General features: G+C 42.1%; 15 non-coding genes across 15 annotated transcripts; 13 read left to right on the top strand and 2 right to left on the bottom strand.

The window, feature by feature from the left end:
* The first annotated feature begins 27,211 nt into the window (after window positions 1-27,211).
* On the top strand, window positions 27,212-27,325 carry LOC140285895 (U5 spliceosomal RNA). The gene has a single exon (XR_011910835.1). It is a non-coding gene; the product is annotated as a U5 spliceosomal RNA (small nuclear RNA).
* A 13,751-nt stretch (window positions 27,326-41,076) lies between these two features.
* LOC140285910 (U5 spliceosomal RNA) lies at window positions 41,077-41,190 on the top strand. Its single transcript, XR_011910849.1, has one exon. It is a non-coding gene; the product is annotated as a U5 spliceosomal RNA (small nuclear RNA).
* Window positions 41,191-41,485: 295 nt separating this feature from the next.
* LOC140285881 (U2 spliceosomal RNA) lies at window positions 41,486-41,669 on the top strand. Its single transcript, XR_011910821.1, has one exon. It is a non-coding gene; the product is annotated as a U2 spliceosomal RNA (small nuclear RNA).
* A 2,040-nt stretch (window positions 41,670-43,709) lies between these two features.
* Window positions 43,710-43,823, top strand: LOC140285903 (U5 spliceosomal RNA). The gene has a single exon (XR_011910842.1). It is a non-coding gene; the product is annotated as a U5 spliceosomal RNA (small nuclear RNA).
* Window positions 43,824-44,139: 316 nt separating this feature from the next.
* LOC140285884 (U2 spliceosomal RNA) lies at window positions 44,140-44,330 on the top strand. Its single transcript, XR_011910825.1, has one exon. It is a non-coding gene; the product is annotated as a U2 spliceosomal RNA (small nuclear RNA).
* Window positions 44,331-62,246: 17,916 nt separating this feature from the next.
* LOC140285894 (U5 spliceosomal RNA) lies at window positions 62,247-62,360 on the top strand. The gene has a single exon (XR_011910834.1). It is a non-coding gene; the product is annotated as a U5 spliceosomal RNA (small nuclear RNA).
* A 13,029-nt stretch (window positions 62,361-75,389) lies between these two features.
* LOC140285909 (U5 spliceosomal RNA) lies at window positions 75,390-75,503 on the top strand. The gene has a single exon (XR_011910848.1). It is a non-coding gene; the product is annotated as a U5 spliceosomal RNA (small nuclear RNA).
* Window positions 75,504-75,798: 295 nt separating this feature from the next.
* LOC140285880 (U2 spliceosomal RNA) lies at window positions 75,799-75,982 on the top strand. Its single transcript, XR_011910820.1, has one exon. It is a non-coding gene; the product is annotated as a U2 spliceosomal RNA (small nuclear RNA).
* A 2,041-nt stretch (window positions 75,983-78,023) lies between these two features.
* On the top strand, window positions 78,024-78,137 carry LOC140285902 (U5 spliceosomal RNA). The gene has a single exon (XR_011910841.1). It is a non-coding gene; the product is annotated as a U5 spliceosomal RNA (small nuclear RNA).
* A 316-nt stretch (window positions 78,138-78,453) lies between these two features.
* Window positions 78,454-78,644, top strand: LOC140285872 (U2 spliceosomal RNA). Its single transcript, XR_011910813.1, has one exon. It is a non-coding gene; the product is annotated as a U2 spliceosomal RNA (small nuclear RNA).
* A 4,486-nt stretch (window positions 78,645-83,130) lies between these two features.
* LOC140285885 (U2 spliceosomal RNA) lies at window positions 83,131-83,314 on the bottom strand. Its single transcript, XR_011910826.1, has one exon. It is a non-coding gene; the product is annotated as a U2 spliceosomal RNA (small nuclear RNA).
* Window positions 83,315-83,615: 301 nt separating this feature from the next.
* On the bottom strand, window positions 83,616-83,729 carry LOC140285907 (U5 spliceosomal RNA). The gene has a single exon (XR_011910846.1). It is a non-coding gene; the product is annotated as a U5 spliceosomal RNA (small nuclear RNA).
* Window positions 83,730-100,494: 16,765 nt separating this feature from the next.
* Window positions 100,495-100,608, top strand: LOC140285893 (U5 spliceosomal RNA). The gene has a single exon (XR_011910833.1). It is a non-coding gene; the product is annotated as a U5 spliceosomal RNA (small nuclear RNA).
* Window positions 100,609-110,623: 10,015 nt separating this feature from the next.
* LOC140285887 (U5 spliceosomal RNA) lies at window positions 110,624-110,737 on the top strand. Its single transcript, XR_011910828.1, has one exon. It is a non-coding gene; the product is annotated as a U5 spliceosomal RNA (small nuclear RNA).
* A 317-nt stretch (window positions 110,738-111,054) lies between these two features.
* On the top strand, window positions 111,055-111,245 carry LOC140285917 (U2 spliceosomal RNA). The gene has a single exon (XR_011910855.1). It is a non-coding gene; the product is annotated as a U2 spliceosomal RNA (small nuclear RNA).
* The last annotated feature ends 18,787 nt before the right edge of the window (window positions 111,246-130,032 follow it).

Here is a 130,032-nt window from a genome sequence, read left to right as displayed (position 1 = left end):
GTAAGAAAAGGTTAAAATACCCGACTGTACACAATCAATAGCAGGAGTGGAAGTGTTCGGCTACAAGAAGGTGTGAACGTCCAACCAAAGTTTGTAAAAAGCAGTTAAGAAAAGGTTCGAATATCCAACCATACATAATCAAAAGCGGGAGCAGAGCTGTTCGACTGCAAGTAGGTGTGAATGTCAGATCATAATTTGCAAAAAGCTGATGAGAAAGGGTGAGAATGCCCGACTATACACCATCAAATGCGGTAGCGGAGTTGTTCGGCTGTGAGTAGGTGTGAATCTCCAACCATAATTGCTGAAAAATGTGTTAGAAAAGGTAAAAATGCCGGTCCATACATAATCAAAATCGGGAGAGGTGGTGTTCAGCTGCAAGAAGGTCTAAATGTCCATCAATAATTGCTAGAAAACATGAAAGAAAATTTTCGAAAATCAAACCACACATGATCATAAGTGGGAGAGGAGGTGTTCAGCTGCAAGAAGGTGTGAATGTCCACCCATAATACCTGAAAAATGGGTAAAAAAAAGGTGCGAATGCCCAACCATACATCATCAAAAGCAGGAGTGGAAGTGTTCGGCTACAAGAAGGTGTGAACGTCCAACCAAAGTTTGTAAAAAGCAGTTAAGAAAAGGTTCGAATATCCAACCATACATAATCAAAAGCGGGAGCAGAGCTGTTCAACTACAAGTAGGTGTGAATGTCAGATCATAATTTGCAAAAACCTGTTGAGAAAGGGTGAGAATGCCCGACTATACACCATCAAATGCGGGAGCGGAGTTGTTCGGCTGTGAGTAGGTGTGAATCTCCGACCATAATTGCTGAAAAATGTGTTAGAAAAGGTAAGAATGCCGGTCCATACATCATCAAAAGCGGGAGAGGTTGTGTTCGGCTGCAAGTAGGTGTGAATGTCCAGCAATAATTACTCACAAACGGGTAAGAAAAGGTAGTATTGCCAGACCATATATGATCAAAACAGGGAGCGGAGGTGGTTCAGCTGCAAGAAGGTTTGAATGTCCGAATAAAGTTCAAATATATTAACAAAAGCGGGAGGAGAGGTCTTCGGATGAGAGTGGTTGAAAATTTCCAACCATAATGTATAAAATGCGGTGAAAAAAAAGGTGTGATAGAACACTAAAAGGTGGAGCGGAAGTGTTCGGCTGCAAGAAAGTGTGAATGTCCGACTATATTTGGTGAAAAGCAGGTGAAGCAAGGTCTGAATGCCCAACCTTACATCATCAAAAGCGAGATCAGAGGTGTTTGGCTGCAAGAAGGCCATAGTTTGCCAAAAGCGGGTAAGGTGCGAATGTCCGACTAAATATCAACAAAATTTGGGGCGGAGGTCTTCGGATGCAAGTGGGTGTGAATGTCCGACTATATTTGGTGAAAAGCAGGTGAAGCAAGGTCTGAATGCCCAACCTTACATCATCAAAAGCGAGATCAGAGGTGTTGGGCTGCAAGAAGGCCATAGTTTGCCAAAAGCGGGTAAGGTGCGAATGACCGACTAAATATCAACAAAAGTGGGGGCGGAGGTCTTCGGATGCAGGTGGGTGTGAATATCCCACCATACAAGTATGGTGGAGAGGAAGCTGTGAATGGCCGACCATAGTAAAAGGCGGGTGAGAGAATGTGCGAATGTCAAACCATACATAATCAAAACAGGGAGCGGAGGTGTTCTGCTGTAAGAAGGTGTGAATGTCCAACCATAGTTGGTAAAAAGCGGGTAAGAAAAGGTTAAAATACCCGACTGTACACAATCAATAGCGGGAGCGGAGTTGTTCGGCTACTAAAAGGTGTGAAAGTCCGACCATGGTTTGTAAAAAGCGGGTAAGAAAAGGTGCGAATGCCCGACAATGTATGATCAAAAGAGGGAGTGGAGGTTTTCGGCTGCAAGAAGGTCTGAATGTCCAACCATAATTTGTAAAAACCGGGGAAGAAAAGGCTCGAAAGCCCGACTATACACCATCAAAAGTGGGAGCAGAGGTGTTCAGCTGCAACACGGTCTGAATGTCCATCAATAATTGCTAGAAAACATGAAAGAAAATTTTCGAATATCAAACTGCACATGATCATAAGCGGGAGAGGAGGTGTTCAGCTGCAAGAAGGTGTGAATGTCTACCCATAATTACTGAAAAATAGGTAAGAAAAGGTGCGAATGCCTAACCATACATCATCAAAAGAGGGAGCGGAGGTGTTCCGCTGTAAGACGGTGTGAATGTCCGACCATAGATGGTAAAAAGCGGGTAAGAAAAGGTTAAATTACCCGACTGTACACAATCAAAAGAGGGAGCGGAGTTGTTCAGCTAAGTGAAGGTGTGAAAGTCCGACCTTGGTTTGTAAAAAGCGGGTAAGAAAAGGTTCGTATGCCCGAATATATACACCATCAAAAGCGGAAGCGGAGGTGTTCGGCTGCAAGATATTGTGAACGTCCGACCAAAGTTTGTAAAAAGCAGTTAAGAAAAGGTTCGAATATCTAACCAAACATAATCAAAAGCGGGAGCAGAGCTGTTCGACTGCAAGTAGGTGTGAATGTCAGATCATAATTTGCAAAAAGCTGATGAGAAAGGGTGAGAATGCCCGACTATACACCATCAAATGCGGTAGCGGAGTTGTTCGGCTGTGAGTAGGTGTGAATCTCCAACCATAATTGCTGAAAAATGTGTTAGAAAAGGTAAAAATGCCGGTCCATACATAATCAAAATCGGGAGAGGTGGTGTTCAGCTGCAAGGTCTAAATGTCCATCAATAATTGCTAGAAAACATGAAAGAAAATTTTCGAAAATCAAACCACACATGATCATAAGTGGGAGAGGAGGTGTTCAGCTGCAAGAAGGTGTGAATGTCCACCCATAATACCTGAAAAATGGGTAAAAAAAAAAGGTGCGAATGCCCAACCATACATTATCAAAAGCAGGAGTGCATGTGTTCGGCTACAAGAAGGTGTGAACGTCCAACCAAAGTTTGTAAAAAGCAGTTAAGAAAAGGTTCGAATATCCAACCATAAATAATCAAAAGCGGGAGCAGAGCTGTTCAACTGCAAGTAGGTGTGAATGTCAGATCATAATTTGCAAAAAGCTGATGAGAAAGGGTGAGAATGCCCGACTATACACCATCAAATGCGGTAGCGGAGTTGTTCGGCTGTGAGTAGGTGTGAGTCTCCAACCATAATTGCTGAAAAATGTGTTAGAAAAGGTAAAAATGCCGGTCCATACATAATCAAAATCGGGAGAGGTGGTGTTCAGCTGCAAGGTCTAAATGTCCATCAATAATTGCTAGAAAACATGAAAGAAAATTTTCGAAAATCAAACCACACATGATCATAAGTGGGAGAGGAGGTGTTCAGCTGCAAGAAGGTGTGAATGTCCACCCATAATACTTGAAAAATGGGTAAAAAAAAAAGGTGCGAAAGCCCAACCATACATTATCAAAAGCAGGAGTGCATGTGTTCGGCTACAAGAAGGTGTGAACGTCCAACCAAAGTTTGTAAAAAGCAGTTAAGAAAAGGTTCGAATATCCAACCATACATAATCAAAAGCGGGAGCAGAGCTGTTCAACTGCAAATAGGTGTGAATGTCAGATCATAATTTGCAAAAAGCTGATGAGAAAAGGTGAGAATGCCCGACTATACACCATCAAATGCGGGAGCGGAGTTGTTCGGCTGTGAGTAGGTGTGAATCTCCGACCATAATTGCTGAAAAATGTGTTAGAAAAGGTAAGAATGCCGGTCCAGACATCATCAAAAGCGAGAGAGGTTGTGTTCGGCTGCAAGTAGGTGTGAATGTCCAGCCATAATTACTCACAAACGGGTAAGAAAAGGTAGTATTGCCAGACCATATATGATCAAAACAGGGAGCGGAGGTGGTTCAGCTGCAAGAAGGTTTGAATGTCCGAATAAAGTTCAAATATATTAACAAAAGCGGGAGGAGAGGTCTTCGGATGAGAGTGGTTGAAAATTTCCAACCATAATGTATAAAATGCGGTGAAAAAAAGGTGTGATAGAACACTAAAAGGTGGAGCGGAAGTGTTCGGCTGCAAGAAGGTGTGAATGTCCGACTATATTTGGTGAAAAGCAGGTGGAGCAAGGTCTGAATGCCCAACCTTACATCATCAAAAGCGAGATCAGAGGTGTTTGGCTGCAAGAAGGCCATAGTTTGCCAAAAGCGGGTAAGGTGCGAATGTCCGACTAAATATCAACAAAATTTGGGGCGGAGGTCTTCGGATGCAAGAAGGTGTGAATGTCCAACTATATTTGGTGAAAAGCAGGTGAAGCAAGGTCTGAATGCCCAACCTTACATCATCAAAAGCGAGATCAGAGGTGTTGGGCTGCAAGAAGGCCATAGTTTGCCAAAAGCGGGTAAGGTGCGAATGACCGACTAAATATCAACAAAAGTGGGGGCGGAGGTCTTCGGATGCAGGTGGGTGTGAATATCCCACCATACAAGTTTGGTGGAGAGGAAGCTGTGAATGGCCGACCATAGTAAAAGGCGGGTGAGAGAAGGTGCGAATGTCAAACCATACATAATCAAAACAGGGAGCGGAGGTGTTCTGCTGTAAGAAGGTGTGAATGTCCAACCATAGTTGGTAAAAAGCGGGTAAGAAAAGGTTAAAATACCCGACTGTACACAATCAATAGCGGGAGCGGAGTTGTTCGGCTACTAAAAGGTGTGAAAGTCCGACCATGGTTTGTAAAAAGCGGGTAAGAAAAGGTGCGAATGCCCGACAATGTATGATCAAAAGAGGGAGTGGAGGTTTTCGGCTGCAAGAAGGTCTGAATGTCCAACCATAATTTGTAAAAACCGGGGAAGAAAAGGCTCGAAAGCCCGACTATACACCATCAAAAGTGGGAGCGGAGGTGTTCAGCTGCAAGACGGTCTGAATGTCCATCAATAATTGCTAGAAAACATGAAAGAAAATTTTCGAATATCAAACTGCACATGATCATAAGCAGGAGAGGAGGTGTTCAGCTGCAAGAAGGTGTGAATGTCTACCCATAATTACTGAAAAATGGGTAAGAAAAGGTGCGAATGCCTAACCATACATCATCAAAAGAGGGAGCGGAGGTGTTCCGCTGTAAGACGGTGTGAATGTCCGACCATAGATAGTAAAAAGCGGGTAAGAAAAGGTTAAATTACCCGACTGTACACAATCAAAAGAGGGAGCGGAGTTGTTCAGCTAAGAGAAGGTGTGAAAGTCCGACATTGGTTTGTAAAAAGCGGGTAAGAAAAGGTTCGTATGCCCGAATATACACCATCAAAAGCGGAAGCGGAGGTGTTCGGCTGCAAGATATTGTGAACGTCCGACCAAAGTTTGTAAAAAGCAGTTAAGAAAAGGTTCGAATATCTAACCAAACATAATCAAAAGCGGGAGCAGAGCTGTTCAACTGGAAGTAGGTGTGAATGTCAGATCATAATTTGCAAAAAGCTGATGAGAAAGGGTGAGAATGCCCGACTATACACCATCAAATGCGGTAGGGGATTATTCGGCTGTGAGTAGGTGTGAATCTCCAACCATAATTGCTGAAAAATGTGTTAGAAAAGGTAAAAATGCCGGTCCATACATAATCAAAATCGGGAGAGGTGGTGTTCAGCTGCAAGAAGGTCTAAATGTCCATCAATAATTGCTAGAAAACATGAAAGAAAATTTTTGAAAATCAAACCACACATGATCATAAGTGGGAGAGGAGTTGTTCAGCTGAAAGAAGGTGTGAATGTCCACCCATAATACCTGAAAAATGGGTAAAAAAAAAGGTGCGAATGCCCAACTATACACCATCAAAAGCGGAAGCGGAGGTGTTCAGCTGCAAGACGGTGTGAACGTCCAACCAAAGTTTGTAAAAAGCATTAAGAAAATGTTCGAATATCCAACCAAACATAATCAAAAGCGGGAGCAGAGCTGTTCGACTGCAAGTAGGTGTGAATATCAGATCATAATTTGCAAAAAGCTGATGAGAAAGGGTGAGAATGCCCGACTATACACTATCAAATGTGGGAGCGGAGGTGTTCGTCTGTGAGTAGGTGTGAATGTCCGACCATAATTGCTGAAAAATGTGTTAGAAAAGGTAAGAATGCCGGACCATATATCATCAAAAGCGGGAGAGGTTGTGTTCGGCTGCAAGAAGGTGTGAATGTCCAGCCATAATTACTCACAAACGGGTAAGAAAAGGTACTATTGCCAGACCATATATGATCAAAACAGGGAGCGGAGGTGGTTCAGCTGCAAGAAGGTTTGAATGTCCGACTAAAGTTTGTAAAAAGTGGGTAAGACAAGGTGTGAATGCCCGACAATGTATGATCAAAAGAGGAGCGGAGGTTTTCGGCTGCAAGAAGGTCTGAATGTCCACCCATAATTACTGAAAAATGGGTAAGAAAAGGTGCGAAAGCCCAACCGCACATGATCATAAGTGGATGAGAAGGTGTTCGACTGCAAGTAGGTGTGAATGTAAGATCATAATTTGTAAAAAGCGGGTAAGAAAAGGTAAGAATGCCCAACCATAAATTATCAAAAGCGGCAGCAGAGTTTCGGCTGGTATTTATCAATGTCTAGATAGATTTCAACAAAAAACTACGTTGTACTTTGCAGTAAAAGAAAGTGCAAATCAAAAGTTTTAGGAATCCGAGAATAAGCTTATTTTCATGAGTTCTGCACGATTTCGGATTTTATGTATAAAATTAATTTCTTCACGCAAACTAAGTTAACACTGCTTTGTCCTTCATATGTACCCATTTCTACATATATTTCAAGCATAAACTTCCTCATATTACCCTGAATGAGAAAGAGCCACACTTGTGATTAAGCCATACCTCCCTTTTGAGGAGTTCTGCATGATTTGGGATTTTATCTATAAAATTAATTCCTTCACTCAAACTATGTTAAAACGGCTTTTACCTTCATATTTATCAATGTCTCGATAGATTTAAACAAAAAAACAACGTTGTACTTTGCAATAAAAGAAAGAGCAAATCAAAAGTTTTAGGAATCCGAGAATAAGCTTATTTTCATGAGTTCTGCACGATTTCGGATTTTATGTATAAAATGAATTCATTCACTCAAACCAAGTTAAAACTGCTTTTTCCTTCATATTTATCAATGTCTAGATCGACTTCAACAAAGAACAACATTGTATTTTGCAGTAGAAGAAAGAGCAAAACTGAAGGATCAGGAATCCGAGAATAAGCTTCTTTTCATACGTTCTGCATGATTTGGGATTTTATGTATAAAATGAATTCCTTCACTCAAACCAAGTTAAAACTGCTTTGTCCTTCATATGTACCCATTTCTACATATATTTCAAGCATAAACTTCCTCATACTACCCTGAATGAGAAAGAACCACACTTATGATTAAGCCATACGCCCCTTTTGAGGAGTTCTGCATGATTTGGGATTTTATCTATAAAATCAATTCCTTCACTCAAACTATGTTAAAACGGCTTTTACCTTCATATTTATCAATGTCTCGATAGATTTAAACAAAAAAACAACGTTGTACTTTGCAGTAAAAGAAAGAGCCAATCAAAAGTTTTAGGAATCCGAGAATAAGCTTATTTTCATGAGTTCTGCACGATTTCGGATTTTATGTATAAAATGAATTCATTCACTCAAACCAAGTTAAAACTGCTTTTTCCTTCATATTTATCAATGTCAACAAAGAACAACATTGTATTTTGCAGTAGAAGAAAGAGCAACACTGAAGTATCAGGAATCCGAGAATAAGCTTATTTTCTTATGGGCAAGTGGGAACTGCTTTGTCCTTCATATTTATCAATGTGTAGATGGATTTCAACTTCTTCTACTGCAAAGTCCAATGTTTTTCTTTGTTGAAGTCGATCTAGACATTGATGAATATGGAAGGACAAAGCAGTTTTAACCTGGTTTGAGCAAAGCAATTCATTTTATAGCAAAATCCGAAATCGTGCAGAACTCATGAAAGCAGGCTTATACTCGGATTCCTGAAACTTTAGATTTGCTCTTTCTTTTACTGCAAAGTACAACGTTGTTTTCTTGTTTAAATCTTTGTAGACATGGTAAATATGAAGGACAAATCAGTTTTGACATAGTTTGAGTGAAGTAATGCATTTTATAAGCAAAATCCCAAATCATGCAGAACTCACGAAATGCTTTTTCTCGCTTTTCACTGCTTTTTACAAACTTTGGTCGGACGTTCACACCTTCTTGCATCCGAACACCTCCGCTTCCGCTTTTGATGATGTATATTCGGGCATTCGAACCTTTTTTTACCCGCTTTTTACAAACCATTGTCGGACTTTCACACCTTCTTGCAGCCGAACACCACCTCTCCCGCTTTTGATGATGTATGGTCCAGTATTCTTACCTTTTCTAACACATTTTTCAGCAATTATGGTCGGACATTCACACCTACTCACAGCTGGACACCTCCGCTCCCGCTTTTGATCATACAATGTCGGGACATCGCTCCTTGTCTTACCAGCTTTTTACAAACTTTAGTCGAACATTCACACCTTCTTGCAGCTGAACACCTCCGCTCCCGCTTTTGATGATGTATAGTCGGGCTTTCGAGCCTTTTCTTACCCGGTTTTTACAAATTATGGTTGGACATTCAGACCTTGCAGCCGAACACCTCTGCTCTCTCTTTTGATCATACATTGTTGGGCATTCGCACCTTGTCTTACCCGCTTTTTACAAACTATAGTCAGACATTCACACCTTGCAGCTGAACCTCCGCTCCCTGTTTTGATCATGTATGGTCTGGCAATACTACCTTTTCTTCCCCCGTTTGTGAGTAATTATGGCTGGACATTCACACCTACTTGCAGTCGAACAGCTCTGCTCCCGCTTTTGATTATGTTTGGTTGGATATTCGAACCTTTTCTTAACTGCTTTTTACAAACCATGGTTGGACTTTCACACCTTCTTGTAGCCGAACAACTCCGCTCCCGCTATTGATTGTGTACAGTCGGGTATTTTAAACTTTTCTTACCCGCTTTTTACCAACTATGGTCGGACATTCACACCTTCGTACAGCGGAACACCTCCGCTCCCTCTTTTGATGGTGTATAGTTGGGCATTCAAACCTTTTCTTACCCGCTATTTACAAACTATGGTAGGACATTCAAACCTTCGTGTATCCGAAAACCTCCGCTCTCTCTTTTGATCATACACTGTCGGACATTCGCACCTTTTCTTACCCGCTTTTTACAAACCATGGTCGGACTGTCACACCTTCTTGTAGCCGAACACATCCGCTCCCGCTATTGATTGGGTACAGTCGGGTATTTTAACCTTTTCTTACCCGCTTTTTACCAAGTATGGTCGGACATTCACACCTTCGTACAGCGGAACACCTCCGCTCCCTCTTTTGATGGTGTATGTTCGGGCATTCAAACCTTTTCTTACCCGCTTTTTCCAAACTATGGTCGGCTATTCACAGCTTCCTCTCCACCATACTTGTATGGTGGGATATTCACATCCACTTTCATCCGAAAACCTCCGCCCCAAATTTTGTTGATATTTAGTCGGACATTCGCACCTTACCCGCTTTTGGCAAACTATGGCCTTCTTGCAGCCAAACAACTCTGATCTTGCTTTTGATCATGTAAGGTTGGGCATTCAGACCTTGCTTCACCTGCTTTTCACCAAATATAGTCGGACATTCACACCTTCTTGCAGCCGAACACTTCCGCTCCACCTTTTAGTGTTCTATCACACCTTTTTTTTCACCGCATTTTATACATTATGGTTGGAAATTTTCAACCACTTTCATCCGAAGACCTCTCCTCCCGCTTTTGTTAATATATTTGAACTTTATTTGGACATTCAAACCTTCTTGCAGCTGAACCACCTCCGCTCCCTGTTTTGATCATATATGGTCTGGCAATACGACCTTTTCTTACCCGTTTGTGAGTAATTATGGCTGGACATTCACACCTACTTGCAGCCGAACACAACCTCTCTCGCTTTTGATGATGTATGGACCGGCATTCTTACCTTTTCTAACACATTTTTCAGCAATTATGGTCGGAGATTCACACCTACTCACAGCCGAACAACTCCGCTCCCGCATTTGATGATGTATAGTCGGGCATTCTCACCCTTTCTCATCAGCTTTTTGCAAATTATGATCTGACATTCACACCTACTTGCAGTCGAACAGCTCTGCTCCCGCTTTTGATTATGTTTGGTTGGATCTTCGAACCTTTTCTTAACTTCTTTTTACATATTTTGGTTGGGCGTTCACACCTTCTTGTAGCTGAACACTTCCACTCCTGCTTTTGATGATGTATGGTTGGGCATTCACACCTTTTTTTTGCCCATTTTTCAGGAATTATGGGTGGACATTCACACCTTGCAGCTGAACACCTCCTATCCCACTTATGATCATGTGCGGTTTGATTTTCGAAAAGTTTCTTTCATGTTTTCTAGCAATTATTGATGGACATGTAGACCTTCTTTCAGCTGAACACCTCCGCTCCCGCTTTTGATCATACATTGTCAGGCATTCGCACCTTGTCTTACCCACTTTTTACAAACTTTAGTCGAACAGTCACACCTTTTTGCAGCCGAACACCACCTCTACCGCTTTTGATGATGTATGGTCCAGCATTCTTACCTTTTCTAACACATTCTTCAGCAATTATGGTCGGACATTCACACCTACTCAGAGCCGAACACCTCCGCTCCCGCATTTGATGGTCTATAGTCGGGCATTCTACAGCGGAAAAGACTCATTCTTATGTTTGGTTAGATATTCGAACCTTTTCTTAACTGCTTTTTACAAACTTTGGTCGGACGTTCACAATATCTTGCAGCCGAACACCTCCGCTTCCGCTTTTGATGGTGTATATTCGGGCATACGAACCTTTTCTTACCCGCTTTTTACAAACCAATGTCGGACTTTCACACCTTCTCTTAGCTGAACAACTCCGCTCCCTCTTTTGATTGTGTACAGTCGGGTAATTTAACCTTTTCTTACCCGCTTTTTACCATCTATGGTCGGACATTCACACCGTCTTACAGCGGAACACCTCCGCTCCCTCTTTTGATGATGTATGGTTAGGCATTCGCACCTTTTCTTACCCATTTTTCAGTAATTATGGGTAGACATTCACACCTTCTTGCAGCTGAACACCTCCTCTCCTGCTTATGATCATGTGCAGTTTGATATTCGAAAATTTTCTTTCATGTTTTCTAGCAATTATTGATGGACATTCAGACCGTCTTGAAGCTGAACACCTCCGCTCCCACTTTTGATGGTGTATAGTCGGGCTTTCGAGCCTTTTCTTCCCCGGTTTTTACAAATTATGGTTGGACATTCAGACCTTCTTGCAGCCGAAAACCTCCACTCCCTCTTTTGATCATACATTGTCGGTTATTCGCACCTTTTCTTACCCGCTTTTTACAAACCATGGTCGGACTTTCACACCTTCTTGTAGCCGAACAACTCCGCTCCCGCTATTGATTGTGTACAGTCGGGTATTTTAACCTTTTCTTACCCGCTTTTTACCAACTATTGTTGGACATTCACACCGTCTTACAGCGGAACACCTCCGCTCCCTCTTTTGATGGTGTATGTTCGGGCACTCGAACCTTTTCTTACCCGCTTTTTACAAACTATGGCAGACATTCAAACCTTCTTGTAGCCGAACACATCCACTCCTGCTTTTGATGATGGGTATTCAAACCTACTTGTTGCCCGCTTTTCATTAATTATGGGTGGACATACACACCTTGTCGCAGCCAAACACCTCCGCTCCCTGTTTTGATCATGTATGATTGGACATTCGCACCTTTTCTCACCCGCTTTTTACTATGGTCGGCCATTCACAGCTTCCTCTCCACCATACTTGTGTGGGATATTCACACCCACTTGCATCCGAAGACCTCCGCCCCCACTTTTGTTGATATTTAGTCGGTCATTCGCAGCTTAGTTTTGGCAAACTATGGCCTTCTTGCAGCCAAACACCTCTGATCTCGTTTTTGATGATGTAAGGTTGGGCATTCAGACCTTGCTTCACCTGCTTTTCACCAAATATAGTCGAACAGTCACACCTTCTTGCAGCCGAACACTTCTGCTCCACCTTTTAGTGTTCTATGGGGTATTCACACCTTTTTTTTCACCGCATTTTATTGATTATGGTTGGAAATTCTCACCCACTCTTATCCGAAGACCTCTCCTCCTGCTTTTGTTAATATATAGTCGGGCATTCAAACCTTTTCTTACCCGCTTTTTACAAATCATGGTCGAACATTCACACTGAAAAATTTGTTAGAAAAGACTAGAATGCCGGACCATACATCATCAAAAGCGGGAAAAGTGGTGTTCGGCTGCAAGTAGGTGTGAATATCCAGCCATAATTACTCACAAACCGGTAAGAAAAGGTAGTATTGCCAGACCATACATTATCAAAACAGGGAGCGGAGGTGGTTACGCTGCAAGGTGTGAATGTCTGACTAAAGTTTATAAAAAGCGGGTAAGACAAGGTGCGAATGCCTGACAATGTATGATCAAATGAGGGAGCGGAGGTTTTCGGCTGCAAGGTCTGAATGTACAACCATAATTTGTAAAAACCGGGGAAGAAAAGGCTCGAAAGCCCGACTATACACCATCAAAAGCGGGAGCGGAGGTGTTCGGCTGCAAGTAGGTGTGAATGTTCGACCATAATTTGTAAAAAGCGGGTAAGAAAAGGTTTGAATGCTCGACTATATATTAACAAAAGCAGGAGGAGAGGTCTTCGGATAAGAGTGGGTGAGAATTTCCAACCATAATCAATAAAATGCGGTGAAAAAAAAGGTGTGAATACCCCATAGAACACTAAAAGGTGGAGCAGAAGTGTTCGGCTGCAAGAAGGTGTGACTGTTCGACTATATTTGGTGAAAAGCAGGTGAAGCAAGGTCTGAATGCCCAACCTTACATCATCAAAAACGAGATCAGAGGTGTTTGGCTGCAAGAAGGCCATAGTTTGCCAAAAGCGGGTAAGCTGCGAATGACCGACTAAATATCAACAAAAGTGGGGGCGGAGGTCTTCGGATGCAAGTGGGTGTGAATATCCCACCATACAAGTATGGTGGAGAGGAAGCTGTGAATGGCCGACCATAGTAAAAAGCAGGTGAGAAAAGGTGCGAATGTCAAAACATACATGATCAAAACAGGGAGCGGAGGTGTTTGGCTGCGACAAGGTGTGAATGTCCATCCATAATTAATGAAAAAAGGGGCAACAAGTAGGTTCGAATGCCCAACCATACATCATCAAAAGCAGGAGTGGATGTGTTCGGCTTCAAGAAGGTATGAATGTCCATCAATAATTGCTATAAAACATGAAAGAAAATTTTCGAATATCAAACCGCACATAATCATAAGCGGGAGAGGAGGTGTTCCGCTGCAAGAAGGTGTGAATATCCACCCATAATTACTGAAAAATGGGTAAGAAAAGGTGCGAATGCCCAACCATACATCATCAAAAGCAGGAGTGGATGTGTTCGGCTACAAGAAGGTTTGAATGTCCGACCATAGTTTGTAAAAAGCGGGTAAGAACAGGTTTGTATGCCCGACTGTACACAATCAAAAGAGGGAGCGGAGTTGTTCAGCTACAAGAAGGTGTGAAAGTCCGACCATGGTTTGTAAAAAGCGGGTAAGAACAGGTTCGTATGCCCGAATATACACCATCAAATGCGGGAGCGGAGGTGTTCGGCTGTGAGTAGGTGTGAATCTCCAACCATAATTGCTGAAAAATGTGTTAGAAAAGGTAAGAATGCCGGTCCATACATCATCAAAAGCGGGAGAGGTGGTGTTCGGCTGCAAGTAGGTGTGAATGTCCAGCCATAATTACTCACAAATGGGTAAGAAAAGGTAGTATTGCCAGACCATACATGATCAAAACAGAGAGCGGAGGTGGTTAAGCTGCAAGAAGGTGTTAATGTCCGACTAAAGTTTGTAAAAAGCGGGTAAGAAAAGGTGCGAATGCCCGACAATGTATGATCAAAAGAGGGAGCGGAGGTTTTCGGCTGAAAGAAGGTCTGAATGTCCAACCATAACTTGTAAAAACCGGGGAAGAAAAGGCTCGAAAGCCCGACTATACACCATCAAAAGCTGGAGCGGAGGTGTTCAGCTGCAAGAAGGTCTGAATGTCCATCAATAATTGCTAGAAAACATGAAAGAACATTTTTGAATATCAAACCGCACATGATAATAAGCGGGAGAGGAGGTGTTAAGCTGCAAGAAGGTGTGAATGTCCACCCATAATTACTGAAAAATGGGTAAGAAAAGGTGCGAATTCCCAACCATACATCATCAAATGCACGAGTGGATGTGTTCGGCTACAAGAAGGTTTGAATGTCCGACCATAGTTTGTAAAAAGCGGGTAAGAAAAGGTTTGAATGCCCAAACATACACCATCAAAAGAGGGAGCGGAGGTGTTCTGCTGTAAGGTTTTTAATGTCCGACCATAGTTGGTAAAAAGCGGGTAAGAAAAGGTTAAAATACCCGACTGTACACAATCAATAGCGGGAGCGGAGTTGTTCGGATACTAAAAGGTGTGAAAGTCCGACCCTGGTTTTAAAAAGCGGGTAAGAAAAGGTTCGAATGCCCGAACATACACCATCAAAAGAGGGAGCGGAGGTGTTCCGCTGTAAGACGGTGTGAATGTCCGATCATAGTTGGTAAAAAGCGGGTAAGAAAAGGTTAAAATACCCGACTGTACACAATCAAAAGAGGGAGCGGAGTTGTTCAGCTAAGAGAAGGTGTGAAAGTCCGACCATGGTTTGTAAAAAGCGGGTAAGAAAAGGTTCGTATGCCCGAATATACACTATCAAAACCGGAAGCGTAGGTGTTCGGCTGCAAGAAGGTGTGAACGTCCGACCAAAGTTTGTGAAAAAGCAGTTAAGAAAAGGTTCGAATATCTAACCAAACATAATCAAAAGCGGGAGCAGAGCTGTTCGACTGCAAGTAGGTGTGAATGTCAGAGAATAATTAGCAAAAAGCTGATGAGAAAGGGTGAGAAATCCCGACTATACACCATCAAATGCGGTAGCGGAGTTGTTCGGCTGTGAGTAGGTGTGATTCTCCAACCATAATTGCTGAAAAATGTGTTAGAAAAGGTAAGAATGCCGGTCCATACATCATCAAAAGCGGGAGAGGTGGTGTTCGGCTGCAAGTAGGTGTGAATGTCCATTAATAATTGCTTTAAAACATGAAAGAAAATTTTCGAATATCAAACCTTACATGATCATTAGCGGGAGAGGAGGTGTTCAGCTGCAAGAAGGTGTGAATATCCACCCATAATTACTGAAAAATGGGTAGGAAAAGATGCGAATGTCCAACCATAAATCATCAAAAGCAGGAGTGGAGTTGTTCAGCTACAAGAAGGTATGAAAGTCCAACCATGGTTTATAAAAAGCGGGTAAGAGAAGGTTCGAATACCCGAATATATACCATCAAAAGCGGAAGCGGAGGTGTTCGGCTGCAAGAAGGTGTGAACGTCCGACCAAAGTTTGTAAAAAGCAGTTAAGAAAAGGTTTGAATATCCAACCGAACATAATCAAAAGCGGGAGCAGAGCTGTTTGACTGCAAGTAGGTGTGAATGTCAGATCATAATTGCTGAAAAATGTGATAGAAAAGACTAGAATGCCGGACAATACATCATCAAAAGCGGGAGAGGTGGTTTTTCGGCTGCAAGTAGGTGTGAATGTCCAGCCATAATTACTCACAAACGGGGGAAGAAAAGGTAGTATTTCCAGACCACACATGATCAAAACAGGGAATGGAGGTGGTTCAGCTGCAAGGTGTGAATGTCTGACTAAAGTTTGTAAAAACCGTGTAAGACAAGGGGCGAATGCCCGACAATGTATGATCAAAAGAGGGAGCGGAGGTTTTCGGCTGCAAGGTCTGAATGTCCAACCACAATTTGTAAAAATCGGGGAAGAAAAGGCTCGAAAGCCCGACTATACACCATCAAAAGCGGGAGCAGAGGTGTTCAGGTGCAAGAAGGTCTGAATGTCCGACCAAAAATTACTGAAAAATGGGTAAGAAAAGGTGCGAATGCCAAATCATACATCATCAAAAGCAGGAGCGGATGTGTTCGGCTACAAGAAGGTTTGCATGTCCAACCATAGTAAGTAATAGGCGGGTAAGAAAAGGCTCGAATGCCCGACTATATACCATCAAAAGCGGAAGCGGAGGTGTTCGGCTGCAAGAAGGTGTGAACGTCCGACCAAAGTTTGTAAAAAGCAGTTAAGAAAATGTTCGAATATCCAACCAAACATAATCAAAAGCGGGAGCAGAGCTGTTCGACTGCAAGTAGATGTGAATATCAGATCATAATTTGCAAAAAGCTGTTGAGAAAGGGTGAGAATGCCCGACTATACACTATCAAATGTGGGAGCGGAGGTGTTCGTCTGTGAGTAGGTGTGAATGTCCGACCATAATTGCTGAAAAATGTGTTAGAAAAGGTAAGAATGCCGGACCATATATCATCAAAAGCGGGAGAGGTTTTTTTCGGCTGCAAGTAGGTGTGAATGGCCAGCCATAATTACTCACAAACGGGTAAGAAAAGGTAGTATTGCCAGACCATATATGATCAAAACAGGGAGCGGAGGTGGTTCAGCTGCAAGAAGGTTTGAATGTCCGACTAAAGTTTGTAAAAAGCGGGTAAGACAAGGTGTGAATGCCCGACAATGTATCATCAAAAGAGGAGCGGAGGTTTTCGGCTGCAAGGTCTGAATATCCACCCATAATTACTGAAAAATGGGTAAGAAAAGGTGCGAAAGCCCAACCGCACATGATCATAAGTGGATGAGAAGGTGTTCGACTGCAAGTAGGTGTGAATGTAAGATCATAATTTGTAAAAAGCGGGTAAGAAAAGGTAAGAATGCCCAACCATAAATTATCAAAAGCGGCAGCAGAGTTTCGGCTGGTATTTATCAATGTCTAGATAGATTTCAACAAAAAACAACGTTGTACTTTGCAGTAAAAGAAAGTGCAAATCAAAAGTTTTAGGAATCCGAGAATAAGCTTATTTTCATGAGTTTTGCACGATTTCGGATTTTATGTATAAAATGAATTCCTTCACGCAAACTAAGTTAACACTGCTTTGTCCTTCATATGTACCCATTTCTACATATATTTCAAGCATAAACTTCCTCATACTACCCTGAATGAGAAAGAGCCACACTTGTGATTAAGCCATACGCCCCTTTTGAGGAGTTCTGCATGGTTTGGGATTTTATCTTTAAAATTAATTCCTTCACTCAAACTATGTTAAAACGGCTTTTACCTTCATATTTATCAATGTCTCGATAGATTTAAACAAAAAAACAACGTTGTACTTTGCAATAAAAGAAAGAGCAAATCAAAAGTTTTAGGAATCCGAGAATAAGCTTATTTTCATGAGTTCTGCACGATTTCGGATTTTATGTATAAAATGAATTCATTCACTCAAACCAAGTTAAAACTGCTTTTTCCTTCATATTTATCAATGTCTAGATCGACTTCAACAAAGAACAACATTGTATTTTGCAGTAGAAGAAAGAGCAAAACTGAAGGATCAGGAATCCGAGAATAAGCTTCTTTTCATACGTTCTGCATGATTTGGGATTTTATGTATAAAATGAATTCCTTCACTCAAACTAAGTTAACACTGCTTTGTCCTTCATATGTACCCATTTCTACATATATTTCAAGCATAAACTTCCTCATACTACCCTGAATGAGAAAGAGCCACACTTGTGATTAAGCCATACGCCCCTTTTGAGGAGTTCTGAATGATTTGGGATTTTATCTATAAAATCAATTCCTTCACTCAAACTATGTTAAAACGGCTTTTACCTTCATATTTATCAATGTCTCGATAGATTTCAACAAAAAAACAACGTTGTACTTTGCAGTAAAAGAAAGAGCCAATGAAAAGTTTTAGGAATCCGAGAATAAGCTTATTTTCATGAGTTCTGCACGATTTCGGATTTTATGTATAGAATGAATTCATTCACTCAAACCAAGTTAAAACTGCTTTTTCATTCATATTTATCAATGTCTAGATCGACTTCAACAAAGAACAACGTTGTATTTTGCAGTAGAAGAAAGAGCAAAACTGAAGGATCAGGAATCCGAGAATAAGCTTATTTTCTTATGGGCAAGTGGGAACTGCTTTGTCCTTCATATTTATCAATGTGTAGATGGATTTCAACTTCTTCTACTGCAAAGTCCAATGTTTTTCTTTGTTGAAGTCGATCTAGACATTGATGAATATGGAAGGACAAAGCAGTTTTAACTTGGTTTGAGCAAAGCAATTCATTTTATAGCAAAATCCGAAATCGTGCAGAACTCATGAAAGCAGGCTTATACTCGGATTCCTGAAACTTTAGATTTGCTCTTTCTTTTACTGCAAAGTACAACGTTGTTTTTTTGTTTAAATCTTTCTAGACATGGTAAATATGAAGGACAAATCAGTTTTAACATAGTTTGAGTGAAGTAATGCATTTTATAAGCAAAATCCCAAATCATGCTGAACTCACGAAAAGCTTTTTCTCGCTTTTCACTGCTTTTTACAAACTTTGGTCGGACGTTCACACCTTCTTGCATCCGAACAACTCCGCTTCCGTTTTTGATTATGTATATTCGGGCATTCGAACCTTTTATTACCCGCTTTTTACAAACCATTGTCGGACTTTCACACCTTCTTGCAGCCGAACACCACCTCTCCCGCTTTTGATGATGTATGGTCCAGTATTCTTACCTTTTCTAACACATTTTTCAGCAATTATGGTCGGACATTCACACCTACTCACAGCTGGACACCTCCGCTCCCGCTTTTGATCATACAATGTCGGGACATCGCTCCTTGTCTTACCAGCTTTTTACAAACTTTAGTCGAACATTCACACCTTCTTGCAGCTGAACACCTCCGCTCCCGCTTTTGATGATGTATAGTCGGGCTTTCGAGCCTTTTCTTACCCAGTTTTTACAAATTATGGTTGGACATTCAGACCTTGCAGCCGAACACCTCCGTTCTCTCTTTTGATTATACATTGTCGGGCATTCGCACCTTGTCTTACCCGCTTTTTACAAACTATAGTCAGACATTCCCACCTTGCAGCTGAACCTCCGCTCCCTGTTTTGATCATGTATGGTCTGGCAATACTACCTTTTCTTCCCCCGTTTGTGAGTAATTATGGCTGGACATTCACACCTACTTGCAGTCGAACAGCTCTGCTCCCGCTTTTGATTATGTTTGGTTGGATATTCGAACCTTTTCTTAACTGCTTTTTACAAACCATGGTCGGACTTTCACACCTTCTTGTAGCCGAACAACTCCGCTCCCGCTATTGATTGTGTACAGTCGGGTATTTTAACCTTTTCTTACCCGCTTTTTACCAACTATGGTCGGACATTCACACCGTCTTACAGCGGAACACCTCCGCTCCCGCTTTTGATGGTGTATAGTCGGGCATTCGAACCTTTTCTTACCCGCTTTTTACAAACTATGGTGGGACATTCAAACCTTCTTGTATCCGAAAACCTCCGCTCTCTCTTTTGATCCTACATTATCGGACATTCGCACCTTTTCTTACCCGCTTTTTACAAACCATGGTCGGACTTTCACATCTTCTTGTAGCCGAACACATCCGCTCCCGCTATTTATTGTGTACAGTCGGGTATGTTAACCTTTTCTTACCCGCTTTTTACCAAGTATGGTCGGACATTCACACCTTCGTACAGCGGAACACCTCCGCTCCCTCTTTTGATGGTGTATGTTCGGGCATTCAAACCTTTTCTTACCCGCTTTTTCCAAACTATGGTCGGCTATTCACAGCTTCCTCTCCACCATACTTGTATGGTGGGATATTCACACCCACTTGCATCCGAAGACCTCTGCCCCAAATTTTGTTGATATTTAGTCGGACATTCGCACCTTACCCGCTTTTGGCAAACTATGGCCTTCTTGCAGCCAAACACCTCTGATCTCGCTTTTGATGATGTAAGGTTGGGCATTCAGACCTTGCTTCACCTGCTTTTCACCAAATATAGTCGGACATTCACACCTTCTTGCAGCCGAACACTTCCGCTCCACCTTTTAGTGTTCTATCACACCTTTTTTTCACTGCATTTTATACATTATGGTCGGAAATTTTCAACCACTCTCATCCGAAGACCTCTCCTCCCGCTTTTGTTAATATATTTGAACTTTAGTCGGACATTCAAACCTTCTTGCAGCTGAACCACCTCCGCTCCCTGTTTTGATCATATATGGTCTGGCAATACTACCTTTTCTTACCCGTTTGTGAGTAATTATGGCTGGACATTCACACCTGCTTGCAGCCGAACACAACCTCTCTCGCTTTTGATGATGTATGGACCGGCATTCTTACCTTTTCTAACACATTTTTCAGCAATTATGGTCGGAGATTCACACCTACTCACAGCCGAACAACTCCGCTCCCGCATTTGATGGTGTATAGTCGGGCATTCTCACCCTTTCTCATCAGCTTTTTGCAAATTATGATCTGACATTCACACCTACTTGCAGTCGAACAGCTCTGCTCCCGCGTTTGATTATGTTTGGTTGGATATTCGAACCTTTTCTTAACTTCTTTTTACATATTTTGGTTGGACGTTCACACCTTCTTGTAGCCGAACACTTCCACTCCTGCTTTTGATGATGTATGGTTGGGCATTCACACCTTTTTTTTGCCCATTTTTCAGGAATTATGGGTGGACATTCACACCTTGCAGCTGAACACCTCCTATCCCACTTATGATCATGTGCGGTTTGATTTTCGAAAAGTTTCTTTCATGTTTTCTAGCAATTATTGATGGACATGTAGACCTTCTTGCAGCTGAACACCTCCGCTCCCGCTTTTGATCATACATTGTCAGGTATTCGCACCTTGTCTTACCCACTTTTTACAAACTTTAGTCGAACAGTCACACCTTTTTGCAGCCGAACACCACCTCTCCCGCTTTTGATGATGTATGGTCCAGCATTCTTACCTTTTCTAACACATTCTTCAGCAATTATGGTCGGACATTCACACCTACTCAGAGCCGAACACCTCCGCTCCCGCATTTGATGGTGTATAGTCGGGCATTCTCACCCTTTCTCATCAGCTTTTTACAAATTATGATCTGACATTCACACCTGCTTTTGATAATGTATTGTTAGGCATTCGCACCTTTTTTTTACCCATTTTTCATGAATTATGGGTGGACATTCACACCTTCTTGCAGCCGAACACCTCCTCTCCCGCTTATGACCATGTGCGGTTTGATATTCGAAAATTTACTTTCTTGTTTTAAAGCAATTATTGATGGACATTCAAACCTTCTTTTTGATGGTGTATAGTCGGGCTTTCGAGCCTTTTCTTTCCGGTTTTTACAAACCATGGTCGGACTTTCACACCTTCTTGTAGCCGAACAACTCCGCTCCCGCTATTGATTGTGTACAGTCGGGTATTTTAACCTTTTCTTACCCGCTTTTTACCAACTATGGTCGGACATTCACACCGTCTTACAGCGGAACACCTCTGCTCCCGCTTTTGATGGTGTATAGTCGGGCATTCGAACCTTTTCTTACGCGCTTTTTACAAACTATGGTGGGACATTCAAACCTTCTTGTATCCGAAAACCTCCGCTCTCTCTTTTGATCATACATTGTCGGACATTCGCACCTTTTCTTACCCGCTTTTTACAAACCATGGTCGGACTTTCACATCTTCTTGTAGCCGAACACATCCGCTCCCGCTATTGATTGTGTACAGTCGGGTATTTTAACCTTTTCTTACCCGCTTTTTACCAAGTATGGTCGGACATTCACACCTTCGTACAGCGGAACACCTCCGCTCCCTCTTTTGATGGTGTATGTTCGGGCATTCAAACCTTTTCTTACCCGCTTTTTCCAAACTATGGTCGGCTATTCACAGCTTCCTCTCCACCATACTTGTATGGTGGGATATTCACATCCACTTGCATCCGAAGCCCTCTGCCCCAAATTTTGTTGATATTTAGTCGGATATTCGCACCTTACCCGCTTTTGGCAAACTATGGCCTTCTTGCAGCCAAACACCTCTGATCTCGCTTTTGATGATGTAAGGTTGGGCATTCAGACCTTGCTTCACCTGCTTTTCACCAAATATAGTCGGACATTCACACCTTCTTGCAGCCGAACACTTCCGCTCCACCTTTTAGTGTTCTATCACACCTTTTTTTCACCGCATTTTATACATTATGGTCGGAAATTTTCAACCAATCTCATCCGAAGACCTCTCCTCCCGCTTTTGTTAATATATTTGAACTTTAGTCGGACATTCAAACCTTCTTGCAGCTGAACCACCTCCGCTCCCTGTTTTGATCATATATGGTCTGGCAATACTACCTTTTCTTACCCGTTTGTGAGTAATTATGGCTGGACATTCACACCTACTTGCAGCCGAACACAACCTCTCCCGCTTTTGATGATGTATGGACCGGCATTCTTACCTTTTCTAACACATTTTTCAGCAATTATGGTCGGAGATTCACACCTACTCACAGCCGAACAACTCCGTTCCCGCATTTGATGGTGTATAGTCGGGCATTCTCACCCTTTCTCATCAGCTTTTTGCAAATTATGATCTGACATTCACACCTACTTGCTGTCGAACAGCTCTGCTCCCGCTTTTGATTATGTTTGGTTGGATATTTGAACCTTTTCTTAACTTCTTTTTACATATTTTGGTTGGACGTTCACACCTTCTTGTAGCCGAACACTTCCACTCCTGCTTTTGATGATGTATGGTTGGGCATTCACACCTTTTTTTTGCCCATTTTTCAGGAATTATGGGTGGACATTCACACCTTGCAGCTGAACACCTCCTATCCCACTTATGATCATGTGCGGTTTGATTTTCGAAAAGTTTCTTTCATGTTTTCTAGCAATTATTGATGGACATGTAGACCTTCTTGCAGCTGAACACCTCCACTCCCGCTTTTGATCATACATTGTCAGGCATTCGCACCTTGTCTTACCCACTTTTTACAAACTTTAGTCGAACAGTCACACCTTTTTGCAGCCGAACACCACCTCTCCCGCTTTTGATGATGTATGGTCCAGCATTCTTACCTTTTCTAACACATTCTTCAGCAATTATGGTCGGACATTCACACCTACTCATAGCCGAACACCTCCGCTCCCGCATTTGATGGTGTATAGTCGGGCATTCTCACCCTTTCTCATCAGCTTTTTACAAATTATGATCTGACATTCACACCTACTTGCAGTCGAACAGCTCTGCTCCCGCTTTTGATTATGTTTGGTTGGATATTCGAACCTTTTCTTAACTTCTTTTTACATATTTTGGTCGGACATTCACACCTACTCAGAGCCGAACACCTCCGCTCCCGCATTTGATGGTGTATAGTCGGGCATTCTCACCCTTTCTCATCAGCTTTTTACAAATTATGATCTGACATTCACACCTACTTGCAGTCGAACAGCTCTGCTCCCGCTTTTGATTATGTTTGGTTGGATATTCGAACCTTTTCTTAACTTCTTTTTACATATTTTGGTTGGACGTTCACACCTTCTTGTAGCCGAACACTTCCACTCCTGCTTTTGATGATGTATGGTTGGGCATTCACACCTTTTTTTTGCCCATTTTTCAGGAATTATCGGTGGACATTCACACCTTGCAGCTGAACACCTCCTATCCCACTTATGATCATGTGCGGTTTGATTTTCGAAAAGTTTCTTTCATGTTTTCTAGCAATTATTGATGGACATGTAGACCTTCTTGCAGCTGAACACCTCCGCTCCCGCTTTTGATCATACATTGTCAGGCATTCGCACCTTTTCTAACACATTCTTCAGCAATTATGGTCGGACATTCACACCTACTCAGAGCCGAACACCTCCGCTCCCGCATTTGATGGTGTATGGTCCAGCATTCTTACCTTTTCTAACACATTCTTCAGCAATTATGGTCGGACATTCACACCTACTCAGAGCCGAACACCTCCGCTCCCGCATTTGATGGTGTATAGTCGGGCATTCTCACCCTTTCTCATCAGCTTTTTACAAATTATGATCTGACATTCACACCTGCTTTTGATAATGTATTGTTAGGCATTCGCACCTTTTTTTTACCTTTTTTTTTCTTGAATTATGGGTAGACATGGGCGGCTGTAGCTCAGGAGGAAGAGCAGTCGCCCACCAATCGGAAGGTCGGTGGTTCGACTCTGGCTTCCCCAGGATACATGTCGAAGCGTCCTTGGGCAAGACACTGAACCCCACGTTGCTCCCCCAGTGTATCATTGATACATAGACTAGAAAAGCGCTATACAAGTACAAGTCCATTTACCATTTACATTCACACCTTCTTGCAGCCGAACACCTCCTCTCCCGCTTATGATCATGTGCGGTTTGTTATTCGAAAATTTACATTCTTGTTTTAAAGCAATTATTGATGGACATTCAAACCTTCTTTTTGATGGTGTATAGTCGGGCTTTCGAGCCTTTTCTTCCCGGTTTTTACAAACCATGGTCGGACTTTCACACCTTCTTGTAGCCGAACAACTCCGCTCCCGCTATTGATTGTGTACAGTCGGGTATTTTAACCTTTTCTTACCCGCTTTTTACCAACTATGGTTGGACATTCACACCTTCTTACAGCAGAACACCTCCGCTCCTTCTTTTGATTATGTATGGTTTGACATTCGCACCTTCTCTCACCCGCCTTTTACTATGGTCGGCCATTCACAGCTTCCTCTCCACCATACTTGTATGGTGGGATATTCACACCCACTTGCATCCGAAGACCTCCGCCCCCACTTTTGTTGATATTTAGTCGGTCATTCGCACCTTACCCGCTTTTGGCAAACTATGGCCTTCTTGCAGCCAAACACCTCTGATCTCGCTTTTGATGATGTAAGGTTGGGCATTCAGACCTTGCTTCACCTGCTTTTCACCAAATATAGTCGGACATTCACACCTTCTTGCAGCCGAACACTTCCGCTTTTAGTGTTCTATGAGGCATTCACATATATTTTTTCACCGTATTTTATAGATTATGGTTGCAAATTCTCACCCACTCTCATCCGAAGACCTCTCCTCCCGCTTTTGTTAATATATAGTCGGGCATTCGAACCTTTTCTTACCCGCTTTTTACAAATTATAGTCGAACATTCACACCTACTTGCAGCTGAATACTTCCGCTCCACCTTTTAGGTATGTATGGTTGGCATTTGCACCTCTTTTTACACTGATTGCTGAAGATTAAGTTGTTCTTTCTCAAACTACAATTTTTTTTTAATTGTTGAAACTTGATTTGAAGTGGATAAATAAGGAGGACAAACAGTTTTAAGTCAGGCTGATAGAAGGAATTAATTTTATAGCAAAATCTTTATTTCGTCATATGTCGAGAGATGCTTATTGCTGAAGAAGTTCTTTCTCATTCTACAAAGTACAACGTTGTTTATCGTTGAAACTTGATTAGACATGAATAAATATGAAGGACAAAACAGTCTTAACTTGGTTTGAGTTAAGGAATTCGTTTTATAGGAGAATCCGAATTCGTGCATAACTCATAAAATAGAGCTTATTTTCGGATTCCTGAAGAATGATTCTGGTTCTTTCTCATAATACAAAGTTTGTTGTTTATTGTTGAAACTTCATCAGAAGTGAAGAAATAAATGAATGCCTATCAACAAATGTGGGATCTAAACTCTAGTGCTTCCTCTAAAATAATTTCCTTTCTCAATTTAGAAATGTGTGTGTGTAAGTCACAACACCCGTGACACCAAAACGGCTTTCTTTTCTCTACACTCTGCACTATGAGCACACACACCAAATCAGAAAGGCTTTTTTCTCTCTTTTCTACATTATGGACTGTGGGGACACAAAACCGCTCTCTCTCTTTTTTTTTTTTATCGTGTGCCAGGGCGTTGTCTCATGTATTAGATTATGCTTAAGATACGAATGGGTTTATCAGTCACATCAGAATCCATACATATTGATCCTCCCGTAATAAAATGGTCGGATCTTATCAAACACACTTTGTTTCTTGTGACAATCAAGTCAGCGAAACAGCGTATACACGTCAAGACACTGAATCAAGTTTGCCACAAGAACTCATAAGTTTGGCAGTATTGCTCTGCCATCAGCAATGATACACCCATTTTATTTTCGTGAGACATGTGCAAGCACCTGTTCATCTACTGTTCTATCACTATGAATTAGTGATCTATTATCAATAAGGATACTTCTACAACTACTATCAAAGTATGTCCGGACTTCTTATGTTGTCAGTTGCTATATATGAATAAGTGGGTAGCTACTGACAAGCATTAAGCATGTCACACAGCCCAAACATATAACATTTCAGGACACACCACACAGTTAACAACCACAGTGAAGCGTGTCAAAGCCCAAACATGTAACATTCAACAGGACACTTACACAACACATTCAAATCAAACAGTCAGACAACATACAAGAACATATACCCCAGCCGGCATTGCTCCCTGCCTATTTTCGTACAGCACACTATGTGTGCGCACACCTTTATTCACAAACTCTTCAACTTATACTCTTTTACCGAAGCTGCTACAGCTCGATTGGCCGAATACCCTTAGATCCTATTTCGGTGAATTTGACATCTGCCTTACATGTAACAGATTAGCGGTTTAGCAGTTTTAATTTAGTTTGAGTGAAGGAATTCATTTTATAGCAAAATCCGAAATCGTGAAGCACTCATGAAAGTAAGCTTATTCTCGGATTCCTGAAACTTTAGATTTGCTCTTTCTTTTACTGCAAAGTACAACGTTGTTTTTTTTGCTTAAATCTTTCTAGACATGGTAAATATGAACGACAAAGCAGTTTTAACATAGTTTGAGTGAAGGAATTCATTTTATAGATAAAATCCCAAGAGTCTGCAGAGAAAAAAGAGTGAATGCGAAGTAGACTTTAACACGGCTATGGGAGCGAGCCGAGTGTCGGCTAACCGGGAGAATTGCTTGAAAGAAACGCGACACCGAATGAGCGGTCAGAACAAAGCCTCAATACGGGATTCTCGTGGTGTTTTTGTTGCTGCCTTGTCTTTTGCATAGAGTAAAAGACAAGGCAGCCATCGAATAGGGCCCGATTGTTCCTACTTGGTCAGCCGAGGAGCAAGGGGGGGGGGGGCAAGCGTCTCAACCAAGCAAAGCTCACCATGGGGAAGGTGGCTATACCAACTAGCCTGATGCCCTGCTCCCGCAGTGACGGATAATCGTACTCTGGTTTCTCTTCATAACATACAAGTCTTTCGCCTTTTACTAAAGACTTCCGTGGAGAGCAGCACTAATGAGTTGTTTCTATTATTGGCAGGCTTTACCTTTGCGGGTGAAGCCCTTTCTGTCTGTGCAAAAGAAATCTTGCTACTTTGCAGAGTGACTTCTCTGAGTAGAGTCGCCTTACAAGACAAGGCAGCCATCGAATAGATTGTTTCTACTTGGTCAGCCGAGGAGCAGGGGGGGGGGGCAAGCGTCTCAACCAAGCAAAGCTCACCAAGTAGGAACAATCGGGCCCTTTTCGATGGCTGCAACACCTGAAAGAGATATTGATGCGAGACCCGATCAAATGCTTTTTCAAAGTCTAAATTTAAGATGACAAGCCGGGTGTTTCTGTCTCTAGCGTAATCAATGATGTCTCGAATCAGTACGAGGCTGTCGGTGAGTTGTCTCCCTGAGATGGCACAAGCTTGGTCTGGGTGAATTACCTCCTCTAAAACAGAGGACATCCGTGTCGCTAAAACCTTGCTAAAAAGTTTACAGTCAAAGTTTAAAAGTGTGATGGGCCTCCAATTCTTTAGGTCAGTCTTATCATTTTTTTTATAAAGTAGAGTCACTATTCCCACTCTAAAACTGTCAGGCAGTCGGTCGAGTTTTTCAAAATCTTTAAAAACATCTAAAATGTCTGATGATAAAAGGTCCCAATAGGTCAGATAGAATTCTGCAGGAAGCCCGTCTAAACCCGGAGCTCGACTTCTCTTAAAACCTGTTAGGCATTTTTTTAACTCTAAAGCAGTAAAATTCTGTGTCAAGTGTGCATTCTCTTTTACGGTTTTGTCAACGAATTTTAAGATTTCTGCCGATGTTTCCAAGTGCACTGGTTTCTCTTTGTACATGTTACTATAAAAGGTATGTACAGTTTCAATCATCTCTTGTGTGGATTTTGTTAAAAACCCATCTTCTCTTTTTAGATTTTGAATACACTCCTTTTTATTTATAACTTTCTTTCTTTTTCACCTTCCTCAATTTCCTGCTCCCTGCTTCTTACAAAAATTCCTTTACTCTTTATTTCTGCTAAAACTGACATTTCCTTTTTGACATCTTTGATTTCTTCTTTAAAGTCTATGCCACACTGATTTAGTTTAAAGTAGCGCTGTAAGCGTTTATGTAGTCCCATCATACATCTATTCTCTTTCCTTTTTTTACGTTTACCTTGCTGTTTAAAAAAAGTCTGGGTCGTTTCCTTCACCATTTCCCACCATTGTGCATGTGTTTCGTAGAGGTCTTGAAGGGTCTGCCACTCTTTATAACATTCCCTGTACTGACTGACTATGATTTCATCCTCCAACAGGGAACAGTTGAGTTTCCACAGACCACTTCCTACCGTCACACCAGAAGGGGGTGAAAGGGTGCAGGAGAGCATAAGGTGGTCTGAAAAGAAAACAGGGGTTAATCTAACATCAGTGGGTGGGCAATCTCTAGTAAAGAAATAATCAATGCGAGAGGCTCTGGTGCCATCATGACTAAACCAGGTGAAGCCCTCCTCTCTGGGATGCATGGTTTTAAAACAGTCAGTAAGCTTAAAATCCCTGCATATGCCCTGAAGTAAAATCGAAGTCTTATCCACTTTAAAATCTACCCCTGCTCTTTTTCTATCTTTCCTGCTCAAGATACAGTTAAAATCCCCTCCTACAACTAAAGGTACTTGCCCTAGCATGTAAAGCTGTATATCTTCTAAAAGGTCATACCTTTCATTTTTTCCATTGAAACCATAAATATTTAAGAGGTTAAAGTCTTGCCCCATAAAATTCAAGTGTGCTAAAAGTGCCCGTCCGTCTCTCACCACTGTGCTACCATTCACCAGAACATGCGGATTTTTAATTAGAATGGCCACACCATCATTTTTATTTTGATTTGAGCCACTCCATATCGATAAATGGGGCCACATTTCCTCCCATTGTCTATGGTTTTTTAAAAAAGGTAGTGCACATTCTTGTATTAAAAACACATCTGAGTCTAAGAAGGATAAAATACTCTGGGCTCTTGTCTTTGATTTCACACTTCTCACATTTAGTGTTGAGAAGGTGAGAACCATTAAAAGCATAAAGGAAAGTAGGTATGTCATTTTCGTTTTTCTAAGTTATCAAAACAAATTACACACAGGTTATTTCTTGGGAAACTAGCTCTTCCTTCATTTCTTTAGGTGAAAAGTGAGTAGGGTGATCTATATTTCCTTTTCGGACTCTCGGTGTTGGCCTCTGACGCAATGTTGCATTTAACTTTGAGTCCCTGGGGGTCGAGTGCAGAGCTGAAGTTAAAAAGGAGACCTCATTTGGTGAGTCGGAGGGGAAGACTCTAGGTTCTTCCACTGAAGAACTGTCTGAAAGGGACCTAACCCTTCCCCTCTTCTCTGATACCACTGGGGAATCAGAGGCTCAGATGCCGTCCTCTTCGGCTGTTGACCTTCGGGGAGGTGAGTATCTTCACTAGACTCACCTGTCTGCTCTTCCTCCTCATTTAGCGTAGCTCCACCCTCTGCCTGTGAATTCTCACAGACTTCAACACTGAGTGGTGAGGCCTCTACAGGCCCCTCCCCTTTTTGCTCCTCACTTCCAATCCAAGCTTTTGGCGGGAAGTTTGAATTTATTGGGTCAACCTCTTCACTTTGTTCACCAACTGCCACCTTTGGTCCTTCTCTTTGTTGGCTTGACTGTGGCTTTACCGTCTTTAATTTGTTGGCAAAAGATTTAGGGCAATCTCTGAAGAGGTGATTTAATTCTCCACAGAGATTAGATTTCCTGCCATTTGGACACTCTCCAAAAGTTTGCCCAATTTCTCTGCTCTTCCCACATAACACCTTGGTACAAGCCTCAACCAGGTGCCCATGCTCACCACACTTGCGGCAGAACTTGGGCTGCCCCTGGTAGTGGATGTAACCTCGGTTTTCAAGGTGGCCAGAGTGTCGCCCACCCGCTGCACTGAGCACTCTTCAGCCCTTTTAAATGGTATAACTTTGCACTCCCGCACGCTCCAGCAAGCACCATTCAAGCAACAACTTTGCACTCCAGCTTCGAACATCGGCACAGTCGCAACAAGTAAGGCGACTCTACTCAGAGAAGTCACTCTGCACAGTAAGAAGATTTCTTTTGCACAGACAGAAAGGGCTTCACCCGCAAAGGTAAAGCCTGCCAAAAATAGAAACAACTCATTAGTGCTGCTCAACATTGTACTTTGCAGTAAAAGAAAGAGCAAATCTAAAGATTCAGGAATCCGAGAATAAGCTTAGTTCTTCACGATTTCGGATTTTGCTATAAAATGAATTCCTTCACTCAAACTAAATTAAAACTGCTAATCTGTTACATACAAGGCAGATGTCAAATTCACCGAAATAGGATCTAAGGGTATTTGGCCAATCGAGCTGTAGCAGCTTCGGTAAAAGAGTATAAGTTGAAGAGTTTGTGAATAAAGGTGTGCGCACACATAGTGTGCTGTACGAAAATAGGCAGGGAGCAATGCCGGCTGGGGTATATGTTCTTGTATGTTGTCTGCCTGTTTGATTTGAATGTGTTGTGTAAGTGTCCTGTTGAATGTTACATGTTTGGGCTTTGACACGCTTCACTGTGGTTGTTAACTGTGTGGTGTGTCCTGAAATGTTATATGTTTGGGCTGTGTGACATGCTTAATGCTTGTCAGTAGCTACCCACTTATTCATATATAGCAACTGACAACATAAGAAGTCCGGACATACTTTGATAGTAGTTGTAGAAGTATCCTTATTGATAATAGATCACTAATTCATAGTGATAGAACAGTAGATGAACAGGTGCTTGCACATGTCTCACGAAAATAAAATGGGTGTATCATTGCTGATGGCAGAGCAATACTGCCAAACTTATGAGTTCTTGTGGCAAACTTGATTCAGTGTCTTGACGTGTATACGCTGTTTCGCTGACTTGATTGTCACAAGAAACAAAGTGTGTTTGATAAGATCCGACCATTTTATTACGGGAGGATCAGTATGTATGGATTCTGATGTGACTGATAAACCCATTCGTATCTTAAGCATAATCTAATACATGAGACAACGCCCTGGCACACGATAAAAAAAAAAAGAGAGAGAGCGGTTTTGTGTCCCCACAGTCCATAATGTAGAAAAGAGAGAAAAAAGCCTTTCTGATTTGGTGTGTGTGCTCATAGTGCAGAGTGTAGAGAAAAGAAAGCCGTTTTGGTGTCACGGGTGTTGTGACTTACACACACACATTTCTAAATTGAGAAAGGAAATTATTTTAGAGGAAGCACTAGAGTTTAGATCCCACATTTGTTGATAGGCATTCATTTATTTCTTCACTTCTGATGAAGTTTCAACAATAAACAACAAACTTTGTATTATGAGAAAGAACCAGAATCATTCTTCAGGAATCCGAAAATAAGCTCTATTTTATGAGTTATGCACGAATTCGGATTCTCCTATAAAACGAATTCCTTAACTCAAACCAAGTTAAGACTGCTTTGTCCTTCATATTTATTCATGTCTAATCAAGTTTCAACGATAAACAACGTTGTACTTTGTAGAATGAGAAAGAACTTCAGCAATAAGCATCTCTCGACATATGACGAAGTACAGATTTTGCTATAAAATTAATTCCTTCTATCAGCCTTACTTAGAACTGTTTGTCCTCCTTATTTATCCACTTCAAATCAAGTTTCAACAAATAAAAAAATGTTGTAGTTTGAGAAAGTACAACTTAATCTTCAGCAATCAGTATAAAAAGAGGTGCAAATGCCAACCATACATACCTAAAAGGTGGAGCGGAAGTATTCAGCTGCAAGTAGGTGTGAATGTTCGACTATAATTTGTAAAAAGCGGGTAACAAAAGGTTCGAATGCCCGACTATATATTAACAAAAGCGGGAGGAGAGGTCTTCGGATGAGAGTGGGTGAGAATTTCCAACCATAATCTATAAAATACGGTGAAAAAAAAATATGTGAATGCCTCATAGAACACTAAAAGCGGAAGTGTTCGGCTGCAAGAAGGTGTGAATGTCCGACTATATTTGGTGAAAAGCAGGTGAAGCAAGGTCTGAATGCCCAACCTTACATCATCAAAAGCGAGATCAGAGGTGTTTGGCTGCAAGAAGGCCATAGTTTTCCAAAAGCGGGTAAGGTGCGAATGTCCGACTAAATATCAACAAAATTTGGGGCGGAGGTCTTCGGATGCAAGTGGGTGTGAATATTCTACCATACAAGTATGGTGGAGAGGAAGCTGTGAATAGCCGACCATAGTTTGGAAAAAGCGGGTAAGAAAAGGTTTGAATGCCCGAACATACACCATCAAAAGAGGGAGCGGAGGTGTTCCGCTGTACGAAGGTGTGAATGTCCAACCATACTTGGTAAAAAGCGGGTAAGAAAAGGTTAATATACCCGACTGTACACAATCAATAGCGGGAGCGGATGTGTTCGGCTACAAGAAGGTGTGACAGTCCGACCATGGTTTGTAAAAAGCGGATAAGAAAAGGTGCGAATGTCCGACAATGTATGATCAAAAGAGAGAGCGGAGGTTTTCGGATACACGAAAGTTTGAATGTCCTACCATAGTTTGTAAATAGCGGGTAAGAAAAGGTTCGAATGCCCGACTATACACCATAAAAAGTGGGAGCGGAGGTGTTCCGCTGTAAGATGGTGTGAACGTCCGACCATAGTTGGTAAAAAGCGGGTAAGAACAGGTTAAAATACCCGACTGTACAAAATCAATAGCGGGAGCGGAGTTGTTCGGCTACAAGAAGGTGTGAAAGTCCGACCATGGTTTGTAAAAAGCAGTTAAGAAAAGGTTCGAATTTCCAACCAAACGTAATCAAAAGCGGGAGCAGAGCTGTTCGACTGCAAGTAGGTGTGAATGTCCAGCCATAATTACTCACAAACGGGGGAAGAAAAGGTAGTATTGCCAGACCATACATGATCAAAACAGGGAGCGGAGGTTCAGCTGCAAGGTGGGAATGTCTGACTATAGTTTGTAAAAAGCGGGTAAGACAAGGTGCGAATGCCCGACAATGTATGATCAAAAGAGAGAGCGGAGGTGTTCGGCTGCAAGGTCTGAATGTCCAACCATAATTTGTAAAAACCGGTTAAGAAAAGGCTTGAAAGCCCGACTATACATCATCAAAAGCGGGAGCGGAGGTGTTCAGCTGCAAGAAGGTGTGAATGTTCGACTAAAGTTTGTAAAAAGCTGGTAAGACAAGGAGCGATGTCCCGACATTGTATGATCAAAAGCGGGAGCGGAGGTGTCCAGCTGTGAGTAGGTGTGAATGTCCGACCATAATTGCTGAAAAATGTGTTAGAAAAAGTAAGAATACTGAACCATACATCATCAAAAGTGGTAGAGGTGGTGTTCGGCTGCAAGAAGGTGTGAAAGTCCGACAATGGTTTGTAAAAAGCGGGTAATAAAAGGTTCGAATGCCCGAATATACATCATCAAAAGCGGAAGCGGAGGTGTTCGGATGCAAGAAGGTGTGAACGTCCGACCAAAGTTTGTAAAAAGCAGTGAAAAGTGAGAAAAAGCTTTTCGTGAGTTCTGCATGATTTGGGATTTTGCTTATAAAATGCATTACTTCACTCAAACTATGTTAAAACTGATTTGTCCTTCATATTTACCATGTCTACAAAGATTTAAACAAAAAAACAACGTTGTACTTTGCAGTAAAAGAAAGAGCCAATCTAAAGTTTCAGGAATCCGAGTATAAGCCTGCTTTCATGAGTTCTGCACGATTTCGGATTTTGCTATAAAATGAATTGCTTTGCTCAAACCAAATTAAAACTGATTTGTCCTTCCATATTCATCAATGTCTACATCGACTTCAACAAAGAAAAACATTGGACTTTGAAGAAGTTGAAATCCATCTACACATTGATAAATATGAAGGACAAAGCAGTTCCCACTTGCCCATAAGAAAATAAGCTTATTCTCGGATTCCTGATCAGTTCAGGAAACTTCAGTTTTGCTCTTTCTTCAACTGCAAAATACAATGTTTTTCTTTGTTGAAGTCGATCTAGACATTGATAAATATGAATGAAAAAGCAGTTTTAACTTGGTTTGAGTGAATGAATTCATTTTATACATAAAATCCGAAATCGTGCAGAACTCATGAAAATAAGCTTATTCTCGGATTCCTAAAACTTTTGATTGGCTCTTTCTTTTACTGCAAAGTACAACGTTGTTTTTTTGTTTAAATCTATTTAGACATTGATAAATATGAAGGTAAAAGCCGTTTTAACATAGTTTGAGTGAAGGAATTGATTTTATAGATAAAATCCCAAATCATGCAGAACTCCTCAAAAGGGGCGTATGGCTTATTCACAAGTGTGGCTCTTTCTCATTCAGGGTAGTATGAGGAAGTTTATGCTTGAAATATATGTAGAAATGGGTACATATGAAGGACAAAGCAGTGTTAACTTAGTTTGAGTGAAGGTATTCATTTTATACATAAAATCCCAAATCATGCAGAACGTATGAAAAGAAGCTTATTCTCGGATTCCTGATCCTTCAGTTTTGCTCTTTCTTCTACTGCAAAATACAATGTTGTTCTTTGTTGAAGTCGATCTAGACATTGATAAATATGATGGAAAAAGCAGTTTTAACTTGGTTTGAGTGAATGAATTCATTTTATACATAAAATCCGAAATCGTGCAGAACTCATGAAAATAAGCTTATTCTCGGATTCCTAAAACTTTTGATTTGCTCTTTCTTTTATTGCAAAGTACAACGTTGTTTTTTTGTTTAAATCTATCGAGACATTGATAAATATGAAGGTAAAAGCCGTTTTAACATAGTTTGAGTGAAGGAATTCATTTTATAGATAAAATCCCAAACCATGCAGAACTCCTCAAAAGGGTCGTATGGCTTAATCACAAGTTTGGCTCTTTCTCATTCAGGGTAGTATGAGAAAGTTTATGCTTGAAATATATGTAGAAATGGGTACATATGAAGGACAAAGCAGTGTTAACTTAGTTTGCGTGAAGGAATTCATTTTATACATAAAATCCGAAATCGTGCAGAACTCATGAAAATAAGCTTATTCTCGGATTCGGTAACGTTGTTTTTTGTTGAAATCTATCTAGACATTGATAAATACGAGCCGAAACTCTGCTGTCGCTTTTGATAATTTATGGTTGGGCATTCTTACCTTTTCTTACCCGCTTTTTACAAATTATGATCTTACATTCACACCTACTTGCAGTCGAACACCTTCTCATCCACTTATGATCATGTGCGGTTGGGCTTTCGCACCTTTTCTTACCCATTTTTCAGTAATTATGGGTGGACATTCAGACCTTCTTGCAGCCGAAAAACTCCGCTCCTCTTTTGATCATACATTGTCGGGCATTCACACCTTGTCTTACCCGCTTTTTACAAACTTTAGTCGGACATTCAAACCTTCTTGCAGCTGAACCACCTCCGCTCCCTGTTTTGATCATATATGGTCTGGCAATAGTACCTTTTCTTACCCGTTTGTAAGTAATTATGGCTGGACATTCACACCTACTTGCAGCCGAACACAACCTCTCCCGCTTTTGATGATATATGGTCCGGCATTCTTACCTTTTCTAACACATTTTTCAGCAATTATGGTCGGACATTCACACCTACTCACAGACGAACACCTCCGCTCCCACATTTGATAGTGTATAGTCGGGCATTCTCACCCTTTCTCAACAGCTTTTTGCAAATTATGATCTGATATTCACACCTACTTGCAGTCGAACAGCTCTGCTCCCGCTTTTGATTATGTTTGGTTGGATATTCGAACATTTTCTTAACTGCTTTTTACAAACTTTGGTCGGACGTTCACACCGTCTTGCAGCCGAACACCTCCGCTTCCGCTTTTGATGGTATATAGTCGGGCATTCGAGCCTTTTCTTACCTGCCTATTACTTACTATGGTTGGACATTCAAACCTTCTTGTAGCCGAACACATCCGCTCCTGCTTTTGATGATGTATGATTTGGCATTCGCACCTTTTCTTACCCATTTTTCAGTAATTTTTGGTCGGACATTCAGACCTTCTTGCACCTGAACACCTCTGCTCCCGCTTTTGATGGTGTATAGTCGGGCTTTCGAGCCTTTTCTTCCCCGATTTTTACAAATTGTGGTTTGACATTCAGACCTTGCAGCCGAAAACCTCCGCTCCCTCTTTTGATCATACATTGTCGGGCATTCGCCCCTTGTCTTACACGATTTTTACAAACTTTAGTCAGACATTCACACCTTGCAGCTGAACCACCTCCATTCCCTGTTTTGATCATGTGTGGTCTGGAAATACTACCTTTTCTTCCCCCGTTTGTGAGTAATTATGGCTGGACATTCACACCTACTTGCAGCCGAAAAACCACCTCTCCCGCTTTTGATGATGTATTGTCCGGCATTCTAGTCTTTTCTATCACATTTTTCAGCAATTATGATCTGACATTCACACCTACTTGCAGTCGAACAGCTCTGCTCCCGCTTTTGATTATGTTCGGTTGGATATTCAAACCTTTTCTTAACTGATTTTTACAAACTTTGGTCGGACGTTCACACCTTCTTGCAGCCGAACATCTCCGCTTCCGCTTTTGATGGTATATAATCGGGTATTCGAACCTTCTCTTACCCGCTTTTTACAAACCATGGTTGGACTTTCATACCTTCTTGTAGCTGAACAACTCCACTCCTGCTTTTGATGATTTATGGTTGGACATTCGCATCTTTTCCTACCCATTTTTCAGTAATTATGGGTGGATATTCACACCTTCTTGCAGCTGAACACCTCCTCTCCCGCTAATGATCATGTAAGGTTTGATATTCGAAAATTTTCTTTCATGTTTTAAAGCAATTATTAATGGACATTCACACCTACTTGCAGCCGAACACCACCTCTCCCGCTTTTGATGATGTATGGACCGGCATTCTTACCTTTTCTAACACATTTTTCAGCAATTATGGTTGGAGAATCACACCTACTCACAGCCGAACAACTCCGCTACCGCATTTGATGGTGTATAGTCGAGATTTCTCACCCTTTCTCATCAGCTTTTTGCAAATTATTCTCTGACATTCACACCTACTTGCAGTCGAACAGCTCTGCTCCCGCTTTTGATTATGTTTGGTTAGATATTCGAACCTTTTCTTAACTGCTTTTTCACAAACTTTGGTCGGACGTTCACACCTTCTTGCAGCGGAACACCTCCGCTACCTCTTTTGATGGTGTATGTTCGGGCATTCGAACCTTTTCTTACCCGCTTTTTAAAACCAGGGTCGGACTTTCACACCTTTTAGTAGCCGAACAACTCCGCTCCCGCTATTGATTGTGTACAGTCGGGTATTTTAACCTTTTCTTACCCGCTTTTTACCAACTATGATCGGACATTCACACCTTCTTACAGCGGAACACCTCCGCTCCCTCTTTTGATGGTGTATGTTTGGGCATTCGAACCTTTTCTTACCCGCTTTTTACAAACTATGGTCGGACATTCAAACCTTCTTGAAGCCGAACACATCCACTCGTGCATTTGATGATGTATGGTTGGGAATTCGCACCTTTTCTTACCCATTTTTCAGTAATTATGGGTGGACATTCACACCTTCTTGCAGCTGAACACCTCCTCTCCCGCTTATTATCATGTGCGGTTTGATATTCGAAAATTCTCTTTCATGTTTTCTAGCAATTATTGATGGACATTCAGACCTTCTTGCAGCTGAACACCTCCGCTCCAGCTTTTGATGGTGTATAGTCGGGCTTTCGAGCCTTTTCTTCCCCGGTTTTTACAAATTATGGTTGGACATTCAGACCTTCTTTCAGCCGAAAACCTCCGCTCCCTCTTTTGATCATACATTGTCGGGCATTCGCACCTTTTCTTACCCGCTTTTTACAAACCTTAGTCGGACATTAACACCTTCTTGCAGCTTAACCACCTCCGCTCCCTGTTTTGATCATGTATGGTCTGGCAATACTACCTTTTCTTACCCATTTGTGAGTAATTATGGCTGGACATTCACACCTACTTGCAGCCGAACACCACCTCTCCCGCTTTTGATGATGTATGGACCGGCATTCTTACCTTTTCTAACACATTTTTCAGCAATTATGGTTGGAGATTCACACCTACTCACAGCCGAACACCTCCGCTCCCGCATTTGATGGTGTATATTCGGGCATACGAACCTGTTCTTACCCGCTTTTTACAAACCATGGTTGGACTTTCACACCTTCTTGTAGCTGAACAACTCCGCTCCCTCTTTTGATTGTGTACAGTCGGGCATACAAACCTGTTCTTACCCGCTTTTTACAAACTATGGTCGGACATTCAAACCTTCTTGTAGCCGAACACATCCACTCCTGCTTTTGATGATGTATGGTTGGGCATTCGCACCTTTTCTTACCCATTTTTCAGTAATTATGGGTGGATATTCACACCTTCTTGCAGCGGAACACCTCCTCTCCCGCTTATGATTATGTGCGGTTTGATATTCGAAAATTTTCTTTCATGTTTTATAGCAATTATTGATGGACATTCATACCTTCTTGAAGCCGAACACATCCACTCCTGCTTTTGATGATGTATGGTTGGGCATTCGAACCTACTTGTTGCCCGTTTTTCATTAATTATGGGTGGACATTCACACCTTGTCGCAGCCAAACACCTCCGCTCCCTGTTTTGATCATTTATGTTTTGACATTCGCACCTTTTCTCACCTGCTTTTTACTATTGTCGGCCAATCACAGCTTCCTCTCCACCATACTTGTATGGTAGGAAATTCTCACCCACTCTCATCCGAAGACCTCTCCTCCCGCTTTTGTTAATATTTAGTCGGGCATTCGAACCTTTTCTTACCCACTTTTTACAAATTATGGTCGAACATTCACACCTACTTGCAGCTGAATACTTCCGCTCCACCTTTTAGTGATGTATGGTTGGCATTTGCACCTTTTGTTACCCTCTTTTTATACTTATTGCTGAAGATTAAGTTGTTCTTTCTCAAACTACAATTTTTTTTTAATTGTTGAAACTTGATTTGAAGTGGATAAATAAGGAGGACAAACAGTTTTAAGTCACGCTGATAGAAGAAATTAATTTTATAGCAAAATCTGTATTTCGTCATATGTCGAGAGATGCTTATTGCTGAAGAAGTTCTTTCTCATTCTACAAAGTACAACGTTGTTTATCGTTGAAACTTGATTAGACATGAATAAATATGAAGGACAAAGCAGTCTTAACTTGGTTTGAGTTAATTAATTCGTTTTATAGGAGAATCCGAATTCGTGCTTATTTTCGGATTCCTGAAGAATGAGTCTGGTTCTTTCTCATAATACAAAGTTTGTTGTTTATTGTTGAAACTTCATCAGAAGTGAAGAAATAAATGAATGCCTATCAACAAATGTGGGATCTAAACTCTACTGCTTCCTCTAAAATAATTTCTTTTCTCAATTCAGAAATGTGTGTGTGTAAGTCACAACACCCGTGACACCAAAACGGCTTTCTTTTCTCTCTTTTCTCTACACTCTGCACTATGAGCACACACACCAAATCAGAAAGGCTTTTTTCTCTCTTTTCTACATTATGGACTGTGGGGACACAAAACCGCTCTCTCTTTTTTTTTTTATCGTGTGCCAGGGCGTTGTCTGACGTATTAGATTGTGCTTAAGATACGAATGGGTTTATCAGTCACATCAGAATCCATACATACTGATCCTCCCGTAATAAAATGGTCGGATCTTATCAAACACACTTTGTTTCTTGTGACAATCAAGTCAGCGAAACAGCGTATACACGTCAAGACACTGAATCAAGTTTGCCACAAGAACTCATAAGTTTGGCAGTATTGCTCTGCCATCAGCAATGATACACCCATTTTATTTTCGTGAGACATGTGCAAGCACCTGTTCATCTACTGTTCTATCACTATGAATTAGTGATCTATTATCAATAAGGATACTTCTACAACTACTATCAAAGTATGTCCGGACTTCTTATGTTGTCAGTTGCTATATATGAATAAGTGGGTAGCTACTGACAAGCATTAAGCATGTCACACAGCCCAAACATATAACATTTCAGGACACACCACACAGTTAACAACCACAGTGAAGTGTCAAAGCCCAAACATTCAACAGGACACTTACACAACACATTCAAATCAAACAGTCAGACAACATACAAGAACATATACCCCAGCCGGCATTGCTCCCTGCCTATTTTCCTACAGCTCACTATGTGTGCGCACACCTTTATTCACAAACTCTTCAACTTATACTCTTTTACCAAAGCTGCTACAGCTCGATTGGCCGAATACCCTTAGATCCTATTTCGGTGAATTTGACATCTGCCTTACATGTAACAGATTAGCGGTTTAGCAGTTTTAATTTAGTTTGAGTGAAGGAATTCATTTTATAGCAAAATCCGAAATCGTGAAGAACTCATGAAAGTAAGCTTATTCTCGGATTCCTGAAACTTTAGATTTGCTCTTTCTTTTACTGCAAAGTCATGGTAAGACATGGTAAATATGAAGGACAAAGCAGTTTTAACATAGTTTGAGTGAAGGAATTCATTTTATAGATAAAATCCCAAGAGTCTGCTGAGAAAAAGAGTGAATGCGAAGTAGACTTTAACACGGCTCTGGGAGCGAGCCGAGTGTGGGCTAACCGGGAGAATTGCTTGAAAGAAACGCGACACCGAATGAGCGGTCAGAACAAAGCCTCAATACGGTGTTCCCGTGGTGTTTTTGTTGCTGCCTTGTCGATTGCACAGGGGCAAGCGTTTCAACCAAGCAACGCTCACCATGGGGAAGGTGGCTATGGCAACTAGCCTGATGCCCTGCTCCCGCAGTGACGGATAATCGTACTCTGGTTTCTCTTCATAACATACAAGTCTTTCGCCTTTTACTAAAGACTTTCGTGGAGAGCAGCACTAATGAGTTGTTTCTATTTTTGGCAGGCTTTACCTTTGCGGGTGAAGCCCTTTCTGTCTGTGCAAAAGAAATCTTGTTACTGTGCAGAGTGACTTCTCTGAGTAGAGTCGCCTTACTTGTTGCGATTGTGCCGATGTTCGAAGCTGGAGTGCAAAGTTGTTGCTTGAATGGTGCTTGCTGGAGCATGCGGGAGTGCAAAGTTATACCATTTAAAAGGGCTGAAGAGTGCTCAGTGGAGGTGCAACGTGACACTCTGGCCACCTATGGCCATAAAAAGAACACTGCTACAAGTGCGCATTGTGCCAGCAAGGGCCCTCGGACCTGAAACAGTGGACAGTTATCGCTTCTCGGCCTTTTGGCTAAGATCAAGTGTAGTATCTGTTCTTATCAGTTTAATATGTCCTCTATACGAGGACTACATATTAAATGGATTTTTAAGAATAGGAGTTGAAAAAGAAGCTTGCTCCGTTCACTCCAAGCATCGACCCAGTACTGCAGTGCCGCTGGGAACGGTGCGCTCTTCTCTGCTCTTGTGAAAAAGCAAACAGCGGTGCAGGATGGAAGTTTCAGGGAGCCCAAGATGAAATTTTCTTTTAATCTGCTGAGAAAAGAGAGTGAATGCGAAGTAGACTTTAACACAGCTCTGGGAGCGAGCCGAGTGTGGGCTAACCGGGAGAATTGCTTGAAAGAAACGCGACACCGAATGAGTGGTCAGAACAAAGCCTCAATACGGTGTTCCCGTGGTGTTTGTGGCTGCCTTGTCTTTTGCACAGAGTAAAAGACAAGGCAGCCATCGAATAGGGCCCGATTGTTCCTACTTGGTCAGCCGAGGAGCAAGGGGGGGGAGCAAGCGTCTCAACCAAGCAAATCTCACCAAGTAGGAACAATCGGGCCCTATTCGATGGCTGCAACACCTGAAAGAGATATTGGTGCGAGACCCGATCAAAAGCTTTTTCAAAGTCTAAATTTAAGATGACAAGCCGGGTGTTTCTGTCTCTAGCGTAATCAATGATGTCTCGAATCAGTACGAGGCTGTCGGTGAGTTGTCTCTCTGAGATGGCACAAGCCTGGTCTGGGTGAATTACCTCCTCTAAAACAGAGGACATCCGTGTCGTTAAAACCTTGCTAAAAAGTTTACAGTCAAAGTTTAAAAGTGTGATGGGCCTCCAATTCTTTAGGTCAGTCTTATCATTTTTATCAGAAGTGAAGAAATAAATGAATGCCTATCAACAAATGTGGGATCTAAACTCTAGTGCTTCCTCTAAAATAATTTCCTTTCTCAATTTAGAAATGTGTGTGTGTAAGTCACAACACCCGTGACACCAAAACGGCTTTCTTTTCTCTACACTCTGCACTATGAGCACACACACCAAATCAGAAAGGGTTTTTTCTCTCTTTTCTACATTATGGACTGTGGGGACACAAAACCGCTCTCTCTTTTTTTTTTTATCGTGTGCCAGGGCGTTGTCTGACGTATTAGATTGTGCTTAAGATACGAATGGGTTTATCAGTCACATCAGAATCCATACATACTGATCCTCCCGTAATAAAATGGTCGGATCTTATCAAACACACTTTGTTTCTTGTGACAATCAAGTCAGCGAAACAGCGTATACACGTCAAGACACTGAAACAAGTTTGCCACAAGAACTCATAAGTTTGGCAGTATTGCTCTGCCATCAGCAATCATACATCCATTTTATTTTCGTGAGACATGTGCAGGCACCTGTTCATCTACTGTTCTATCACTATGAATTAGTTTATCTATTATCAATAAGGATACTTCTACAACTACTCTATCAAAGTATGTCCGGACTTCTTACGTTGTCAGTTGCTATATATGAATAAGTGGGTAGCTACTGACACGCATTAAGCATGTCACACAGCCCAAACATATAACATTTCAGGACACACCACACAGTTAACAACCACAGTGAAGCGTGTCAAAGCCCAAACATGTAACATTCAACAGGACACTTACACAACACATTCAAATCAAACAGTCAGACAACATACAAGAACATATACCCCAGCCGGCATTGCTCCCTGTCTATTTTCCTACAGCTCACTATGTGTGCGCACACCTTTATTCACAAACTCTTCAACTTATACTCTTTTACCAAAGCTGCTACAGCTCGATTGGCCGAATACCGAATAATCCTAATTCGGTGAATTTGACATCTGCCTTACATGTAACAGATTAGCGGTTTAGCAGTTTTAATTTAGTTTGAGTGAAGGAATTCATTTTATAGCAAAATCCGAAATCGTGAAGAACTCATGAAAGTAAGCTTATTCTCGGATTCCTGAAACTTTAGATTTGCTATTTCTTTTACTGCAAAGTACAACGTTGGTTTTTTTGTTTAAATCTTTAAAGACATGGTAAATATGAAGGACAAAGCAGTTTTAACATAGTTTGAGTGAAGGAATTCATTTATTGATAAAATCCCAAGAGTCTGCTGAGAAAAGAGGGGGGGGGCAAGCGTCTCAACCAAGCAAAGCTCACCATGGGGAAGGTGGCTATGCCAACTAGCCTGATGCCCTGCTCCCGCAGTGACGGATAATCGTACTCTGGTTTCTCTTCATAACGTACAAGTCTTTCGCCTTTTACTAAAGGCTTCTGTGGAGAGCAGCACTAATGAGTTGTTTCTATTTTTGGCAGGCTTTACCTTTGCGGGTGAAGCCCTTTCTGTCTGTGCAAAAGAAATCTTGTTACTGTGCAGAGTGACTTCTCTGAGTAGAGTCGCCTTACTTGTTGCGACTGTGCCGATGTTCGAAGCTGGAGTGCAAAGTTGTTGCTTGAATGGTGCTTGCTGGAGCGTGCGGGAGTGCAAAGTTATACCATTTAAAAGGGCTGAAGAGTGCTCAGTGCAGCAGGTGGGCGGAGGTGCAAAGTGACACTCTGGCCACCTATGGCCATAAAAAGAACAGGGGTGTTAGCGGACAAGTGCGCATTGTGCCAGGAAGGGCCCTCGGACGTTAACCAGTGGACAGTTGTCGCTTCTCGGCCTTTTGGCTAAGATCAAGTGTAGTATCTGTTCTTATCAGTTTAATATCTGATATGTCCTCTATACGAGAACTACATATTAAATGGATTTTTAGCAATAGGAGTTGAAAAAGTAGCTTGCTCCGTTCACTCCAAGCATTGACCCCGTACTGCAGTGCCGCTGGGAACGGTGCGCTCTTCTCTACTCTTGTGAAAAAGCAAACAGCGGTGCAGGATGCAAGTTTCAGGGAGCCCAAGATGAAACTTTCTTTTAGTCTGCTGAGAAAAGAGAGTGAATGCGAAGTAGACTTTAACACGGCTCTGGGAGCGAGCCGAGTGCGGGCTAACCGGGAGAATTGCTTGAAAGAAACGCCATACCAAATGAGCGGTCAGAACAAAGCCTCAATACGGTGTTCCCGTTGTGTTTTTGTTGCTGCCGCTGTTTGCTTTTTCACAAGAGCGCACCTGTTGAGGGGGGGCCTGGGGGGGCCTGGGTGATGGTGGGTCTCAGGCCCGGGCTGCTGCGACTGGTGTGACCGGGTGGTTTGTTTGTTTGTTTTTTGTTGTTTTTTGTTTGTTTTTTGTAGAGGTCCTCCGGAGTGGGGTTGGGTTGAGTGGGGTGGGGCGGGATGGGTACCTTCTGGGGGTACAGTAGCTCCCAGAATATGGTCGCTGCAGGCCCCGAGCCTGGTGGACATCAGGCCCTCCTGTCCTGTGTTGGCTCCCTTTTAAAAAGTACAGAACTTAGAACAGGTCTAGTCCCTGGCTTTCGGCAGAACTGTCTTCTTTACTTTTTTTTTTTTTCCCCTTATCGTGTTCAGCATTATGGCAGCAGAATTGTAGTCTGAATACCTTTGATGCCAAACAGATTTGCTTTGCCAAGGGAAGTTTTATAAATGTAAAGCTCCCCTTGATTCCCATTTATTTATTTCTGTTTACAATATATGACATGTAATAGAACTGAACCGGACCGGGGGACAAGGAAAGAAGAAGAGGAAAGAAGAGAAAAACAGAACATACATCGCATACAACACAGCTGTGGATATAGATGACCTGAGACGACATGATAATACATCAACTGCTTAGCGACCATGCTACTGGACTAATGAATGTGGTTGTGTGTGTGTGAGAACATGCAACACCCATGGCACAGGACCTACATGATAACCGTGCTTAGTTATGAGTGTATAAGCGTACAGGGCCACAATCCACAGCCCCCCCAAGCAATCAGAAGCAGGCAGAGAGGGCCACAAGACCCAGGCCACCAGCAGCCCCCACAGAGCACAGAACCCAGGAAGCCCACCGCAGGGGCAACCACGCATCCACCCAGAAGACTGCAGAGGAAGCCCCCGGAAAGAGCCCCCATAAGCATAGGGCAGAGGCCCTCCGGGAGCCAGGGGCAACAGCCCACCGACGTCGCCAGGCCCCAGCCGCCCAGACATGGGCCGTGCACTGGATCCGGGCCCCAGGAGCCCGAGCGCCCCCAAACCCCCCGGCAGAGGCCCCACCCAATACCCAGGAGGGCCAAGCGCCCCAGACAGCCACACAGTGGGTCAGCGCCTGCCCCAGCACCCCTGGCCAAGTGCCCTGGGAGTCAAGACGTGCCCACAGGTGGGTGAAGTCGCGAGCAGCGGAGAGAGGCCACGCCGCCCCCCCCATCGGGAGAAGCACAGGCAGGCCAGGCGACAGCAAGTCCAAGATCCAGGCCCAATCATTACCACACACACTTTCATGTCCCATACATCCACACGTCCTCCCTCCCTCGACTCCGCTGGGGTGTAGTGCAGCGGGCACACCAGGGGGCCAGCAGCCCCCCAGCCACCACAGACCCCAAACCAGCAGAACAATTAATTAATCCTCCTGGCCCCTCCCGCCCCGAGCAGCAACCAGGAAGCAGGGGTGTGCGAAGAAGACCCCTCCCCTCACCCTTCTGGCTCTTCAATATTTTCTAATAGTGAGCAATTAAAATTGAGGGGCAGCCAAACTTGTAGAACTGGGAGCGTGGCCCTCTGGGCAGCCTACATACCCAAAGAGCCCCGCCCACCAGATGCCACTCAGTGTAACCACCCCCCAAGACCTAATGTGTGTGTGTGAGTGTGTTTGATAAGTAGTAATGTCTAAGGTGTAATTAAAACATGGATGGGAACTGCAGAGTGCAACTACTGCAGAGTCCACTACACCCCACCGAACACACACGCCCCCAAAACCCTTCATGTGTGAGTGTGTGCTGTGTACAGGAGCCAGAAGGGAGAGAGGTATGGGGATATACACTGGGGGCAGCCAGGGACTGGCTGCAATAGGCATCCCCGCTACCAGGGAGCCAACACAGGACAGGAGGGCCTGATGTCCACCAGGCTCGGGGCCTGCAGCGACCATATTCTGGGAGCTACTGTACCCCCAGAAGGTACCCATCCCGCCCCACCCCACTCAACCCAACCCCACTCCGGAGGACCTCTACAAAAAACAAACAAACAACAACAACAAACAAACCACCCGGTCACACCAGTCGCAGCAGCCCGGGCCTGAGACCCACCATCACCCAGGCCCCCCCAGGCCCCCCCTCAACAGGTGCGCTCTTGTGAAAAAGCAAACAGCGGCAGCAACAAAAACACAACGGGAACACCGTATTGAGGCTTTGTTCTGACCGCTCATTTGGTATGGCGTTTCTTTCAAGCAATTCTCCCGGTTAGCCCGCACTCGGCTCGCTCCCAGAGCCGTGTTAAAGTCCACTTCGCATTCACTCTCTTTTCTCAGCAGACTCTTGGGATTTTATCAATAAAATGAATTCCTTCACTCAAACTATGTTAAAACTGCTTTGTCCTTCATATTTACCATGTCTTGAAAGATTTAAACAAAAAAACCAACGTTGTACTTTGCAGTAAAAGAAATAGCAAATCTAAAGTTTCAGGAATCCGAGAATAAGCTTACTTTCATGAGTTCTTCACGATTTCGGATTTTGCTATAAAATGAATTCCTTCACTCAAACTAAATTAAAACTGCTAAACCGCTAATCTGTTACATGTAAGGCAGATGTCAAATTCACCGAAATAGGATCTAAGGGTATTCGGCCAATCGAGCTGTAGCAGCTTTGGTAAAAGAGTATAAGTTGAAGAGTTTGTGAATAAAGGTGTGCGCACACATAGTGAGCTGTACGAAAATAGGCAGGGAGCAATGCCGGCTGGGGTATATGTTCTTGTATGTTGTCTGACTGTTTGATTTGAATGTGTTGTGTAAGTGTCCTGTTGAATGTTACATGTTTGGGCTTTGACACTTCACTGTGGTTGTTAACTGTGTGGTGTGTCCTGAAATGTTATATGTTTGGGCTGTGTGACATGCTTAATGCTTGTCAGTAGCTACCCACTTATTCATATATAGCAACTGACAACATAAGAAGTCTGGACATACTTTGATAGTAGTTGTAGAAGTATCCTTATTGATAATAGATAAACTAATTCATAGTGATAGAACAGTAGATGAACAGGTGCCTGCACATGTCTCACGAAAATAAAATGGGTGTATGATTGCTGACGGCAGAGCAATACTGCCAAACTTATGAGTTCTTGTGGCAAACTTGATTCAGTGTCTTGACGTGTATACGCTGTTTCGCTGACTTGATTGTCACAAGAAACAAAGTGTGTTTGATAAGATCCGACTATTTTATTACGGGAGGATCAGTATGTATGGATTCTGATGTGACTGATAAACCCATTCGTATCGTAAGCATAATCTAATACGTGAGACAACGCCCTGGCACACAATCAAAAAAAAAAAGAGAGAGCGGTTTTGTGTCCCCACAGTCCATAATGTAGAAAAGAGAGAAAAAAGCCTTTCTGATTTGGTGTGTGTGCTCACAGTGCAGAGTGTAGAGAAAAGAGAGAAAAGAAAGCCGTTTTGGTGTCACGGGTGTTGTGACTTACACACGCACATTTCTGAATTGAGAAAGGAAATTATTTTAGAGGAAGCACTAGAGTTTAGATCCCACATTTGTTGATAGGCATTCATTTATTTCTTCACTTCTGATGAAGTTTCAACAATAAACAACAAACTTTGTATTATGAGAAGGAACCAGACTCATTCTTCAGGAATCCGAAAATAAGCTCTATTTTACGAGTTATGCACGAATTCGGATTCTCCTATAAAACGAATTCCTTAACTCTAACCAAGTTAAGACTGCTTTGTCCTTCATATTTATTCATGTCTAATCAAGTTTCAACGATAAACAACGTTGTACTTTGTAGAATGAGAAAGAACTTCTTCAGCAATAAGCATATCTCGACATATGACGAAATACAGATTTTGCTATAAAATTAATTCCTTCTATCAGCCTGACTTAAAACTGTTTGTCCTCCTTATTTATCCACTTCAAATCAAGTTTCAACAATTAAAAAAATGTTGTAGTTTGAGAAAAAACAACTTAATCTTAAGCAATCAGTAGGGTAAGAAAGGGTAAGAAAAGGTGCAAATGCCAACCATACATCACTAAAAGGTGGAGCGGAAGTATTCGGCTGCAAGTAGGTGCGAATGCCTGACAATGTATGATCAAAAGAGGGAGCGGGGGTTTTCGGCTGCAAGGTCTGAATGTCCAACCATAATTTGTAAAAACCGGGGAAGAAAAGGCTCGAAAGCCCGACTATACACCATCAAAAGCGGGAGCGAAGGTGTTCGCCTGCAAGTAGGTGTGAATGTTCGACCATAATTTGTAAAAAGCGGGTAAGAAAAGGTTAAATTACCCGACTGTACACAATCAAAAGAGGGAGCGGAGTTGTTCAGCTAAGAGAAGGTGTGAAAGTCCGACCTTGGTTTGTAAAAAGCGGGTAAGAAAAGGTTCGTATGCCCGAATATACACCATCAAAAGCGGAAGCGGAGGTGTTCGGCTGCAAGATATTGTGAACGTCCGACCAAAGTTTGTAAAAAGCAGTTAAGAAAAGGTTTGAATATCTAACCAAACATAAGAATGAGTCTTTTCCGCTGTAGAATGCCCGACTATAGACCATCAAATGCGGGAGCGGAGGTGTTCGGCTCTGAGTAGGTGTGAATGTCCGACCATAATTGCTGAAGAATGTGTTAGAAAAGGTAAGAATGCTGGACCATACATCATCAAAAGCGGGAGAGGTGGTGTTCGGCTGCAAAAAGGTGTGACTGTTCGACTAAAGTTTGTAAAAAGTGGGTAAGACAAGGTGCGAATGCCTGACAATGTATGATCAAAAGCGGGAGTGGAGGTGTTCAGCTGAAAGAAGGTCTACATGTCCATCAATAATTGCTAGAAAACATGAAAGAAACTTTTCGAAAATCAAACCGCACATGATCATAAGTGGGATAGGAGGTGTTCAGCTGCAAGGTGTGAATGTCCACCCATAATTCCTGAAAAATGGGCAAAAAAAAGGTGTGAATGCCCAACCATACATCATCAAAAGCAGGAGTGGAAGTGTTCGGCTACAAGAAGGTGTGAACGTCCAACCAAAATATGTAAAAAGAAGTTAAGAAAAGGTTCGATTATCCAACCAAACATAATCAAAAGCGGGAGCAGAGCTGTTCGACTGCAAGTAGGTGTGAATGTCAGATCATAATTTGCAAAAAGCTGATGAGAAAGGGTGAGTATGCCCGACTATACATCATCAAATGCGGGAGCGGAGTTGTTCGGCTGTGAGTAGGTGTGAATCTCCGACCATAATTGCTGAAAAATGTGTTAGAAAAGGTAAGAATGCCGGTCCATACATCATCAAAAGCGAGAGAGGTTGTGTTCGGCTGCAAGTAGGTGTGAATGTCCAGCCATAATTACTCACAAACGGGTAAGAAAAGGTAGTATTGCCAGACCATATATGATCAAAACAGGGAGCGGAGGTGGTTCAGCTGCAAGAAGGTTTGAATGTCCGAATAAAGTTCAAATATATTAACAAAAGCGGGAGGAGAGGTCTTCGGATGAGAGTGGTTGAAAATTTCCAACCATAATGTATAAAATGCGGTGAAAAAAAGGTGTGATAGAACACTAAAAGGTGGAGCGGAAGTGTTCGGCTGCAAGAAGGTGTGAATGTCCGACTATATTTGCTGAAAAGCAGGTGAAGCAAGGTCTGAATGCCCAACCTTACATCATCAAAAGCGAGATCAGAGGTGTTTGGCTGCAAGAAGGCCATAGTTTGCCAAAAGCGGGTAAGGTGCGAATGTCCGACTAAATATCAACAAAATTTGGGGCGGAGGTCTTCGGATGCAAGTGGGTGTGAATGTCCGACTATATTTGGTGAAAAGCAGGTGAAGCAAGGTCTGAATGCCCAACCTTACATCATCAAAAGCGAGATCAGAGGTGTTGGGCTGCAAGAAGGCCATAGTTTGCCAAAAGCGGGTAAGGTGCGAATGACCGACTAAATATCAACAAAAGTGGGGGCGGAGGTCTTCGGATGCAGGTGGGTGTGAATATCCCACCATACAAGTATGGTGGAGAGGAAGCTGTGAATGGCCGACCATAGTAAAAGGCGGGTGAGAGAAGGTGCGAATGTCAAACCATACATAATCAAAACAGGGAGCGGAGGTGTTCTGCTGTAAGAAGGTGTGAATGTCCAACCATAGTTGGTAAAAAGCGGGTAAGAAAAGGTTAAAATACCCGACTGTACACAATCAATAGCAGGAGTGGAAGTGTTCGGCTACAAGAAAGTGTGAACGTCCAACCAAAGTTTGTAAAAAGCAGTTAAGAAAAGGTTCGAATATCCAACCATACATAATCAAAAGCGGGAGCAGAGCTGTTCGACTGCAAGTAGGTGTGAATGTCAGATCATAATTTGCAAAAAGCTGATGAGAAAGGGTGAGAATGCCCGACTATACACCATCAAATGCGGTAGCGGAGTTGTTCGGCTGTGAGTAGGTGTGAATCTCCAACCATAATTGCTGAAAAATGTGTTAGAAAAGGTAAAAATGCCGGTCCATACATAATCAAAATCGGGAGAGGTGGTGTTCAGCTGCAAGAAGGTCTAAATGTCCATCAATAATTGCTAGAAAACATGAAAGAAAATTTTCGAAAATCAAACCATACATGATCATAAGTGGGAGAGGAGGTGTTCAGCTGCAAGAAGGTGTGAATGTCCAACCATAGTTGGTAAAAAGCGGGTAAGAAAAGGTTAAAATACCCGACTGTACACAATCAATAGCGGGAGCGGAGTTGTTCGGCTACTAAAAGGTCTGAATGTCCAACCATAATTTGTAAAAACCGGGGAAGAAAAGGCTCGAAAGCCCGACTATACACCATCAAAAGTGGGAGCGGAGGTGTTCAGCTGCAAGACGGTCTGAATGTCCATCAATAATTGCTAGAAAACATGAAAGAAAATTTTCGAATATCAAACTGCACATGATCATAAGCAGGAGAGGAGGTGTTCAGCTGCAAGAAGGTGTGAATGTCTACCCATAATTACTGAAAAATGGGTAAGAAAAGGTGCGAATGCCTAACCATACATCATCAAAAGAGGGAGCGGAGGTGTTCCGCTGTAAGACGGTGTGAATGTCCGACCATAGATAATAAAAAGCGGGTAAGAAAAGGTTAAATTACCCGACTGTACACAATCAAAAGAGGGAGCGGAGTTGTTCAGCTAAGAGAAGGTGTGAAAGTCCGACATTGGTTTGTAAAAAGCGGGTAAGAAAAGGTTCGTATGCCCGAATATACACCATCAAAAGCGGAAGCGGAGGTGTTCGGCTGCAAGATATTGTGAACGTCCGACCAAAGTTTGTAAAAAGCAGTTAAGAAAAGGTTCGAATATCTAACCAAACATAATCAAAAGCGGGAGCAGAGCTGTTCAACTGGAAGTAGGTGTGAATGTCAGATCATAATTTGCAAAAAGCTGATGAGAAAGGGTGAGAATGCCCGACTATACACCATCAAATGCGGTAGCGGATTATTCGGCTGTGAGTAGGTGTGAATCTCCAACCATAATTGCTGAAAAATGTGTTAGAAAAGGTAAAAATGCCGGTCCATACATAATCAAAATCGGGAGAGGTGGTGTTCAGCTGCAAGAAGGTCTAAATGTCCATCAATAATTGCTAGAAAACATGAAAGAAAATTTTCGAAAATCAAACCACACATGATCATAAGTGGGAGAGGAGTTGTTCGGCTGAAAGAAGGTGTGAATGTCCACCCATAATACCTGAAAAATGGGTAAAAAAAAAGGTGCGAATGCCCAACTATACACCATCAAAAGCGGAAGCGGAGGTGTTCAGCTGCAAGACGGTGTGAACGTCCAACCAAAGTTTGTAAAAAGCATTAAGAAAATGTTCGAATATCCAACCAAACATAATCAAAAGCGGGAGCAGAGCTGTTCGACTGCAAGTAGGTGTGAATATCAGATCATAATTTGCAAAAAGCTGATGAGAAAGGGTGAGAATGCCCGACTATACACTATCAAATGTGGGAGCGGAGGTGTTCGTCTGTGAGTAGGTGTGAATGTCCGACCATAATTGCTGAAAAATGTGTTAGAAAAGGTAAGAATGCCGGACCATATATCATCAAAAGCGGGAGAGGTTGTGTTCGGCTGCAAGAAGGTGTGAATGTCCAGCCATAATTACTCACAAACGGGTAAGAAAAGGTACTATTGCCAGACCATATATGATCAAAACAGGGAGTGGAGGTGGTTCAGCTGCAAGAAGGTTTGAATGTCCGACTAAAGTTTGTAAAAAGCGGGTAAGACAAGGTGTGAATGCCCGACAATGTATGATCAAAAGAGGAGCGGAGGTTTTCGGCTGCAAGAAGGTCTGAATGTCCACCCATAATTACTGAAAAATGGGTAAGAAAAGGTGCGAAAGCCCAACCGCACATGATCATAAGTGGATGAGAAGGTGTTCGACTGCAAGTAGGTGTGAATGTAAGATCATAATTTGTAAAAAGCGGGTAAGAAAAGGTAAGAATGCCCAACCATAAATTATCAAAAGCGGCAGCAGAGTTTCGGCTGGTATTTATCAATGTCTAGATAGATTTCAACAAAAAACAACGTTGTACTTTGCAGTAAAAGAAAGTGCAAATCAAAAGTTTTAGGAATCCGAGAATAAGCTTATTTTCATGAGTTCTGCACGATTTCGGATTTTATGTATAAAATGAATTCCTTCACGCAAACTAAGTTAACACTGCTTTGTCCTTCATATGTACCCATTTCTACATATATTTCAAGCATAAACTTCCTCATACTACCCTGAATGAGAAAGAGCCACACTTGTGATTAAGCCATACGCCCCTTTTGAGGAGTTCTGCATGGTTTGGGATTTTATCTTTAAAATTAATTCCTTCACTCAAACTATGTTAAAACGGCTTTTACCTTCATATTTATCAATGTCTCGATAGATTTAAACAAAAAAACAACGTTGTACTTTGCAATAAAAGAAAGAGCAAATCAAAAGTTTTAGGAATCCGAGAATAAGCTTATTTTCATGAGTTCTGCACGATTTCGGATTTTATGTATAAAATGAATTCATTCACTCAAACCAAGTTAAAACTGCTTTTTCCTTCATATTTATCAATGTCTAGATCGACTTCAACAAAGAACAACATTGTATTTTGCAGTAGAAGAAAGAGCAAAACTGAAGGATCAGGAATCCGAGAATAAGCTTCTTTTCATACGTTCTGCATGATTTGGGATTTTATGTATAAAATGAATTCCTTCACTCAAACTAAGTTAACACTGCTTTGTCCTTCATATGTACCCATTTCTACATATATTTCAAGCATAAACTTCCTCATACTACCCTGAATGAGAAAGAGCCACACTTGTGATTAAGCCATACGCCCCTTTTGAGGAGTTCTGAATGATTTGGGATTTTATCTATAAAATCAATTCCTTCACTCAAACTATGTTAAAACGGCTTTTACCTTCATATTTATCAATGTCTCGATAGATTTCAACAAAAAAACAACGTTGTACTTTGCAGTAAAAGAAAGAGCCAATGAAAAGTTTTAGGAATCCGAGAATAAGCTTATTTTCATGAGTTCTGCACGATTTCGGATTTTATGTATAGAATGAATTCATTCACTCAAACCAAGTTAAAACTGCTTTTTCATTCATATTTATCAATGTCTAGATCGACTTCAACAAAGAACAACGTTGTATTTTGCAGTAGAAGAAAGAGCAAAACTGAAGGATCAGGAATCCGAGAATAAGCTTATTTTCTTATGGGCAAGTGGGAACTGCTTTGTCCTTCATATTTATCAATGTGTAGATGGATTTCAACTTCTTCTACTGCAAAGTCCAATGTTTTTCTTTGTTGAAGTCGATCTAGACATTGATGAATATGGAAGGACAAAGCAGTTTTAACTTGGTTTGAGCAAAGCAATTCATTTTATAGCAAAATCCGAAATCGTGCAGAACTCATGAAAGCAGGCTTATACTCGGATTCCTGAAACTTTAGATTTGCTCTTTCTTTTACTGCAAAGTACAACGTTGTTTTTTTGTTTAAATCTTTCTAGACATGGTAAATATGAAGGACAAATCAGTTTTAACATAGTTTGAGTGAAGTAATGCATTTTATAAGCAAAATCCCAAATCATGCTGAACTCACGAAAAGCTTTTTCTCGCTTTTCAATGCTTTTTACAAACTTTGGTCGGACGTTCACACCTTCTTGCATCCGAACAACTCCGCTTCCGTTTTTGATTATGTATATTCGGGCATTCGAACCTTTTATTACCCGCTTTTTACAAACCATTGTCGGACTTTCACACCTTCTTGCAGCCGAACACCACCTCTCCCGCTTTTGATGATGTATGGTCCAGTATTCTTACCTTTTCTAACACATTTTTCAGCAATTATGGTCGGACATTCACACCTACTCACAGCTGGACACCTCCGCTCCCGCTTTTGATCATACAATGTCGGGACATCGCTCCTTGTCTTACCAGATTTTTACAAACTTTAGTCGAACATTCACACCTTCTTGCAGCTGAACACCTCCGCTCCCGCTTTTGATGATGTATAGTCGGGCTTTCGAGCCTTTTCTTACCCGGTTTTTACAAATTATGGTTGGACATTCAGACCTTGCAGCCGAACACCTCCGTTCTCTCTTTTGATTATACATTGTCGGGCATTCGCACCTTGTCTTACCCGCTTTTTACAAACTATAGTCAGACATTCACACCTTGCAGCTGAACCTCCGCTCCCTGTTTTGATCATGTATGGTCTGGCAATACTACCTTTTCTTCCCCCGTTTGTGAGTAATTATGGCTGGACATTCACACCTACTTGCAGTCGAACAGCTCTGCTCCCGCTTTTGATTATGTTTGGTTGGATATTCGAACATTTTCTTAACTGCTTTTTACAAACCATGGTCGGACTTTCACACCTTCTTGTAGCCGAACAACTCCGCTCCCGCTATTGATTGTGTACAGTCGGGTATTTTAACCTTTTCTTACCCGCTTTTTACCAACTATGGTCGGACATTCACACCGTCTTACAGCGGAACACCTCCGCTCCCGCTTTTGATGGTGTATAGTCGGGCATTCGAACCTTTTCTTACCCGCTTTTTACAAACTATGGTGGGACATTCAAACCTTCTTGTATCCGAAAACCTCCGCTCTCTCTTTTGATCCTACATTATCGGACATTCGCACCTTTTCTTACCCGCTTTTTCCAAACTATGGTCGGCTATTCACAGCTTCCTCTCCACCATACTTGTATGGTGGGATATTCACACCCACTTGCATCCGAAGACCTCTGCCCCAAATTTTGTTGATATTTAGTCGGACATTCGCACCTTACCCGCTTTTGGCAAACTATGGCCTTCTTGCAGCCAAACACCTCTGATCTCGCTTTTGATGATGTAAGGTTGGGCATTCAGACCTTGCTTCACCTGCTTTTCACCAAATATAGTCGGACATTCACACCTTCTTGCAGCCGAACACTTCCGCTCCACCTTTTAGTGTTCTATCACACCTTTTTTTCACTGCATTTTATACATTATGGTCGGAAATTTTCAACCACTCTCATCCGAAGACCTCTCCTCCCGCTTTTGTTAATATATTTGAACTTTAGTCGGACATTCAAACCTTCTTGCAGCTGAACCACCTCCGCTCCCTGTTTTGATCATATATGGTCTGGCAATACTACCTTTTCTTACCCGTTTGTGAGTAATTATGGCTGGACATTCACACCTGCTTGCAGCCGAACACAACCTCTCTCGCTTTTGATGATGTATGGACCGGCATTCTTACCTTTTCTAACACATTTTTCAGCAATTATGGTTGGAGATTCACACCTACTCACAGCCGAACAACTCCGCTCCCGCATTTGATGGTGTATAGTCGGGCATTCTCACCCTTTCTCATCAGCTTTTTGCAAATTATGATCTGACATTCACACCTACTCAGAGCCGAACACCTCCGCTCCCGCATTTGATGGTGTATGGTCCAGCATTCTTACCTTTTCTAACACATTCTTCAGCAATTATGGTCGGACATTCACACCTACTCAGAGCCGAACACCTCCGCTCCCGCATTTGATGGTGTATAGTCGGGCATTCTCACCCTTTCTCATCAGCTTTTTACAAATTATGATCTGACATTCACACCTGCTTTTGATAATGTATTGTTAGGCATTCGCACCTTTTTTTTACCCATTTTTCTTGAATTATGGGTAGACATTCACACCTTCTTGCAGCCGAACACCTCCTCTCCCGCTTATGATCATGTGCGGTTTGATATTCGAAAATTTACTTTCTTGTTTTAAAGCAATTATTGATGGACATTCAAACCTTCTTTTTGATGGTGTATAGTCGGGCTTTCGAGCCTTTTCTTCCCGGTTTTTACAAACCATGGTCGGACTTTCACACCTTCTTGTAGCCGAACAACTCCGCTCCCGCTATTGATTGTGTACAGTCGGGTATTTTAACCTTTTCTTACCCGCTTTTTACCAACTATGGTTGGACATTCACACCTTCTTACAGCAGAACACCTCCGCTCCTTCTTTTGATTATGTATGGTTTGACATTCGCACCTTCTCTCACCCGCCTTTTACTATGGTCGGCCATTCACAGCTTCCTCTCCACCATACTTGTATGGTGGGATATTCACACCCACTTGCATCCGAAGCCCTCTGCCCCAAATTTTGTTGATATTTAGTCGGATATTCGCACCTTACCCGCTTTTGGCAAACTATGGCCTTCTTGCAGCCAAACACCTCTGATCTCGCTTTTGATGATGTAAGGTTGGGCATTCAGACCTTGCTTCACCTGCTTTTCACCAAATATAGTCGGACATTCACACCTTCTTGCAGCCGAACACTTCCGCTCCACCTTTTAGTGTTCTATCACACCTTTTTTTCACCGCATTTTATACATTATGGTCGGAAATTTTCAACCAATCTCATCCGAAGACCTCTCCTCCCGCTTTTGTTAATATATTTGAACTTTAGTCGGACATTCAAACCTTCTTGCAGCTGAACCACCTCCGCTCCCTGTTTTGATCATATATGGTCTGGCAATACTACCTTTTCTTACCCGTTTGTGAGTAATTATGGCTGGACATTCACACCTACTTGCAGCCGAACACAACCTCTCCCGCTTTTGATGATGTATGGACCGGCATTCTTACCTTTTCTAACACATTTTTCAGCAATTATGGTCGGAGATTCACACCTACTCACAGCCGAACAACTCCGTTCCCGCATTTGATGGTGTATAGTCGGGCATTCTCACCCTTTCTCTTCAGCTTTTTGCAAATTATGATCTGACATTCACACCTACTTGCTGTCGAACAGCTCTGCTCCCGCTTTTGATTATGTTTGGTTGGATATTTGAACCTTTTCTTAACTTCTTTTTACATATTTTGGTTGGACGTTCACACCTTCTTGTAGCCGAACACTTCCACTCCTGCTTTTGATGATGTATGGTTGGGCATTCACACCTTTTTTTTGCCCATTTTTCAGGAATTATGGGTGGACATTCACACCTTGCAGCTGAACACCTCCTATCCCACTTATGATCATGTGCGGTTTGATTTTCGAAAAGTTTCTTTCATGTTTTCTAGCAATTATTGATGGACATGTAGACCTTCTTGCAGCTGAACACCTCCACTCCCGCTTTTGATCATACATTGTCAGGCATTCGCACCTTGTCTTACCCACTTTTTACAAACTTTAGTCGAACAGTCACACCTTTTTGCAGCCGAACACCACCTCTCCCGCTTTTGATGATGTATGGTCCAGCATTCTTACCTTTTCTAACACATTCTTCAGCAATTATGGTCGGACATTCACACCTACTCATAGCCGAACACCTCCGCTCCCGCATTTGATGGTGTATAGTCGGGCATTCTCACCCTTTCTCATCAGCTTTTTACAAATTATGATCTGACATTCACACCTACTTGCAGTCGAACAGCTCTGCTCCCGCTTTTGATTATGTTTGGTTGGATATTCGAACCTTTTCTTAACTTCTTTTTACATATTTTGGTCGGACATTCACACCTACTCAGAGCCGAACACCTCCGCTCCCGCATTTGATGGTGTATAGTCGGGCATTCTCACCCTTTCTCATCAGCTTTTTACAAATTATGATCTGACATTCACACCTACTTGCAGTCGAACAGCTCTGCTCCCGCTTTTGATTATGTTTGGTTGGATATTCGAACCTTTTCTTAACTTCTTTTTACATATTTTGGTTGGACGTTCACACCTTCTTGTAGCCGAACACTTCCACTCCTGCTTTTGATGATGTATGGTTGGGCATTCACACCTTTTTTTTGCCCATTTTTCAGGAATTATGGGTGGACATTCACACCTTGCAGCTGAACACCTCCTATCCCACTTATGATCATGTGCGGTTTGATTTTCGAAAAGTTTCTTTCATGTTTTCTAGCAATTATTGATGGACATGTAGACCTTCTTCTAGCTGAACACCTCCGCTCCCGCTTTTGATCATACATTGTCAGGCATTCGCACCTTTTCTAACACATTCTTCAGCAATTATGGTCGGACATTCACACCTACTCAGAGCCGAACACCTCCGCTCCCGCATTTGATGGTGTATGGTCCAGCATTCTTACCTTTTCTAACACATTCTTCAGCAATTATGGTCGGACATTCACACCTACTCAGAGCCGAACACCTCCGCTCCCGCATTTGATGGTGTATAGTCGGGCATTCTCACCCTTTCTCATCAGCTTTTTACAAATTATGATCTGACATTCACACCTGCTTTTGATAATGTATTGTTAGGCATTCGCACCTTTTTTTTACCCATTTTTCTTGAATTATGGGTAGACATTCACACCTTCTTGCAGCCGAACACCTCCTCTCCCGCTTATGATCATGTGCGGTTTGATATTCGAAAATTTACTTTCTTGTTTTAAAGCAATTATTGATGGACATTCAAACCTTCTTTTTGATGGTGTATAGTCGGGCTTTCGAGCCTTTTCTTCCCGGTTTTTACAAACCATGGTCGGACTTTCACACCTTCTTGTAGCCGAACAACTCCGCTCCCGCTATTGATTGTGTACAGTCGGGTATTTTAACCTTTTCTTACCCGCTTTTTACCAACTATGGTTGGACATTCACACCTTCTTACAGCAGAACACCTCCGCTCCTTCTTTTGATTATGTATGGTTTGACATTCGCACCTTCTCTCACCCGCCTTTTACTATGGTCGGCCATTCACAGCTTCCTCTCCACCATACTTGTATGGTGGGATATTCACACCCACTTGCATCCGAAGACCTCCGCCCCCACTTTTGTTGATATTTAGTCGGTCATTCGCACCTTACCCGCTTTTGGCAAACTATGGCCTTCTTGCAGCCAAACACCTCTGATCTCGCTTTTGATGATGTAAGGTTGGGCATTCAGACCTTGCTTCACCTGCTTTTCACCAAATATAGTCGGACATTCACACCTTCTTGCAGCCGAACACTTCCGCTTTTAGTGTTCTATGAGGCATTCACATATATTTTTTCACCGTATTTTATAGATTATGGTTGCAAATTCTCACCCACTCTCATCCGAAGACCTCTCCTCCCGCTTTTGTTAATATATAGTCGGGCATTCGAACCTTTTCTTACCCGCTTTTTACAAATTATAGTCGAACATTCACACCTACTTGCAGCTGAATACTTCCGCTCCACCTTTTAGGTATGTATGGTTGGCATTTGCACCTCTTTTTATACTGATTGCTGAAGATTAAGTTGTTCTTTCTCAAACTACAATTTTTTTTTAATTGTTGAAACTTGATTTGAAGTGGATAAATAAGGAGGACAAACAGTTTTAAGTCAGGCTGATAGAAGGAATTAATTTTATAGCAAAATCTTTATTTCGTCATATGTCGAGAGATGCTTATTGCTGAAGAAGTTCTTTCTCATTCTACAAAGTACAACGTTGTTTATCGTTGAAACTTGATTAGACATGAATAAATATGAAGGACAAAACAGTCTTAACTTGGTTTGAGTTAAGGAATTCGTTTTATAGGAGAATCCGAATTCGTGCATAACTCATAAAATAGAGCTTATTTTCGGATTCCTGAAGAATGATTCTGGTTCTTTCTCATAATACAAAGTTTGTTGTTTATTGTTGAAACTTCATCAGAAGTGAAGAAATAAATGAATGCCTATCAACAAATGTGGGATCTAAACTCTAGTGCTTCCTCTAAAATAATTTCCTTTCTCAATTTAGAAATGTGTGTGTGTAAGTCACAACACCCGTGACACCAAAACGGCTTTCTTTTCTCTACACTCTGCACTATGAGCACACACACCAAATCAGAAAGGCTTTTTTCTCTCTTTTCTACATTATGGACTGTGGGGACACAAAACCGCTCTCTCTCTTTTTTTTTTTTATCGTGTGCCAGGGCGTTGTCTCATGTATTAGATTATGCTTAAGATACGAATGGGTTTATCAGTCACATCAGAATCCATACATATTGATCCTCCCGTAATAAAATGGTCGGATCTTATCAAACACACTTTGTTTCTTGTGACAATCAAGTCAGCGAAACAGCGTATACACGTCAAGACACTGAATCAAGTTTGCCACAAGAACTCATAAGTTTGGCAGTATTGCTCTGCCATCAGCAATGATACACCCATTTTATTTTCGTGAGACATGTGCAAGCACCTGTTCATCTACTGTTCTATCACTATGAATTAGTGATCTATTATCAATAAGGATACTTCTACAACTACTATCAAAGTATGTCCGGACTTCTTATGTTGTCAGTTGCTATATATGAATAAGTGGGTAGCTACTGACAAGCATTAAGCATGTCACACAGCCCAAACATATAACATTTCAGGACACACCACACAGTTAACAACCACAGTGAAGCGTGTCAAAGCCCAAACATGTAACATTCAACAGGACACTTACACAACACATTCAAATCAAACAGTCAGACAACATACAAGAACATATACCCCAGCCGGCATTGCTCCCTGCCTATTTTCGTACAGCACACTATGTGTGCGCACACCTTTATTCACAAACTCTTCAACTTATACTCTTTTACCGAAGCTGCTACAGCTCGATTGGCCGAATACCCTTAGATCCTATTTCGGTGAATTTGACATCTGCCTTACATGTAACAGATTAGCGGTTTAGCAGTTTTAATTTAGTTTGAGTGAAGGAATTCATTTTATAGCAAAATCCGAAATCGTGAAGCACTCATGAAAGTAAGCTTATTCTCGGATTCCTGAAACTTTAGATTTGCTCTTTCTTTTACTGCAAAGTACAACGTTGTTTTTTTTGCTTAAATCTTTCTAGACATGGTAAATATGAACGACAAAGCAGTTTTAACATAGTTTGAGTGAAGGAATTCATTTTATAGATAAAATCCCAAGAGTCTGCAGAGAAAAAAGAGTGAATGCGAAGTAGACTTTAACACGGCTATGGGAGCGAGCCGAGTGTCGGCTAACCGGGAGAATTGCTTGAAAGAAACGCGACACCGAATGAGCGGTCAGAACAAAGCCTCAATACGGGATTCTCGTGGTGTTTTTGTTGCTGCCTTGTCTTTTGCATAGAGTAAAAGACAAGGCAGCCATCGAATAGGGCCCGATTGTTCCTACTTGGTCAGCCGAGGAGCAAGAGGGGGGGGGGCAAGCGTCTCAACCAAGCAAAGCTCACCATGGGGAAGGTGGCTATACCAACTAGCCTGATGCCCTGCTCCCGCAGTGACGGATAATCGTACTCTGGTTTCTCTTCATAACATACAAGTCTTTCGCCTTTTACTAAAGACTTCCGTGGAGAGCAGCACTAATGAGTTGTTTCTATTATTGGCAGGCTTTACCTTTGCGGGTGAAGCCCTTTCTGTCTGTGCAAAAGAAATCTTGCTACTTTGCAGAGTGACTTCTCTGAGTAGAGTCGCCTTACAAGACAAGGCAGCCATCGAATAGATTGTTTCTACTTGGTCAGCCGAGGAGCAGGGGGGGGGGGGCAAGCGTCTCAACCAAGCAAAGCTCACCAAGTAGGAACAATCGGGCCCTTTTCGATGGCTGCAACACCTGAAAGAGATATTGATGCGAGACCCGATCAAATGCTTTTTCAAAGTCTAAATTTAAGATGACAAGCCGGGTGTTTCTGTCTCTAGCGTAATCAATGATGTCTCGAATCAGTACGAGGCTGTCGGTGAGTTGTCTCCCTGAGATGGCACAAGCTTGGTCTGGGTGAATTACCTCCTCTAAAACAGAGGACATCCGTGTCGCTAAAACCTTGCTAAAAAGTTTACAGTCAAAGTTTAAAAGTGTGATGGGCCTCCAATTCTTTAGGTCAGTCTTATCATTTTTTTTATAAAGTAGAGTCACTATTCCCACTCTAAAACTGTCAGGCAGTCGGTCGAGTTTTTCAAAATCTTTAAAAACATCTAAAATGTCTGATGATAAAAGGTCCCAATAGGTCAGATAGAATTCTGCAGGAAGCCCGTCTAAACCCGGAGCTCGACTTCTCTTAAAACCTGTCAGGCATTTTTTTAACTCTAAAGCAGTAAAATTCTGTGTCAAGTGTGCATTCTCTTTTACGGTTTTGTCAACGAATTTTAAGATTTCTGCCGATGTTTCCAAGTGCACTGGTTTCTCTTTGTACATGTTACTATAAAAGGTATGTACAGTTTCAATCATCTCTTGTGTGGATTTTGTTAAAAACCCATCTTCTCTTTTTAGATTTTGAATACACTCCTTTTTATTTATAACTTTCTTTCTTTTTCACCTTCCTCAATTTCCTGCTCCCTGCTTCTTACAAAAATTCCTTTACTCTTTATTTCTGCTAAAACTGACATTTCCTTTTTGACATCTTTGATTTCTTCTTTAAAGTCTATGCCACACTGATTTAGTTTAAAGTAGCGCTGTAAGCGTTTATGTAGTCCCATCATACATCTATTCTCTTTCCTTTTTTTACGTTTACCTTGCTGTTTAAAAAAAGTCTGGGTCGTTTCCTTCACCATTTCCCACCATTGTGCATGTGTTTCGTAGAGGTCTTGAAGGGTCTGCCACTCTTTATAACATTCCCTGTACTGACTGACTATGATTTCATCCTCCAACAGGGAACAGTTGAGTTTCCACAGACCACTTCCTACCGTCACACCAGAAGGGGGTGAAAGGGTGCAGGAGAGCATAAGGTGGTCTGAAAAGAAAACAGGGGTTAATCTAACATCAGTGGGTGGGCAATCTCTAGTAAAGAAATAATCAATGCGAGAGGCTCTGGTGCCATCATGACTAAACCAGGTGAAGCCCTCCTCTCTGGGATGCATGGTTTTAAAACAGTCAGTAAGCTTAAAATCCCTGCATATGCCCTGAAGTAAAATCGAAGTCTTATCCACTTTAAAATCTACCCCTGCTCTTTTTCTATCTTTCCTGCTCAAGATACAGTTAAAATCCCCTCCTACAACTAAAGGTACTTGCCCTAGCATGTAAAGCTGTATATCTTCTAAAAGGTCATACCTTTCATTTTTTCCATTGAAACCATAAATATTTAAGAGGTTAAAGTCTTGCCCCATAAAATTCAAGTGTGCTAAAAGTGCCCGTCCGTCTCTCACCACTGTGCTACCTTTCACCAGAACATGCGGATTTTTAATTAGAATGGCCACACCATCATTTTTATTTTGATTTGAGCCACTCCATATCGATAAATGGGGCCACATTTCCTCCCATTGTCTATGGTTTTTTAAAAAAGGTAGTCCACATTCTTGTATTAAAAACACATCTGATTTTATGGAGTCTAAGAAGGATAAAATACTCTGGGCTCTTGTCTTTGATTTCACACTTCTCACATTTAGTGTTGAGAAGGTGAGAACCATTAAAAGCATAAAGGAAAGTAGGTATGTCATTTTCGTTTTTCTAAGTTATCAAAACAAATTACACACAGGTTATTTCTTGGGAAACTAGCTCTTCCTTCATTTCTTTAGGTGAAAAGTGAGTAGGGTGATCTATATTTCCTTTTCGGACTCTCGGTGTTGGCCTCTGACGCAATGTTGCATTTAACTTTGAGTCCCTGGGGGTCGAGTGCAGAGCTGAAGTTAAAAAGGAGACCTCATTTGGTGAGTCGGAGGGGAAGACTCTAGGTTCTTCCACTGAAGAACTGTCTGAAAGGGACCTAACCCTTCCCCTCTTCTCTGATACCACTGGGGAATCAGAGGCTCAGATGCCGTCCTCTTCGGCTGTTGACCTTCGGGGAGGTGAGTATCTTCACTAGACTCACCTGTCTGCTCTTCCTCCTCATTTAGCGTAGCTCCACCCTCTGCCTGTGAATTCTCACAGACTTCAACACTGAGTGGTGAGGCCTCTACAGGCCCCTCCCCTTTTTGCTCCTCACTTCCAATCCAAGCTTTTGGCGGGAAGTTTGAATTTATTGGGTCAACCTCTTCACTTTGTTCACAAACTGCCACCTTTGGTCCTTCTCTTTGTTGGCTTGACTGTGGCTTTACCGTCTTTAATTTGTTGGCAAAAGATTTAGGGCAATCTCTGAAGAGGTGATTTAATTCTCCACAGAGATTAGATTTCCTGCCATTTGGACACTCTCCAAAAGTTTGCCCAATTTCTCTGCTCTTCCCACATAACACCTTGGTACAAGCCTCAACCAGGTGCCCATGCTCACCACACTTGCGGCAGAACTTGGGCTGCCCCTGGTATTGGATGTAACCTCGGTTTTCAAGGTGGCCAGAGTGTCGCCCACCCGCTGCACTGAGCACTCTTCAGCCCTTTTAAATGGTATAACTTTGCACTCCCGCACGCTCCAGCAAGCACCATTCAAGCAACAACTTTGCACTCCAGCTTCGAACATCGGCACAGTCGCAACAAGTAAGGCGACTCTACTCAGAGAAGTCACTCTGCACAGTAAGAAGATTTCTTTTGCACAGACAGAAAGGGCTTCACCCGCAAAGGTAAAGCCTGCCAAAAATAGAAACAACTCATTAGTGCTGCTCAAAATTGTACTTTGCAGTAAAAGAAAGAGCAAATCTAAAGATTCAGGAATCCGAGAATAAGCTTAGTTCTTCACGATTTCGGATTTTGCTATAAAATGAATTCCTTCACTCAAACTAAATTAAAACTGCTAATCTGTTACATACAAGGCAGATGTCAAATTCACCGAAATAGGATCTAAGGGTATTTGGCCAATCGAGCTGTAGCAGCTTCGGTAAAAGAGTATAAGTTGAAGAGTTTGTGAATAAAGGTGTGCGCACACATAGTGTGCTGTACGAAAATAGGCAGGGAGCAATGCCGGCTGGGGTATATGTTCTTGTATGTTGTCTGCCTGTTTGATTTGAATGTGTTGTGTAAGTGTCCTGTTGAATGTTACATGTTTGGGCTTTGACACGCTTCACTGTGGTTGTTAACTGTGTGGTGTGTCCTGAAATGTTATATGTTTGGGCTGTGTGACATGCTTAATGCTTGTCAGTAGCTACCCACTTATTCATATATAGCAACTGACAACATAAGAAGTCCGGACATACTTTGATAGTAGTTGTAGAAGTATCCTTATTGATAATAGATCACTAATTCATAGTGATAGAACAGTAGATGAACAGGTGCTTGCACATGTCTCACGAAAATAAAATGGGTGTATCATTGCTGATGGCAGAGCAATACTGCCAAACTTATGAGTTCTTGTGGCAAACTTGATTCAGTGTCTTGACGTGTATACGCTGTTTCGCTGACTTGATTGTCACAAGAAACAAAGTGTGTTTGATAAGATCCGACCATTTTATTACGGGAGGATCAGTATGTATGGATTCTGATGTGACTGATAAACCTATTCGTATCTTAAGCATAATCTAATACATGAGACAACGCCCTGGCACACGATAAAAAAAAAAAAGAGAGAGAGCGGTTTTGTGTCCCCACAGTCCATAATGTAGAAAAGAGAGAAAAAAGCCTTTCTGATTTGGTGTGTGTGCTCATAGTGCAGAGTGTAGAGAAAAGAAAGCCGTTTTGGTGTCACGGGTGTTGTGACTTACACACACACATTTCTAAATTGAGAAAGGAAATTATTTTAGAGGAAGCACTAGAGTTTAGATCCCACATTTGTTGATAGGCATTCATTTATTTCTTCACTTCTGATGAAGTTTCAACAATAAACAACAAACTTTGTATTATGAGAAAGAACCAGAATCATTCTTCAGGAATCCGAAAATAAGCTCTATTTTATGAGTTATGCACGAATTCGGATTCTCCTATAAAACGAATTCCTTAACTCAAACCAAGTTAAGACTGCTTTGTCCTTCATATTTATTCATGTCTAATCAAGTTTCAACGATAAACAACGTTGTACTTTGTAGAATGAGAAAGAACTTCAGCAATAAGCATCTCTCGACATATGACGAAGTACAGATTTTGCTATAAAATTAATTCCTTCTATCAGCCTTACTTAGAACTGTTTGTCCTCCTTATTTATCCACTTCAAATCAAGTTTCAACAAATAAAAAAATGTTGTAGTTTGAGAAAGTACAACTTAATCTTCAGCAATCAGTATAAAAAGAGGTGCAAATGCCAACCATACATACCTAAAAGGTGGAGCGGAAGTATTCAGCTGCAAGTAGGTGTGAATGTTCGACTATAATTTGTAAAAAGCGGGTAACAAAAGGTTCGAATGCCCGACTATATATTAACAAAAGCGGGAGGAGAGGTCTTCGGATGAGAGTGGGTGAGAATTTCCAACCATAATCTATAAAATACGGTGAAAAAAAATATGTGAATGCCTCATAGAACACTAAAAGCGGAAGTGTTCGGCTGCAAGAAGGTGTGAATGTCCGACTATATTTGGTGAAAAGCAGGTGAAGCAAGGTCTGAATGCCCAACCTTACATCATCAAAAGCGAGATCAGAGGTGTTTGGCTGCAAGAAGGCCATAGTTTTCCAAAAGCGGGTAAGGTGCGAATGTCCGACTAAATATCAACAAAATTTGGGGCGGAGGTCTTCGGATGCAAGTGGGTGTGAATATTCCACCATACAAGTATGGTGGAGAGGAAGCTGTGAATAGCCGACCATAGTTTGGAAAAAGCGGGTAAGAAAAGGTTTGAATGCCCGAACATACACCATCAAAAGAGGGAGCGGATGTGTTCGGCTACAAGAAGATGTGACAGTCCGACCATGGTTTGTAAAAAGCGGATAAGAAAAGGTGCGAATGTCCGACAATGTATGATCAAAAGAGAGAACGGTGGTTTTCGGATACACGAAAGTTTGAATGTCCTACCATAGTTTGTAAATAGCGGGTAAGAAAAGGTTCGAATGCCCGACTATACACCATAAAAAGTGGGAGCGGAGGTGTTCCGCTGTAAGATGGTGTGAACGTCCGACCATAGTTGGTAAAAAGCGGGTAAGAACAGGTTAAAATACCCGACTGTACAAAATCAATAGCGGGAGCGGAGTTGTTCGGCTACAAGAAGGTGTGAAAGTCCGACCATGGTTTGTAAAAAGCAGTTAAGAAAAGGTTCGAATTTCCAACCAAACGTAATCAAAAGCGGGAGCAGAGCTGTTCGACTGCAAGTAGGTGTGAATGTCCAGCCATAATTACTCACAAACGGGGGAAGAAAAGGTAGTATTGCCAGACCATACATGATCAAAACAGGGAGCGGAGGTTCAGCTGCAAGGTGGGAATGTCTGACTATAGTTTGTAAAAAGCGGGTAAGACAAGGTGCGAATGCCCGACAATGTATGATCAAAAGAGAGAGCGGAGGTGTTCGGCTGCAAGGTCTGAATGTCCAACCATAATTTGTAAAAACCGGTTAAGAAAAGGCTTGAAAGCCCGACTATACATCATCAAAAGCGGGAGCGGAGGTGTTCAGCTGCAAGAAGGTGTGAATGTTCGACTAAAGTTTGTAAAAAGCTGGTAAGACAAGGAGCGATGTCCCGACATTGTATGATCAAAAGCGGGAGCGGAGGTGTCCAGCTGTGAGTAGGTGTGAATGTCCGACCATAATTGCTGAAAAATGTGTTAGAAAAAGTAAGAATACTGAACCATACATCATCAAAAGTGGTAGAGGTGGTGTTCGGCTGCAAGAAGGTGTGAAAGTCCAACAATGGTTTGTAAAAAGCGGGTAATAAAAGGTTCGAATGCCCGAATATACATCATCAAAAGCGGAAGCGGAGGTGTTCGGATGCAAGAAGGTGTGAACGTCCGACCAAAGTTTGTAAAAAGCAGTGAAAAGTGAGAAAAAGCTTTTCGTGAGTTCTGCATGATTTGGGATTTTGCTTATAAAATGCATTACTTCACTCAAACTATGTTAAAACTGATTTGTCCTTCATATTTACCATGTCTACAAAGATTTAAACAAAAAAACAACGTTGTACTTTGCAGTAAAAGAAAGAGCCAATCTAAAGTTTCAGGAATCCGAGTATAAGCCTGCTTTCATGAGTTCTGCACGATTTCGGATTTTGCTATAAAATGAATTGCTTTGCTCAAACCAAGTTAAAACTGATTTGTCCTTCCATATTCATCAATGTCTACATCGACTTCAACAAAGAAAAACATTGGACTTTGAAGAAGTTGAAATCCATCTACACATTGATAAATATGAAGGACAAAGCAGTTCCCACTTGCCCATAAGAAAATAAGCTTATTCTCGGATTCCTGATCAGTTCAGGAAACTTCAGTTTTGCTCTTTCTTCAACTGCAAAATACAATGTTTTTCTTTGTTGAAGTCGATCTAGACATTGATAAATATGAATGAAAAAGCAGTTTTAACTTGGTTTGAGTGAATGAATTCATTTTATACATAAAATCCGAAATCGTGCAGAACTCATGAAAATAAGCTTATTCTCGGATTCCTAAAACTTTTGATTGGCTCTTTCTTTTACTGCAAAGTACAACGTTGTTTTTTTGTTTAAATCTATTTAGACATTGATAAATATGAAGGTAAAAGCCGTTTTAACATAGTTTGAGTGAAGGAATTGATTTTATAGATAAAATCCCAAATCATGCAGAACTCCTCAAAAGGGGCGTATGGCTTATTCACAAGTGTGGCTCTTTCTCATTCAGGGTAGTATGAGGAAGTTTATGCTTGAAATATATGTAGAAATGGGTACATATGAAGGACAAAGCAGTGTTAACTTAGTTTGAGTGAAGGTATTCATTTTATACATAAAATCCCAAATCATGCAGAACGTATGAAAAGAAGCTTATTCTCGGATTCCTGATCCTTCAGTTTTGCTCTTTCTTCTACTGCAAAATACAATGTTGTTCTTTGTTGAAGTCGATCTAGACATTGATAAATATGATGGAAAAAGCAGTTTTAACTTGGTTTGAGTGAATGAATTCATTTTATACATAAAATCCGAAATCGTGCAGAACTCATGAAAATAAGCTTATTCTCGGATTCCTAAAACTTTTGATTTGCTCTTTCTTTTATTGCAAAGTACAACGTTGTTTTTTTGTTTAAATCTATCGAGACATTGATAAATATGAAGGTAAAAGCCGTTTTAACATAGTTTGAGTGAAGGAATTAATTTTATAGATAAAATCCCAAACCATGCAGAACTCCTCAAAAGGGTCGTATGGCTTAATCACAAGTTTGGCTCTTTCTCATTCAGGGTAGTATGAGAAAGTTTATGCTTGAAATATATGTAGAAATGGGTACATATGAAGGACAAAGCAGTGTTAACTTAGTTTGCGTGAAGGAATTCATTTTATACATAAAATCCGAAATCGTGCAGAACTCATGAAAATAAGCTTATTCTCGGATTCGGCAACGTTGTTTTTTGTTGAAATCTATCTAGACATTGATAAATACGAGCCGAAACTCTGCTGTCGCTTTTGATAATTTATGGTTGGGCATTCTTACCTTTTCTTACCCGCTTTTTACAAATTATGATCTTACATTCACACCTACTTGCAGTCGAACACCTTCTCATCCACTTATGATCATGTGCGGTTGGGCTTTCGCACCTTTTCTTACCCATTTTTCAGTAATTATGGGTGGACATTCAGACCTTCTTGCAGCCGAAAAACTCCGCTCCTCTTTTGATCATACATTGTCGGGCATTCACACCTTGTCTTACCCGCTTTTTACAAACTTTAGTCGGACATTCAAACCTTCTTGCAGCTGAACCACCTCCGCTCCCTGTTTTGATCATATATGGTCTGGCAATAGTACCTTTTCTTACCCGTTTGTAAGTAATTATGGCTGGACATTCACACCTACTTGCAGCCGAACACAACCTCTCCCGCTTTTGATGATATATGGTCCGGCATTCTTACCTTTTCTAACACATTTTTCAGCAATTATGGTCGGACATTCACACCTACTCACAGACGAACACCTCCGCTCCCACATTTGATAGTGTATAGTCGGGCATTCTCACCCTTTCTCAACAGCTTTTTGCAAATTATGATCTGATATTCACACCTACTTGCAGTCGAACAGCTCTGCTCCCGCTTTTGATTATGTTTGGTTAGATATTCGAACCTTTTCTTAACTGCTTTTCACAAACTTTGGTCGGACGTTCACAATATCTTGCAGCCGAACACCTCCGCTTCCGCTTTTGATGGTGTATATTCGGGCATACGAACCTTTTCTTACCCGCTTTTTACAAACCAATGTCGGACTTTCACACCTTCTCTTAGCTGAACAACTCCGCTCCCTCTTTTGATTGTGTACAGTCGGGTAATTTAACCTTTTCTTACCCGCTTTTTACTATCTATGGTCGGACATTCACACCGTCTTACAGCGGAACACCTCCGCTCCCTCTTTTGATGATTTATGGTTGGACATTCGCATCTTTTCCTACCCATTTTTCAGTAATTATGGGTGGATATTCACACCTTCTTGCAGCTGAACACCTCCTCTCCCGCTAATGATCATGTAAGGTTTGATATTCGAAAATTTTCTTTCATGTTTTAAAGCAATTATTAATGGACATTCACACCTACTTGCAGCCGAACACCACCTCTCCCGCTTTTGATGATGTATGGACCGGCATTCTTACCTTTTCTAACACATTTTTCAGCAATTATGGTTGGAGAATCACACCTACTCACAGCCGAACAACTCCGCTACCGCATTTGATGGTGTATAGTCGAGATTTCTCACCCTTTCTCATCAGCTTTTTGCAAATTATTCTCTGACATTCACACCTACTTGCAGTTGAACAGCTCTGCTCCCGCTTTTGATTATGTTTGGTTAGATATTCGAACCTTTTCTTAACTGCTTTTTCACAAACTTTGGTCGGACGTTCACACCTTCTTGCAGCGGAACACCTCCGCTACCTCTTTTGATGGTGTATGTTCGGGCATTCGAACCTTTTCTTACCCGCTTTTTAAAACCAGGGTCGGACTTTCACACCTTTTAGTAGCCGAACAACTCCGCTCCCGCTTATTGATTGTGTACAGTCGGGTATTTTAACCTTTTCTTACCCGCTTTTTACCAACTATGATCGGACATTCACACCTTCTTACAGCGGAACACCTCCGCTCCCTCTTTTGATGGTGTATGTTTGGGCATTCGAACCTTTTCTTACCCGCTTTTTACAAACTATGGTCGGACATTCAAACCTTCTTGTAGCCGAACACATCCACTCGTGCATTTGATGATGTATGGTTGGGAATTCGCACCTTTTCTTACCCATTTTTCAGTAATTATGGGTGGACATTCACACCTTCTTGCAGCTGAACACCTCCTCTCCCGCTTATTATCATGTGCGGTTTGATATTCGAAAATTCTCTTTCATGTTTTCTAGCAATTATTGATGGACATTCAGACCTTCTTGCAGCTGAACACCTCCGCTCCAGCTTTTGATGGTGTATAGTCGGGCTTTCGAGCCTTTTCTTCCCCGGTTTTTACAAATTATGGTTGGACATTCAGACCTTCTTTCAGCCGAAAACCTCCGCTCCCTCTTTTGATCATACATTGTCGGGCATTCGCACCTTTTCTTACCCGCTTTTTACAAACCTTAGTGGGACATTAACACCTTCTTGCAGCTTAACCACCTCCGCTCCCTGTTTTGATCATGTATGGTCTGGCAATACTACCTTTTCTTACCCATTTGTGAGTAATTATGGCTGGACATTCACACCTACTTGCAGCCGAACACCACCTCTCCCGCTTTTGATGATGTATGGACCGGCATTCTTACCTTTTCTAACACATTTTTCAGCAATTATGGTTGGAGATTCACACCTACTCACAGCCGAACACCTCCGCTCCCGCATTTGATGGTGTATATTCGGGCATACGAACCTGTTCTTACCCGCTTTTTACAAACCATGGTTGGACTTTCACACCTTCTTGTAGCTGAACAACTCCGCTCCCTCTTTTGATTGTGTACAGTCGGGCATACAAACCTGTTCTTACCCGCTTTTTACAAACTATGGTCGGACATTCAAACCTTCTTGTAGCCGAACACATCCACTCCTGCTTTTGATGATGTATGGTTGGGCATTCGCACCTTTTCTTACCCATTTTTCAGTAATTATGGGTGGATATTCACACCTTCTTGCAGCGGAACACCTCCTCTCCCGCTTATGATTATGTGCGGTTTGATATTCGAAAATTTTCTTTCATGTTTTATAGCAATTATTGATGGACATTCATACCTTCTTGAAGCCGAACACATCCACTCCTGCTTTTGATGATGTATGGTTGGGCATTCGAACCTACTTGTTGCCCGTTTTTCATTAATTATGGGTGGACATTCACACCTTGTCGCAGCCAAACACCTCCGCTCCCTGTTTTGATCATGTATGTTTTGACATTCGCACCTTTTCTCACCTGCTTTTTACTATTGTCGGCCAATCACAGCTTCCTCTCCACCATACTTGTATGGTAGGAAATTCTCACCCACTCTCATCCGAAGACCTCTCCTCCCGCTTTTGTTAATATTTAGTTGGGCATTCGAACCTTTTCTTACCCACTTTTTACAAATTATGGTCGAACATTCACACCTACTTGCAGCTGAATACTTCCGCTCCACCTTTTAGTGATGTATGGTTGGCATTTGCACCTTTTGTTACCCTCTTTTTATACTTATTGCTGAAGATTAAGTTGTTCTTTCTCAAACTACAATTTTTTTTAATTGTTGAAACTTGATTTGAAGTGGATAAATAAGGAGGACAAACAGTTTTAAGTCACGCTGATAGAAGAAATTAATTTTATAGCAAAATCTGTATTTCGTCATATGTCGAGAGATGCTTATTGCTGAAGAAGTTCTTTCACATTCTACAAAGTACAACGTTGTTTATCGTTGAAACTTGATTAGACATGAATAAATATGAAGGACAAAGCAGTCTTAACTTGGTTTGAGTTAATTAATTCGTTTTATAGGAGAATCCGAATTCGTGCTTATTTTCGGATTCCTGAAGAATGAGTCTGGTTCTTTCTCATAATACAAAGTTTGTTGTTTATTGTTGAAACTTCATCAGAAGTGAAGAAATAAATGAATGCCTATCAACAAATGTGGGATCTAAACTCTAGTGCTTCCTCTAAAATAATTTCCTTTCTCAATTCAGAAATGTGTGTGTGTAAGTCACAACACCCGTGACACCAAAACGGCTTTCTTTTCTCTACACTCTGCACTATGAGCACACACACCAAATCAGAAAGGGTTTTTTCTCTCTTTTCTACATTATGGACTGTGGGGACACAAAACCGCTCTCTCTTTTTTTTTTTATCGTGTGCCAGGGCGTTGTCTGACGTATTAGATTGTGCTTAAGATACGAATGGGTTTATCAGTCACATCAGAATCCATACATACTGATCCTCCCGTAATAAAATGGTCGGATCTTATCAAACACACTTTGTTTCTTGTGACAATCAAGTCAGCGAAACAGCGTATACACGTCAAGACACTGAATCAAGTTTGCCACAAGAACTCATAAGTTTGGCAGTATTGCTCTGCCATCAGCAATCATACATCCATTTTATTTTCGTGAGACATGTGCAGGCACCTGTTCATCTACTGTTCTATCACTATGAATTAGTTTATCTATTATCAATAAGGATACTTCTACAACTACTCTATCAAAGTATGTCCGGACTTCTTACGTTGTCAGTTGCTATATATGAATAAGTGGGTAGCTACTGACAAGCATTAAGCATGTCACACAGCCCAAACATATAACATTTCAGGACACACCACACAGTTAACAACCACAGTGAAGTGTCAAAGCCCAAACATTCAACAGGACACTTACACAACACATTCAAATCAAACAGTCAGACAACATACAAGAACATATACCCCAGCCGGCATTGCTCCCTGCCTATTTTCCTACAGCTCACTATGTGTGCGCACACCTTTATTCACAAACTCTTCAACTTATACTCTTTTACCAAAGCTGCTACAGCTCGATTGGCCGAATACCCTTAGATCCTATTTCGGTGAATTTGACATCTGCCTTACATGTAACAGATTAGCGGTTTAGCAGTTTTAATTTAGTTTGAGTGAAGGAATTCATTTTATAGCAAAATCCGAAATCGTGAAGAACTCATGAAAGTAAGCTTATTCTCGGATTCCTGAAACTTTAGATTTGCTCTTTCTTTTACTGCAAAGTCATGGTAAGACATGGTAAATATGAAGGACAAAGCAGTTTTAACATAGTTTGAGTGAAGGAATTCATTTTATAGATAAAATCCCAAGAGTCTGCTGAGAAAAAGAGTGAATGCGAAGTAGACTTTAACACGGCTCTGGGAGCGAGCCGAGTGTGGGCTAACCGGGAGAATTGCTTGAAAGAAACGCGACACCGAATGAGCGGTCAGAACAAAGCCTCAATACGGTGTTCCCGTGGTGTTTTTGTTGCTGCCTTGTCGATTGCACAGGGGCAAGCGTTTCAACCAAGCAACGCTCACCATGGGGAAGGTGGCTATGGCAACTAGCCTGATGCCCTGCTCCCGCAGTGACGGATAATCGTACTCTGGTTTCTCTTCATAACATACAAGTCTTTCGCCTTTTACTAAAGACTTTCGTGGAGAGCAGCACTAATGAGTTGTTTCTATTTTTGGCAGGCTTTACCTTTGCGGGTGAAGCCCTTTCTGTCTGTGCAAAAGAAATCTTGTTACTGTGCAGAGTGACTTCTCTGAGTAGAGTCGCCTTACTTGTTGCGATTGTGCCGATGTTCGAAGCTGGAGTGCAAAGTTGTTGCTTGAATGGTGCTTGCTGGAGCATGCGGGAGTGCAAAGTTATACCATTTAAAAGGGCTGAAGAGTGCTCAGTGGAGGTGCAACGTGACACTCTGGCCACCTATGGCCATAAAAAGAACACTGCTACAAGTGCGCATTGTGCCAGCAAGGGCCCTCGGACCTGAAACAGTGGACAGTTATCGCTTCTCGGCCTTTTGGCTAAGATCAAGTGTAGTATCTGTTCTTATCAGTTTAATATGTCCTCTATACGAGGACTACATATTAAATGGATTTTTAAGAATAGGAGTTGAAAAAGAAGCTTGCTCCGTTCACTCCAAGCATCGACCCAGTACTGCAGTGCCGCTGGGAACGGTGCGCTCTTCTCTGCTCTTGTGAAAAAGCAAACAGCGGTGCAGGATGGAAGTTTCAGGGAGCCCAAGATGAAACTTTCTTTTAATCTGCTGAGAAAAGAGAGTGAATGCGAAGTAGACTTTAACACAGCTCTGGGAGCGAGCCGAGTGTGGGCTAACCGGGAGAATTGCTTGAAAGAAACGCGACACCGAATGAGTGGTCAGAACAAAGCCTCAATACGGTGTTCCCGTGGTGTTTGTGGCTGCCTTGTCTTTTGCACAGAGTAAAAGACAAGGCAGCCATCGAATAGGGCCCGATTGTTCCTACTTGGTCAGCCGAGGAGCAAGGGGGGGGAGCAAGCGTCTCAACCAAGCAAATCTCACCAAGTAGGAACAATCGGGCCCTATTCGATGGCTGCAACACCTGAAAGAGATATTGGTGCGAGACCCGATCAAAAGCTTTTTCAAAGTCTAAATTTAAGATGACAAGCCGGGTGTTTCTGTCTCTAGCGTAATCAATGATGTCTCGAATCAGTACGAGGCTGTCGGTGAGTTGTCTCTCTGAGATGGCACAAGCCTGGTCTGGGTGAATTACCTCCTCTAAAACAGAGGACATCCGTGTCGTTAAAACCTTGCTAAAAAGTTTACAGTCAAAGTTTAAAAGTGTGATGGGCCTCCAATTCTTTAGGTCAGTCTTATCATTTTTATCAGAAGTGAAGAAATAAATGAATGCCTATCAACAAATGTGGGATCTAAACTCTAGTGCTTCCTCTAAAATAATTTCCTTTCTCAATTTAGAAATGTGTGTGTGTAAGTCACAACACCCGTGACACCAAAACGGCTTTCTTTTCTCTACACTCTGCACTATGAGCACACACACCAAATCAGAAAGGCTTTTTTCTCTCTTTTCTACATTATGGACTGTGGGGACACAAAACCGCTCTCTCTTTTTTTTTTTATCGTGTGCCAGGGCGTTGTCTGACGTATTAGATTGTGCTTAAGATACGAATGGGTTTATCAGTCACATCAGAATCCATACATACTGATCCTCCCGTAATAAAATGGTCGGATCTTATCAAACACACTTTGTTTCTTGTGACAATCAAGTCAGCGAAACAGCGTATACACGTCAAGACACTGAATCAAGTTTGCCACAAGAACTCATAAGTTTGGCAGTATTGCTCTGCCATCAGCAATCATACATCCATTTTATTTTCGTGAGACATGTGCAGGCACCTGTTCATCTACTGTTCTATCACTATGAATTAGTTTATCTATTATCAATAAGGATACTTCTACAACTACTCTATCAAAGTATGTCCGGACTTCTTACGTTGTCAGTTGCTATATATGAATAAGTGGGTAGCTACTGACACGCATTAAGCATGTCACACAGCCCAAACATATAACATTTCAGGACACACCACACAGTTAACAACCACAGTGAAGCGTGTCAAAGCCCAAACATGTAACATTCAACAGGACACTTACACAACACATTCAAATCAAACAGTCAGACAACATACAAGAACATATACCCCAGCCGGCATTGCTCCCTGTCTATTTTCCTACAGCTCACTATGTGTGCGCACACCTTTATTCACAAACTCTTCAACTTATACTCTTTTACCAAAGCTGCTACAGCTCGATTGGCCGAATACCGAATAATCCTAATTCGGTGAATTTGACATCTGCCTTACATGTAACAGATTAGCGGTTTAGCAGTTTTAATTTAGTTTGAGTGAAGGAATTCATTTTATAGCAAAATCCGAAATCGTGAAGAACTCATGAAAGTAAGCTTATTCTCGGATTCCTGAAACTTTAGATTTGCTATTTCTTTTACTGCAAAGTACAACGTTGGTTTTTTTGTTTAAATCTTTAAAGACATGGTAAATATGAAGGACAAAGCAGTTTTAACATAGTTTGAGTGAAGGAATTCATTTATTGATAAAATCCCAAGAGTCTGCTGAGAAAAGAGGGGGGGGGGCAAGCGTCTCAACCAAGCAAAGCTCACCATGGGGAAGGTGGCTATGCCAACTAGCCTGATGCCCTGCTCCCGCAGTGACGGATAATCGTACTCTGGTTTCTCTTCATAACGTACAAGTCTTTCGCCTTTTACTAAAGGCTTCTGTGGAGAGCAGCACTAATGAGTTGTTTCTATTTTTGGCAGGCTTTACCTTTGCGGGTGAAGCCCTTTCTGTCTGTGCAAAAGAAATCTTGTTACTGTGCAGAGTGACTTCTCTGAGTAGAGTCGCCTTACTTGTAGCGACTGTGCCGATGTTCGAAGCTGGAGTGCAAAGTTGTTGCTTGAATGGTGCTTGCTGGAGCGTGCGGGAGTGCAAAGTTATACCATTTAAAAGGGCTGAAAAGTGCTCAGTGCAGCAGGTGGGCGGAGGTGCAAAGTGACACTCTGGCCACCTATGGCCATAAAAAGAACAGGGGTGTTAGCGGACAAGTGCGCATTGTGCCAGGAAGGGCCCTCGGACGTTAACCAGTGGACAGTTGTCGCTTCTCGGCCTTTTGGCTAAGATCAAGTGTAGTATCTGTTCTTATCAGTTTAATATCTGATATGTCCTCTATACGAGAACTACATATTAAATGGATTTTTAGCAATAGGAGTTGAAAAAGTAGCTTGCTCCGTTCACTCCAAGCATTGACCCCGTACTGCAGTGCCGCTGGGAACGGTGCGCTCTTCTCTACTCTTGTGAAAAAGCAAACAGCGGTGCAGGATGCAAGTTTCAGGGAGCCCAAGATGAAACTTTCTTTTAGTCTGCTGAGAAAAGAGAGTGAATGCGAAGTAGACTTTAACACGGCTCTGGGAGCGAGCCGAGTGCGGGCTAACCGGGAGAATTGCTTGAAAGAAACGCCATACCAAATGAGCGGTCAGAACAAAGCCTCAATACGGTGTTCCCGTTGTGTTTTTGTTGCTGCCGCTGTTTGCTTTTTCACAAGAGCGCACCTGTTGAGGGGGGGCCTGGGGGGGCCTGGGTGATGGTGGGTCTCAGGCCCGGGCTGCTGCGACTGGTGTGACCGGGTGGTTTGTTTGTTTGTTTTTTGTTGTTGTTTGTTTGTTTTTTGTAGAGGTCCTCCGGAGTGGGGTTGGGTTGAGTGGGGTGGGGCGGGATGGGTACCTTCTGGGGGTACAGTAGCTCCCAGAATATGGTCGCTGCAGGCCCCGAGTCTGGTGGACATCAGGCCCTCCTGTCCTGTGTTGGCTCCCTTTTAAAAAGTACAGAACTTAGAACAGGTCTAGTCCCTGGCTTTCGGCAGAACTGTCTTCTTTACTTTTTTTTTTTTTCCCCTTATCGTGTTCAGCATTATGGCAGCAGAATTGTAGTCTGAATACCTTTGATGCCAAACAGATTTGCTTTGCCAAGGGAAGTTTTATAAATGTAAAGCTCCCCTTGATTCCCATTTATTTATTTCTGTTTACAATATATGACATGTAATAGAACTGAACCGGACCGGGGGACAAGGAAAGAAGAAGAGGAAAGAAGAGAAAAACAGAACATACATCGCATACAACACAGCTGTGGATATAGATGACCTGAGACGACATGATAATACATCAACTGCTTAGCGACCATGCTACTGGAATAATGAATGTGGTTGTGTGTGTGTGAGAACATGCAACACCCATGGCACAGGACCTACATGATAACCGTGCTTAGTTATGAGTGTATAAGCGTACAGGGCCACAATCCACAGCCCCCCCAAGCAATCAGAAGCAGGCAGAGAGGGCCACAAGACCCAGGCCACCAGCAGCCCCCACAGAGCACAGAACCCAGGAAGCCCACCGCAGGGGCAACCACGCATCCACCCAGAAGACTGCAGAGGAAGCCCTCGGAAAGAGCCCCCATAAGCATAGGGCAGAGGCCCTCCGGGAGCCAGGGGCAACAGCCCACCGACGTCGCCAGGCCCCAGCCGCCCAGACATGGGCCGTGCACTGGATCCGGGCCCCAGGAGCCCGAGCGCCCCCAAACCCCCCGGCAGAGGCCCCACCCAATACCCAGGAGGGCCAAGCGCCCCAGACAGCCACACAGTGGGTCAGCGCCTGCCCCAGCACCCCTGGCCAAGTGCCCTGGGAGTCAAGACGTGCCCACAGGTGGGTGAAGTCGCGAGCAGCGGAGAGAGGCCACGCCGCCCCCCCCATCGGGAGAAGCACAGGCAGGCCAGGCGACAGCAAGTCCAAGATCCAGGCCCAATCATTACCACACACACTTTCATGTCCCATACATCCACACGTCCTCCCTCCCTCGACTCCGCTGGGGTGTAGTGCAGCGGGCACACCAGGGGGCCAGCAGCCCCCCAGCCACCACAGACCCCAAACCAGCAGAACAATTAATTAATCCTCCTGGCCCCTCCCGCCCCGAGCAGCAACCAGGAAGCAGGGGTGTGCGAAGAAGACCCCTCCCCTCACCCTTCTGGCTCTTCAATATTTTCTAATAGTGAGCAATTAAAATTGAGGGGCAGCCAAACTTGTAGAACTGGGAGCGTGGCCCTCTGGGCAGCCTACATACCCAAAGAGCCCCGCCCACCAGATGCCACTCAGTGTAACCACCCCCCAAGACCTAATGTGTGTGTGTGAGTGTGTTTGATAAGTAGTAATGTCTAAGGTGTAATTAAAACATGGGTGGGAACTGCAGAGTGCAACTACTGCAGAGTCCACTACACCCCACCGAACACACACGCCCCCAAAACCCTTCATGTGTGAGTGTGTGCTGTGTACAGGAGCCAGAAGGGAGAGAGGTATGGGGATATACACTGGGGGCAGCCAGGGACTGGCTGCAATAGGCATCCCCGCTACCAGGGAGCCAACACAGGACAGGAGGGCCTGATGTCCACCAGGCTCGGGGCCTGCAGCGACCATATTCTGGGAGCTACTGTACCCCCAGAAGGTACCCATCCCGCCCCACCCCACTCAACCCAACCCCACTCCGGAGGACCTCTACAAAAAACAAACAAACAACAACAACAAACAAACCACCCGGTCACACCAGTCGCAGCAGCCCGGGCCTGAGACCCACCATCACCCAGGCCCCCCCAGGCCCCCCCTCAACAGGTGCTTTCTTGTGAAAAAGCAAACAGCGGCAGCAACAAAAACACAACGGGAACACCGTATTGAGGCTTTGTTCTGACCGCTCATTTGGTATGGCGTTTCTTTCAAGCAATTCTCCCGGTTAGCCCGCACTCGGCTCGCTCCCAGAGCCGTGTTAAAGTCCACTTCGCATTCACTCTCTTTTCTCAGCAGACTCTTGGGATTTTATCAATAAAATGAATTCCTTCACTCAAACTATGTTAAAACTGCTTTGTCCTTCATATTTACCATGTCTTGAAAGATTTAAACAAAAAAACCAACGTTGTACTTTGCAGTAAAAGAAATAGCAAATCTAAAGTTTCAGGAATCCGAGAATAAGCTTACTTTCATGAGTTCTTCACGATTTCGGATTTTGCTATAAAATGAATTCCTTCACTCAAACTAAATTAAAACTGCTAAACCGCTAATCTGTTACATGTAAGGCAGATGTCAAATTCACCGAATTAGGATTATTCGGTATTCGGCCAATCGAGCTGTAGCAGCTTCGGTAAAAGAGTATAAGTTGAAGAGTTTGTGAATAAAGGTGTGCGCACACATAGTGAGCTGTAGGAAAATAGGCAGGGAGCAATGCCGGCTGGGGTATATGTTCTTGTATGTTGTCTGACTGTTTGATTTGAATGTGTTGTGTAAGTGTCCTGTTGAATGTTACATGTTTGGGCTTTGACACGCTTCACTGTGGTTGTTAACTGTGTGGTGTGTCCTGAAATGTTATATGTTTGGGCTGTGTGACATGCTTAATGCGTGTCAGTAGCTACCCACTTATTCATATATAGCAACTGACAACGTAAGAAGTCCGGACATACTTTGATAGAGTAGTTGTAGAAGTATCCTTATTGATAATAGATCACTAATTCATAGTGATAGAACAGTAGATGAACAGGTGCTTGCACATGTCTCACGAAAATAAAATGGGTGTATCATTGCTGATGGCAGAGCAATACTGCCAAACTTATGAGTTCTTGTGGCAAACTTGATTCAGTGTCTTGACGTGTATACGCTGTTTCGCTGACTTGATTGTCACAAGAAACAAAGTGTGTTTGATAAGATCCGACCATTTTATTACGGGAGGATCAATATGTATGGATTCTGATGTGACTGATAAACCCATTCGTATCTTAAGCACAATCTAATACGTGAGACAACGCCCTGGCACACGATAAAAAAAAAAAGAGAGAGCGGTTTTGTGTCCCCACAGTCCATAATGTAGAAAAGAGAGAAAAAAGCCTTTCTGATTTGGTGTGTGTGCTCATAGTGCAGAGTGTAGAGAAAAGAAAGCCGTTTTGGTGTCACGGGTGTTGTGACTTACACACACACATTTCTAAATTGAGAAAGGAAATTATTTTAGAGGAAGCACTAGAGTTTAGATCCCACATTTGTTGATAGGCATTCATTTATTTCTTCACTTCTGATAAAAATGATAAGACTGACCTAAAGAATTGGAGGCCCATCACACTTTTAAACTTTGACTGTAAACTTTTTAGCAAGGTTTTAACGACACGGATGTCCTCTGTTTTAGAGGAGGTAATTCACCCAGACCAGGCTTGTGCCATCTCAGAGAGACAACTCACCGACAGCCTCGTACTGATTCGAGACATCATTGATTACGCTAGAGACAGAAACACCCGGCTTGTCATCTTAAATTTAGACTTTGAAAAAGCTTTTGATCGGGTCTCGCATCAATATCTCTTTCAGGTGTTGCAGCCATCGAATAGGGCCCGATTGTTCCTACTTGGTGAGATTTGCTTGGTTGAGACGCTTGCTCCCCCCCCTTGCTCCTCGGCTGACCAAGTAGGAACAATCGGGCCCTATTCGATGGCTGCCTTGTCTTTTACTCTGTGCAAAAGACAAGGCAGCCACAAACACCACGGGAACACCGTATTGAGGCTTTATTCTGACCACTCATTCGGTGTCGCGTTTCTTTCAAGCAATTCTCCCGGTTAGCCCACACTCGGCTCGCTCCCAGAGCTGTGTTAAAGTCTACTTCGCATTCACTCTCTTTTCTCAGCAGATTAAAAGAAAGTTTCATCTTGGGCTCCCTGAAACTTCCATCCTGCACCGCTGTTTGCTTTTTCACAAGAGCAGAGAAGAGCGCACCGTTCCCAGCGGCACTGCAGTACTGGGTCGATGCTTGGAGTGAACGGAGCAAGCTTCTTTTTCAACTCCTATTCTTAAAAATCCATTTAATATGTAGTCCTCGTATAGAGGACATATTAAACTGATAAGAACAGATACGACACTTGATCTTAGCCAAAAGGCCGAGAAGCGATAACTGTCCACTGTTTCAGGTCCGAGGGCCCTTGCTGGCACAATGCGCACTTGTAGCAGTGTTCTTTTTATGGCCATAGGTGACCAGAGTGTCACGTTGCACCTCCGCCCACCCGCTGCACTGAGCACTCTTCAGCCCTTTTAAATGGTATAACTTTGCACTCCCGCATGCTCCAGCAAGCACCATTCAAGCAACAACTTTGCACTCCAGCTTCGAACTTCGAACAACAAGTAAGGCGACATTACTCAGAGAAGTCACTCTGCACAGTAACAAGATTTCTTTTGCACAGACAGAAAGGGCTTCACCCGCAAAGGTAAAGCCTGCCAAAAATAGAAACAACTCATTAGTGCTGCTCTCCACGAAAGTCTTTAGTAAAAGGCGAAAGACTTGTATGTTATGAAGAGAAACCAGAGTACGATTATCCGTCACTGCGGGAGCAGGGCATCAGGCTAGTTGCCATAGCCACCTTCCCCATGGTGAGCGTTGCTTGGTTGAAACGCTTGCCCCTGTGCAATCGACAAGGCAGCAACAAAAACACCACGGGAACACCGTATTGAGGCTTTGTTCTGACCGCTCATTCGGTGTCGCGTTTCTTTCAAGCAATTCTCCCGGTTAGCCCACACTCGGCTCGCTCCCAGAGCCGTGTTAAAGTCTACTTCGCATTCACTCTCTTTTCTCAGCAGACTCTTGGGATTTTATCTATAAAATGAATTCCTTCACTCAAACTATGTTAAAACTGCTTTGTCCTTCATATTTACCATGTCTAGAAAGATTTAAACAAAAAAAAAAACAACGTTGTATTTTGCAGTAAAAGAAAGAGCAAATCTAAAGTTTCAGGAATCCGAGAATAAGCTTACTTTCATGAGTTCTTCACGATTTCGGATTTTGCTATAAAATGAATTCCTTCACTCAAACTAAATTAAAACTGCTAAACCGCTAATCTGTTACATGTAAGGCAGATGTCAAATTCACCGAAATAGGATCTAAGGGTATTCGGCCAATCGAGCTGTAGCAGCTTTGGTAAAAGAGTATAAGTTGAAGAGTTTGTGAATAAAGGTGTGCGCACACATAGTGAGCTGTAGGAAAATAGGCAGGGAGCAATGCCGGCTGGGGTATATGTTCTTGTATGTTGTCTGACTGTTTGATTTGAATGTGTTGTGTAAGTGTCCTGTTGAATGTTACATGTTTGGGCTTTGACACTTCACTGTGGTTGTTAACTGTGTGGTGTGTCCTGAAATGTTATATGTTTGGGCTGTGTGACATGCTTAATGCTTGTCAGTAGCTACTCACTTATTCATATATAGCAACTGACAACATAAGAAGTCTGGACATACTTTGATAGTAGTTGTAGAAGTATCCTTATTGATAATAGATAAACTAATTCATAGTGATAGAACAGTAGATGAACAGGTGCCTGCACATGTCTCACGAAAATAAAATGGGTGTATGATTGCTGACGGCAGAGCAATACTGCCAAACTTATGAGTTCTTGTGGCAAACTTGATTCAGTGTCTTGACGTGTATACGCTGTTTCGCTGACTTGATTGTCACAAGAAACAAAGTGTGTTTGATAAGATCCGACTATTTTATTACGGGAGGATCAGTATGTATGGATTCTGATGTGACTGATAAACCCATTCGTATCGTAAGCATAATCTAATACGTGAGACAACGCCCTGGCACACAATCAAAAAAAAAAAGAGAGAGCGGTTTTGTGTCCCCACAGTCCATAATGTAGAAAAGAGAGAAAAAAGCCTTTCTGATTTGGTGTGTGTGCTCACAGTGCAGAGTGTAGAGAAAAGAGAGAAAAGAAAGCCGTTTTGGTGTCACGGGTGTTGTGACTTACACACGCACATTTCTGAATTGAGAAAGGAAATTATTTTAGAGGAAGCACTAGAGTTTAGATCCCACATTTGTTGATAGGCATTCATTTATTTCTTCACTTCTGATGAAGTTTCAACAATAAACAACAAACTTTGTATTATGAGAAAGAACCAGACTCATTCTTCAGGAATCCGAAAATAAGCTCTATTTTACGAGTTATGCACGAATTCGGATTCTCCTATAAAACGAATTCCTTAACTCTAACCAAGTTAAGACTGCTTTGTCCTTCATATTTATTCATGTCTAATCAAGTTTCAACGATAAACAACGTTGTACTTTGTAGAATGAGAAAGAACTTCTTCAGCAATAAGCATCTCTCGACATATGACGAAATACAGATTTTGCTATAAAATTAAATCCTTCTATCAGCCTGACTTAAAACTGTTTGTCCTCCTTATTTATCCACTTCAAATCAAGTTTCAACAATTAAAAAAATGTTGTAGTTTGAGAAAAAACAACTTAATCTTAAGCAATCAGTAGGGTAAGAAAGGGTAAGAAAAGGTGCAAATGCCAACCATACATCACTAAAAGGTGGAGCGGAAGTATTCGGCTGCAAGTAGGTGCGAATGCCTGACAATGTATGATCAAAAGAGGGAGCGGGGGTTTTTGGCTGCAAGGTCTGAATGTCCAACCATAATTTGTAAAAACCGGGGAAGAAAAGGCTCGAAAGCCCGACTGTACACAATCAAAAGAGGGAGCGGAGTTGTTCAGCTAAGAGAAGGTGTGAAAGTCCGACCTTGGTTTGTAAAAAGCGGGTAAGAAAAGGTTCGTATGCCCGAATATACACCATCAAAAGCGGAAGCGGAGGTGTTCGGCTGCAAGATATTGTGAACGTCCGACCAAAGTTTGTAAAAAGCAGTTAAGAAAAGGTTTGAATATCTAACCAAACATAAGAATGAGTCTTTTCCGCTGTAGAATGCCCGACTATAGACCATCAAATGCGGGAGCGGAGGTGTTCGGCTCTGAGTAGGTGATAATGTCCGACCATAATTGCTGAAGAATGTGTTAGAAAAGGTAAGAATGCTGGACCATACATCATCAAAAGCGGTAGAGGTGGTGTTCGGCTGCAAAAAGGTGTGACTGTTCGACTAAAGTTTGTAAAAAGTGGGTAAGACAAGGTGCGAATGCCTGACAATGTATGATCAAAAGCGGGAGTGGAGGTGTTCAGCTGAAAGAAGGTCTACATGTCCATCAATAATTGCTAGAAAACATGAAAGAAACTTTTCGAAAATCAAACCGCACATGATCATAAGTGGGATAGGAGGTGTTCAGCTGCAAGGTGTGAATGTCCACCCATAATTCCTGAAAAATGGGCAAAAAAAAGGTGTGAATGCCCAACCATACATCATCAAAAGCAGGAGTGGAAGTGTTCGGCTACAAGAAGGTGTGAACGTCCAACCAAAATATGTAAAAAGAAGTTAAGAAAAGGTTCGATTATCCAACCAAACATAATCAAAAGCGGGAGCAGAGCTGTTCGACTGCAAGTAGGTGTGAATGTCAGATCATAATTTGCAAAAAGCTGATGAGAAAGGGTGAGTATGCCCGACTATACATCATCAAATGCGGGAGCGGAGTTGTTCGGCTGTGAGTAGGTGTGAATCTCCGACCATAATTGCTGAAAAATGTGTTAGAAAAGGTAAGAATGCCGGTCCATACATCATCAAAAGCGAGAGAGGTTGTGTTCGGCTGCAAGTAGGTGTGAATGTCCAGCCATAATTACTCACAAACGGGTAAGAAAAGGTAGTATTGCCAGACCATATATGATCAAAACAGGGAGCGGAGGTGGTTCAGCTGCAAGAAGGTTTGAATGTCCGAATAAAGTTCAAATATATTAACAAAAGCGGGAGGAGAGGTCTTCGGATGAGAGTGGTTGAAAATTTCCAACCATAATGTATAAAATGCGGTGAAAAAAAGGTGTGATAGAACACTAAAAGGTGGAGCGGAAGTGTTCGGCTGCAAGAAGGTGTGAATGTCCGACTATATTTGCTGAAAAGCAGGTGAAGCAAGGTCTGAATGCCCAACCTTACATCATCAAAAGCGAGATCAGAGGTGTTTGGCTGCAAGAAGGCCATAGTTTGCCAAAAGCGGGTAAGGTGCGAATGTCCGACTAAATATCAACAAAATTTGGGGCGGAGGTCTTCGGATGCAAGTGGGTGTGAATGTCCGACTATATTTGGTGAAAAGCAGGTGAAGCAAGGTCTGAATGCCCAACCTTACATCATCAAAAGCGAGATCAGAGGTGTTGGGCTGCAAGAAGGCCATAGTTTGCCAAAAGCGGGTAAGGTGCGAATGACCGACTAAATATCAACAAAAGTGGGGGCGGAGGTCTTCGGATGCAGGTGGGTGTGAATATCCCACCATACAAGTATGGTGGAGAGGAAGCTGTGAATGGCCGACCATAGTAAAAGGCGGGTGAGAGAAGGTGCGAATGTCAAACCATACATAATCAAAACAGGGAGCGGAGGTGTTCTGCTGTAAGAAGGTGTGAATGTCCAACCATAGTTGGTAAAAAGCGGGTAAGAAAAGGTTAAAATACCCGACTGTACACAATCAATAGCAGGAGTGGAAGTGTTCGGCTACAAGAAAGTGTGAACGTCCAACCAAAGTTTGTAAAAAGCAGTTAAGAAAAGGTTCGAATATCCAACCATACATAATCAAAAGCGGGAGCAGAGCTGTTCGACTGCAAGTAGGTGTGAATGTCAGATCATAATTTGCAAAAAGCTGATGAGAAAGGGTGAGAATGCCCGACTATACACCATCAAATGCGGTAGGGGATTATTCGGCTGTGAGTAGGTGTGAATCTCCAACCATAATTGCTGAAAAATGTGTTAGAAAAGGTAAAAATGCCGGTCCATACATAATCAAAATCGGGAGAGGTGGTGTTCAGCTGCAAGAAGGTCTAAATGTCCATCAATAATTGCTAGAAAACATGAAAGAAAATTTTCGAAAATCAAACCACACATGATCATAAGTGGGAGAGGAGGTGTTCAGCTGCAAGAAGGTGTGAATGTCCAACCATAGTTGGTAAAAAGCGGGTAAGAAAAGGTTAAAATACCCGACTGTACACAATCAATAGCGGGAGCGGAGTTGTTCGGCTACTAAAAGGTGTGAAAGTCCGACCATGGTTTGTAAAAAGCGGGTAAGAAAAGGTGCGAATGCCCGACAATGTATGATCAAAAGAGGGAGTGGAGGTTTTCGGCTGCAAGAAGGTCTGAATGTCCAACCATAATTTGTAAAAACCGGGGAAGAAAAAGGCTCGAAAGCCCGACTATACACCATCAAAAGTGGGAGCGGAGGTGTTCAGCTGCAAGACGGTCTGAATGTCCATCAATAATTGCTAGAAAACATGAAAGAAAATTTTCGAATATCAAACTGCACATGATCATAAGCAGGAGAGGAGGTGTTCAGCTGCAAGAAGGTGTGAATGTCTACCCATAATTACTGAAAAATGGGTAAGAAAAGGTGCGAATGCCTAACCATACATCATCAAAAGAGGGAGCGGAGGTGTTCCGCTGTAAGACGGTGTGAATGTCCGACCATAGATAGTAAAAAGCGGGTAAGAAAAGGTTAAATTACCCGACTGTACACAATCAAAAGAGGGAGCGGAGTTGTTCAGCTAAGAGAAGGTGTGAAAGTCCGACATTGGTTTGTAAAAAGCGGGTAAGAAAAGGTTCGTATGCCCGAATATACACCATCAAAAGCGGAAGCGGAGGTGTTCGGCTGCAAGATATTGTGAACGTCCGACCAAAGTTTGTAAAAAGCAGTTAAGAAAAGGTTCGAATATCTAACCAAACATAATCAAAAGCGGGAGCAGAGCTGTTCAACTGGAAGTAGGTGTGAATGTCAGATCATAATTTGCAAAAAGCTGATGAGAAAGGGTGAGAATGCCCGACTATACACCATCAAATGCGGTAGGGGATTATTCGGCTGTGAGTAGGTGTGAATCTCCAACCATAATTGCTGAAAAATGTGTTAGAAAAGGTAAAAATGCCGGTCCATACATAATCAAAATCGGGAGAGGTGGTGTTCAGCTGCAAGAAGGTCTAAATGTCCATCAATAATTGCTAGAAAACATGAAAGAAAATTTTCGAAAATCAAACCACACATGATCATAAGTGGGAGAGGAGTTGTTCAGCTGAAAGAAGGTGTGAATGTCCACCCATAATACCTGAAAAATGGGTAAAAAAAAAGGTGCGAATGCCCAACTATACACCATCAAAAGCGGAAGCGGAGGTGTTCAGCTGCAAGACGGTGTGAACGTCCAACCAAAGTTTGTAAAAAGCATTAAGAAAATGTTCGAATATCCAACCAAACATAATCAAAAGCGGGAGCAGAGCTGTTCGACTGCAAGTAGGTGTGAATATCAGATCATAATTTGCAAAAAGCTGATGAGAAAGGGTGAGAATGCCCGACTATACACTATCAAATGTGGGAGCGGAGGTGTTCGTCTGTGAGTAGGTGTGAATGTCCGACCATAATTGCTGAAAAATGTGTTAGAAAAGGTAAGAATGCCGGACCATATATCATCAAAAGCGGGAGAGGTTGTGTTCGGCTGCAAGAAGGTGTGAATGTCCAGCCATAATTACTCACAAACGGGTAAGAAAAGGTACTATTGCCAGACCATATATGATCAAAACAGGGAGCGGAGGTGGTTCAGCTGCAAGAAGGTTTGAATGTCCGACTAAAGTTTGTAAAAAGCGGGTAAGACAAGGTGTGAATGCCCGACAATGTATGATCAAAAGAGGAGCGGAGGTTTTCGGCTGCAAGAAGGTCTGAATGTCCACCCATAATTACTGAAAAATGGGTAAGAAAAGGTGCGAAAGCCCAACCGCACATGATCATAAGTGGATGAGAAGGTGTTCGACTGCAAGTAGGTGTGAATGTAAGATCATAATTTGTAAAAAGCGGGTAAGAAAAGGTAAGAATGCCCAAACATAAATTATCAAAAGCGGCAGCAGAGTTTCGGCTGGTATTTATCAATGTCTAGATAGATTTCAACAAAAAACAACGTTGTACTTTGCAGTAAAAGAAAGTGCAAATCAAAAGTTTTAGGAATCCGAGAATAAGCTTATTTTCATGAGTTCTGCACGATTTCGGATTTTATGTATAAAATGAATTCCTTCACGCAAACTAAGTTAACACTGCTTTGTCCTTCATATGTACCCATTTCTACATATATTTCAAGCATAAACTTCCTCATATTACCCTGAATGAGAAAGAGCCACACTTGTGATTAAGCCATACCTCCCTTTTGAGGAGTTCTGCATGATTTGGGATTTTATCTATAAAATTAATTCCTTCACTCAAACTATGTTAAAACGGCTTTTACCTTCATATTTATCAATGTCTCGATAGATTTAAACAAAAAAACAACGTTGTACTTTGCAGTAAAAGAAAGAGCCAATCAAAAGTTTTAGGAATCCGAGAATAAGCTTATTTTCATGAGTTCTGCACGATTTCGGATTTTATGTATAAAATGAATTCATTCACTCAAACCAAGTTAAAACTGCTTTTTCCTTCATATTTATCAATGTCTAGATCGACTTCAACAAAGAACAACATTGTATTTTGCAGTAGAAGAAAGAGCAAAACTGAAGGATCAGGAATCCGAGAATAAGCTTCTTTTCATACGTTCTGCATGATTTGGGATTTTATGTATAAAATGAATTCCTTCACTCAAACCAAGTTAAAACTGCTTTGTCCTTCATATGTACCCATTTCTACATATATTTCAAGCATAAACTTCCTCATACTACCCTGAATGAGAAAGAACCACACTTGTGATTAAGCCATACGCCCCTTTTGAGGAGTTCTGCATGATTTGGGATTTTATCTATAAAATCAATTCCTTCACTCAAACTATGTTAAAACGGCTTTTACCTTCATATTTATCAATGTCTCGATAGATTTAAACAAAAAAACAACGTTGTACTTTGCAGTAAAAGAAAGAGCCAATCAAAAGTTTTAGGAATCCGAGAATAAGCTTATTTTCATGAGTTCTGCACGATTTCGGATTTTATGTATAAAATGAATTCATTCACTCAAACCAAGTTAAAACTGCTTTTTCCTTCATATTTATCAATGTCAACAAAGAACAACATTGTATTTTGCAGTAGAAGAAAGAGCAACACTGAAGGATCAGGAATCCGAGAATAAGCTTATTTTCTTATGGGCAAGTGGGAACTGCTTTGTCCTTCATATTTATCAATGTGTAGATGGATTTCAACTTCTTCTACTGCAAAGTCCAATGTTTTTCTTTGTTGAAGTCGATCTAGACATTGATGAATATGGAAGGACAAAGCAGTTTTAACCTGATTTGAGCAAAGCAATTCATTTTATAGCAAAATCCGAAATCGTGCAGAACTCATGAAAGCAGGCTTATACTCGGATTCCTGAAACTTTAGATTTGCTCTTTCTTTTACTGCAAAGTACAACGTTGTTTTCTTGTTTAAATCTTTGTAGACATGGTAAATATGAAGGACAAATCAGTTTTGACATAGTTTGAGTGAAGTAATGCATTTTATAAGCAAAATCCCAAATCATGCAGAACTCACGAAATGCTTTTTCTCGCTTTTCACTGCTTTTTACAAACTTTGGTCGGACGTTCACACCTTCTTGCATCCGAACACCTCCGCTTCCGCTTTTGATGATGTATATTCGGGCATTCGAACCTTTTTTTACCCGCTTTTTACAAACCATTGTCGGACTTTCACACCTTCTTGCAGCCGAACACCACCTCTCCCGCTTTTGATGATGTATGGTCCAGTATTCTTACCTTTTCTAACACATTTTTCAGCAATTATGGTCGGACATTCACACCTACTCACAGCTGGACACCTCCGCTCCCGCTTTTGATCATACAATGTCGGGACATCGCTCCTTGTCTTACCAGCTTTTTACAAACTTTAGTCGAACATTCACACCTTCTTGCAGCTGAACACCTCCGCTCCCGCTTTTGATGATGTATAGTCGGGCTTTCGAGCCTTTTCTTACCCGGTTTTTACAAATTATGGTTGGACATTCAGACCTTGCAGCCGAACACCTCTGCTCTCTCTTTTGATCATACATTGTTGGGCATTCGCACCTTGTCTTACCCGCTTTTTACAAACTATAGTCAGACATTCACACCTTGCAGCTGAACCTCCGCTCCCTGTTTTGATCATGTATGGTCTGGCAATACTACCTTTTCTTCCCCCGTTTGTGAGTAATTATGGCTGGACATTCACACCTACTTGCAGTCGAACAGCTCTGCTCCCGCTTTTGATTATGTTTGGTTGGATATTCGAACCTTTTCTTAACTGCTTTTTACAAACCATGGTTGGACTTTCACACCTTCTTGTAGCCGAACAACTCCGCTCCCGCTATTGATTGTGTACAGTCGGGTATTTTAAACTTTTCTTACCCGCTTTTTACCAACTATGGTCGGACATTCACACCTTCGTACAGCGGAACACCTCCGCTCCCTCTTTTGATGGTGTATAGTTGGGCATTCAAACCTTTTCTTACCCGCTATTTACAAACTATGGTAGGACATTCAAACCTTCGTGTATCCGAAAACCTCCGCTCTCTCTTTTGATCATACACTGTCGGACATTCGCACCTTTTCTTACCCGCTTTTTACAAACCGTGGTCGGACTGTCACACCTTCTTGTAGCCGAACACATCCGCTCCCGCTATTGATTGGGTACAGTCGGGTATTTTAACCTTTTCTTACCCGCTTTTTACCAAGTATGGTCGGATATTCACACCTTCGTACAGCGGAACACCTCCGCTCCCTCTTTTGATGGTGTATGTTCGGGCATTCAAACCTTTTCTTACCCGCTTTTTCCAAACTATGGTCGGCTATTCACAGCTTCCTCTCCACCATACTTGTATGGTGGGATATTCACACCCACTTTCATCCGAAAACCTCCGCCCCAAATTTTGTTGATATTTAGTCGGACATTCGCACCTTACCCGCTTTTGGCAAACTATGGCCTTCTTGCAGCCAAACAACTCTGATCTTGCTTTTGATCATGTAAGGTTGGGCATTCAGACCTTGCTTCACCTGCTTTTCACCAAATATAGTCGGACATTCACACCTTCTTGCAGCCGAACACTTCCGCTCCACCTTTTAGTGTTCTATCACACCTTTTTTTTCACCGCATTTTATACATTATGGTTGGAAATTTTCAACCACTTTCATCCGAAGACCTCTCCTCCCGCTTTTGTTAATATATTTGAACTTTATTTGGACATTCAAACCTTCTTGCAGCTGAACCACCTCCGCTCCCTGTTTTGATCATATATGGTCTGGCAATACTACCTTTTCTTACCCGTTTGTGAGTAATTATGGCTGGACATTCACACCTACTTGCAGCCGAACACAACCTCTCTCGCTTTTGATGATGTATGGACCGGCATTTTTACCTTTTCTAACACATTTTTCAGCAATTATGGTCGGAGATTCACACCTACTCACAGCCGAACAACTCCGCTCCCGCATTTGATGATGTATAGTCGGGCATTCTCACCCTTTCTCATCAGCTTTTTGCAAATTATGATCTGACATTCACACCTACTTGCAGTCTAACAGCTCTGCTCCCGCTTTTGATTATGTTTGGTTGGATCTTCGAACCTTTTCTTAACTTCTTTTTACATATTTTGGTTGGGCATTCACACCTTCTTTTAGCTGAACACTTCCACTCCTGCTTTTGATGATGTATGGTTGGGCATTCACACCTTTTTTTTGCCCATTTTTAAGGAATTATGGGTGGACATTCACACCTTGCAGCTGAACACCTCCTATCCCACTTATGATCATGTGCGGTTTGATTTTCGAAAAGTTTCTTTCATGTTTTCTAGCAATTATTGATGGACATGTAGACCTTCTTTCAGCTGAACACCTCCGCTCCCGCTTTTGATCATACATTGTCAGGCATTCGGACCTTGTCTTACCCACTTTTTACAAACTTTAGTCGAACAGTCACACCTTTTTGCTGCCGAACACCACCTCTACCGCTTTTGATGATGTATGGTCCAGCATTCTTACCTTTTCTAACACATTCTTCAGCAATTATGGTCGGACATTCACACCTACTCAGAGCCGAACACCTCCGCTCCCGCATTTGATGGTCTATAGTCGGGCATTCTACAGCGGAAAAGACTCATTCTTATGTTTGGTTAGATATTCGAACCTTTTCTTAACTGCTTTTTACAAACTTTGGTCGGACGTTCACAATATCTTGCAGCCGAACACCTCCGCTTCCGCTTTTGATGGTGTATATTCGGGCATACGAACCTTTTCTTACCCGCTTTTTACAAACCAATGTCGGACTTTCACACCTTCTCTTAGCTGAACAACTCCGCTCCCTCTTTTGATTGTGTACAGTCGGGTAATTTAACCTTTTCTTACCCGCTTTTTACCATCTATGGTCGGACATTCACACCGTCTTACAGCGGAACACCTCCGCTCCCTCTTTTGATGATGTATGGTTAGGCATTCGCACCTTTTCTTACCCATTTTTCAGTAATTATGGGTAGACATTCACACCTTCTTGCAGCTGAACACCTCCTCTCCTGCTTATGATCATGTGCAGTTTGATATTCGAAAATTTTCTTTCATGTTTTCTAGCAATTATTGATGGACATTCAGACCGTCTTGAAGCTGAACACCTCCGCTCCCACTTTTGATGGTGTATAGTCGGGCTTTCGAGCCTTTTCTTCCCCGGTTTTTACAAATTATGGTTGGACATTCAGACCTTCTTGCAGCCGAAAACCTCCACTCCCTCTTTTGATCATACATTGTCGGGCATTCGCACCTTTTCTTACCCGCTTTTTACAAACCATGGTCGGACTTTCACACCTTCTTGTAGCCGAACAACTCCGCTCCCGCTATTGATTGTGTACAGTCGGGTATTTTAACCTTTTCTTACCCGCTTTTTACCAACTATTGTTGGACATTCACACCGTCTTACAGCGGAACACCTCCGCTCCCTCTTTTGATGGTGTATGTTCGGGCACTCGAACCTTTTCTTACCCGCTTTTTACAAACTATGGTCAGACATTCAAACCTTCTTGTAGCCGAACACATCCACTCCTGCTTTTGATGATGGGTATTCAAACCTACTTGTTGCCCGCTTTTCATTAATTATGGGTGGACATACACACCTTGTCGCAGCCAAACACCTCCGCTCCCTGTTTTGATCATGTATGATTGGACATTCGCACCTTTTCTCACCCGCTTTTTACTATGGTCGGCCATTCACAGCTTCCTCTCCACCATACTTGTGTGGGATATTCACACCCACTTGCATCCGAAGACCTCCGCCCCCACTTTTGTTGATATTTAGTCGGTCATTCGCAGCTTAGTTTTGGCAAACTATGGCCTTCTTGCAGCCAAACACCTCTGATCTCGTTTTTGATGATGTAAGGTTGGGCATTCAGACCTTGCTTCACCTGCTTTTCACCAAATATAGTCGAACAGTCACACCTTCTTGCAGCCGAACACTTCTGCTCCACCTTTTAGTGTTCTATGGGGTATTCACACCTTTTTTTTCACCGCATTTTATTGATTATGGTTGGAAATTCTCACCCACTCTTATCCGAAGACCTCTCCTCCTGCTTTTGTTAATATATAGTCGGGCATTCAAACCTTTTCTTACCCGCTTTTTACAAATCATGGTCGAACATTCACACCTACTTGCAGCCGAACACCTCCGCTCCCGCTTTTGATGGTGTATAGTCGGGCTTTCGAGCCTTTTCTTCCCCGGTTTTTACAAATTATGGTTGTACATTCAGACCTTGCAGCCGAAAACCTCCGCTCCCTCATTTGATCATACATTGTCAGGCATTCGCACCTTGTCTTACCCGCTTTTTATAAACTTTAGTCAGACATTCACACCTTGCAGCTGAACCACCTCCGCTCCCTGTTTTGATAATGTATGGTCTGGCAATACTACCTTTTCTTACCGGTTTGTGAGTAATTATGGCTGGATATTCACACCTACTTGCAGCCGAACACCACTTTTCCCGCTTTTGATGATGTATGGTCCGGCATTCTAGTCTTTTCTAACACATTTTTCAGCAATTATGGTTTGACATTCACACCTACTCACAGCCGAACACTTCCGCTCCCGCATTTGATGGTGTATAGTCGGGCATTCTCACCCTTTCTCATCAGCTTTTTGCAAATTATGATCTGACATTCACACCTACTTGCAGTAAAACAGCTCTGCTCCCGCTTTTGATTATGTTTGGTTGGATATTCGAAACTTTTCTTCACTGCTTTTTACAAACTTTGGTCGGACGTTCACACCTTCTTGCAGCCGAACACCTCCGTTTCCGCTTTTGATGGTATATATTCGGGCATTCGAACCTTTTCTTACCCGCTTTTTACAAACCATGGTCGGACTTTCACACCTTCTTGTAGCCGAACAACTCCACTCCCGCTATTGATTGTGTACAGTCGGGTATTTTAACCTTTTCTTACCCGCTTTTTACCAACTATTGTTGGACATTCACACCGTCTTACAGCAGAACACCTCCGCTCCCTCTTTTGATGGTGTATGTTCGGGCATTCGAACCTTTTCTTACCCGCATTTTACGAACTATGGTCGGACATTCAAACCTTCTTTTAGCCGAACACATCCACTCCTGCTTTTGATGATGTATGGTTGAGCATTCGCACCTTTTCTTACCCATTTTTTACAAACTATGGTCGGACATTCACACCTTCTTGCAGCTGAACACCTCCTCTCCCGCTTATGATGATGTGTGGTTTGATATTCGAAAATTTTCTTTCATGTTTTCTAGCAATTATTGATGGACATTCAGACCTTCTTGCAGCTGAACACCTCCGCTCCCGCTTTTGATGATGTATAGTCGGGCTTTCGAGCCTTTTCTTCCCCGGTTTTTACAAAATTATTGTTGGACATTCAGACCTTCTTCCAGCCGAAAACCTCCGCTCCCTCTTTTGATCATACATTGTCGGGCATTCGCACCTTCTCTTACCCGCTTTTTACAAACCAGGGTCGGACTTTCACACCTTTTAGTAGCCGAACAACTCCGCTCCCGCTATTGATTGTGTACAGTCGGGTATTTTCACCTTTTCTTACCCGCTTTTTACCAACTATGGTCAGACATTCACACCTTCTTACAGTGGAACACCTCCGCTCCCTCTTTTAATGGTGTATGTTTGGGCATTCAAACCTTTTCTTACCCGCTTTTTACAAACTATGGTCGGACATTAAAACCTTCTTGTAGCCGAACACATCCACTCCTGCTTTTGATGATGTATGGTTGGGCATTCGTACCTTTTCTTACCCATTTTGCAGTAATTATGGGTGGACATTCACACCTTTTTGCATTTTAACACCTCCTCTCCTGCTTATGATCATGTGCGGTTTGATATTCGAAAATTCTCTTCCATGTTTTCTAGCAATTATTGATGGACATTCAGACCTTCTTGCAGCTGAAAACCTCCGCTCCAGCTGTTGATGGTGTATAGTCGGACTTTCGAGCCTTTTCTTCCCCGATTTTTACAAAATATGGATGGACATTCAGACCTTGTTTCAGCCGAAAACCTCCACTCCCTCTTTTGATCATACATCGTTGGGCATTCGCACCTTTTCTTACCCGCTTTTTACAAACCATGGTCGGACTTTCACACCTTTTAGTAGCGGAACAACTCTGCTCCCGCTATTGATTGTGTACAATCGGGTATTTTAACCTTTTCTTACCTGCTTTTTGCCAACTATGGTCGGACATTCACACCTTCTTACAGCGGAACACCTCCGCTCCCTCCTTTGATGGTGTATGTTCGGGCATTCGAACCTTTTCTTACCCGCTTTTTACAAACTATGGTCAGACATTCACACCTTCTTGCAGCCGAACACTTCCGCTCTACCTTTTAGTGTTCTATGGGGTATTCACACCTTTTTTTTCACCGCATTTTATAGATTATGGTTGTAAATTCTCACCCACTCTTATCCGAAGACCTCTCCTCCTGCTTTGGTTAATATATAGTCGGGCATTCGAACCTTTTCTTACCCGCTTTTTACAAATTATGGTCGAACATTCACACCTACTTGCAGCCGAACATCTCCGCTCCCGCTTTTGATGGTGTATAGTCGGGCTTTCGAGCCTTTTCTTCCCCGGTTTTTACAAATTATGGTTGGACATTCAGACCTTGCAGCCGAAAACCTCCGCTCCCTCTTTTGATCATACATTGTCAGGCATTCGCACCTACTTGCAGCCGAATACTTCCGCTCCACCTTTTAGTGATGTATGGTTGGCATTTGCACCTTTTCTTACCCTTTCTTACCCTACTGATTGTTTTTTCTCACACTACAAAAATTTTTTAATTGTTGAAACTTGATTTGAAGTGTATAAATAAGGAGGACAAACAGTTTTAAGTCAGGCTGATAGAAGGAATTAATTTTATAGCAAAATCTGTATTTCGTCATATGTCGAGAGATGCTTATTGCTGAAGAAGTACAAAGTACAACGTTGTTTATCGTTGAAACTTGATTAGACATGAATAAATATGAAGGACAAAGCAGTCTTAACTTGGTTAGAGTTAAGGAATTCGTTTTATAGGAGAATCCGAATTCGTGCATAACTCGTAAAATAGAGCTTATTTTCGGATTCCTGAAGAATGAGTCTGGTTCTTTCTCATAATACAAAGTTTGTTGTTTATTGTTGAAACTTCATCAGAAGTGAAGAAATAAATGAATGCCTATCAACAAATGTGGGATCTAAACTCTAGTGCTTCCTCTAAAATAATTTCCTTTCTCAATTCAGAAATGTGTGTGTGTAAGTCACAACACCCGTGACACCAAAACGGCTTTCTTTTCTCTCTTTTCTCTATACTCTGCACTGTGAGCACATACACCAAATCAGAAAGGCTTTTTTCTCTCTTTTCTACATTATGGACTGTGGGGACACAAAACCGCTCTCTCTTTTTTTTTTTTATTGTGTGCCAGGGCGTTGTCTCACGTATTAGATTGTGCTTAAGATACGAATGGGTTTATCAGTCACATCAGAATCCATACATACTGATCCTCCCGTAATAAAATGGTCGGATCTTATCAAACACACTTTGTTTCTTGTGACAATCAAGTCAGCGAAACAGCGTATACACGTCAAGACACTGAATCAAGTTTGCCACAAGAACTCATAAGTTTGGCAGTATTGCTCTGCCATCAGCAATCATACATCCATTTTATTTTCGTGAGACATGTGCAGGCACCTGTTCATCTACTGTTCTATCACTATGAATTAGTTTATCTATTATCAATAAGGATACTTCTACAACTACTATCAAAGTATGTCCGGACTTCTTATGTTGTCAGTTGCTATATATGAATAAGTGGGTAGCTACTGACAAGCATTAAGCATGTCACACAGCCCAAACATATAACATTTCAGGACACACCACACAGTTAACAACCACAGTGAAGCGTGTCAAAGCCCAAACATGTAACATTCAACAGGACACTTACACAACACATTCAAATCAAACAGTCAGACAACATACAAGAACATATACCCCAGCCGGCATTGCTCCCTGCCTATTTTCGTACAGCACACTATGTGTGCGCACACCTTTATTCACAAACTCTTCAACTTATACTCTTTTACCGAAGCTGCTACAGCTCGATTGGCCGAATACCCTTAGATCCTATTTCGGTGAATTTGACATCTGCCTTACATGTAACAGATTAGCGGTTTAGCAGTTTTAATTTAGTTTGAGTGAAGGAATTCATTTTATAGCAAAATCCGAAATCGTGAAGCACTCATGAAAGTAAGCTTATTCTCGGATTCCTGAAACTTTAGATTTGCTCTTTCTTTTACTGCAAAGTACAACGTTGTTTTTTTTGCTTAAATCTTTCTAGACATGGTAAATATGAACGACAAAGCAGTTTTAACATAGTTTGAGTGAAGGAATTCATTTTATAGATAAAATCCCAAGAGTCTGCAGAGAAAAAAGAGTGAATGCGAAGTAGACTTTAACACGGCTATGGGAGCGAGCCGAGTGTCGGCTAACCGGGAGAATTGCTTGAAAGAAACGCGACACCGAATGAGCGGTCAGAACAAAGCCTCAATACGGGATTCTCGTGGTGTTTTTGTTGCTGCCTTGTCTTTTGCATAGAGTAAAAGACAAGGCAGCCATCGAATAGGGCCCGATTGTTCCTACTTGGTCAGCCGAGGAGCAAGGGGGGGGGGGGGCAAGCGTCTCAACCAAGCAAAGCTCACCATGGGGAAGGTGGCTATACCAACTAGCCTGATGCCCTGCTCCCGCAGTGACGGATAATCGTACTCTGGTTTCTCTTCATAACATACAAGTCTTTCGCCTTTTACTAAAGACTTCCGTGGAGAGCAGCACTAATGAGTTGTTTCTATTATTGGCAGGCTTTACCTTTGCGGGTGAAGCCCTTTCTGTCTGTGCAAAAGAAATCTTGCTACTTTGCAGAGTGACTTCTCTGAGTAGAGTCGCCTTACAAGACAAGGCAGCCATCGAATAGATTGTTTCTACTTGGTCAGCCGAGGAGCAGGGGGGGGGGGCAAGCGTCTCAACCAAGCAAAGCTCACCAAGTAGGAACAATCGGGCCCTTTTCGATGGCTGCAACACCTGAAAGAGATATTGATGCGAGACCCGATCAAATGCTTTTTCAAAGTCTAAATTTAAGATGACAAGCCGGGTGTTTCTGTCTCTAGCGTAATCAATGATGTCTCGAATCAGTACGAGGCTGTCGGTGAGTTGTCTCCCTGAGATGGCACAAGCTTGGTCTGGGTGAATTACCTCCTCTAAAACAGAGGACATCCGTGTCGCTAAAACCTTGCTAAAAAGTTTACAGTCAAAGTTTAAAAGTGTGATGGGCCTCCAATTCTTTAGGTCAGTCTTATCATTTTTTTTATAAAGTAGAGTCACTATTCCCACTCTAAAACTGTCAGGCAGTCGGTCGAGTTTTTCAAAATCTTTAAAAACATCTAAAATGTCTGATGATAAAAGGTCCCAATAGGTCAGATAGAATTCTGCAGGAAGCCCGTCTAAACCCGGAGCTCGACTTCTCTTAAAACCTGTTAGGCATTTTTTTAACTCTAAAGCAGTAAAATTCTGTGTCAAGTGTGCATTCTCTTTTACGGTTTTGTCAACGAATTTTAAGATTTCTGCCGATGTTTCCAAGTGCACTGGTTTCTCTTTGTACATGTTACTATAAAAGGTATGTACAGTTTCAATCATCTCTTGTGTGGATTTTGTTAAAAACCCATCTTCTCTTTTTAGATTTTGAATACACTCCTTTTTATTTATAACTTTCTTTCTTTTTCACCTTCCTCAATTTCCTGCTCCCTGCTTCTTACAAAAATTCCTTTACTCTTTATTTCTGCTAAAACTGACATTTCCTTTTTGACATCTTTGATTTCTTCTTTAAAGTCTATGCCACACTGATTTAGTTTAAAGTAGCGCTGTAAGCGTTTATGTAGTCCCATCATACATCTATTCTCTTTCCTTTTTTTACGTTTACCTTGCTGTTTAAAAAAAGTCTGGGTCGTTTCCTTCACCATTTCCCACCATTGTGCATGTGTTTCGTAGAGGTCTTGAAGGGTCTGCCACTCTTTATAACATTCCCTGTACTGACTGACTATGATTTCATCCTCCAACAGGGAACAGTTGAGTTTCCACAGACCACTTCCTACCGTCACACCAGAAGGGGGTGAAAGGGTGCAGGAGAGCATAAGGTGGTCTGAAAAGAAAACAGGGGTTAATCTAACATCAGTGGGTGGGCAATCTCTAGTAAAGAAATAATCAATGCGAGAGGCTCTGGTGCCATCATGACTAAACCAGGTGAAGCCCTCCTCTCTGGGATGCATGGTTTTAAAACAGTCAGTAAGCTTAAAATCCCTGCATATGCCCTGAAGTAAAATCGAAGTCTTATCCACTTTAAAATCTACCCCTGCTCTTTTTCTATCTTTCCTGCTCAAGATACAGTTAAAATCCCCTCCTACAACTAAAGGTACTTGCCCTAGCATGTAAAGCTGTATATCTTCTAAAAGGTCATACCTTTCATTTTTTCCATTGAAACCATAAATATTTAAGAGGTTAAAGTCTTGCCCCATAAAATTCAAGTGTGCTAAAAGTGCCCGTCCGTCTCTCACCACTGTGCTACCTTTCACCAGAACATGCGGATTTTTAATTAGAATGGCCACACCATCATTTTTATTTTGATTTGAGCCACTCCATATCGATAAATGGGGCCACATTTCCTCCCATTGTCTATGGTTTTTTAAAAAAGGTAGTCCACATTCTTGTATTAAAAACACATCTGATTTTATGGAGTCTAAGAAGGATAAAATACTCTGGGCTCTTGTCTTTGATTTCACACTTCTCACATTTAGTGTTGAGAAGGTGAGAACCATTAAAAGCATAAAGGAAAGTAGGTATGTCATTTTCGTTTTTCTAAGTTATCAAAACAAATTACACACAGGTTATTTCTTGGGAAACTAGCTCTTCCTTCATTTCTTTAGGTGAAAAGTGAGTAGGGTGATCTATATTTCCTTTTCGGACTCTCGGTGTTGGCCTCTGACGCAATGTTGCATTTAACTTTGAGTCCCTGGGGGTCGAGTGCAGAGCTGAAGTTAAAAAGGAGACCTCATTTGGTCAGTCGGAGGGGAAGACTCTAGGTTCTTCCACTGAAGAACTGTCTGAAAGGGACCTAACCCTTCCCCTCTTCTCTGATACCACTGGGGAATCAGAGGCTCAGATGCCGTCCTCTTCGGCTGTTGACCTTCGGGGAGGTGAGTATCTTCACTAGACTCACCTGTCTGCTCTTCCTCCTCATTTAGCGTAGCTCCACCCTCTGCCTGTGAATTCTCACAGACTTCAACACTGAGTGGTGAGGCCTCTACAGGCCCCTCCCCTTTTTGCTCCTCACTTCCAATCCAAGCTTTTGGCGGGAAGTTTGAATTTATTGGGTCAACCTCTTCACTTTGTTCACCAACTGCCACCTTTGGTCCTTCTCTTTGTTGGCTTGACTGTGGCTTTACCGTCTTTAATTTGTTGGCAAAAGATTTAGGGCAATCTCTGAAGAGGTGATTTAATTCTCCACAGAGATTACATTTCCTGCCATTTGGACACTCTCCAAAAGTTTGCCCAATTTCTCTGCTCTTCCCACATTGGTACAAGCCTCAACCAGGTGCCCATGCTCACCACACTTGCGGCAGAACTTGGGCTGCCCCTGGTAGTGGATGTAACCTCGGTTTTCAAGGTGGCCAGAGTGTCGCCCACCCGCTGCACTGAGCACTCTTCAGCCCTTTTAAATGGTATAACTTTGCACTCCCGCACGCTCCAGCAAGCACCATTCAAGCAACAACTTTGCACTCCAGCTTCGAACATCGGCACAGTCGCAACAAGTAAGGCGACTCTACTCAGAGAAGTCACTCTGCACAGTAAGAAGATTTCTTTTGCACAGACAGAAAGGGCTTCACCCGCAAAGGTAAAGCCTGCCAAAAATAGAAACAACTCATTAGTGCTGCTCAACATTGTACTTTGCAGTAAAAGAAAGAGCAAATCTAAAGATTCAGGAATCCGAGAATAAGCTTAGTTCTTCACGATTTCGGATTTTGCTATAAAATGAATTCCTTCACTCAAACTAAATTAAAACTGCTAAACCGCTAATCTGTTACATACAAGGCAGATGTCAAATTCACCGAAATAGGATCTAAGGGTATTTGGCCAATCGAGCTGTAGCAGCTTCGGTAAAAGAGTATAAGTTGAAGAGTTTGTGAATAAAGGTGTGCGCACACATAGTGTGCTGTACGAAAATAGGCAGGGAGCAATGCCGGCTGGGGTATATGTTCTTGTATGTTGTCTGCCTGTTTGATTTGAATGTGTTGTGTAAGTGTCCTGTTGAATGTTACATGTTTGGGCTTTGACACGCTTCACTGTGGTTGTTAACTGTGTGGTGTGTCCTGAAATGTTATATGTTTGGGCTGTGTGACATGCTTAATGCTTGTCAGTAGCTACCCACTTATTCATATATAGCAACTGACAACATAAGAAGTCCGGACATACTTTGATAGTAGTTGTAGAAGTATCCTTATTGATAATAGATCACTAATTCATAGTGATAGAACAGTAGATGAACAGGTGCTTGCACATGTCTCACGAAAATAAAATGGGTGTATCATTGCTGATGGCAGAGCAATACTGCCAAACTTATGAGTTCTTGTGGCAAACTTGATTCAGTGTCTTGACGTGTATACGCTGTTTCGCTGACTTGATTGTCACAAGAAACAAAGTGTGTTTGATAAGATCCGACCATTTTATTACGGGAGGATCAGTATGTATGGATTCTGATCTGACTGATAAACCCATTCGTATCTTAAGCATAATCTAATACATGAGACAACGCCCTGGCACACGATAAAAAAAAAAAAGAGAGAGAGCGGTTTTGTGTCCCCACAGTCCATAATGTAGAAAAGAGAGAAAAAAGCCTTTCTGATTTGGTGTGTGTGCTCATAGTGCAGAGTGTAGAGAAAAGAAAGCCGTTTTGGTGTCACGGGTGTTGTGACTTACACACACACATTTCTAAATTGAGAAAGGAAATTATTTTAGAGGAAGCACTAGAGTTTAGATCCCACATTTGTTGATAGGCATTCATTTATTTCTTCACTTCTGATGAAGTTTCAACAATAAACAACAAACTTTGTATTATGAGAAAGAACCAGAATCATTCTTCAGGAATCCGAAAATAAGCTCTATTTTATGAGTTATGCACGAATTCGGATTCTCCTATAAAACGAATTCCTTAACTCAAACCAAGTTAAGACTGCTTTGTTCTTCATATTTATTCATGTCTAATCAAGTTTCAACGATAAACAACGTTGTACTTTGTAGAATGAGAAAGAACTTCAGCAATAAGCATCTCTCGACATATGACGAAGTACAGATTTTGCTATAAAATTAATTCCTTCTATCAGCCTTACTTAGAACTGTTTGTCCTCCTTATTTATCCACTTCAAATCAAGTTTCAACAAATAAAAAAATGTTGTAGTTTGAGAAAGTACAACTTAATCTTCAGCAATCAGTATAAAAAGAGGTGCAAATGCCAACCATACATACCTAAAAGGTGGAGCGGAAGTATTCAGCTGCAAGTAGGTGTGAATGTTCGACTATAATTTGTAAAAAGCGGGTAACAAAAGGTTCGAATGCCCGACTATATATTAACAAAAGCGGGAGGAGAGGTCTTCGGATGAGAGTGGGTGAGAATTTCCAACCATAATCTATAAAATACGGTGAAAAAAAATATGTGAATGCCTCATAGAACACTAAAAGCGGAAGTGTTCGGCTGCAAGAAGGTGTGAATGTCCGACTATATTTGGTGAAAAGCAGGTGAAGCAAGGTCTGAATGCCCAACCTTACATCATCAAAAGCGAGATCAGAGGTGTTTGGCTGCAAGAAGGCCATAGTTTTCCAAAAGCGGGTAAGGTGCGAATGTCCGACTAAATATCAACAAAATTTGGGGCGGAGGTCTTCGGATGCAAGTGGGTGTGAATATTCCACCATACAAGTATGGTGGAGAGGAAGCTGTGAATAGCCGACCATAGTTTGGAAAAAGCGGGTAAGAAAAGGTTTGAATGCCCGAACATACACCATCAAAAGAGGGAGCGGAGGTGTTCCGCTGTACGAAGGTGTGAATGTCCAACCATATTTGGTAAAAAGCGGGTAAGAAAAGGTTAATATACCCGACTGTACACAATCAATAGCGGGAGCGGATGTGTTCGGCTACAAGAAGGTGTGACAGTCCGACCATGGTTTGTAAAAAGTGGGTAAGAAAAGGTGCGAATGTCCGACAATGTATGATCAAAAGAGAGAGCGGAGGTTTTCGGATACACGAAAGTTTGAATGTCCTACCATAGTTTGTAAATAGCGGGTAAGAAAAGGTTCGAATGCCCGACTATACACCATAAAAAGTGGGAGCGGAGGTGTTCCGCTGTAAGATGGTGTGAACGTCCGACCATAGTTGGTAAAAAGCGGGTAAGAACAGGTTAAAATACCCGACTGTACAAAATCAATAGCGGGAGCGGAGTTGTTCGGCTACAAGAAGGTGTGAAAGTCCGACCATGGTTTGTAAAAAGCAGTTAAGAAAAGGTTCGAATTTCCAACCAAACTTAATCAAAAGCGGGAGCAGAGCTGTTCGACTGCAAGTAGGTGTGAATGTCCAGCCATAATTACTCACAAACGGGGGAAGAAAAGGTAGTATTGCCAGACCATACATGATCAAAACAGGGAGCGGAGGTTCAGCTGCAAGGTGGGAATGTCTGACTATAGTTTGTAAAAAGCGGGTAAGACAAGGTGCGAATGCCCGACAATGTATGATCAAAAGAGAGAGCGGAGGTGTTCGGCTGCAAGGTCTGAATGTCCAACCATAATTTGTAAAAACCGGTTAAGAAAAGGCTTGAAAGCCCGACTATACATCATCAAAAGCGGGAGCGGAGGTGTTCAGCTGCAAGAAGGTGTGAATGTTCGACTAAAGTTTGTAAAAAGCTGGTAAGACAAGGAGCGATGTCCCGACATTGTATGATCAAAAGCGGGAGCGGAGGTGTCCAGCTGTGAGTAGGTGTGAATGTCCGACCATAATTGCTGAAAAATGTGTTAGAAAAGGTAAGAATACTGAACCATACATCATCAAAAGTGGTAGAGGTGGTGTTCGGCTGCAAGAAGGTGTGAAAGTCCGACAATGGTTTGTAAAAAGCGGGTAATAAAAGGTTCGAATGCCCGAATATACATCATCAAAAGCGGAAGCGGAGGTGTTCGGATGCAAGAAGGTGTGAACGTCCGACCAAAGTTTGTAAAAAGCAGTGAAAAGCGAGAAAAAGCTTTTCGTGAGTTCTGCATGATTTGGGATTTTGCTTATAAAATGCATTACTTCACTCAAACTATGTTAAAACTGATTTGTCCTTCATATTTACCATGTCTACAAAGATTTAAACAAAAAAACAACGTTGTACTTTGCAGTAAAAGAAAGAGCCAATCTAAAGTTTCAGGAATCCGAGTATAAGCCTGCTTTCATGAGTTCTGCACGATTTCGGATTTTGCTATAAAATGAATTGCTTTGCTCAAACCAAGTTAAAACTGATTTGTCCTTCCATATTCATCAATGTCTACATCGACTTCAACAAAGAAAAACATTGGACTTTGAAGAAGTTGAAATCCATCTACACATTGATAAATATGAAGGACAAAGCAGTTCCCACTTGCCCATAAGAAAATAAGCTTATTCTCGGATTCCTAAAACTTTTGATTGGCTCTTTCTTTTACTGCAAAGTACAACGTTGTTTTTTTGTTTAAATCTATCGAGACATTGATAAATATGAAGGTAAAAGCCGTTTTAACATAGTTTGAGTGAAGGAATTGATTTTATAGATAAAATCCCAAATCATGCAGAACTCCTCAAAAGGGGCGTATGGCTTATTCACAAGTGTGGCTCTTTCTCATTCAGGGTAGTATGAGGAAGTTTATGCTTGAAATATATGTAGAAATGGGTACATATGAAGGACAAAGCAGTGTTAACTTAGTTTGAGTGAAGGTATTCATTTTATACATAAAATCCCAAATCATGCAGAACGTATGAAAAGAAGCTTATTCTCGGATTCCTGATCCTTCAGTTTTGCTCTTTCTTCTACTGCAAAATACAATGTTGTTCTTTGTTGAAGTCGATCTAGACATTGATAAATATTATGGAAAAAGCAGTTTTAACTTGGTTTGAGTGAATGAATTCATTTTATACATAAAATCCGAAATCGTGCAGAACTCATGAAAATAAGCTTATTCTCGGATTCCTAAAACTTTTGATTTGCTCTTTCTTTTATTGCAAAGTACAACGTTGTTTTTTTGTTTAAATCTATCGAGACATTGATAAATATGAAGGTAAAAGCCGTTTTAACATAGTTTGAGTGAAGGAATTAATTTTATAGATAAAATCCCAAACCATGCAGAACTCCTCAAAAGGGTCGTATGGCTTAATCACAAGTTTGGCTCTTTCTCATTCAGGGTAGTATGAGAAAGTTTATGCTTGAAATATATGTAGAAATGGGTACATATGAAGGACAAAGCAGTGTTAACTTAGTTTGCGTGAAGGAATTCATTTTATACATAAAATCCGAAATCGTGCAGAACTCATGAAAATAAGCTTATTCTCGGATTCGGCAACGTTGTTTTTTGTTGAAATCTATCTAGACATTGATAAATACGAGCCGAAACTCTGCTGTCGCTTTTGATAATTTATGGTTGGGCATTCTTACCTTTTCTTACCCGCTTTTTACAAATTATGATCTTACATTCACACCTACTTGCAGTCGAACACCTTCTCATCCACTTATGATCATGTGCGGTTGGGCTTTCGCACCTTTTCTTACCAATTTTTCAGTAATTATGGGTGGACATTCAGACCTTCTTGCAGCCGAAAACCTCCGCTCCTCTTTTGATCATACATTGTCGGGCATTCACACTTTGTCTTACCCGCTTTTTACAAACTTTAGTCGGACATTCAAACCTTCTTGCAGCTGAACCACCTCCGCTCCCTGTTTTGATCATATATGGTCTGGCAATAGTACCTTTTCTTACCCGTTTGTAAGTAATTATGGCTGCACATTCACACCTACTTGCAGCCGAACACAACCTCTCTCACTTTTGATGATGTATGGACCGGCATTCTTACCTTTTCTAACACATTTTTCAGCAATTATGGTCGGAGATTCACACCTACTCACAGCCGAACAACTCCGCTCCCGCATTTGATGGTGTATAGTCGGGCATTCTCACCCTTTCTCATCAGCTTTTTGCAAATTATGATCTGACATTCACACCTACTTGCAGTCGAACAGCTCCACTCCTGCTTTTGATTATGTTTGGTTGGATCTTCGAACCTTTTCTTAACTGCTTTTTACAAATTTTGGTTGGACGTTCACACCTTCTTGTAGCCGAACACATGCACTCCTGCTTTTGATGATGTATGGTTGGGCATTCGCACCTTTTTTTTACCCATTTTTCAGGTATTATGGGTGGATATTCACACCTTCTTGCAGCTGAACACCTCCTCTGCCACTTATGATCATGTGTGGTTTGATTTTCGAAAATTTTCTTTCATGTTTTCTAGCAATTATTGATGGACATTTAGACCTTCTTGCAGCTGAACACCACCTCTCCCGATTTTGATTATGTATGGACCGGCATTTTTACCTTTTCTAACACATTTTTCAGCAATTATGGTTGGAGATTCACACCTACTCACAGCCGAACAACTAGGCTACCGCATTTGATGGTGTATGGTCGGGATTTCTCACCCTTTCTCATCAGCTTTTTGCAAATTATTCTCTGACATTCACACCTACTTGCAGTCGAACAGCTCTGCTCCCGCTTTTGATTATGTTTGGTTAGATATTCAAACCTTTTCTTACCCGCTTTTTCCAAACTATGGTCGGCTATTCACAGCTTCCTCTCCACCATACTTGTATGGTTGGATATTCACACCCACTTGCATCCGAAGATTTCTGCCCCAAATTTTTTTGATATTTAGTCGGACATTCGCACCTTACCCGCTTTTGGCAAACTATGGCCTTCTTGCAGCCAAACACCTCTGATCTCGCATTTGATGATGTAAGGTTTGGCATTCAGACCTTGCTTCACCTGCTTTTCACCAAATATAGTCGGACATTCACACCTTCTTGCAGCCGAACACTTCCGCTCCACCTTTTAGTGTTCTATCACACCTTTTTTTCACCGCATTTTATACATTATGGTCGGAAATTTTGACATCTGCCTTACATGTAACAGATTAGCGGTTTAGCAGTTTTAATTTAGTTTGAGTGAAGGAATTCATTTTATAGCAAAATCCGAAATCGTGAAGAACTCATGAAAGTAAGCTTATTCTCGGATTCCTGAAACTTTAGATTTGCTATTTCTTTTACTGCAAAGTACAACGTTGGTTTTTTTGTTTAAATCTTTCAAGACATGGTAAATATGAAGGACAAAGCAGTTTTAACATAGTTTGAGTGAAGGAATTCATTTTATTGATAAAATCCCAAGAGTCTGCTGAGAAAAGAGAGTGAATGCGAAGTAGACTTTAACACGACTCATGGAGCGAGCCGAGTGCGGGCTAACCGGGAGAATTGCTTGAAAGAAACGCGACACCGAATGAGCGGTCAGAACAAAGCCTCAATACGGTTTTCCCGTGGTGTTTTTGTTGCTGCCTTGTCTTTTGCACAGAGTAAAAGACAAGGCAGCCATGGAATAGGGCCCGATTGTTCCTACTTGGTCAGCCGAGGAGCAAGGGGGGGGGGGGGGGGGGGGGGGTGGCAAGCGTCTCAACCAAGCAAAGCTCACCATGGGGAAGGTGGCTATGCCAACTAGCCTGATGCCCTGCTCCCGCAGTGACGGATAATCGTACTCTGGTTTCTCTTCATAACGTACAAGTCTTTCGCCTTTTACTAAAGACTTCTGTGGAGAGCAGCACTAATGAGTTGTTTTTATTTTTGGCAGGCTTTACCTTTGCGGGTGAAGCCCTTTCTGTCTGTGCAAAAGAAATCTTGTTACTGTGCAGAGTGACTTCTCTGAGTAGAGTCGCCTTACTTGTTGCGACTGTGCCGATGTTCGAAGCTGGAGTGCAAAGTTGTTGCTTGAATGGTGCTTGCTGGAGCATGCGGGAGTGCAAAGTTATACCATTTAAAAGGGCTGAAGAGTGCTCAGTGCAGCAGGTGGGCGGAGGTGCAAAGTGAGAACTCTGGCCACCTATGGCCTTAAAAAGAACAGGGGTGTTAGCGGACAAGTGCGCATTGTGCCAGGAAGGGCCCTCGGACGTGAACCAGTGGACAGTTGTCGCTTCTCGGCCTTTTGGCTAAGATCAAGTGTAGTATCTGTTCTTATCAGTTTAATATCTGAAATGTCCTCTATACGAGGACTGCATATTAAATGGATTTTTAGCAATAGGAGTTGAAAAAGTAGCTTGCTCCGTTCACTCCAAGCATTGACCCCGTACTGCAGTGCCGCTGGGAACGGTGCGCTCTTCTCTACTCTTGTGAAAAAGCAAACAGCGGTGCAGGATGCAAGTTTCAGGGAGCCCAAGATGAAACTTTCTTTTAGTCTGCTGAAAAAAGAGAGTGAATGCGAAGTAGACTTTAACACGGCTCTGGGAGCGAGCCGAGTGCGGGCTAACCGGGAGAATTGCTTTAAAGAAACGGCATACCAAATGTGCGGTCAGAACAAAGCCTCAATACGGTGTTCCCGTTGTGTTTTTGTTGCTGCCGCTGTTTGCTTTTTCACAAGAGCGCACCTGTTGAGGGGGGACCTGGGGGGGCCTGGGTGATGGTGGGTCTCAGGCCCGGGCTGCTGCGACTGGTGTGACTGGGTGGTTTGTTTGTTTGTTTTTTGTTGTTGTTTGTTTGTTTTTTGTAGAGGTCCTCCGGAGTGGGGTTGGGTTGAGTGGGGTGGGGCGGGATGGGTACCTTCTGGGGGTACAGTAGCTCCCAGAATATGGTCGCTGCAGGCCCAGAGCCTGGTGGATATCAGGCCCTCCTGTCCTGTGTTGGCTCCCTTTTAAAAAGTACAGAACTTAGAACAGGTCTAGTCCCTGGCTTTCGGCAGAACTGTCTTCTTTACTTTTTTTTTTTTTCCCTTATCGTGTTCAGCATTATGGCAGCAGAATTGTAGTCTGAATACCTTTGATGCCAAACAGATTTGCTTTGCCAAGGGAAGTTTTATAAATGTAAAGCTCCCCTTGATGCCCATTTATTTATTTCTGTTTACAATATATGACATGTAATAGAACTGAACCGGACCGGAGGACAAGGAAAGAAGAAGAGGAAAGAAGAGAAAAATGCCGGCTGGGGTATATGTTCTTGTATGTTGTCTGACTGTTTGATTTGAATGTGTTGTGTAAGTGTCCTAATGAATGTTACATGTTTGGGCTTTGACACGCTTCACTGTGGTTGTTAACTGTGTGGTGTGTCCTGAAATGTTATATGTTTGGGCTGTGTGACATGCTTAATGCTTGTCAGTAGCTACCCACTTATTCATATATAGCAACTGACAACGTAAGAAGTCCGGACATACTTTGATAGAGTAGTTGTAGAAGTATCCTTATTGATAATAGATAAACTAATTCATAGTGATAGAACAGTAGATGAACAGGTGCCTGCACATGTCTCACGAAAATAAAATGGATGTATGATTGCTGACGGCAGAGCAATACTGCCAAACTTATGAGTTCTTGTGGCAAACTTGATTCAGTGTCTTGACGTGTATACGCTGTTTCGCTGACTTGATTGTCACAAGAAACAAAGTGTGTTTGATAAGATCCGACAATTTTATTACGGGAGGATCAGTATGTATGGATTCTGATGTGACTGATAAACCCATTCGTATCTTAAGCATAATCTAATACGTGAGACAACGCCCTGGCACACAATCAAAAAAAAAAGAGAGAGCGGTTTTGTGTCCCCACAGTCCATAATGTAGAAAAGAGAGAAAAAAGCCTTTCTGATTTGGTGTGTGTGCTCACAGTGCAGAGTATAGAGAAAAGAGAGAAAAGAAAGCCGTTTTGGTGTCACGGGTGTTGTGACTTACACACACACATTTCTGAATTGAGAAAGGAAATTATTTTAGAGGAAGCACTAGAGTTTAGATCCCACATTTGTTGATAGGCATTCATTTATTTCTTCACTTCTGATGAAGTTTCAACAATAAACAACAAACTTTGTATTATGAGAAAGAACCAGACTCATTCTTCAGGAATCCGAAAATAAGCTCTATTTTACGAGTTATGCACGAATTCGGATTCTCCTATAAAACGAATTCCTTAACTCTAACCAAGTTAAGACTGCTTTGTCCTTCATATTTATTCATGTCTAATCAAGTTTCAACGATAAACAACGTTGTACTTTGTACTTCTTCAGCAATAAGCATCTCTCGACATATGACGAAATACAGATTTTGCTATAAAATTAATTCCTTCTATCAGCCTGACTTAAAACTGTTTGTCCTCCTTATTTATACACTTCAAATCAAGTTTCAACAATTAAAAAAATGTTGTAGTGTGAGAAAAAACAACTTAATCTTAAGCAATCAGTAGGGTAAGAAAGGGTAAGAAAAGGTGCAAATGCCAACCATACATCACTAAAAGGTGGAGCGGAAGTATTCGGCTGCAAGTAGGTGCGAATGCCTGACAATGTATGATCAAAAGGGGGAGCGGAGGTTTTCGGCTGCAAGGTCTGAATGTCCAACCATAATTTGTAAAAACCGGGGAAGAAAAGGCTCGAAAGCCCGACTATACACCATCAAAAGCGGGAGCGGAGATGTTCAGCTGCAAGTAGGTGTGAATGTTCGACCATAATTTGTAAAAAGCGGGTAAGAAAAGGTTCGAATGCCCGAACATACACCATCAAAGGAGGGAGCGGAGGTGTTCCGCTGTAAGAAGGTGTGATTGTCCGACCATAGTTGGCAAAAAGCAGGTTAGAAAAGGTTAAAATACCCGATTGTACACAATCAATAGCGGGAGCAGAGTTGTTCCGCTACTAAAAGGTGTGAAAGTCCGACCCTGGTTTGTAAAAAGCGGGTAAGAAAAGGTTCGAATGCCCGAACATACACCATCAAAGGAGGGAGCGGAGGTGTTCCGCTGTAAGAAGGTGTGAATGTCCGACCATAGTTGGCAAAAAGCAGGTAAGAAAAGGTTAAAATACCCGATTGTACACAATCAATAGCGGGAGCAGAGTTGTTCCGCTACTAAAAGGTGTGAAAGTCCGACCATGGTTTGTAAAAAGCGGGTAAGAAAAGGTGCGAATGCCCGACAATGTATGATCAAAAGAGGGAGCGGAGGTTTTCGGCTGAAACAAGGTCTGAATGTCCATCCATATTTTGTAAAAATCTGGGAAGAAAAGGCTCGAAAGCCCGACTATACACCATCAACAGCTGGAGCGGAGGTGTTCAGCTGCAAGAAGGTCTGAATGTCCATCAATAATTGCTAGAAAACATGGAAGAGAATTTTCGAATATCAAACCGCACATGATCATAAGCGGGAGAGGAGGTGTTCAAATGCAAGAAGGTGTGAATGTCCGACCATAGTTTGTAAAAAATGGGTAAGAAAAGGTGCGAATGCTCAACCATACATCATCAAAAGCAGGAGTGGATGTGTTCGGCTAAAAGAAGGTTTGACTGTCCAACCATAGTTCGTAAAATGCGGGTAAGAAAAGGTTCGAATGCCCGAACATACACCATCAAAAGAGGGAGCGGAGGTGTTCCGCTGTAAGACGGTGTGAATGTCCAACAATAGTTGGTAAAAAGCGGGTAAGAAAAGGTTAAAATACCCGACTGTACACAATCAATAGCGGGAGCGGAGTTGTTCGGCTACTAAAATGTGTGAAAGTCCGACCCTGGTTTGTAAAAAGCGGGTAAGAGAATGTGCGAATGCCCGACAATGTATGATCAAAAGAGGGAGCGGAGGTTTTCGGCTGCAAGAAGGTCTGAATGTCCAACAATAATTTTGTAAAAACCGGGAAAGAAAAGGCTCGAAAGCCCGACTATACATCATCAAAAGCGGGAGCGGAGGTGTTCAGCTGCAAGAAGGTCTGAATGTCCATCAATAATTGCTAGAAAACATGAAAGAAAATTTTCGAATATCAAACCACACATCATCATAAGCGGGAGAGGAGGTGTTCAGCTGCAAGAAGGTGTGAATGTCCGACCATAGTTTGTAAAAAATGGGTAAGAAAAGGTGCGAATGCTCAACCATACATCATCAAAAGCAGGAGTGGATGTGTTCGGCTAAAAGAAGGTTTGAATGTCCGACCATAGTTCGTAAAATGCGGGTAAGAAAAGGTTCGAATGCCCGAACATACACCATCAAAAGAGGGAGCGGAGGTGTTCCGCTGTAAGACGGTGTGAATGTCCAACAATAGTTGGTAAAAAGCGGGTAAGAAAAGGTTAAAATACCCGACTGTACACAATCAATAGCGGGAGCGGAGTTGTTCGGCTACAAGAAGGTGTGAAAGTCCGACCATGGTTTGTAAAAAGCTGGTAAGAAAAGGTTCGAATGCCCGAATATATACCATCAAAAGCGGAAACGGAGGTGTTCGGCTGCAAGAAGGTGTGAACGTCCGACCAAAGTTTGTAAAAAGCAGTGAAGAAAAGTTTCGAATATCCAACAGAACATAATCAAAAGTGGGAGCAGAGCTGTTCGACTGCAAGTAGGTGTGAATGTCAGATCATAATTTGCAAAAAGCTGATGAGAAAGGGTGAGAATGCCCGACTATACACCATCAAATGCGGGAGCGGAAGTGTTCGGCTGTGAGTAGGTGTGAATGTCAAACCATAATTGCTGAAAAATGTGTTAGAAAAGACTAGAATGCCGGACCATACATCATCAAAAGCGGGAAAAGTGGTGTTCGGCAGCAAGTAGGTGTGAATATACAGCCATAATTACTCACAAACCGGTAAGAAAAGGTAGTATTGCCAGACCATACATTATCAAAACAGGGAGCGGAGGTGGTTCAGCTGCAAGGTGTGAATGTCTGACTAAAGTTTATAAAAAGCGGGTAAGACAAGGTGCGAATGCCTGACAATGTATGATCAAATGAGGGAGCGGAGGTTTTCGGCTGCAAGGTCTGAATGTACAACCATAATTTGTAAAAACCGGGGAAGAAAAGGCTCGAAAGCCCGACTATACACCATCAAAAGCGGGAGCGGAGGTGTTCGGCTGCAAGTAGGTGTGAATGTTCGACCATAATTTGTAAAAAGCGGGTAAGAAAAGGTTTGAATGCTCGACTATATATTAACAAAAGCAGGAGGAGAGGTCTTCGGATAAGAGTGGGTGAGAATTTCCAACCATAATCAATAAAATGCGGTGAAAAAAAAGGTGTGAATACCCCATAGAACACTAAAAGGTGGAGCAGAAGTGTTCGGCTGCAAGAAGGTGTGACTGTTCGACTATATTTGGTGAAAAGCAGGTGAAGCAAGGTCTGAATGCCCAACCTTACATCATCAAAAGCGAGATCAGAGGTGTTTGGCTGCAAGAAGGCCATAGTTTGCCAAAAGCGGGTAAGGTGCGAATGACCGACTAAATATCAACAAAAGTGGGGGCGGAGGTCTTCGGATGCAAGTGGGTGTGAATATCCCACCATACAAGTATGGTGGAGAGGAAGCTGTGAATGGCCGACCATAGTAAAAAGCAGGTGAGAAAAGGTGCGAATGTCAAAACATACATGATCAAAACAGGGAGCGGAGGTGTTTGGCTGCGACAAGGTGTGAATGTCCACCCATAATTAATGAAAAAAGGGGCAACAAGTAGGTTCGAATGCCCAACCATACATCATCAAAAGCAAAAGTGGATGTGTTCGGCTTCAAGAAGGTATGAATGTCCATCAATAATTGCTATAAAACATGAAAGAAAATTTTCGAATATCAAACCGCACATAATCATAAGCGGGAGAGGAGGTGTTCCGCTGCAAGAAGGTGTGAATATCCACCCATAATTACTGAAAAATGGGTAAGAAAAGGTGCGAATGCCCAACCATACATCATCAAAAGCAGGAGTGGATGTGTTCGGCTACAAGAAGGTTTGAATGTCCGACCATAGTTTGTAAAAAGCGAGTAAGAACAGGTTTGTATGCCCGACTGTACACAATCAAAAGAGGGAGCGGAGTTTTTCAGCTACAAGAAGGTGTGAAAGTCCGACCATGGTTTGTAAAAAGCGGGTAAGAACAGGTTCGTATGCCCGAATATACACCATCAAATGCGGGAGCGGAGGTGTTCGGCTGTGAGTAGGTGTGAATCTCCAACCATAATTGCTGAAAAATGTGTTAGAAAAGGTAAGAATGCCGGTCCATACATCATCAAAAGCGGGAGAGGTGGTGTTCGGCTGCAAGTAGGTGTGAATGTCCAGCCATAATTACTCACAAATGGGTAAGAAAAGGTAGTATTGCCAGACCATACATGATCAAAACAGAGAGCGGAGGTGGTTAAGCTGCAAGAAGGTGTTAATGTCCGACTAAAGTTTGTAAAAAGCGGGTAAGAAAAGGTGCGAATGCCCGACAATGTATGATCAAAAGAGGGAGCGGAGGTTTTCGGCTGAAAGAAGGTCTGAATGTCCAACCATAATTTGTAAAAACCGGGGAAGAAAAGGCTCGAAAGCCCGACTATACACCATCAAAAGCTGGAGCGGAGGTGTTCAGCTGCAAGAAGGTCTGAATGTCCATCAATAATTGCTAGAAAACATGAAAGAAAATTTTTGAATATCAAACCGCACATGATAATAAGCGGGAGAGGAGGTGTTCAGCTGCAAGAAGGTGTGAATGTCCACCCATAATTACTGAAAAATGGGTAAGAAAAGGTGCGAATTCCCAACCATACATCATCAAATGCACGAGTGGATGTGTTCGGCTACAAGAAGGTTTGAATGTCCGACCATAGTTTGTAAAAAGCGGGTAAGAAAAGGTTTGAATGCCCAAACATACACCATCAAAAGAGGGAGCGGAGGTGTTCCGCTGTAAGAAGGTTTTTAATGTCCGACCATAGTTGGTAAAAAGCGGGTAAGAAAAGGTTAAAATACCCGACTGTACACAATCAATAGCGGGAGCGGAGTTGTTCGGCTACTAAAAGGTGTGAAAGTCCAACCCTGGTTTTAAAAAGCGGGTAAGAAAAGGTTCGAATGCCCGAACATACACCATCAAAAGAGGGAGCGGAGGTGTTCCGCTGTAAGACGGTGTGAATGTCCGATCATAGTTGGTAAAAAGCGGGTAAGAAAAGGTTAAAATACCCGACTGTACACAATCAAAAGAGGGAGCGGAGTTGTTCAGCTAAGAGAAGGTGTGAAAGTCCGACCATGGTTTGTAAAAAGCGGGTAAGAAAAGGTTCGTATGCCCGAATATACACTATCAAAACCGGAAGCGTAGGTGTTCGGCTGCAAGAAGGTGTGAACGTCCGACCAAAGTTTGTGAAAAAGCAGTTAAGAAAAGGTTCGAATATCTAACCAAACATAATCAAAAGCGGGAGCAGAGCTGTTCGACTGCAAGTAGGTGTGAATGTCAGAGAATAATTAGCAAAAAGCTGATGAGAAAGGGTGAGAAATCCCGACTATACACCATCAAATGCGGTAGCGGAGTTGTTCGGCTGTGAGTAGGTGTGATTCTCCAACCATAATTGCTGAAAAATGTGTTAGAAAAGGTAAGAATGCCGGTCCATACATCATCAAAAGCGGGAGAGGTGGTGTTCGGCTGCAAGTAGGTGTGAATGTCCATTAATAATTGCTTTAAAACATGAAAGAAAATTTTCGAATATCAAACCTTACATGATCATTAGCGGGAGAGGAGGTGTTCAGCTGCAAGAAGGTGTTAATATCCACCCATAATTACTGAAAAATGGGTAGGAAAAGATGCGAATGTCCAACCATAAATCATCAAAAGCAGGAGTGGAGTTGTTCAGCTACAAGAAGGTATGAAAGTCCAACCATGGTTTGTAAAAAGCGGGTAAGAGAAGGTTCGAATACCCGAATATATACCATCAAAAGCGGAAGCGGAGGTGTTCGGCTGCAAGAAGGTGTGAACGTCCGACCAAAGTTTGTAAAAAGCAGTTAAGAAAAGGTTTGAATATCCAACCGAACATAATCAAAAGCGGGAGCAGAGCTGTTCGACTGCAAGTAGGTGTGAATGTCAGATCATAATTGCTGAAAAATGTGATAGAAAAGACTAGAATGCCGGACAATACATCATCAAAAGCGGGAGAGGTGGTTTTTCGGCTGCAAGTAGGTGTGAATGGCCAGCCATAATTACTCACAAACGGGTAAGAAAAGGTAGTATTGCCAGACCATATATGATCAAAACAGGGAGCGGAGGTGGTTCAGCTGCAAGAAGGTTTGAATGTCCGACTAAAGTTTGTAAAAAGCGGGTAAGACAAGGTGTGAATGCCCGACAATGTATGATCAAAAGAGGAGCGGAGGTTTTCGGCTGCAAGGTCTGAATGTCCACCCATAATTACTGAAAAATGGGTAAGAAAAGGTGCGAAAGCCCAACCGCACATGATCATAAGTGGATGAGAAGGTGTTCGACTGCAAGTAGGTGTGAATGTAAGATCATAATTTGTAAAAAGCGGGTAAGAAAAGGTAAGAATGCCCAACCATAAATTATCAAAAGCGGCAGCAGAGTTTCGGCTGGTATTTATCAATGTCTAGATCGACTTCAACAAAGAACAACATTGTATTTTGCAGTAGAAGAAAGAGCAAAACTGAAGGATCAGGAATCCGAGAATAAGCTTCTTTTCATACGTTCTGCATGATTTGGGATTTTATGTATAAAATGAATTCCTTCACTCAAACTAAGTTAACACTGCTTTGTCCTTCATATGTACCCATTTCTACATATATTTCAAGCATAAACTTCCTCATACTACCCTGAATGAGAAAGAGCCACACTTGTGATTAAGCCATACGCCCCTTTTGAGGAGTTCTGAATGATTTGGGATTTTATCTATAAAATCAATTCCTTCACTCAAACTATGTTAAAACGGCTTTTACCTTCATATTTATCAATGTCTCGATAGATTTCAACAAAAAAACAACGTTGTACTTTGCAGTAAAAGAAAGAGCCAATCAAAAGTTTTAGGAATCCGAGAATAAGCTTATTTTCATGAGTTCTGCACGATTTCGGATTTTATGTATAAAATGAATTCCTTCACGCAAACTAAGTTAACACTGCTTTGTCCTTCATATGTACCCATTTCTACATATATTTCAAGCATAAACTTCCTCATACTACCCTGAATGAGAAAGAGCCACACTTGTGATTAAGCCATACGCCCCTTTTGAGGAGTTCTGCATGGTTTGGGATTTTATCTTTAAAATTAATTCCTTCACTTAAACTATGTTAAAACGGCTTTTACCTTCATATTTATCAATGTCTCGATAGATTTAAACAAAAAAACAACGTTGTACTTTGCAATAAAAGAAAGAGCAAATCAAAAGTTTTAGGAATCCGAGAATAAGCTTATTTTCATGAGTTCTGCACGATTTCGGATTTTATGTATAAAATGAATTCATTCACTCAAACCAAGTTAAAACTGCTTTTTCCTTCATATTTATCAATGTCTAGATCGACTTCAACAAAGAACAACATTGTATTTTGCAGTAGAAGAAAGAGCAAAACTGAAGGATCAGGAATCCGAGAATAAGCTTCTTTTCATACGTTCTGCATGATTTGGGATTTTATGTATAAAATGAATTCCTTCACTCAAACTAAGTTAACACTGCTTTGTCCTTCATAGGTACCCATTTCTACATATATTTCAAGCATAAACTTCCTCATACTACCCTGAATGAGAAAGAGCCACACTTGTGATTAAGCCATACGCCCCTTTTGAGGAGTTCTGAATGATTTGGGATTTTATCTATAAAATCAATTCCTTCACTCAAACTATGTTAAAACGGCTTTTACCTTCATATTTATCAATGTGTCAATAGATTTAAACACAAAAACAACGTTGTACTTTGCAGTAAAAGAAAGAGCCAATCAAAAGTTTTAGGAATCCGAGAATAAGCTTATTTTCATGAGTTCTGCACGATTTCGGATTTTATGTATAGAATGAATTCATTCACTCAAACCAAGTTAAAACTGCTTTTTCATTCATATTTATCAATGTCTAGATCGACTTCAACAAAGAACAACGTTGTATTTTGCAGTAGAAGAAAGAGCAAAACTGAAGGATCAGGAATCCGAGAATAAGCTTATTTTCTTATGGGCAAGTGGGAACTGCTTTGTCCTTCATATTTATCAATGTGTAGATGGATTTCAACTTCTTCTACTGCAAAGTCCAATGTTTTTCTTTGTTGAAGTCGATCTAGACATTGATGAATATGGAAGAACAAAGCAGTTTTAACTTGGTTTGAGCAAAGCAATTCATTTTATAGCAAAATCCGAAATCGTGCAGAACTCATGAAAGCAGGCTTATACTCGGATTCCTGAAACTTTAGATTTGCTCTTTCTTTTACTGCAAAGTACAACGTTGTTTTTTTGTTTAAATCTTTCTAGACATGGTAAATATGAAGGACAAATCAGTTTTAACATAGTTTGAGTGAAGTAATGCATTTTATAAGCAAAATCCCAAATCATGCTGAACTCACGAAAAGCTTTTTCTCGCTTTTCACTGCTTTTTACAAACTTTGGTCGGACGTTCACACCTTCTTGCATCCGAACAACTCCGCTTCCGTTTTTGATTATGTATATTCGGGCATTCGAACCTTTTATTACCCGCTTTTTACAAACCATTGTCGGACTTTCACACCTTCTTGCAGCCGAACACCACCTCTCCCGCTTTTGATGATGTATGGTCCAGTATTCTTACCTTTTCTAACACATTTTTCAGCAATTATGGTCGGACATTCACACCTACTCACAGCTGGACACCTCCGCTCCCGCTTTTGATCATACAATGTCGGGACATCGCTCCTTGTCTTACCAGATTTTTACAAACTTTAGTCGAACATTCACACCTTCTTGCAGCTGAACACCTCCGCTCCCGCTTTTGATGATGTATAGTCGGGCTTTCGAGCCTTTTCTTACCCGGTTTTTACAAATTATGGTTGGACATTCAGACCTTGCAGCCGAACACCTCCGTTCTCTCTTTTGATTATACATTGTCGGGCATTCGCACCTTGTCTTACCCGCTTTTTACAAACTATAGTCAGACATTCACACCTTGCAGCTGAACCTCCGCTCCCTGTTTTGATCATGTATGGTCTGGCAATACTACCTTTTCTTCCCCCGTTTGTGAGTAATTATGGCTGGACATTCACACCTACTTGCAGTCGAACAGCTCTGCTCCCGCTTTTAATTATGTTTGGTTGGATATTCGAACCTTTTCTTAACTGCTTTTTACAAACCATGGTCGGACTTTCACACCTTCTTGTAGCCGAACAACTCCGCTCCCGCTATTGATTGTGTACAGTCGGGTATTTTAACCTTTTCTTACCCGCTTTTTACCAACTATGGTTGGACATTCACACCGTCTTACAACGGAACACCTCCGCTCCCGCTTTTGATGGTGTATAGTCGGGCATTCGAACCTTTTCTTACCCGCTTTTTACAAACTATGGTGGGACATTCAAACCTTCTTGTATCCGAAAACCTCCGCTCTCTCTTTTGATCATACATTATCGGACATTCGCACCTTTTCTTACCCGCTTTTTACAAACCATGGTCGGACTTTCACATCTTCTTGTAGCCGAACACATCCGCTCCCGCTATTTATTGTGTACAGTCGGGTATTTTAACCTTTTCTTACCCGCTTTTTACCAAGTATGGTCGGACATTCACACCTTCGTACAGCGGAACACCTCCGCTCCCTCTTTTGATGGTGTATGTTCGGGCATTCAAACCTTTTCTTACCCGCTTTTTCCAAACTATGGTCCGCTATTCACAGCTTCCTCTCCACCATACTTGTATGGTGGGATATTCACACCCACTTGCATCCGAAGACCTCTGCCCCAAATTTTGTTGATATTTAGTCGGACATTCGCACCTTACCCGCTTTTGGCAAACTATGGCCTTCTTGCAGCCAAACACCTCTGATCTCGCTTTTGATGATGTAAGGTTGGGCATTCAGACCTTGCTTCACCTGCTTTTCACCAAATATAGTCGGACATTCACACCTTCTTGCAGCCGAACACTTCCGCTCCACCTTTTAGTGTTCTATCACACCTTTTTTTCACCGCATTTTATACATTATGGTCGGAAATTTTCAACCACTCTCATCCGAAGACCTCTCCTCCCGCTTTTGTTAATATATTTGAACTTTAGTCGGACATTCAAACCTTCTTGCAGCTGAACCACCTCCGCTCCCTGTTTTGATCATATATGGTCTGGCAATATTACCTTTTCTTACCCGTTTGTGAGTAATTATGGCTGGACATTCACACCTACTTGCAGCCGAACACAACCTCTCTCGCTTTTGATGATGTATGGACCGGCATTCTTACCTTTTCTAACACATTTTTCAGCAATTATGGTCGGAGATTCACACCTACTCACAGCCGAACAACTCCGCTCCCGCATTTGATGGTGTATAGTCGGGCATTCTCACCCTTTCTCATCAGCTTTTTGCAAATTATGATCTGACATTCACACCTACTTGCAGTCGAACAGCTCTGCTCCCGCGTTTGATTATGTTTGGTTGGATATTCGAACCTTTTCTTAACTTCTTTTTACATATTTTGGTTGGACGTTCACACCTTCTTGTAGCCGAACACTTCCACTCCTGCTTTTGATGATGTATGGTTGGGCATTCACACCTTTTTTTTGCCCATTTTTCAGGAATTATGGGTGGACATTCACACCTTGCAGCTGAACACCTCCTATCCCACTTATGATCATGTGCGGTTTGATTTTCGAAAAGTTTCTTTCATGTTTTCTAGCAATTATTGATGGACATGTAGACCTTCTTGCAGCTGAACACCTCCGCTCCCGCTTTTGATCATACATTGTCAGGCATTCGCACCTTGTCTTACCCACTTTTTACAAACTTTAGTCGAACAGTCACACCTTTTTGCAGCCGAACACCACCTCTCCCGCTTTTGATGATGTATGGTCCAGCATTCTTACCTTTTCTAACACATTCTTCAGCAATTATGGTCGGACATTCACACCTACTCAGAGCCGAACACCTCCGCTCCCGCATTTGATGGTGTATAGTCGGGCATTCTCACCCTTTCTCATCAGCTTTTTACAAATTATGATCTGACATTCACACCTGCTTTTGATAATGTATTGTTAGGCATTCGCACCTTTTTTTTTACCCATTTTTCATGAATTATGGGTGGACATTCACACCTTCTTGCAGCCGAACACCTCCTCTCCCGCTTATGATCATGTGCGGTTTGATATTCGAAAATTTACTTTCTTGTTTTAAAGCAATTATTGATGGACATTCAAACCTTCTTTTTGATGGTGTATAGTCGGGCTTTCGAGCCTTTTCTTCCCGGTTTTGACAAACCATGGTCGGACTTTCACACCTTCTTGTAGCCGAACAACTCCGCTCCCGCTATTGATTGTGTACAGTCGGGTATTTTAACCTTTTCTTACCCGCTTTTTACCAACTATGGTTTGACATTCACACCGTCTTACAGCAGAACACCTCTGCTCCCGCTTTTGATGGTGTATAGTCGGGCATTCGAACCTTTTCTTACCCGCTTTTTACAAACTATGGTGGGACATTCAAACCTTCTTGTATCCGAAAACCTCCGCTCTCTCTTTTGATCATACATTGTCGGACATTCGCACCTTTTCTTACCCGCTTTTTACAAACCATGGTCGGACTTTCACATCTTCTTGTAGCCGAACACATCCGCTCCCGCTATTGATTGTGTACAGTCGGGTGTTTTAACCTTTTCTTACCCGCTTTTTACCAAGTATGGTCGGACATTCACAGCTTCGTACAGCGGAACACCTCCGCTCCCTCTTTTGATGGTGTATGTTCGGGCATTCAAACCTTTTCTTACCCGCTTTTTCCAAACTATGGTCGGCTATTCACAGCTTCCTCTCCACCATACTTGTATGCTGGGATATTCACACCCACTTGCATCCGAAGACCTCCGCCCCAAATTTTGTTGATATTTAGTCGGACATTCGCACCTTACCCGCTTTTGGCAAACTATGGCCTTCTTGCAGCCAAACACCTCTGATCTCGCTTTTGATGATGTAAGGTTGGGCATTCAGACCTTGCTTCACCTGCTTTTCACCAAATATAGTCGGACATTCACACCTTCTTGCAGCCGAACACTTCCGCTCCAACTTTTAGTGTTCTATCACACCTTTTTTTCACCGCATTTTATACATTATGGTCGGAAATTTTCAACCACTCTCATCCGAAGACCTCTCCTCCCGCTTTTGTTAATATATTTGAACTTTAGTCGGACATTCAAACCTTCTTGCAGCTGAACCACCTCCGCTCCCTGTTTTGATCATATATGGTCTGGCAATACTACCTTTTCTTACCCGTTTTTGAGTAATTATGGCTGGACATTCACACCTACTTGCAGCCGAACACAACCTCTCTCGCTTTTGATGATGTATGGACCGGCATTCTTACCTTTTCTAACACATTTTTCAGCAATTATGGTCGGAGATTCACACCTACTGACAGCCGAACAACTCCGCTCCCGCATTTGATGGTGTATAGTCGGGCATTCTCACCCTTTCTCATCAGCTTTTTGCAAATTATGATCTGACATTCACACCTACTTGCAGTCGAACAGCTCTTCTCCCGCTTTTGATTATGTTTGGTTGGATATTCGAACCTTTTCTTAACTTCTTTTTACATATTTTGGTTGGACGTTCACACCTTCTTGTAGCCGAACACTTCCACTCCTGCTTTTGATGATGTATGGTTGGGCATTCACACCTTTTTTTTGCCCATTTTTCAGGAATTATGGGTGGACATTCACACCTTGCAGCTGAACACCTCCTATCCCACTTATGATCATGTGCGGTTTGATTTTCGAAAAGTTTCTTTCATGTTTTCTAGCAATTATTGATGGACATGTAGACCTTCTTGCAGCTGAACACCTCCGCTCCCGCTTTTGATCATACATTGTCAGGCATTCGCACCTTGTCTTACCCACTTTTTACAAACTTTAGTCGAACAGTCACACCTTTTTGCAGCCGAACACCACCTCTCCCGCTTTTGATGATGTATGGTCCAGCATTCTTACCTTTTCTAACACATTCTTCAGCAAACATGGTCGGACATTCACACCTACTCAGAGCCGAACAACTCCGCTCCCGCTATTGATTGTGTACAGTCGGGTATTTTAACCTTTTCTTACCGGCTTTTTACCAACTATGGTCGGACATTCACACCGTCTTACAGCGGAACACCTCTGCTCCCGCTTTTGATGGTGTATAGTCGGGCATTCGAACCTTTTCTTACGCGCTTTTTACAAACTATGGTGGGACATTCAAACCTTCTTGTATCCGAAAACCTCCGCTCTCTCTTTTGATCATACATTGTCGGACATTCGCACCTTTTCTTACCCGCTTTTTACAAACCATGGTCGGACTTTCACATCTTCTTGTAGCCGAACACATCCGCTCCCGCTATTGATTGTGTACAGTCGGGTATTTTAACCTTTTCTTACCCGCTTTTTACCAAGTATGGTTGGACATTCACACCTTCGTACAGCGGAACACCTCCGCTCCCTCTTTTGATGGTGCATGTTCGGGCATTCAAACCTTTTCTTACCCGCTTTTTCCAAACTATGGTCGGCTATTCATAGCTTCCTCTCCACCATACTTGTATGGTGGGATATTCACACCCACTTGCATCCGAAGCCCTCTGCCCCAAATTTTGTTGATATTCAGTCGGATATTCGCACCTTACCCGCTTTTGGCAAACTATGGCCTTCTTGCAGCCAAACATCTCTGATCTCGCTTTTGATGATGTAAGGTTGGGCATTCAGACCTTGGTTCACCTGCTTTTCACCAAATATAGTCGGACATTCACACCTTCTTGCAGCCGAACACTTCCGCTCCACCTTTTAGTGTTCTATCACACCTTTTTTTCACCGCATTTTATACATTATGGTCGGAAATTTTCAACCACTCTCATCCGAAGACCTCTCCTCCCGCTTTTGTTAATATATTTGAACTTTAGTCGGACATTCAAACCTTCTTGCAGCTGAACCACCTCCGCTCCCTGTTTTGATCATATATGGTCTGGCAATACTACCTTTTCTTACCCGTTTGTGAGTAATTATGGCTGGACATTCACACCTACTTGCAGCCGAACACAACCTCTCTCGCTTTTGATGATGTATGGACCGGCATTCTTACCTTTTCTAACACATTTTTCAGCAATTATGGTCGGAGATTCACACCTACTCACAGCCGAACAACTCCGTTCCCGCATTTGATGGTGTATAGTCGGGCATTCTCACCCTTTCTCATCAGCTTTTTGCAAATTATGATCTGACATTCACACCTACTTGCAGTCGAACAGCTCTGCTCCCGCTTTTGATTATGTTTGGTTGGATATTCGAACCTTTTCTTAACTTCTTTTTACATATTTTGGTTGGACGTTCACACCTTCTTGTAGCCGAACACTTCCACTCCTGCTTTTGATGATGTACGGTTGGGCATTCACACCTTTTTTTTGCCCATTTTTCAGGAATTATGGGTGGACATTCACACCTTGCAGCTGAACACCTCCTATCCCACTTATGATCATGTGCGGTTTGATTTTCGAAAAGTTTCTTTCATGTTTTCTAGCAATTATTGATGGACATGTAGACCTTCTTGCAGCTGAACACCTCCGCTCCCGCTTTTGATCATACACTGTCAGGCATTCGCACCTTGTCTTACCCTCTTTTTACAAACTTTAGTCGAACAGTCACACCTTTTTGCAGCCGAACACCACCTCTCCCGCTTTTGATGATGTATGGTCCAGCATTCTTACCTTTTCTAACACATTCTTCAGCAATTATGGTCGGACATTCACACCTACTCAGAGCCGAACACCTCCGCTCCCGCATTTGATGGTGTATAGTCGGGCATTCTCACCCTTTCTCATCAGCTTTTTACAAATTATGATCTGACATTCACACATGCTTTTGATAATGTATTGTTAGGCATTCGCACCTTTTTTTTTACCCATTTTTCATGAATTATGGGTGGACATTCACACCTTCTTGCAGCCGAACACCTCCTCTCCCGCTTATGATCATGTGCGGTTTGATATTCGAAAATTTACTTTCTTGTTTTAAAGCAATTATTGATGGACATTCAAACCTTCTTTTTGATGGTGTATAGTCGGGCTTTCGAGCCTTTTCTTCCCGGTTTTTACAAACCATGGTCGGACTTTCACAACTTCTTGTAGCCGAACAACTCCGCTCCCGCTATTGATTGTGTAAAGTCGGGTATTTTAACCTTTTCTTACCCGCTTTTTACCAACTATGGTCGGACATTCACACCGTCTTACAGCGGAACACCTCTGCTCCCGCTTTTGATGGTGTATAGTCGGGCATTCGAACCTTTTCTTACCCGCTTTTTACAAACTATGGTGGGACATTCAAACCTTCTTGTATCCGAAAACCTCCGCTCTCTCTTTTGATCATACATTGTCGGACATTCGCACCTTTTCTTACCCGCTTTTTACAAACCATGGTCGGACTTTCACATCTTCTTGTAGCCGAACACATCCGCTCCCGCTATTGATTGTGTACAGTCGGGTATTTTAACCTTTTCTTACCCGCTTTTTACCAAGTATGGTCGGACATTCACACCTTCGTACAGCGGAACACCTCCGCTCCCTCTTTTGATGGTGTATAGTCGGGCATTCTCACCCTTTCTCATCAGCTTTTTACAAATTATGATCTGACATTCACACCTGCTTTTGATAATGTATTGTTAGGCATTCGCACATTTTTTTTACCCATTTTTCATGAATTATGGGTGGACATTCACACCTTCTTGCAGCCGAACACCTCCTCTCCCGCTTATGATCATGTGCGGTTTGATATTCGAAAATTTACTTTCTTGTTTTAAAGCAATTATTGATGGACATTCAAACCTTCTTTTTGATGGTGTATAGTCAGGCTTTCGAGCCTTTTCTTCCCGGTTTTTACAAACCATGGTCGGACTTTCACACCTTCTTGTAGCCGAACAACTCCGCTCCCGCTATTGATTGTGTACAGTCGGGTATTTTAACCTTTTCTTACCCGCTTTTTACCAACTATGGTCGGACATTCACACCTTCGTACAGCGGAACACCTCCGCTCCCTCTTTTGATGGTGTATGTTCGGGCATTCAAACCTTTTCTTACCCGCTTTTTCCAAACTATGGTCGGCTATTCACAGCTTCCTCTCCACCATACTTGTATGCTGGGATATTCACACCCACTTGCATCCGAAGACCTCCGCCCCAAATTTTGTTGATATTTAGTCGGACATTCGCACCTTACCCGCTTTTGGCAAACTATGGCCTTCTTGCAGCCAAACACCTCTGATCTCGCTTTTGATGATGTAAGGTTGGGCATTCAGACCTTGCTTCACCTGCTTTTCACCAAATATAGTCGGACATTCACACCTTCTTGCAGCCGAACACTTCCGCTCCACCTTTTAGTGTTCTATCACACCTTTTTTTCACCGCATTTTATACATTATGGTCGGAAATTTTCAACCACTCTCATCCGAAGACCTCTCCTCCCGCTTTTGTTAATATATTTGAACTTTAGTCGGACATTCAAACCTTCTTGCAGCTGAACCACCTCCGCTCCCTGTTTTGATCATATATGGTCTGGCAATACTACCTTTTCTTACCCGTTTGTGAGTAATTATGGCTGGACATTCACACCTACTTGCAGCCGAACACAACCTCTCTCGCTTTTGATGATGTACGGACCGGCATTCTTACCTTTTCTAACACATTTTTCAGCAATTATGGTCGGAGATTCACACCTACTCACAGCCGAACAACTCCGCTCCCGCATTTGATGGTGTATAGTCGGGCATTCTCACCCTTTCTCATCAGCTTTTTGCAAATTATGATCTGACATTCACACCTACTTGCAGTTGAACAGCTCTGCTCCCGCTTTTGATTATGTTTGGTTGGATATTCGAACCTTTTCTTAACTTCTTTTTACATATTTTGGTTGGACGTTCACACCTTCTTGTAGCCGAACACTTCCACTCCTGCTTTTGATGATGTATGGTTGGGCATTCACACCTTTTTTTTGCCCATTTTTCAGGAATTATGGGTGGACATTCACACCTTGCAGCTGAACACCTCCTATCCCACTTATGATCATGTGCGGTTTGATTTTCGAAA

Source organism: Leuresthes tenuis, unplaced genomic scaffold (assembly GCF_036924035.1).
Source record: "Leuresthes tenuis unplaced genomic scaffold, fLeuTen1.0.hap1 SCAF_63, whole genome shotgun sequence".
Lineage (NCBI taxonomy): Eukaryota > Metazoa > Chordata > Actinopteri > Atheriniformes > Atherinopsidae > Leuresthes > Leuresthes tenuis.
This window is presented reverse-complemented; position numbering and strand designations above follow the sequence as displayed.